Here is a 144179-nt window from a genome sequence, read left to right on the forward strand (position 1 = left end):
TGTGTGACTGGTTTTTGTTTTGACAGTGGATGTCAGCTGTCAACATGCCGGGCGTTCTTACACCCCGTACTAAATAGTACAGGGTAAGTCAAATGTAATAGGGAGTTTCAACACAGACGATGTATTAATGTATGGCGAGAGAAAAATTTTTTTAAAATGGATTTTCTTTATACACATATAGTTAAAAATAAAAGAGACAAATGTATACCATTATTAAATCTCCATTTTTATTCTAATATTGGAATAGGAATATGAGTGGAAATTAGCCATATAAAAGGGGAAATGAGAAATTAAGAGTCATAAAAGTGTGGAAAATCAAAGAGTGCGGACAATTAGATTAACGACAATTAGTCTGTTAAAATAGCAATATGCGGTGAAATTAAAATAATAACTAAATTTAAAAGTTACAGAAAGTAAAGTGAGTTCAATTATTGAACAAACATAAACTTTACGAACAAACAAAAGTGTGGTTTTAGATAACTAAAAAGAGAGTGGCAACAACAATTATAGTCATTTTTGCTCTGCAGGTAGCTGAAACAAACAGAGGGCTCGCGTTTTTAGCGATCGGCAGCGTAAAATAACAGTTCAAGGCCAGGTATGAGCAGCCGGAAGGCCAAACTAGCTCCATATGCGGTCATAACAGAAATGGCGCCCAATAAAAAAAAAATTGTGTCCCTAGGTGAAAATAGGTGGCATTAGTAGAATGTGACCGAGTACGGAAACATCTAAGTACTCGCAATAGCCCAAAATAGTAATTGAAATAGGATGAATAATGTTAATAGAAATTCCATAGGATTTGCAACCAGGTTTAGTTTTCTGAATACTGTATAAATGTGCAATATCGTTAATGGAGGTAATAGATTCCCAATAGCCAAACCATTATCTAATCCATGCTAATGTTACCTATGTAATATTGCAGCCAGGTTTAGTTTCCTAAACGCTGTTAGAATGTGCAATATTACTAGTAGGTGTATTAGCATAAAATTGGATCAAAAGGTAAAAGGGTCCGGTGCAATATCTAGTTGTGTATGTGTAACTATGATTGTTTGTAATCGACCTGTGTTCAGTTTTAAGTGTAGGAAATTTTTGTCTGTGTTTTGGAACACCTATAGGTAGGATTGCGGGAAAGTAGAACATGATATCCGTTATAGGCAAAAGTTCTAAATAAGTCAGAGTGTCATGATCTTTATTATCATGGGTTCTTGATTTCAAAAAAAAAAAAATTGTTGAAATTTATGCCATGGTACTACAGTCCTATTATAGAGATTCCACTGTAAAATTTATCTTTTCTAAGGCACTCATATGAAATAAAATACCACTTTTTAATTTATTGAAAATAATAATTATTTATTGATAAATAATAATTATTATCCAATGTTATTCATAATGAAATCTATGCATTTAAAGATTTTATGAGAAATTTAAGGATAATCCAGGATAATATCAGACAAAATTACTCCTAAAGCATTAGCCCCTTCTGAGAATACAACTGTTAGCCACCATTGTTAACAATATATTAGCAGAAAGAAATTAAATTTATCGACATACATAAGGCAAATAATCAGCGATAGAAATACGTCAGAATTTCATTTTTGATGCAAAGCATTATCTTATACCAATAAATGACAATAATAATAGTTCACAGTAAATAGTTTGGAATAAAAACTGAATCATTGAAAGAACTTTTAGACACCATAACTATTCTCACACTATAAAAAAAAACCCAAAATAAGTTCCCAAAGTAAAAACAGAGACGACGATCTGTACGCATATAGACTAGAGTAGGTGATGATAACAAGGTCTGCAAGCAAGAGATTGTGGCCGCCAACATTTGAGTCGGATTCCGAACGCTCCAAATTGGAATCTAAAAAGAAAAAAATGTCAGCAAGTAACAGGGTTCAAGTTTCGGGACAAATAGTAGACTTATCTGAAACAATTATGAACAGAGCAGTTGAGAAGGATTTAGGTGATTCCAATACAGGAATGCCTATGGGGACCGAGAATGGATCCGAGCGTTTTTCGACCCCAGGACCAGTGAAAAATCGGGCTGAAAAGGATGTGGAAGAAAAAATGAAAAGTTTTATTAGTACTGAGGTTAACGATATCAGGAAGACTTTGGATACCTTGGTGAAGACGGTGCAAAATTTGACCCTGGTTGGCACAGGCACAACATCCAATGGGACGGGTGGGGGACATCCGACTGGAAATCACAACCCTTCCCCTCCAATTCCGCCAGAGGCCTCCCCCTCCTCCAGAAATCCAACGCCAAGTAACAATTGGTATCAACAACCTTCCATCCATGATCCGGTTAGAATCCGTGTTGATAAGTTTGGGATAAATTTTGACGGTAATGTCCAAAAACTAACGGTAGAGGAATTCATATTCCGTTTAGAATGTCTGCAATCTCAATATGCGATCCCTTGGGCCGAGATATTAAGGGATTTCAGGTTACTCGTGTCGGGCCCAGTCCTTGAATGGTTTTGGCAATCACATAAGTTGCATGGCTTCACCACCTGGGCGAAATTAAAAGATGCCCTTCTCTGCCAATATAAAAACACCAAATCACCCTTTGAATCCATGAGGGACTTGGTGGATAGGAAACAAATGGCCAATGAATCCGTAGATGTTTATTTCCAAATAATGGGCCAATTGAGATCCCGACTTTGTCACCCAATTACTGACCAAGATATGATCAGCATCATTAAAGTTAACGTTAGGGAAAATATAAAGGCGATCGTGTACCCCATGACAATTTCCACCGTAGAGATGCTGCGCATTGAGTGTAAAGAGGCAGAACGGAACTTTCCTAGGCGAGATCCAAGGCCCATGCACAATCAAGCTCGTCCTGTAAGACAGATCAATGAAATAACAGTAGATGAGTATGAATATGAGGACATGGATAAGCCAATGGACTCACCATAGACCATCTCAGCAATGCAGGTGAACCGTCAGCCAAACAGACATATTGTTTGTTGGAATTGTCAATCTGTAGGCCATATGTTCATGGAATGTCCTTCATCCGAAAGGAAGTTGTTTTGCTATCGGTGTGGGAAGCCAAACACCGTAACGCCACATTGCCCGAACTGTCAGTCGGGAAACCGCAAAATGGGCGTGGTATCTGCGGGGGGACCACGTCCGGCGGAGAACCCCCAAAAGTAATCCACTTGTTGCATCCAACAGAATCTGAAATTAGAAAAAACTATCAGATTAATAATAAACCAAAAGAAATTCATTCTTATGCATGTCAAAGACACAGCATTCCATATGAACAGAGGAAAACTAATTATGACAGCGTTCGAGCAGAGATATTTGGTCAACATAAAATGGTTCCTAATCGCATCCTTAAAATCCGACAGAAAGTGATCAATAAACGAAAAAACAAACGTCTGATTCTTGACGCGATTACTCGAGCGGATACAAAAAATCATGATCCAAGGGTGTATGCAGATGTCGAGATTTTAGGAATGGATATTAAGGGTTTGTTGGATACAGGAGCATCCGTTAGTATCCTCGGTAAAGGATGCAGGGAACTGATTGAGGGTGCATCTGTAGAAATTGAACCAATTTTCAATACGCTGACCACAGCCAGTGGTCAGAAGTATAGAATTATCGGGAAAATCTGCACTTCAGTCAAATTCAAATATGTCGAGAAAGAGATGACCATATATCTATGTCCGGATTTAGATCAAAATTTATATCTGGGGATCGATTTCTGGAGAATGTTCCACCTTGCGCCAGAAGTGTTAGGGGTCGAAGAAATAGATTACGAAAAAGTTATGAAGGCGTGGAAAAGCACAGTGGGAGACCATAAATTAAAACCTCATGTCCTAACAGAGGAGCAGAGAGAGAAATTGGACCAGGCCATTAAAGACTTTGATACTTTTGAGGACAAGGGATTGGGCTGTACTAAGATAGAAAAGCACACGATAACTTTGGTCGAGGGAGCTGAACCGTTCAAAGACAGACACTATCCCATGTCGCCAGCCGTGCAGCAAATTACGTATGAGGAAATTGATAAGATGTTGGAGTTAAAGATCATCGAAGAAAGTGAGAGCCCGTGGTGTAATCGAACTACGATTGTTCGAAAACCCGGGAAAAATAGATTTTGCCTCGACGCGAGGAAGTTAAACAAACTCACTGAAAAAGACGCTTACCCGCTACAAAATATAGATGGGATTCTCAGCAGAATTGATGAGACCTACTATATTAGTAGCGTGGATTTAAAATTTGCTTTTTGGCAGATTGAACTTGATCCAGATAGTAAAAAGTATACGGCCTTCACAGTACCGGGACGACCCTTATATCAGTTCCGTGTGATGCCCTTTGGGCTTTGTAATGCGGCCCAACGCCTTTGCCGCTTAATGGATAAGGTCGTCCCGAGTAGACTGAAGGAGAATGTATTTATTTACCTTGATGACTTGCTGGTCATCTCCAGCGATTTTGACCAACACATCCAACTGCTGAAAGAAGTGGCGAAATGTCTCCGAGATGCCAACTTAACGATAGGACTAAAAAAATCACAATTCTGTTTTAGGGAGCTCAAGTACCTCGGCTTTATAATAGGTGATGGTATGTTAAAAACAGATCCAGATAAGGTAGAAGCGATAAAGAAGATTGCCATTCCGCGGAACCCTAGAGAAGTTCGCAGTTTCCTAGGAACCGCGGGATGGTATAGACGCTTTATAAAAGATTTTGCTACCATATCTGCCCCTCTTACGGACACTCTTAAGAAGGCGAACAAGTTCACGATGACAGCCGAAGCCATTGATGCTTTTAATAGCCTTAAAAAAGCCCTCACATCTGCACCTGTTTTGCGTCACGCAGATTTTAGTAGAAAATTCTACATACAGTGCGATGCATCCGATTATGGGATCGGAGCGGTTCTTTTTCAACTGAATGACCAGGGGGACGAGCACCCCATAGCTTTCTACTCGCAAAAATTAAACTCCAGCCAAAAAAATTACAGCGTGACAGAAAAAGAATGCCTGGCGGCTGTTATGGCAGTAAAGAAATTCCGTCCTTATGTGGAATTGATGGAATTTACTGTCATAACAGACCATGCCAGTTTGAAATGGCTGATGAGTTTGAAAGATTTGAGTGGTAGGCTTGCCCGCTGGTCATTACAGTTGCAGGCGTACCGCTTCGATATAGAGCACCGTAAAGGAAAGAATAATGTTGTTGCGGACACCTTATCAAGGCTCCCGACAGTGGATGAAATCGACGTCGACCAAGTCTTCGAATTCGAGACCAATGAGTTTAGTAGCGAAGAATATGAGGAGTTAAAAAAGACCATTGAGACCAATCAACAGAGACTACCAGACTTAAGGGTAAACGACGGCATGGTTTTTAAAAGAGTCCGGCAAGCAGGAAACGATGAGTTGTGCGAATACGAATGGAAATTGTGGGTTCCAGAGTCTCTGACCCATGTCCTTATTCAGAAAGCACATGATTCGCCGACTGCTGCTCATGGGGGAATGTCTAAGACATTGGCTCGTTTAAGAGAACGATTTTATTGGCCCAATATGACTTCGCAGGTACGTCAATACGTGGGCAATTGTACGACCTGTAAGGAAACCAAAGGAGTAAACTATAACACCCAACCAACCATAGGCAACCAGGTCAAAACAGAAAGACCATTCCAGAAAATATACATTGATTTTCTGGGTAAATACCCTCGGTCCAAAAGCGGTAACGCATATATTTTTGTCGTTATGGACCACTTTACTAAGTTTGTGTTCCTAAAGAGTATGAGGGAAGCGACGGCGAGCAACGTTGTTAAATTTCTCGTTGAGGAGGTATTCCTGAAGTTCGGGGTACCCGAAACTGTCCATAGCGACAATGGTGCACAATTCAACGCAAAACAATTCAAAGATATGATAGATGCGTACCAAATTCGTCATATGCAAACGGCCCCATATTCTCCCCAATCTAACGCCTCTGAACGCGTCAATCAATCCGTGTTGGCAGCGATCAGAGCATTTCTGGAGAAAGATCACCGAGATTGGGATCTCTATTTAACAGAGATAGAATGCGCACTAAGAACATCAGTACATGCGGCTACCGGGGTAACCCCATTTTTCGCACTCTTTGGGTACCATATGTACACCAAAGGTGCTGATTATAATCTGGCCAGAAAATTAAAGTCGCTTACAGAACATGAAATCGTAAATTTAGATAAAAATGATAAGTTAATGCTCATAAGAGAGCGTATTAAAGAAAATATGCACCATGCATATGAAGTAAGTGCCAAGAGGTATAACCAACGAGCCCGAGTAACGAAATTTATACCGGGGCAGGAAGTTTACCGGCGCAATTATACGCTCAGTGACTTCGGAAAAAACTTCAACGCTAAATTTGCCCGAAAATTTACCAAGTGCCGCATTGTCAAACAAATAGGAAATAATATGTTTGAGATTGAAGACCCACAAGGTCGACCAATGGGCGTGGCACATGCAAAAGATTTGAAAAGATGACATACTAATGTGATGAACGGATGGCAACAACAAGACGGTGGTACTAGCTAGGAGCCACAGAAGTTAAAGCTTTATGGTCAATGCCCTATATATTTCTGGAATGCTAGGGTGGTAAACTTTCGAACTTACCATCACTGAATCCCCTACATACCGGGTCCAAAACAGTCGCCGACCGTAGCTATCACAGGTCCCAAGATAGAATAACGATACCTGAAAAGATAAGACAAAACAACAAAGTAAACGATCTAAATAATAAATAATAATACTACAATACATCCCTAATAATGTCAACAGAGCCCGGCTAATTGGATCTCAGGGTGTGGGAGTTCCCCACGTTGGTCCTCAACACCTCATAAAACAACATTGGACAACAATTTACGCAAATATTACAAACACCTCCGCACACCGTCTATTCCCTCGCGAGCTCATCATAGCCGGAGTTTTGTTGCGGGAGGGCCATCACATGTACACAAATAATCCAGATTATAGGTCATGCCAAAACGGTTCCCCTTTCGAGCACTTGAGTTGTTGTTTTTTTGGGCTAGCAAGGAATGGTTTTTGCACACACATGACACTGGTTGTGGACTGTTCTTTCCCGTATGAGTCCAAGCCACGAATGATGGTTCACTTTGTCTGGCGGACGTAAAATGAAATAAAAACTTTATCAACAAACACACAAAATTAGATGTTTATTTTGTTTACCACATGTTATTGTGAATGGTCCACTTTGGAATATGGTTCGTGGTTGCTCTCATGAGCGCGTATGGAATAAATCGATGAGAGAGTAACTGGGGATGGAAAATAAATATTATGCAATCAATTCAGAGTAAACACTATTTTATTTAATTGCACTTTTGTAGCGTTTTGATGGCTAGATTTCTATTTTTCCCTCGTAAAAAGAATAAATGTTTGCACCCGAGACAATGTGTGTGTGACTGGTTTTTGTTTTGACAGTGGATGTCAGCTGTCAACATGCCGGGCGTTCTTACACCCCGTACTAAATAGTACAGGGTAAGTCAAATGTAATAGGGAGTTTCAACACAGACGATGTATTAATGTATGGCGAGAGAAAAATTTTTTTAAAATGGATTTTCTTTATACACATATAGTTAAAAATAAAAGAGACAAATGTATACCATTATTAAATCTCCATTTTTATTCTAATATTGGAATAGGAATATGAGTGGAAATTAGCCATATAAAAGGGGAAATGAGAAATTAAGAGTCATAAAAGTGTGGAAAATCAAAGAGTGCGGACAATTAGATTAACGACAATTAGTCTGTTAAAATAGCAATATGCGGTGAAATTAAAATAATAACTAAATTTAAAAGTTACAGAAAGTAAAGTGAGTTCAATTATGGAACAAACATAAACTTTACGAACAAACAAAAGTGTGGTTTTAGATAACTAAAAAGAGAGTGGCAACAACAATTATAGTCATTTTTGCTCTGCAGGTAGCTGAAACAAACAGAGGGCTCGCGTTTTTAGCGATCGGCAGCGTAAAATAACAGTTCAAGGCCAGGTATGAGCAGCCGGAAGGCCAAACTAGCTCCATATGCGGTCATAACATACTTTATTGTCCAACATATTGGAAAGTATAAAAATAAGGAACACGTTAGGCAGTTTGAGCAATTTTCTGCATAGTTGTTTTTAAGTTTTAAGGTGTTGTTTAAGCGTTTAATTGTAATTTTAGTCTGACTGTAAGTGTTACTGAGTTCAGAAGAAGACGTTTATTTGTATTTATTGAATGTTTGCAGCATATTACGTCCAATACTTTGGAAAAAAATCTTCCGATCTTTTGCTTTTGAAATTTTTGAAAAGAGCACAATGAAAGATTGTATCGTTGCTTAATCTTTGTGGTTTTAAATTTTTGTATAGAGTCTCTAATACGTTTTTGTAATGAACTATTTTGAACATCATAACAATTACAAATTCTTTATTACGAGTATGTTTGAAATTTGCAAAAAAACTATATCAACAATTTTTTATGATATAGTTTCTGTTCCAACGCAGTGTCGTCCGTTGAGATTATTTGATACTGGTCTCTTGCTACACATTAGTAAATGTCTATTGCATAAAAAAGGATTTTTCTGTCGTATTTTTATGTTTTGTTCGACCTTTCGAATGTGAATAAAATCAAGGTTATTGAGATTGAGGTCAATGTTTATATTTTATTTATTGCATATTATTTCCAATATTTCGAAATTACATTGAATTTCATCCTCATGGATTTTTCTGTCTATTACTCCTTGAATTGTATTTTGGGAAGAACTTTCAATGGATGCACATTTCTAGAAATGTTCCTTTTGCCTTCTTCGGGAAAGGACTTTGTAACGACAAACGAAATAAAAAAAATAATCGGAAACAGATTCGTCTTCGTCAAAATCACAACAAGTATCAGTCAACTTTGCGGACAGGAATATACCCTGAGACTGTGTGAACTGAAACTTTCATTTATGGACAGATCCAATAGCGGCTACACAACCAAAATCCTTTAACGCAAAGCTGTGTATTAGAATATTTTCAGAATTGTGTAGTCATTTTCGGACGTATGAACTTGTCAACAAAATATGGATTTTATCATTGACCACAAGTATTGCGAAGAAAGTACCTGAAGAAATGGACCGGACCGACATAGCTCATTTTGCAAGTAGATCTTATTTTAGGAATCATTCCTTTTAAAAGATATTGCGCCCACCAGTCATTTCAGTTCGTCACGTATAATTTTCAGTTTTTTTCAGGAAATATGGACTTGCCCACGAAAAACATAATACCGTTCTAAACCCAAGGAATACCTTCAGTAAAAATTTTTAAGGATCCTCCAACAGACGTAAAACTACATTAAAGAACTATTTTGACGGTTTGTGAGAGATGTACACAGTATGGTCCAATTTCGAGCTAAATCTAAGTCTGGACAAAATATTACTTAATCCAAAGTTTGGACTAAATGTGTTGCTCCGTTCAAAAAAATCGCACATACCACTTTCACTAAAATTCTTGAAATTTGGGCTAAAATCACAATCTTCGAAATTTATATGAGGCTCGCAGAAATATTGCGATAAACAAAGTTTGGGCCAACGCAGTATCCGGTTCGAACGTTGTCGTGCACACCAGCCACTACACATGATGGACATAGGAGTTCTTTACAGCTTTCGGGCCATTTTCTCTGGAAGTATAGACTTGCCTCTGAAAAACTTGTACGGTAGCAATAGGGGCCCCGAGAACACTTGTTGCAAAAAAGCAAAGCATTTCCAGAGAGATATTTTTATTTATTAATTTATTTCATATTTCTACTTATAACAAAATTATTAGCATAAAGGAAGTGAAGCCATGACTACTGAGGTCTTAAGATTACACAGATATATTTACTAATTATCCATAGAGGTCTTAAAATGCACTTCTCTGAAAATATTTGAAATACTCTGTGGAAGGTTACCGAAAGAGTGCATCGATAGTCGATCGAAATTGAAATTGAGAACTACGTGTTCTCCAGGCAGCCACCCAGACGAACGAACATAGCTAAGTCGACTCCAAGTTTTCTGAAATAGATTTCTTCCAAAAACACTTTGGCCCTAAAACCACTATTTCGATGAGGACTAAATGTTGAGAGTATAAAAAATGTAGATTGGGAAAAATTGTGTTTGTAGATTTTTGCTAAAAGAATGTATACATGTATAGAACTTGGATTGGACACCAGAATTTCATTTAAAAGAATTCAAGATTGGTTGTCAGAGTTTTCCTAGTTTCCTAGTAGAAACCAAAATTTCTATAACAGAAGTCCGACGATTGGACGCCGAAATTAGTCTATTGATAGATGCACGATTGGGCGACAGAATTTGTCATTTACATACACGCGATTGGGTTCTAGAATTTCATCATGGATAAACTCACTATTGCTCAGCATTATTTCTCTATCAAGAAAACCACTATCGGCCTTCAGAAATTCTTTGTGATAAGATCTACGATTGGACACCAAAATATCTTTAGGGAAATAACTAAAATTTCTTTATGACAATAACAACGATTGGACACCTGACACCAATTGAAAAATTGAACATATTCTGACACCGCAGCGTGATAAGAGACCCAAAAAGAAGACACGCGCCTCGTCGTGTTTTCCTTCTAAATTCTACCCGTAAATATGACAAATACTAGTGGATAACGCCATGATATCCAACGTACCCTCTGCATAAATCAATTCTCTACTAATCCCATTTTCCTTTCATAAATTACTCAATAAATTGGAGTGGAAAATTTTGAACTTTTGTGAAGTAGGAAGCAAAGGAAATGTCCTCAACATTCCATGTAAACAAAAAAATGAAATGTTAAGATATTTCTAAGGTTTTATGATAATATACTCTTTCTTCACTGAATTACATAACATTCACTGTAGTTGTGAGTTATTTGATAAATGATACATCCAAAAATGTATGCGATTATTAATCCATCCATTATTTTGAACATATTATTATTTTGTCAAAAAAGTTCTGAAAACAAGGGTAAATTGCTCAAGAAGTCTTACGTCATTTTAAATAAAAAATAGCAATGCAAATTTTTTCATCGGTAATATATGTCTAAAAAAAGTTTACATCATTGCTAAATAAGAAATTTTCGCTAACATGAACTTTCAAAATTTTTGTCATGTGGGCCCAAACAAACCAACCCTATAATATTCTACCGTTTTTATTCACATTTTCGTTATATGCGGTCACAAAATATATTTTATTGATGTTTTTTTTTTTTTTTTAAAAAAATTCTTTCAGTAGATTATATGTGCTCGATCCAAACTGTTTTTGAAATATCTATGGTGAATATATATAGGGAAAATATTGATAACCCAGATCGGACTTTGTAAAATTACGTATTTTAGTACTACAAACTAAAATAACGTCATCAGGACAAGTCATAGGTTCCTGATATTGTATGTGAAAATTCGGGGATAGTCTACGGCTATTATCCAGTGAATATACGAGTATATCTGACATACGAGTCCTAACATCCATTTTTTTGGCATGGTCCTAAATACTATAATGATGGCAGCTACTCCTGCTCTAAATAATTTCTATCTATAATATCTAACTTTGTAACGTAATTTTCTTAACAAAGTATTTTACTTAGATATCTAGTTTGTTCTGGGACTTACAATGAAATTTTGTGTAGAATATTTCTTCTTTTATCACCTTTCGTGTAGAACTAAATTTCATGTTACTTTCATGCATCAACTCCAAAAAAAGAACAAAACAAATTTATTCAAAAAAATATTTGGGTGTTTTGTTGGCAAACTTGATGTATACATTTTCATGATATGTATTGGAAATACATATTTCATTTATTCGGCAACTTATATTGAAATTTGATGGAGATGATTTTTGTCTTTGTCGTCTTTTGTGGGACAAAACATAATAAACTCAGATAAAGTACAACCATAGACAAATAAAAGAATAGACAGAGAAATTGTAGTGTGCTTGTTTTTTGTAGGGGTCGCCCTTACACTCAATATGCTCTTCACTCAATTGCATTTTGTTTTGGGGTACACAGAAAAAAATAATTACTGCATTTCAGGAATAGTGTCATAAAGTCTTGCCAAAGTTCAAATTTCTGCATTTCATGAACGCCAACCAACCAAAGACAAATTTTGCTACTTTTATCAATTCTGTTATTTTGTATTATTGTTACTAACTTTACCGTTTCTTCTAATGATTTTCACTGTAGTTGTTATCGTCTTGTGAATATAGCAGAACAATATGAACCATATGTACATGTTGAGTTTATCAGCACTAGGCTGAGATATTAGATGTTGCCTTTATATTAAAGAAATTAAAAATTTGCAGCTGCGAACTATACAGCCGCAAACACTTTGTTTTTTTCGACACCAAATGCACTGTAGTTGATTGGTTTGTCAGTTAACTAACAACAAAATGGTTGCTACGTAGTTTAGGTATGTTGCTGTGGTGGGTATGTGTGTGGTGTGGTTTGTTGATTAGTCTTAATGAGATGGTGAGCCGATGGTGGGGGTTGTGTTGTGGTTTGTTGATACCCGCTAGCAACGAAAATGCCAATCGTCGCAATTTAACTAGTCCAGAACTAATTCTAAGCCCTACTAGTACAAATATTGGCCCAAAGTAATGCGAAGAGAACCAATTTACACCTTTTTATCTGTACAGATTTCCCCTAAAAGGACGAGGAATCTGCAATTTTGGCTTTAATTACGGGTGTAAATTAAGGTCAAGTTAATCGTTGTTGGCGGGAAATGCAACAACTAAACAAAACAGCAAATACACAGAAAGGACACCACAAGTATTTCAAATATACTTACGTGGTGTAATTCAAATGCAATTTAAAATTGCCACACAAGAATAAAAAATAAAAACAAACGTTTCAAAATATGGACGCAGGCGGTCACTAATTAAAACTTTTATTTTTGGTTTTGTGTTGATGATCAAGACGATCTTGCTTATTCCCAATTTGGTTGACAAGTGATGGCAAATTATCGATAAGACAATCACGTCATTGTCGAGTTTGATAACATTAATATCGATATCATAGTTTGGTATTGGGATGGCTCAAACCTCGACATGCTCGCCCCCTTGCACGGGTGCAAAATTAGTGATTTGTTCCGGCAGGATATTTGGAACCTTCATCCAGGCTTTCCCGTCGTTGAGCCTTCTGTTGCTGCGATCTCTCTTTTTGACTTCTTTCCTCTCTGCGTGAGCGAATTTCCCTGATTGATTTCGTTTGTATCAATGGGAGATATAATTCAATGGATATCCGTATAGTTGACGATGCACCCAAATTGACCTTCACAATGACATTTATGCAGTGGTCGTTGGGTTTTGATACGTATTCTTTTCTGAAATTTGTCGTGTTCTTCGATATGGACTCAGTCATCATAATGTTGTGTTTGCAATAAACAGCATAGCGCACTTGAAATCCATTAATATTTCTGAAAAGATACTTAAGGAACAAAGAAACAGAAATCGACCATACGATATATGGCCCGTTAGTTATGTTTTGTTCGTCTTTGTACAATACATATGCAATAATTCGAACCAAATTAACGAATTTCGTGGATGTTATACCACAGACTTGTTCCTTGTAGGTATTGATTTTCGACCTAATATCTTGTAATATTCGATCGTTTAGAACATATTTGGTATATTTCGTCGCTATAAATTTAGAAGCCAACTGATCCGCTGGAACAGTTGATTTGCTTCATCCAATTCAGCATAGAAGGAATAGTGAGGATAAATATCCGATAGAACATTTGTCAAAATTTTCTTCAACGGAAATTCGTTCGACTTCCTCGTAAATGTCAAAAATATAAATTCCAGCCGATTTGCGGAATCGAATAGTATTTCTTTTGCAAGATCAGACAAAAGATGTTTCCTCAATTTATCATAAAATAAATATTGAGAATATATATTAAGAAAATGAACGATTTTTATTTTCTTTAACGGAAATCCGATCGATTTCCCCGTAAATGTCATATACTCTAGTGCCGTTGAAGCTGAATATCTTGTGTGACCGCCTGCTAACATGTCAACCACGAAGTATATTTGCTGCTAGCAGCCGGTCAACTTGCCATTCTGTGGCCACCTGCAATAACGTTTTTATTGCCAGAAATAACTCACAGTTAACACCAAATTTAAAATTTCCATAATCTACCGAGGGACCGTGTATGTCCTTTCGATACAAAATACTCTGACACATATCAGATTCATGTGTTAATTTTAGGTACATCTTCTCGATGTCACCGTTATATACGCACATGTAAATGTACTGTTTTAAATTTGCTGAAATCAATTCGTTGCTTATATTTACTTTAGCATTGAGTGAGTAACAACGTTTTGATTGGTATAAGTCATTAATAAACATACATATTTTATTTATTTATTAGTTTGTTTTCCCTGCACAACAAGACAATGTCTTATAATTTAAAGTACAGGTTTATAATTGCAAAATTGATCCGACTTATTCTAATATATGAAAAATACATATTAAGTAAGGTTTCAAAAAGCAAAAATAAAAATTACAAAACAAAACAGTTAATGAATTATTGTTCTATTGAGTGAGAAAAATAATCTTTTAATTTATTTTTAAAGGTAAATACATTACTGATGCCCCGTAAATTATATGGAAGAGTATTCCAAAGACGTATAGTTCCGATATAGAACTGCCACTCAGAGACCAGACTACGTCGCCTCAGAGGTATAATATTCCTTCCTCTATTTGACCTGCCGAATTTTAGCTTTTGATAAAGATACTTCGGTTTTTGAGTAAAGATGATTTTGTGTAGACATTGCAAAGACTTAATACTGAGAAGCGCTTTGAAACTTACTCCATAAAGGGAAGTGGTATATTGAGAGACACGCTGCGACCTTCTCAAGCCATACACATATCTAATAATGCTACTCTTAATTTACGAAGACTTGTCGCATCACAATTTGCAAAAAGTTCGCTACCATAAAGTAATCCAGGAATCAGATAGGTTTTAGCGAGAAGACAACGTATGTTGAGTGGTGTAAACGAGTGTGTTAGCCAAAGTGTTCGTAGCTTTGCAAAGGTCTGCCCAACGACCAAATTGACATGGTTTTCCCAGCTAAGAGATTTGTTGAACACTACACCTAAATTTTTAGCACTGGGAACTATATCTACCCGTTCGTTATTAACAAATATATTAATGTTTTGTATTGACAATTTCTTATTTTTATGTATTATCAGGCATTTTGATTTACTGGGATTTAACAGCAAACCATTTGCCCTGGCCTAAACATAGACACGATGTAGATCATAGTTTAATTTTTTACTGGTACTTTCCGGGCGAAAGACCGCGTAATGTAAAAAGTAGTACAGAAATCTCTTTGAATCAATATGCCTTATATTTGATCTACTTTGTTGGATATTTTTTATGACTATGTACTTTTCTGACAATTCATTGCCGGTACTAGCAAGGGATTCGTATTCTTTTATTTGTTTTGTCCTTTTCACGTTCGTACTGTGGAGTCTTGTTCTGAATCGCGACGATTCTAGAAACAAAAACGAACATTTTACATCAGGATTTTCGTCCGGTCGACGGTTCGTGTTTTCATCGTAAAATTTTTCCACACATTCTTCATTATCATTAGGTAAATTTCCGAATCGAGGCGACTCTGAAAACGATAATGGCATTTTAGCATCTGATTTTCCGTCCTGTCGACGGTTGTTTGTTTCATCGTAAAGTTGTTTACGGGATTTTGTTAGAATAGGAGCCCGTTTGACTTCCCCTTTTTCACAGAATTTGATTGATTTTATATTTGTATTGTCTTCTTCTATCTTTGAATATTCCACGTGTGGGGCCGACACGATACTGTCGTATGTTATTGGTCCGAAAATAAACCAACCGTAAACTGAATTTTGTGCTATCATTTTTCCGAGCACATTCTTTCTTATACCATTTAGTATTAAGGAGGGGAGTATGTCACTTCCAATTAACATATCCACCTGTGCTGAAATGGCAAACTCTGGATCAGAAAGATTTAAATCTACCACTTCACTTAAATTCAAGTTAGGGAGTGATCTTATTGGCATTAAACCAGTCAGATTTTGAACTACTATCACCTTGGTGTGGAGTTCGAAATTGTGTTTGTCGGCACATAATGCTAGTTTAAAAGATTTGTTAGCATCAGCCACCATTGTGCCACATAATCCACTAATGTGGAACTCTGCTTGTTTAGTTTCTGTTTTCAAGCGCTCTGTTAATTCATTCGTCAAATACGATCGTTTAGAAGCTAAATCAAAAAATAGCTCTTACAGTAGAAATTTTATCACGATTTTTAATTTGTACCAACGCAGTTGGCAACATAACATCATCATTACTCAAAGTCATGTACGTTTGAGTATTGGTTTCGGACACCGAACTGGAGGAGCAAGGCAATTCATTCTGCTGTTCGCCAGTCGTGAAGTGTGTTTCAGTTTGTCGACTCATTCGTGGTTGAGGAAAACTGTTTATTTCACGCGCTACGGCATTAGCAGTCGATTGTTCTTGTGATGCGTTTGTCAAATGAAGCTTCGTATGATGTTTCTTGCTGCAATGCATACATCTATGCATGCTGATACATTCTGGAGTAACATGTCCACTTGTTAGACAATTATTGCATAGTCGGTTTTCTCTTGCCACTTCAATCCTTTGGATTGTGGCCATGCTATTGAACTTTGAACAATTTTTCAACAAATGATTTTTTCCACATAGAACACATCTATTTGAATTTTGGTATATGGAAGTTTGTTAAGTTCCGTAATCAAATCGAGAAGGTTGAGGAACTGTCTGACTTTTGAGGCGATCAATTCTTTCCAACACCTGATGCCTATTAATAAGAAACTCTTCCATTTGAGACCACTTTGGTAACTCGGAATGAGATTCAAGAGAATGTTCCCACAATGTCAATGTCTAACACACGTTTATTTTCGTAACGTTTCTTTAATGCATCCCATGCTAGGGTAAAATTTAAATCTGTCAAAGGAAATCGATCAACGATTCTCCCAGCTTCACCTTTTGTTTTACTTTTTAGGTAATATAATTTTTGGGCTGATGTCAATCTGGCATGAGTACCATATATGGATGTAAACATATCCCTAAAAGTTGGCCATTCTTCGTAACTTCCGTAGAAGTCTTTCGTATCACAAGGTGGCACTTTAATGCACACCTCCGACAAATCAAAAGTTGTGGTTGGGGGAAACATGCTTGAACTATGAAACATTGAGGGATTTGTAGTGTCTTCCCCACTAAATTATTGGAAAGATTTTTTCTCTTTTTTAAAATTTCCATTAAATTGGCTTTGGTTGTTTGATATTGGTCACGAACGGACGCAAAATCTTCCTTTGCTTTCTTTTTATATTCACCGTTTACTGCCATGTCATCGGCAAGATAAACGCTCTCGAAAGCGCTACGGACGTTATGCCAATCCTCATCGATTGACTCTAACTTAGTTTCTATCAACGATTCAGATAGATCTTTTTCCGGGGTATTTAATATCTTGGCACATGATCCCACCAAATTATCCCGTTCGTATTCGAAACGTGTGCAAATTGTTGATCCCATTTCAATATTTGTTTATTATGTTATACAATTATTTTTTATTTTATTATTTGTTATTTTATATATGTAATTTATATTAATTTTTATATATTTTATATTATTATTGGGGTCCAAGGTGTAGTGATGCGCACATATCTCATATGATAATATAAAGCCTCTCCTACATTAATGTCAACCTCTCCGACCAGTGGCGGACCCTGTTGTTTTGCAGAAGAGGCTCTGACGTCCGATTATTGGCGGAATAACCATAACATCTGTTTCTAAGAGGAAATGTTTAGAAATCGCATCATAATTATGGCAGGTTCGGAGGCCTGAAATTATAAACAACAAATCCAATTACAAGATAGCAGCCCTATCACCGAACTAGGTATCGTTGGTCTAATCTACCATCAACTGCCGAATAAATCTGGATTCGAGTATTTACAAAGAAGAAAAATAACGAACGGATCTATTTGATGACGAACAAAGGCTATGTTAAAAGGATAAGATTTGCACAATGGAATGTCAGAACGCTCTATCAATCTGGGAAATTTGCTGAACTGTCAAAAGAATGTGATCGATTGAATATCAATGTATGTGGTCTCAGCGAAGTCAGATGGAATGGATGTGGCGAAGTACGCAATAGAAAAGGTGATATACTACTGTACTCCGTAATGCCGAACCAAGATGATAACCACATAAGAGGCGTAGGGATATTTTTGACAAGGTCATCTCAAAAAGCCCTCGTAGACTGGAAGGCAATATCGGAAAGGATTATTACTGCCAACTTAAGAACTAAGCGTAATATAATTACTGTAATACAGTGCTACGGTCCCACAGAAGAAAGCGATCTAACAGAAAAAGAGTCATTTTACAGTCAGTTGAGCAACCTACTTTCCCATATACCAAAGAAAAATGTTGTAATACTGCTCGGAGATTTTAATGCTCAAGTGGGATGTGACAATGATGGGTACGAGAGTGTCTTAGGAACACACGCACTTGGAAATCGCAACACTAATGGCGAACTACTAATAGAACTGTGCTGTAACTTTGATCTGAAGATAGGTGGTTCGCTTTTCCCTCACAAGCGAAACCATAAAACTACGTGGAGAGCTCCCTCTGGCAATTATGAGAACCAAATTGACCATATTTGTATATCAAGAAAGTGGAGCAGTATGCTATGTGATGTACGCAACAAAAGAAGTGCAGAAATCGGAAGTGACCATTATCTCGTTGTAGCAGAGGTAAAACTAAAACTATCCCAGCAGAAAAAGAAGAATGTCGACTCACAAAGAAAAACCTTTGATATCGAGAAACTAAAAAACAGCACAACCAAAAATATGTTCATAGACAAAGTACGTAATATCAACATAAACTCCCTTGATACACTAGAAGAGAAATGGAAACGATTTAAGGACAACGTAACGGAAATATGCACGACAATTTTAGGATTGAAGCGAAAACAACAAGATGCCGATTGGATAACGAGTGAAACATGGGAACTAATTGAAGAAAGGAAAATCGTCAAGGGCAAAATGCTTTCTGAAAATGCTGAAGACAAGTTGGAACTATTCAGAGAGAAGCACAAACAGTTATCCAAAGATATTAAAAAGCATGTAAAAAAGGACAAAAAGTCTTACTATGGTAAAATGGGGAATGAGGCTCAGACAGCTGCTAACAAGGGGAACTCAAAAGAACTCTATAAAATTATAAGAAAATTGAGTGGCAAGGATACACTCATAAGTAACACGCCTGTAGAAGATGAAACAGGGTCTCTCGTGACATCAAAGGACGAACAAACAAAAGTTTGGAAAAGACATTTTGAAAAAACGCTGAACATCAGCCAAAATCACCAAGCACAATTCCTCATCTCCAAAATACATCCCACAAATGCAGAGGTAAAAACAGAAAATCCTTCAATTGCTGAAATAGAAGAAGCGATTAATACCCTAAAACCCGGTAAAGCCCCAGGCAACGACGGTATTCCAGCAGAATGCTTCAAAGTCTGTAGCAATATAATGGCTGAAAAACTACACCCGATATGGGCGGAGGAAACTATCCCACAAGACTGGAAAGAATCAATTATAGTGAAACTTCCTAAAAAGGGTAACAGAACAAAATGTGGCAAATGGAGAGGCATATCCTTACTGCCATCAGCTCTACAAATTTTCAACAAAATAATTTTAAATAGAATAGCCGAACCATTAGAAAAATTGTTGCGAAAAAACCAAGCTGGTTTCCGAGCAAGGAATTCCTGTGTCGACCACATATGCACAACAAGAATCATCATTGAACAATCCGTAGAGTATAACGCAAGTTTATATCTAGCATTTGTGGACTATGAAAAAGCGTTCGATGCCCTAAACAGAAAATACATATGGAGCTCACTTCTATCAAAAGGAATACCCAAGAAACTAGTGACACTTATAGAAAATAGCTATATTGGTACGACTTCCAGAGTGTTGCACGAAGGAGTCCTCAGCGAAGAGTTTTTTACAACCAGCGGAGTGCGACAAGGCTGCACATTATCACCGCTATTATTCGTCACAGTTCTTGACGCAGTGTTTGAAAATCTAGACTCAACACCATCTGGTCTAAATTGGAATTTGTTCAACAAACTTGGGGATCTGGAGTATGCAGACGATGCCGTTTTACTTACAGCAACTTACTCAGATATGCAAAACAAATTACTCAACCTGTCAGAGGAATCACTAAAAGTTGGTCTGAAAATAAACTGCGGCAAAACAAGAACTATGAGGATAAATGCCAATAATAACAACCCGTTTACGATATATGGAGAAGCAATACAGAATGTGGACCGTTTTGAATATCTTGGTAGCATTTTATCAACAAAAGGAGGTACCACGGAGGACATTGATAACCGTATTAGAAAAGCCCAAGGAACGTTTGCGTCGCTGAAAAACATTTGGTCATCTGAGACATTAAATATAAAAACAAAAATCAATATCTTCAATTCTTGCGTGAAATCTACGCTACTGTATGGATCCGAGACATGGCTTACCAATACCACAATAACCAATAAACTTCAAGTATTTATAAACAGATGTCTTCGCAACATATTAAAAATATGGTGGCCACAAACTATATCTAACGAACGTCTCTGGAATATAACAAATCAACAGGAAATAAAATCTGCAATCACTCAAAGGAAATATGGCTGGCTAGGCCACACTCTTAGAAAAAGCGAAACTGATATTTCCCACTCAGCTCTCCATTGGAATCCCCAAGGACGACGCAATAGAGGCAGGCCGAAAACAACATTTTTATTTTGGCTTTAATAGGTTTTTATAAATATACTCCTCGAAAGTTTATTTTTTAAGCTTTGGGAGTAAAGTCCACTATTTATTTATATTTATTATTAATTATTTATATATTTATTTTATTGATATATTTTAATTTATTTTTTACCTTTTAATTTTATTTGTGATATTATTTAATAATGAAATGGAATACAATGAAATGCAATCACCGTATCGAATTACGTTATGTTACGTGTGTTCTGTTACGTTAGGTTACGTTTTCACTAACTGACCTCTTATTTTTATCTGATCACTGATATTCAGTAATCGTTACTTATAATGTGTATAACACTATGTAAACAAACCGACCGTCTGTCCGTGTTATTTATTCTCAAAATAAAATAGAAAAATACGAAATTTAATGTGAAGTGGTGATTTTGGTATAAATATGAAAATTTTTAAATATATGTTTTTCGTAATTTGTTTTATTTTTATTTGAAAATTATAAACGAGCAATGAATATTGCAAAACCAAATGTATGTTTTTTTGTTCTTCTTCTTGACTCAATGACAGTGTTGAGATTTGCCGTACTTTTTGCATAAATTAGAAGCAACTGGCGAAATGTTTCAACACTGATGGCAAACAAAATGATTTTAATTTTTTGGAAATTTTTGAATTAATTTTAAGTGTTTATAATTAATGGCAAGTCTAGGCCGCTAATTTGTTTAAAAGGCTCGAAGGACCATGTACAGATTTCCCCTAAAAGGACGAGGAATCTGCAATTTTGACTTAAATTTCGGGCGTAAGTTAAGGTCAAGTAAATCGTTGTTGGCGGGAAATGCAACAACTAAACAAAACAGCAAATAATACATAGAAAGGACACCACAAGTATTTCAAATATACTTACGTGGTGTAATTCAAATGCAATTTAAAATTGCCACACAAGAATAAAAAATAAAAACAAACGTTTCAAAATATGGACGCAGGCGGTCACTAATTAAAACTTTTATTTTTGGTTTTGTGTTGACGATCAAGACGATCTTGCTTATTCCCAATTTGGTTGACAAGTGATGGCAAATTATCGATAAGACAATCACGTCATTGTCGAGTTTGACAACATTAATATCGATATCATAGTTTGGTATTGGGATGGCTCAAACCTCGACATTATCCCCAAGTAAACGAAAGTGCGTCAGTTGCGACTAAATTAAATCCACCATTTTTTAACTTAAACGACAAGTTGTAGAAATAATTCATATTTGCATTTTCTTAATAACTTACATATAAATGCAGCATTTAATAACAGAAGCTAGTGCTGATGGACTGAACATATTCGTACCTATTATTCACATTGTTCTGGTATAAAAAAGGAATACGAAGGAAATATACAATTTGCCATCTTCTTCTCTCTACCCACTACCAATTAAAATTCCAATTGTCACAATTAGTCCAGAAATAATTCGGGCCGAACTTAGTACCAAATCGTCAGAAAGTAATGCGAAGGGAACCAATTGACACCTTTTTATCCCCAAGTAAACGACGAGGCGTCAGTTGCGACTATTTAAGTCAATTGGTTACCTCCTATGACATCCCCATGTTAAAGTTTACAGTTTATTGCACTGTGAAGGGTCTAAAGTGGAACTAGTTACTGTAGCCCTAAGAATCGACGGGTTGCCGAACTTGTAATAATGGGTTTTTACTGTTCATACATTTTAACAGTAAGATAGATCATCAAAAGTAGCTCTGTTAACAATCTGCAAATAACAGAGGTTTTGTTAGGCATATTCTTGTTGTTTCCTTATTACAGTTCCGATGGAAGTTGAGAGAAGGCCATACCCAATAAAAAGAGTAAATAAAAAAAAAAGATACATTTCTAAAAATAGCAACAGCAGTTACCGAACCTTGTTTCATATTTAAATTCACTACCCACTATCAGAGTAATGATAGGCCAGTGGGTTAACGTCAGACGCTCATGTGCGAGGTCCCCGGTTCAAATCTCACCCCAACCGTGTTTTATTTTATCTATTAAAATTTAACTAGTTTGAATTAGAACCAATATATAAAAGAAAATCTATGCAGATCACTGTCTGTTGTTGGGCTACATGATTTTTACTAGCTCGCACCTTGCAGGCTTTCTCTAGCTTACCAAATAACACAGAATATTCACGGACAAAAATGTGTTTAAGCTATAGACTGGCACTGAAAGCTTAATTTTCTTACCCCGGATTTACAAGTATCAGGGGATCAGAAATTTTATTAGTTGATGATGACTACTACAAAAGTATCAAATTGTAAATTCATATCCTCACATGTAGTAAGCGTGGGAGGGGGGCACATAGAAAAGTCACGTTATTTTGTCGCCACAATCGCTCTCTTGTGTGGCTAAGCTGCTGTGTGTTTGGCCCTTTCTTATAGATGTATTAATTAGTGGTGAATTGCTTCTGCATTTCTTCTTTTTGGCTTGTAATACGATCGAATTTGTTCGATCATTCTTTCTATTTTTCCATTCGAGCTGAGCAATACGTAAAACATCGATATATTAAAGTGCAGAAAGTACAAATTGTGGAGTTCAAGTCAATTTTATTTAACTTAATGATATTAAATAATTATTTACTGAAAAAATTTTTGCCATCAAAGTTAAAATATTGTTCAATAAATCACTTTTTCTAAAAGGTAAATAATGAGTGTGGAATTTGCTCAATTTAATAAAATTCTTAGTGCATTTTCGTGTTAGTTAACTGGCTATATTTTTTTTCCTTAGCCAAAGCCAGCCACGTTGGCGGTTTTTATGACGGTGATTCCACGTTGAAAAATTCGGCAATCCTTATCAAATTGTGGAATGTTCCTATGCATGGCTCCCAAGGTTGCCCAAACTCCAACTGGTCAATTCCAGAACATACCACAATAAAATTAGACGTCATTCTACTGATCCCCAATTTCCCTAACAGCCACATGTGATAACCTGTTGTCTAGGTGAAACTCTCATCAATTGAAATCAGCTTTACCCGACTGTGCATCAGTTACACGACACTGCCAAGCAATTATTCAATACGGGGAAATCTTGCCAATAATTTAAATCAACCGTTCAATACGGCGACTCAGCTAATTCATATTCACATTAATCCTAAATCCAGTGCTACCACAACGACTTTGGGACTTCCTCGGAAGCTGTCATACGTATAGCAAAGTGCGGGATTAATGCACTGAAACCTACTGTTCATCTCTCTACCAACGGCAGTCATACTTCTGTCACATATTATTTTTATTATCATACGGATTTTCAAAAATTTAATGCGATTCTGTAAAGCTTTGCCTTAAGTATTGGCTTAGACAAGATTACAACAAATCGAAATCAAGCTAGATTATAATTATATATTTCAGCAACCAAAATAATTTCAGAAACGTTCAACATAACATATAACCTCAATCTGCTTTGTGTGATCCTGATCTTCAAGGCCTTGACGACAGCAGCATCCTCATCGATCTTTCGGTAAGTGAAAGCTCATAAGAAAACGAACTGTTAAAATTCTGAGATACATAATTAATAACTCTGGCTTGAATATATATTTTGGTGTCACATCATAGAAATCTTGGCAATTTTCTTTAAATCAATACTTAATTATTACGTCGAATTTGTGAGGTCATTTAAATAAGAAATTGTTAAATCCCATAGTGGCCATCACTACCACAATATGACTAACTCGATCAAGAATTAAATTACATGAATTTACATAACATATTCTTAATTTGCCTTAGTGGACAGTAAATGTTGAATAAGCTATAACCTATCATTCCAATTAAAACCTTTAAATTTATTGTTGTCGTAACCCAAATAAAGGGATATTAATTTCTGGGTGTTACCCGTTTACATTGTAATAATAAAAAAATGAATTTTCACACATAATCCAAACTAAATTAAACTATAACGAAGTCATTTATAATTGTAACATTTCAACGCATTTTGTAAATTTTATAAATCAAAACGAAATTTCATTCCCAAAATCATATGTAATTGAAAATTGTCTAAATTATTTTACCAATGTTAGCCACTTACATTCAAGCCTAAGGGCTTAGAAAAAAACAAAAGAGTACAAAATGAATTGTCCATTCCATATAAAATATTGAAGAATACTTTACAAATTGTTAGTACTGTTAATCCATACCAAAAAATATTATCATTGAATTCCTATACATCATTACATTATGATATCTTCTCTTTGTTACATTATTACAAACGTATTTACAATCCGAAACGAACATGTTTGAAGTTCGAATCGAACCTATAGCTGTATAACCTAGCTACCGCATTAACAGAAACGTTTGAATAAACGCTGGTATTAACAGAAATCTTTAATAAACGCTTGTATCTACAGAAATTTATTAACATGAACGCTTAAGTGTTTTTTTCGTTCTTACAGGGGGAATGTAAGTAGTGGGAATGGTATTAATATAACTCTGTTAGGGATCTTTTTAAACAGTATTCGGCTAAAAGATCATGGTAGGGAAAGGGTACAGAGGCTGTAGGATCAATAACAGCAGATCCTCATAATTTTGGAACTGAGATTAGTGATTGGTTTTTTTTATTATATATATATATATATTTTTTTCTTGTTTTTGCATATCCATTCAAGCGGGTTTTGTTTTTCTATTTATGGATATCAAATGGCCTTATAAAGTAGTTTCCGAAATTTTTATTTTTTTCGTAAAATATCAATACCTCAAGGGAGTCTATAAAAATTTTGTTTATGTGGTGACTGTATTTATTTGTGTTTAGAGGGACAAAAACCCACCCCGTATCCGACTGTAAGCTAGCAGTAATGGCTCCCATTGTCACTCCTAAATACATAATTATCACTGAAATTAACCATCTTTCACTACAGTCATTGTTTCAAATGGTAGTTAGAATCATGTAGGACTCGAATTATAACCAAATTTATAAATTGACTCATTTGAACATTACATAAATTGGCGCCCACCGTGGGGCAAGAATTCTTTGGATTTTCCAATATTTTCTTGTTTCAGATTTTTTTTAACATCGATAAAGTACGTAGATTTCATTAAGTTAAAATTTTTGAAAAATCTGGAGAAAATATTCCAACTTATAGAGAATTTTTGTAAAACCTCTCTGGATTTTCATTATTCTGATTGTTTCGGGATACATGACCGAGAAATTGTTTTATAACTATAGCTTAAAAGTTGCGAAATTTTCTTTAGGGATTTATCATCAAGATAAATAGTAGTATTGTAGGTGTTAGGAATGAATTGTTTTTGTTTAGGTATCAGCTCTCTGATATTTGGCGGAAACACTTTATCAGTGTACAAAGTTGCCTTTTAAGGTCCCCAAAGATCAGTATGGTAAAGACAGTCGTAGGTTGGTTTACGAACTCAATTTATTTCCTCACCAGAAACAGTACTGCTATATCATAGCCCGGTTTTGTTTCCTATCAATCACAGATCTCACTCTAATCCACTGCATTCCCATATCCTTAATTCCCCATATGTAAGAACTTTCATTCATATTTTTTACATACTTGTCTATAAAACAGAATAGTATATTCTTTTGGAAAAATAACAAATCTTTGTTTTTTATATTGATTTCTTTGTGCGACATTATCCTATTTCTATTAAAATGACTCAGCGAACACCTCCTCCATCGCTAAACTCCGAGCTTGGAGCTCAGTCGCTCAATTTCAATGAAGACCAATGTTCAATTTGTGAACAAGTTTTACTCTTTGAATCACAGGATTGTTACTATATTTCCACCTGCGGCCACATTTTCCACCGGCAATGTGTGGAGCAATCCCTATCCGCGTCTGCGGAATGTCCACATTGCAAACTTCCGTGTCAACTTTCGGACTTACGAAAATACAGCCAAATTGAAAATACTTCATTATTGAACCATCAAGACGGACACAATAAAAATAGTCATAATCCTTCCAAACGAGGAAAGGGCAGAGGGGCATTAGCTTATCGACCAATCACAAGAAGTTTTAGTAAATCCTTGGAGGACACGCTCTCTTCGGATAAATCCAACTTAATGGACAATGTGATACCGAGTTCGCCATTCCCACCCAATAAATACCCTCCCCCACAAAGCAAACCCAATTTGGAACCACCATCCGTAAAAATCGTAAAAATCGAATTAACAAAATGATAGAGAAAAATCTATCTAAATTTTTTGAAAATTTGAATATACCGTCTATTACCCAAAACCATAATCAGGTACCAATTTCAAGTCCTAGACTACCGAACATTCAACTGTCCGAAGGTAATCAGGATCTGCCTCCCCCTTCAGGAAATCCGTCCAATATATCACATCATAGTAATATAGACCCCCTTATGCGTCCAGAAAAAGTAACTGCTATCGTGCAGAACTGGAATGTCAAATTTGATGGGTCTAGTTCAGGGCTCACAGTTGAGGAATTCTTATGTAGAATAAAATCGTTGACTGCAGAACAATTTGATAATAATTTTACTGTAATTTGCAAAAACCTTCCAGTGCTATTGACTGGGAAGGCACGAGAATGGTATTGGAGGTACCACAAGCAGGTGGACTCCATACAATGGGACTCGTTCTGTGCAGCTCTAAAATGTCAATACAAGGACATGAGGTCGAGTTTCGACATTAAAGAGGAAATTCGAAGTAGGAAGATGAAACCTGGAGAGACGTTTGAAAACTTCTATGATGCTGTAAGCACGTTAGTTGATAGACTCTCTCAGCCAATGCCCGAAGAGGAATTGGTGGAAATTTTGATGAGAAATTTGAGGCCAGAAATACGCCACGAACTCATTTATGTGCCGGTGTTTACCATTGCTCACTTACGCAATTTGGTTCAGAAACGGGAAAAGCTTTTCTCTGACGAACAATACCGTAAAAGCATGTCCTACAAACCAATCCCTTCAGGTAATACCGCCTTTCGCAAAAATATTGCCGAAATCGATAATTCCGAGGAGGTAACTTCTGAATCGAACCTTGATGGTAGTATTAATGCTATTAGCCACAACAACAATCCACTGAAATGCTGGAATTGTGACGGGGTAGGACATTTTTGGGACGACTGCTTGCGTGATCGTACTATATTCTGTTATGGGTGTGGAACCAAAAATGTCTACAAACCCCAATGTTCTCGTTGTGCAAGCAGGAAATTGTCGACTTCAAAAAACTTTATGAGTCAAAATCCTCCTCAGAATCGTCAATAGTTCCTTTATCTAGTAGCCTTATAAGTAAAGAAAACTTTAATATAACACCTCCTGTTAAAATTCTCCAACGTCAGTATGACTTTGATAACACTGTCTCCAAGAGATTATACCCAATAAAACCTTATCATGAGCGATATAAGGAATATATATCCAAACGCAACAAATTGTTTGCTGTTTGCGATATTTTACAGAATCGTCCGAAAAGATCAACCTTGAGGTTACGAAAATATTATAAAAAGCGAAAAGAAGCCAGAAAATTTATAATTTCATCCATAACACATAATTCCAAGGACAAAAGATATTATGCTTTTATACAATTTTTAAGTTTTTCGGAATATGGGTTATTGGATACAGGGGCCAATGTTTCCTGTATTGGCTCCAATCTTGCTTTGACTGACTTCTCGCATTTCACACAATTTATACCGACAAAATCATGCGTGAGAACCGCCGATGGTACCATACAGCAAACAGTTGGATTTTTGGAAGTAGAAGTTTCATTTCGAGATCAGAAAAAACGGTTAAAGTTCTTAATAGTACCAACAATTACTCAACGAGTAATTTTAGGACTTGATTTTTGGAAGACTTTTAACCTTGCACCCGACGTTTTTCACACTGCCTTCATCTCGGATGGGAATATCCTTCCAAATTCTGCTATTTCTTCAACTACTTTTGAAATCAACGCTGATCTCAAAAATATTTGTACCATCGACAGTAACGACAATATAAAATACCCATTGACGTCCACTCAAATCACCCAACTAAATGCCATAATAAAATTATTCCCGGATTTTTCTATTCAAGGCCTGGGAAGAACTAAATTGATAGAGCACGAGATAGACGTTGGAGATTCAAGACCTGTAAAGCAAAGGTTCTATCCAGTTTCTCCAGCAGTGGAGAAACTGATGTTTCAGGAAATTGACCGGATGTTGGCCTTAGGGGTCATTGAGCCGTCAACCTCCCCATGGTCATCTCCGATGCGTCTTGTGCTAAAACCAAATAAGGTCCGGCTTTGTTTGGACGCCAGACGTCTTAATCAAGCAACTAAAAAGGATGCTTACCCCCTCCCCAGTATTGAGGGTATCTTTGCGCGCCTTCCTAAAGCCAATATTATAACTAAATTGGACTTGAACGACGCGTATTGGCAAATAGGTTTGTCTGAACAATCAAAGGCCTTAACGGCGTTTACGATACCAGGTCGGCCGTTGCATCAGTTCGTGGTAATGCCTTTTGGTCTGTGCAACGCGCCACAAACCATGTGCCGTCTCATGGACCAAATCATACCGCCAGATCTCAAGCATTGTGTCTTCGGATACCTCGACGACCTGGTTATCATTTCTGAAGACTTTCCTACTCACATCTCCATTTTGGTTAGAATCGCCGAGGAGTTTAGAAAGGCAAATCTCACCCTCAATATTGACAAATGCCAATTTTGCGTTACCCAGGTAAAATACCTCGGGTATGTGATCGGTAATGGGGGTATACAAACTGACCCCGAGAAAGTTGCATCGATTTTAAATTGGCCGATACCCAAAACCATCAAGCAAGTTCGAGGTTTTCTAGGCTTGGCAGGGTGGTACAGGCGCTTTATTGAAAACTTCTCAACCTTGACTTTTCCAATTACAGAAACTTTGTCTTCGAAAAGGAAATTTAATTGGACAAACGAAGCCCAATTGGCTTTTGAAGAAGTCAAGAAGCGCCTGACCACCGCCCCAGTACTTGCAAACCCCGACTTCCACAAAAAATTTTACTTACACTGCGACGCTTCCGATTTTGGAATCGGAGCGGTGCTTGTGCAAATCGACAATGAGGGACAGGAAAGGCCCATCGCCTTCATGTCCAAAAAACTAAACACCTCTCAACGTAATTATAGTGTTACTGAGAGAGAGTGTTTAGCGGCGATTGAGGCAATAAAACGGTTCCGTTGCTACTTAGAGTTGCAAGACTTCGAGGTGGTAACGGACCACTCTTCTCTTCAGTGGCTTATGAAACAACCAGACCTAACGGGAAGATTGGCCCGCTGGGTATTTAAATTGCAACCCTATTCTTTCACAATAAGCCACCGAAAGGGAAGAGATCATATAGTGCCCGATGCCTTGTCGAGAATTCCCAATGAAGAGGTATCTAGTCTGGAGTCCGTGGAACCGGAAATAGATCTGAATTCTAGTTGTTTTGAGGACCCAGATTACAACAACCTAAAAGCCAGAATCAATGAAAATATACAAAAATATCCGGATTTAAAGATCCTTGATAAGTTTGTATATATCAGAACTGATCATTATTCTGGAGACCCCGCCCAAGAAGAAAACGCTTGGAAGCTATGGGTACCTCTCAATTTAAGACAATCGGTGATATTTAGAGCCCATACTTCACCAATCGCCGCACATGGCGGAATGGGTAAAACTGTCGATTTAATTCGACGTAATTTTTACTGGCCTGGACTATTAACTGACGTCCGAAAATTTGTGGAACAGTGCGAAGTACAATTTTCAGACAATTTTGAAAAAACAAAATTGCAAACGCTATCCCAATAAAAAACACGCCACAATGCTTCAAATTGAAGACACTGGCACGACGTGTGTTATTTTTGCTGTAAAGCAGACCAACCAAATTTTGGTGTGTGCATTTGTCGAAATTCGACGACACATACAAGTGGAAGAGGTTTGAATTGTTTTCGCAGACACTTTCGTCGGAGTTGTATGAGGTTGCCAAGGAAAAACTTCTCATTGAACTTTTTTCTTTGCTTACCTTTATACTTCGAGCTGACGATTGATGTTTGGGTATAAAAAGTTTCTTGTTGAAGAAGTTATTGAAAAATAACTTCGGTGGAGAATATCCACAAACAAGAAACAAGGGAACTGATGAGATCCAGTGGCGTGGATCGAAACTATAGTATTCCCTGCCTTACCCCTTGGCGAACAATGCCAAATCTTTTCCACTAATAAAATAGTTGTTTTAAAATATTAAAACAACAACAATGGGATTAAGCCAGACAATTTTGAAAAAACAAAATTGCAAACGCTATCCCAATAAAAAACACGCCACAATGCTTCAAATTGAAGACCAATTAACGTTAATAAGAAAAGAAATAAGAAAGAATATATTAGCTGCTCACGACGTTAATAAGAGACATTATGACCTCCGAACCAGACGGACAAATAGTTTACCGTCGCAACTTTGCTCAGAGCAATGCCATAAACCACTTTAATGCTAAGTTAGCACCTGTTTTTATAAAAGCCACAGTGCTATCTAAAATCGGAAACAACTACTACCAACTGAAAGATGTAGAAACTGGAGCCACTGGTACTTATCATGGCAAAGATATTCGGTCCTAACAAATTGTATCTCCTGTTAATATTGTTATAAATTTATAAATATTACCAGGTTTGTAATAATGGGTTTTTACTGTTCATACATTTTAACAGTAAGATAGATCATCAAAAGTAGCTCTGTTAACAATCTGCAAATAACAGAGGTTTTGTTAGGCATATTCTTGTTGTTTCCTTATTACAGTTCCGATGGAAGTTGAGAGAAGGCCATACCCAATAAAAAGAGTAAATAAAAAAAAAGATACATTTCTAAAAATAGCAACAGCAGTTACCGAACCTTGTTTCATATTTAAATTCACCACCCACTATCAGAGTAATGATAGGCCAGTGGGTTAACGTCAGACGCTCTTGTGCGAGGTCCCCGGTTCAAATCTCACCCCAACCGTGTTTTATTTTATCTATTAAAATTTAACTAGTTTGAATTAGAGCCAATATATAAAAGAAAATCTATGCAGATCACTGTCTGTTGTTGGGCTACATGATTTTTACTAGCTCGCACCTTGCAGGCTTTCTCTAGCTTACCAAATAACACAGAATATTCACGGACAAAAATGTGTTTAAGCTATAGACTGGCACTGAAAGCTTAATTTTCTTACCCCGGATTTACAAGTATCAGGGGATCAGAAATTTTATTAGTTGATGATGACTACTACAAAAGTATCAAATTGTAAATTCATATCCTCACATGTAGTAAGCGTGGGAGGGGGGCACATAGAAAAGTCACGTTATTTTGTCGCCACAATCGCTCTCTTGTGTGGCTAAGCTGCTGTGTGTTTGGCCCTTTCTTATAGATGTATTAATTAGTGGTGAATTGCTTCTGCATTTCTTCTTTTTGGCTTGTAATACGATCGAATTTGTTCGATCATTCTTTCTATTTTTCCATTCGAGCTGAGCAATACGTAAAACATCGATATATTAAAGTGCAGAAAGTACAAATTGTGGAGTTCAAGTCAATTTTATTTAACTTAATGATATTAAATAATTATTTACTGAAAAAATTGTTGCCATCAAAGTTAAAATATTGTTCAATAAATCACTTTTTCTAAAAGGTAAATAATGAGTGTGGAATTTGCTCAATTTAATAAAATTCTTAGTGCATTTTCGTGTTAGTTAACTGGCTATATTTTTTTTCCTTAGCCAAAGCCAGCCACATTGGCGGTTTTTATGACGGTGATTCCACGTTGAAAAATTCGGCAATCCTTATCAAATTGTGGAATGTTCCTATGCATGGCTCCCAAGGTTGCCCAAACTCCAACTGGTCAATTCCAGAACATACCACAATAAAATTAGACGTCATTCTACTGATCCCCAATTTCCCTAACAGCCACATGTGATAACCTGTTGTCTAGGTGAAACTCTCATCAATTGAAATCAGCTTTACCCGACTGTGCATCAGTTACACGACACTGCCAAGCAATTATTCAATACGGGGAAATCTTGCCAATAATTTAAATCAACCGTTCAATACGGCGACTCAGCTAATTCATATTCACATTAATCCTTAATTTCAGTGCTACCACAACGACTTTGGGACTTCCTCGGAAGCTGTCATACGTATAGCAAAGTGCGGGATTAATGCACTGAAACCTACTGTTCATCTCTCTACCAACGGCAGTCATACTTCTGTCACATATTATTTTTATTATCATACGGATTTTCAAAAATTTAATGCGATTCTGTAAAGCTTTGCCTTAAGTATTGGCTTAGACAAGATTACAACAAATCGAAATCAAGCTAGATTGTAATTATATATTTCAGCAACCAAAATAATTTCAGAAACGTTCAACATAACATATAACCTCAATCTGCTTTGTGTGATCCTGATCTTCAAGGCCTTGACGACAGCAGCATCCTCATCGATCTTTCGGTAAGTGAAAGCTCATAAGAAAACGAACTGTTAAAATTCTGAGATACATAATTAATAACTCTGGCTTGAATATATATTTTGGTGTCACATCATAGAAATCTTTGCAATTTTCTTTAAATCAATACTTAATTATTACGTCGAATTTGTGAGGTCATTTAAATAAGAAATTGTTAAATCCCATAGTGGCCATCACTACCACAATATGACTAACTCGATCAAGAATTAAATTACATGAATTTACATAACATATTCTTAATTTGCCTTAGTGGACAGTAAATGTTGAATAAGCTATAACCTATCATTCCAATTAAAACCTTTAAATTTATTGTTGTCGTAACCCAAATAAAGGGATATTAATTTCTGGGTGTTACCCGTTTACATTGTAATAATAAAAAATGAATTTTCACACATAATCCAAACTAAATTAAACTATAACGAAGTCATTTATAATTGTAACATTTCAACGCATTTTGTAAATTTTATAAATCAAAACGAAATTTCATTCCCAAAATCATATGTAATTGAAAATTGTCTAAATTATTTTACCAATGTTAGCCACTTACATTCAAGCCTAAGGGCTTAGAAAAAAACAAAAGAGTACAAAATGAATTGTCCATTCCATATAAAATATTGAAGAATACTTTACAAATTGTTAGTACTGTTAATCCATACCAAAAAATATTATCATTGAATTCCTATACATCATTACATTATGATATCTTCTCTTTGTTACATTATTACAAACGTATTTACAATCCGAAACGAACATGTTTGAAGTTCGAATCGAACCTATAGCTGTATAACCTAGCTACCGCATTAACAGAAACGTTTGAATGAACGCTGGTATTAACAGAAATCTTTAATAAACGCTTGTATCTACAGAAATTTATTAACATGAACGCTTAAGTGTTTTTTTCGTTCTTACAGGGGGAATGTAAGTAGTGGGAATGGTATTAATATAACTCTGTTAGGGATCTTTTTAAACAGTATTCGGCTAAAAGATCATGGTAGGGAAAGGGTACAGAGGCTGTAGGATCAATAACAGCAGATCCTCATAATTTTGGAACTGAGATTAGTGATTGTTTTTTTTTTTATTATATATATATATATATATTTTTCTTGTTTTTGCATATCCATTCAAGCGGGTTTTGTTTTTCTATTTATGGATATCAAATGGCCTTATAAAGTAGTTTCCGAAATTTTTATTTTTTTCGTAAAATATCAATACCTCAAGGGAGTCTATAAAAATTTTGTTTATGTGGTGACTGTATTTATTTGTGTTTAGAGGGACAAAAACCCACCCCGTATCCGACTGTAAGCTAGCAGTAATGGCTCCCATTGTCACTCCTAAATACATAATTATCACTGAAATTAACCATCTTTCACTACAGTCATTGTTTCAAATGGTAGTTAGAATCATGTAGGACTCGAATTATAACCAAATTTATAAATTGACTCATTTGAACATTACAAACTAGTTCATCTTGCAAGCGGGTACATTGTCAATACGATGGTGAGACGAAAATAAGAAAATGATTTTGTATCTCATGAAAATCTTGCATATTTTTGAAAAATAGTGGCTTTTGGATGGAAACAAGAAACTGCAGATGTATCTTATGTGAGGTACCTGTACAGTGTGAAAAACTACATCACGAACGAAAATATGTAAAAATTCTTGAAATATTTTTTTCTGTGTAAATTGCAAGATTTTGTTGATTTTTATACCCTGCACCACAATGTGGAAAGGTTTGTTTTGTTTTTCATGTAACACCGCGAAATATTCGTCGGAGACCCCCAATGTGGTATACTAATCTTCATATCTCGACGAGATAAAGCGATTTTTAGATGTGTGTCCGTCCGTCCGTCTGTCCATTATAAATTGTAAACACGCTCCAGGCCGCAATTATGGACCGATCTTCACGAAATTTTGAATGGAGGTCGGGTTCAGGCCAAAATTTTTAATGTACAACTTATATCTTTATTCCTGGAAGATACATTCCGGACAAGTAAACTACCCTTGGAAATGGAACGCTTGACCTTTCAATTGATGCCAGTTGTGTTGGTGTGCATGATCAAATAACAGAGTTACATCCCAATATTTTCAGTTATTCGTATATAGTGTAATCATAAACTCGTTAGAGGTCGCAATTTTACCCCAATAGTCACGAAATTTTTCACCGGGTAAGAGTTTAGGTCAAAGAAGATGCCTACAATTTTGAATGATAATCTGATATTATTTAGCGGGTGAAATGGACCATTACTTTTGTATGAAAAATATACAAATTTTATTTTTGGTCGATATTTTAATTCTTTAAGGACATATATCGGCAAAGTAGCCTACATATGGAAAAAACGACTGACCTTTCCCCTGATGCAATTTGCAATAAAGTGTTTGCTAGATAACGGTCCTACTGCTTAATATATAATGGGTTCTGTGCAGAGAGTCACATTTGCAATGTGGAAATTTGGAATTTCACAGTTCACAATTTTTATACCCTAAACCACTATGTGGAAAGGGTATTATAATTTTGTTTTGGGAAAAATTCGTGTAACACCGCGAAATATCGGTCGTAGACCCCCAATGTGGTATACCAATCTTCAAATCTCGACGAGATAAAGCTATTTTGAGATGTTTGTCCGTCCGTCTGTCCATTATAAATTGTAATAAAACTCCAGGCCGCAATTATGGACCGATCGTCACGAAATTTAGCATGGAGGTCGGGTATAGACACCTATTGTTATTGGTGATGATCGTGAAATATTTAGCGAGTGAAATGGACCAAATACATAATATTTATCCGATTTTGTAGCTGCTCTGTAGGTCGCAAAAATGGTCCGATCGCCTCGAATTTTAACTAAGGTAAGAGTATATGACAAAGAAGAAGCTTGCAATTTGAGATAGTGATCAGATAATATTTACCGGGTTAAATGGACCACAACTTTTGTGTGAAAATTGTGAAAATTTTTAATATACAGCTTATATATGTATGTATTCCTGGAAGATTCACTCCGCCCACGTAAATAAAATTTGGAATGCGATTTCTTGACCTTTCCATTGATGCCAATTATGTTGATTTACGTGATCAGATAACAGAGTTACAGCCTAATATATCCAGTTATTTAATAGTAGTGTAATCAGAAGCACGCTAGAGGTCGCAGTTATAGATCAATAGTCACGAGATTTTGCACGATGTAAGAGTTTAGGTGGAAGAACATACTTAAAATTTTGGATGATGATCTCATATTATCTAGTGGTTTAAATGAACCATTACTTTTGCATGAAAAGTATAAAAATTTAAAATTTGGTCCATATTTTACTTCCATGTACCAGCAATGTAGCTTACATATGGAAAATTAACTACTGATCTTTCCGCTGATGCAAATTGGAATAATGTGAATCCTGGGTAACTAACGGGCTTACTGCCTAATATATAATAGGTTTTGTGTATAATACAACATTTTCTTCCCATGCTACAATTTGTCTCTACCATGATAGATAAATTCCCAGCATTATTGAAAATTACGTGGAACCCTAGCCATAAATTTGTTTGCATGCAAATTGTTTGAATATCTACTCATTATTAGTTGTTTTTTACCGGTTAAAATATATTTTTGATATCACAATATATATCCACAATGAATTATTTTCGAAATACACAAAATCGCGTGCATTTCCAAACAATATGTATGGTACAAGTGCAATTTTTTGGACGATAGATCTTCAATAAACTCACAATGTTCCCTTTGAAAATTTGTATATAGCATTTACATTTGTGCAATAAAATTGGAGCAATGTCCGTCTGTCGAGCAATGTCCGTCTGGGTATATTTGCAGCGGCTTATATATTTATATTAGGTGTATTCCAAGAAGGAACCTGATATTCAAAGAAAATGTATAGATGTATCAGAAGAGGCTACCAATGTCAATTTTCCAATTTTGGAACTTTTATTAGAAATGTATAATGATATACATAATTGTTCCACAAACATCGTCTGTTCGATTCCTTTCAGACGACTTTCAACGGTGGCAAAATACACCTCAGTAATGTTGGCGACATTTTCTGAGTATTTCAGCCATATAAAACCTCTCTTGTGTTTTACCAACTGACTCAATTCTCACTCAATGATTTTTGATTTTGATCTGAAAAATATATTTTTCCAATTTTATATATATGTACTTAAGCCCACTATATGAATAATCAAAACTAATTTTTAACATTTTGTTTGGAAAAGTGGTTTTTGGACACTATGCCATATAGCATAGAATGTATTTTAAGGAACAAAATGAAAATAAAATATTCAAGCTTTTTAATTCAATTTTATCTTATAGAAGACCATGAGTCCTTATAGAAGAAAAAGAGGTCTTCTTATAGAAGAGAAGGAAATCTTCTCATAGAAGAACAGAAGGTTATCTTATAGAAGGGCAGGATGTCTTCTCCTTGAAGTAGAGCAGGACGTGTGCATATAGAAGGGCAGGAGGTCTTCTTATAGAAGAGCAGGAGGTATACTTATAGAAGACCTATAGAAGATCTAGGGGTTTTACTATAGAAGATCTGGGAGTCAAACAAAGTGAAACATTTCCATTGGGAAAAATCTATGCCCTATGGCATAGCATGAAATATAAAAATCTGGCAGCTCTATTAAAGTATATTTCGAGTCTTTTTTTCGTTTTAATTATTAAGGCAATGATTATCTACTAAATTAATTACAAAAAGTTTAAAAAATGTAATTTTTGTTAATAAAATATATAAAATTATGAGATGGTATTTTCATGCAAATTTTAAATCGAACGAGGAGCGCTCGGTCTTTGAGGCATAACAATGTATAGGGTCCACCAATCAAAATTTTTTGTCGATTTATTTTTAGATAACACTTCAGGAAAAAATACAAAATTATTAAAAAAGGGTAGCCAGAGGTATTTTGTCTTAAAATGGGCTTCAAAAACTTACTATGCCATATGGCATAGAATCACCGAATGGGTTAAGCAACGATTTAATCTTTTATTGTTGACTTGCTCTTATTTAAACTTTCAAAAACGAAAGACCACAACAATGTTTTTTCTAGATGTTGTTTATAAGCCAGTAAACGTCTTGTTCTGAACTCTGTAACACTTACAGTCAGCCTAAAATTACTATTAAACGCTTAAACAACACCTTAAAACTTTACGACAACTATGCAGAAAATTTCTCAAAAAGCCTAGCTGGCTACGTCGGTGGTGAAAATGACAAAAGGATGACATGCCAGATCAGTTACAGCCATGATTCAACTCATGATTTGTCATCGAACATTTTGCTGGGTCAAGTTCGGAATATATCGGTCCACGTTTTGGTATAGCCCCCACATAATGGTTTTGAGCGAATGAGCTATAATTTGATATTTAGGGTTTCCAGTGATCAAGAAACTTCCCAAAAAAAGATTATATACGTTTTGTTATAGCCCCATATAATTGTGCTAGTAGATTGCTCCGTTTGTATATTGCGACATAAAACCCATCAGAAAATTTACAAATTTTTTGGCAAGTTATATCATGAAAAATTATATTCCCACATATTTCAACGACAAATACTAAATTCGGCTGCATATGGTGGTGCTCTGCTTGGAAATTTCTCCAGCGGACGCAACTTACATAACATCGTAACTTAATACAGAATAATTCCTATTTAGCACACAGTGAAAATGTTTTCTTAAGCATGTTATTCGATGATCGTAAAGAAATTTGAAAACTGACACTCAAAAAAATATTGTATATACGCGACAATGTATACGATTTAACTGAGTTTAGCGAATATAACTAACCAAAGTTGTTGAAACGAGAGGATGCGTTTCTTTAAGCTCTTAAAAATAAACGTTTTTACTGTGTTAATAAACATACAATTAAATAATACACCCTGTGTCTAAAACCAATCACAGAACTTCGTGGCAAGGTGTTAAAGGTTTGATTGTACGGATTACGTTCACATGATCGATTTAGAGGATAGCAACACATCGAATGTGTAGATGTGAAAATCCACCATTTCCACACCCACTATGGAATCTTGAACGATTTGGAAACCAATATTTGAATGAATTAGAATTTTTGATGTGAAAACTTTTGAAACAATAATTGCTTTCTTTTTGATTCATACCAATACAATTACTTTGTATTTTAATTGATCAAAACAAAAAACGCCTAAAAATGGCAAAATTTTCAAATAAAAAAACATTATCGTCGGTGTCATACTTAAGTGTTCCATACAGGATTTGCCTGATTCGAGAAAAACTCAAGTTAATGTTTTAGTCCATACAGGCTAGATGTTGTGCAAAAATCCAATACTTTAAGAGCTCAGTAGTGCGATTCTCTAACTCATTTTTTGAGATACCGACAAATGTCGGTAAAAATACAGCTACAAATAAACAGCTCAACTCGAAAGAGAATTAATTAAAATGCTTATAATTTCGGTAGTTAACGATGTTTTTCGCTAAGTTAGCTACGAATAAAAAGCAGTCGTAAAGTTCTACCGATAGCAAGAGTGTTGTCAGCTTTTATTTGAACTTTTCATTCATAAGTTTGCGTTTTAATTTTAACGATTTTTGTCGATAACTCAAAAAATGAGTTAGAGAATCGCACTACAGTTCTACTTAACTAAACTGAAAGAATATATTAGGAGTTTATTTTAGACAGATATCTGTTATACAAACAGAAAAATATTACCTCTCTAACATATGTCCCAAACATAACATATGTTTGGGTCCTGCAAACAAATATATGTTTGGGTGCAAACAAATTATATGTTTATGTGCAAACAAATTATATTTTTGTGTGCAAGCAAATACAAACCCAAAAGCCACAAAAAACAAACACATGCACCAGTGAGCACTTTCTGAGAGCAAGGGAGCGTAAATGTCAATGTGATATACATTGACTTGTATGCTCACTTGCTCTCAGCAAGCGCTCACTGGCTATTTCTAACATGTAAACATATTTATAAATGGTGGTGTTTGTTATTGAAGGGCATAGAAAAAAAGCAAAGCAACAAATACACATAGGTACATACAAAATTTCAAGGAAATACATAACACACTTTAATAATAGAAAAACTGAATGAAATAAATGATAAAAAGTCGCACTTTTAAAAAGAAAAAAATTATATAGAAGATCGTTGAACGCTTCTTCTTAGTTGTGAAATAAAACATCCATATTTCAAATATATTGATGGATGTGTTGATGTAATTACCAATATTAAATGCGATTTCTTATGAAGCTGTTTGCAGGGCAATTCAAACTTATGCCGCACAAGTGTGGGGATATTCATATTTTGACGAGGTTAATAAACTGCAGCGTTATTTGTGAAGAAAATGTTCAAAGGACCAAGTTGTACCTCAAATGAACATGAGTGGACTTTATTTAGTAGATGCATTTTAGGTAGCGAACAAAAATCGATGTTACATAAAAACTTGAGGCTAAAACATCAAAGCCAAGATAGAATATATAAACAATTAGACTATAAAATAGGAGAAATGTACTATACTTTCATGGTCTGATCAATTTGAATGCAACCAGATATAACATTTCTTAGGAGAGTGTCCTACCCTGAGAGAATTTAGAATGAGAATCTGCAGTACAATCAGAAGAAGAAGTGATTAACATTCTGGATGGTCGTGAAACACATTACAGGAGACAGCTGGTCATGTACTTGAAAGTTTGTTTAAATTATAGAAAGTTTCTAATAAGCGAATATAACGCAGTATAAACTTATATTAACGCACAAACGCAAAGGACAGACGGTTTACCTTAAAACCATTGTCTATTTAATCAAACTTTTCTTTTTTTGCACAGTAATTTTATAATAAGTTATTAAATGTAATACACAAATTTTGTAAATAAAAAATTTAATTACATTACAAAAATGCGATTTCTTCCTTGTCCAATAAAATATTTCCATTCACCTTTTTAATTCTATTGTAAAATGTATTGGACATTAAATTTACTAAAAAGAACAATTTCTTTAAGAAAAGACAAAACACTGATTTATTCACTCACTTTACCGTCTTCACTTAACGATGTTCTCTAGAACACTGATGAAAAAAGGACCAACATTATTAATACCATTTTTTCTTTTCCTCTTCGCTTGCTACGTTGGTTAACAACAACAAAGCACGAAACACACGTGTTTTACGCATTACACCATGCAAACAGCTCTTTATTATAAACCAGCATTCCGCAGGTACGAGAGCCCTGTTGTTACTCTCACAAAATATGTTCTAACATAAACAAGTAAGAACGGCGTTAAGTTCGGCTGGGCCGAACTTGTTATACCCTCCACCACAAGTTGTATTGAAGTAAAATGGAATAATTAGTTTCCTTTTGTTTATGAAGAAGACTTAATACTAAATTTCAGCAATTTTGGTGGAATATACAACCTTCAAAATACGGAAAATTGGCAGGTGCCTTTCCATGGGGGCTATATTAAAGCGTGGACCTATACCGACAACTTTAAGGGGGAAGTTTGAGTACCCCCAACGAAGTATAAATACCAAATTTCAGCCATTTCGGTGGAATATTGAGGCAGCAACGTTCAAAATACCGAAAATCGGGAGGTACCGTTCTAAGGGGGCTATATGAAAGCGTGGACCATTACCTCCATATGGTGGAGGGTATAAAAATAAGTTGGTACCCAAACATATTAAATTAAGATATGTTAGAAAATGTTGCAAACATATATTTGTTTGGACACAAACAAATTATGTTTGGACACAAACAAATTATGTTTGGACACAACAAAATTATGTTTGGTTCCAAACATATATTTGTTTGCAATCAGTCCCAAACATATATTTGTTTGCAATCAGTCCCAAACAAATATTTGTTTGGATCCAAATATATTTCTAACATATATTTTTCTGCGTGTAGTCTAGAAGTTATGGCCAATTTTTATAAATGTAAAAGGTTGTTGATTTGTTCCATAGGATATTTTTTTCAATTTGTGTCACATGGAACACTCATTTTAACAAACAAACTTTCGATCAATTGTGTTCCACCTCCGTTATGTGAAGTGCTGAGGTAGAGCTGAAAATTCGGGGGCTTCAATAATGCTTTAGGGACCATTGTTATATGTTTCCTTTACATTTATTTAAGGAGTGGACTCCTCCACTTTCGAAAAATATAATTTTTATTAGCTTATTTTTATTGTCTTATTTCATCGTTTAATTCATTCGAAACAATTCATTAATCGTTCTTTGAACTGTTGGTAATGACAATAGAATTCTATTTTAATTCATTTTCTGACATTTTAATTATCTTACAAGTCTTTTTTTAAGCGGGAGGCGTTAAATTTAAGCAAAAATAATTTTTTGTTTCATATAACAATACAACATTTTAAAATATCTTGATTTAAAAACCTATCTTCTTCAGTATTTAAACTTATTCCTTTAAAACAATTTGTTCTAAACGCCACATTGTTCGTTAGTCCCGGTCCACACTAGAGTGATTTCATTGAAAAAATTGCATGAAATTATGCGTCTCTAGATCCACTTCCATAGTAGAGTAAAATCATAAAATTGCTGTAGTGGGGAATTCGATTTAAGAACGCCTAATTTCATGAAATTTTTTAATGAAATTCACGATAGTGTGGACCGGGACTAACTTAGCAATTGACAAGAAATTCAAATGAATTTCACTTTTGGAGTCACATTCATGCACTTAGATAAAAGTCCGATCCTTACTGCAGGGACGCGCTGCTTTGTATAGTGAGGGCGCCCACTGAGTTGTTTTTGCATTTGCTTGTCTCTCTTTCTCTCACGTACAGCCCTGCCAGCATTTGAAAGTGAGTTTCTCACTCCCTCGCCTAGGAAGTCACTCCGGAGACACGCCAAGGAAGATTATTGGTGTATTACATAAACAATTTCTATAGCCTTATTGTGATTACGCGTATGCCGACACTTCGGAGTGACTTCCACGGCGATTGTTTTGTTTATTTAATGATTCAACACATTTGAACTAATATGGGACATTTTCTATCTGATGATTATATGAGACTGTGGCGCAGTGGTAAGCATACTCGCTTTACATTCTGAAGGTCCAGATTCGCTTCCCAAGTCAGGTAAAAACATCACATTTTTAAATGAAAAAATTAATATAGGTCGGAAATTCCAAAGAATAATTTCTCTAAAAGGGCGTACTTCAAAAAAATAAAAATTAAAAAAATAAAAATAAAAAATTAAAATAAAAATAAATAGAAAAAAAGAAAAACAAAGATTTTTTAATTCCAAGAACTATTGCCGAAATGATCATCCAAAAGTGTCGCTGGAGTAACTTCCAAGACGACACGCCGGCGTGGTTCATTTCTTCACAACAGAGGTCACTTCAGGGTGACTTCCGCGACTATCGCAGCGACTGTTTTCACCGCCCTGGGCGACGGGGAGTGTAGGTGTACATAAACATTTGAAGTCTTTTGTGTAATCTGTAAATATTTTCAACAGGGTGTAACGTTTTGAAATTTATTTTATAGTACATATTCAACTTTGCCTTATCCTCCTTCTTCTTACTCTTAACCCGCTCTTGTTTTATTGCAGTAACCGTAATGATGAAGAATATCATTACGCAAAACACCCACAAAACGAAGATTCTCAAAATTATTCAGTTGGTGATTGCGAAGAAGCAGTGGAGGTTGAAAAGTAAGTAAACATGTCCTCTGTTCGTAGGCTTTTAAAAGAAACACTTTTATATACACCTTTTTTCAGACCAAATGATAAAAATCGTCGCAGCGCTCGTTATCCATGTGAGGAGTGTGAAAAGTTCATGATCGAATATCTCGTCTTCAACGGCTCAGTCGGGTTCATTCGCTGCATAAAAAATATGAATGCGATAAATGCAAGGCACACTTTTCTACGGCAAGTTATCTTAAACTCCATCAGGTCAAGCATTTAACAAAAGAACAAGAAAACGTGACACCTCCAGCAGGCGATTATAAATGTCCCTATTGTCCGAAACGTTTTGAAAAGTTAACTGCCTTATCGGGTCACCGTAGGCAACACTCCCTACGCAGGGTTATAAGTGACAACATAAATTTCTGAAAACATTAACGGAACATATACGTAACAAACATCCGGAAGAAAAATATACCTGTGTTTACTAAAGGAACATATGCGTATGAAAGTCCTTATTTGTTTCCACAATATCCATGTGGCAAAAGATGTAGACTATGTAGATAATATTTCCAATCCATGCAACCCATGCCCAGCTAGCATTTTTTTAGAGTCCTTTTGGTGATCAAAAACTGATTAAGTCGCTTGTATGATCAGAAAGGGACTCGAAAGTGACTCCCTGTAATGATTAAAAAGAGTTCAATTTAAAATACAAAAACAAATGCGTAGCAATCACAAATAAATCATTGAGGCGTTTGAAATGTGACTACTTTTTCGTTATTTATTGTCACATTTGGATCTTCATGAAGATTAAAAAATGCTTAATCAAAAAAGGGTCATGCAGGTGTTTGAAAAGTGATTATAATTAGGTATCTTCTGATCATATTTTGAACAGTTAGGTGATTAAAAACTTATTGTTTTGTTTTACTTTTGTTTGGTTGTAAATAATTCTCATATACACTTTCTACAAAACTTTGATATAAATGTAACGTATATTATAGACAAACAAAACACATGTTCAGGTTTTGCCAAGTGAAATGAAGAAGCAGTATACTAACCACCGCGCAACACAAAGGATAATTAAAAGAAATAACAAAGCAGAAAAGACAACAAAACAAAGGAAAGAAACAAAAAAGAATAAAAAGAAAATTCTTTTAATTTATTTCGCCTAATAACAAGACTCATAGATGACTCCCTAAAGACTCGTAAACGATTATAAACATGACTCTAAAAAGACTCATTTGTGATTTGTTTAAAAGAGTCGCCGGAGGTTACGATTTCCTCCCGACAAAGGAGTCATTTATGATCAGAAAATGAGCTCATATTCTAGTTTTTTAATCGTGCAGTCGGATCAAAAAAGACTCGAATTTGATTAAAATTTTCAAAAAATGCTGGCTGGGTGTGACCTCTCAATATCAATACATGCCTTGTATTTTATGTTTTTGTATGTATTTATTATTAATATGTATATATCACGAATATTGTCAATTATTTTATATTCTATTTCAGAAAAAAAGGATAATTTTTTCGCGCTACATCAACGATTTTTGATATGTAGGTTAAGAAAAAAATTCCCAGTACGAATCTGGTCGCGAGCCAATTTTTGGTTGTTGCGGACGAAAGTTATGGCGCTTTTATTTCGCTTTTTAAGAAAGAAAATATTATAAAAACGCTTATTATTTTAATGAGCACAATTGTTACAAAAAAGTTCTCTCGAAGTGACTTCAGCGAATAGATTGCATAATTCGCGGAATGTACATAAAATTGATAAATTATTGAATATAAGTCAACTTTTTTCAAAATTAAGGCCAATTAAGACCAATTAAAAATTAAATTACATAAAAATTTTTTATGGATCAAAACTTCACGGCGAATCAAATGAGACTACAATCATACGGATTGGTGTTATAGTTTCGATGTTACAGCTAAAATAAGCACATATTTTGGTCAAAAAATAATTTTTTGTTTGAAAAAATATTTTTTCACATGCATTATGTAGTAGAAAATATTGTAAAAATCTAAAGGAACACTTCCTTCATTTTACTTAAATCTCCCAATAAAATAGAAATCTAATACTATTAATCCTGTAGTTATTCCTTCAGTCGTGTCTGTTTCAAAAAACCAATAAGTTCGCTATCCATACTTTACCAAAATGTTAGAGGTCTAAATACTAAACTTAATAATATTTATTTAAACTCTTTTGGTTGTGATCTCAAAATCCTAGTTTTTACAGAAACTTGGCTGAAACCAGGTATTCGTGACACTGAGATTTTGTCAGATCAGTACCAAGTATACAGAAAAGATAGATTAAACAAAATTGGTGGAGGAGTATTCATTGCAGTTCATAATTCCATTGCCTCAGAGCGAATTATACTTACTGAATACCCTCATATTGAATTTGTGTGTGTTAAAATAAAATATTTAAACCAATCCTTTAATATAACGTGCTCCTACATTGCCCCAAACTCAAACATAGACATTTATCTTAAACATTCCGAATTAATAAAAGAAGTTTCTTTACGGCATTCAGCAAATTCTGAATTGATTTGTCTTGGTGATTTTAATTTACCAAACTTAACATGGGTCTCAGGCGAAAATATTGTGGATTATGTACCTGTTTCAGCAACAGAACTGTCTACAGACATGTTATCCTTCTGGGAAAATATTTTTGATCAATGTCTCTATCAAATAAATAATATCTATAATTCTAAAGGCAAAATTTTAGACTTAGTGTTTTCTTCAACCATAAACTCTTCTGTATGTGCAAGTCCTCCATTCTCAGAACCTGAAGATATTTATCATCCCACCCTTATGGTAACTTTTGAACTCAATAATATTTCAACTACTAAAACTTTACCGCAAACTAAGTCAAGTAAACAAAATTTTGGTAAAACTAATGTGGTCCTACTGCGTTCTATCTTATCAAATAATAGTTGGTTACCTCAGGGAAACATTGATTCCCGTATTTCAAATTTTTATAAAGTACTTAATGATGCATTGACAGTATCAGTCCCTCTCTTAAAGATGTGCTCAGAAATGGGTCCTGTTTGGTTTACTCCACATCTCAGGAGTTTGCGCAATATGAAAAGTAGAATGTATACAAAATTCAAAAGATGCAATTCCACTTTAAATTTTACCAACTATGCAAAAGCTAGAAATGGGTTCAATAGAGAAAATTCAAGGTGTTATTCAAATTACTTAATTAAGATGCGAAATAATTTTCATAGGAATCCTAAAAACTTTTATAAATTCGTAAACTCTAAAAGAAAAGTACGTGAATTTCCTAATAGCATGAGACTTGGTTGTAGAGAATCATGTGACCCTAACGACATTGCGAATATGTTTGCTGACTTTTTCAAAGTACCTACTCCAAATGTTCAACTAACTCCCTTAATTACCCTTATACTATTCATAAACTTAATCAGTTTCCTCGCATTATTCTCACTGAGGATGAAGTATTAAATGGTTTATTGTCATTAAAATATTCAAACTCACCAGGTCCAGATGGTGTACCGACTTCTATTTTAAAATCATGTGCATATGAACTTTATCGTCCCCTAACAAATATTTTCAACGACTCGTTAACATTGGGATATTTCCCCCTTGTCTGGAGATCTAGCTTTATTATTCCTTTGCATACATCTGATAGTAGATGTGTGATTGAAAACTATAGAGGTATTGCAAAACTAAGTGCAATTCCTAAACTTTTTGAGCTTCTGGTTTCGCGTCGAATAACTCATTTCGCTAGATCTATAATATCACCTTATCAACATGGTTTCGTTAAGGGTAGGTCTACCTTGACAAATTTATTGGAACTTACATGTCACGTTCACAATGGATTCGTAAATAAATGTCAAACTGACGTTATATACACAGATTTCAGTAAGGCCTTTGACACCGTTGTACACGAATTGTTAATATATAAGCTTGATACTATGGGTTTCCCATCAATACTCTTGTCATGGATACGTTCTTATTTACAGGACCGTACCCAAAGGGTTCTTTTAATGATATTCTATTTTGCTTTATTGACATTCATATTTAAGCTTTCCCATTAGGGAAGGTAATTGGGTTGATGACGATATATCTCAAAGCTTCTGAAATGGAAGTAGAGGTCAAATAACCCATTTTAATTTTTATGCATTTTAAAATACTTGTAAATCGGGTAATTATCAAAATCATTTTGTCCGCATGTGATTTCCATGTTCAGCAAGACCATATCTATTAAATTGTATATATTTTTCGAAATATAGTTTGGACTCTAAGATGTAGCATCGGCTGCATCTTAGCATTAAAAAACCTATAAAATATCGCTAATTTGCGCAAAGTGCATACAATTTTTGTCCGCATCCGATTTCAGTGTCCACCATGAAAATCTACATCGATATATATCTAATTCAAGGCGATCAATCAAGAACCGCTAAATCGAAGATGCTGCACTAGTTTTTTCATTGCAGTGGAAACGATCCGCACAAAACGCGATAAAATACGCGATATTTTCAAAAACAATTTTAGGTCATTTTTCTACTTTGGAATTTATCGTAACTCGCGTTTTAGTAGAAGGATTTTCACGAGGAATGATTTATTGGATCCGGAACGTAAAAAACTTAAATGTGCAATGGAGTACTAGGTATTCTAGAGACAATTTTAGACTCGAAAAATATGATTTTTAGAAAAATGTTAGCACAAAATTTCCGCATTTGGATGCAGATTTCTATGAAGCTGTGCAGACTACATTCACAATATATGTATCAAATAACTCAGAATCGCAAGTACTACAATCCTATATATGAAAAACCTGTTTGCAAAATGAAATTAGAGGAAAATTTCAAAAAAAAACACTGTAAATCTGGCTTCAAAATTTCAGCATCATTTAATGGTAGAAGCATTTAAAATTTTGAAAAGTAATACATTAGTGAGATGGTCCTTATTTAGTTTGCTTCTACTTTTACTTTGGCAGGAAAATCGAGAGAAGTGTGGTTTACTCACAAATCGAGAGAAAACAAAAAAGACATGTTGGCTTCAACCCATTTTTAAATGGTTTTATTTAGCTCACCCCGTTTGTTTTATTATTTATTCTTGGGTCAAATTTAGTAATTCAAATTTCACCCTCTTCCTGTCAACCGATTAATCTGAAATTTTGTATACACTTTGGATTTTGGTGACAATACAATTATGTTTATTCATTATCATTATAAATTCAAGATGGCCGCCGCTACAAAATTGCGGATAACGTAGGTTTTATCAATCCCATCAATATGGGTATCAAATGAAAGGGCTCAACAAGCAGAATACAATATACTATAAAAATTTGAAATCCAAGATGGCGGCCGCTACAAAATGGCGGATAACGTAGGTTTTATCAATCCCATCAATATGGGTATCAAATGAAAGGGCTCAACAAGCAGAATACAATGTACTATAAAAAATTGAAATCCAAGATGGCGGCCGCTACAAAATGGCGGATAACGTAGGTTTTATCAATCCCATCAATATGGGTATCAAATGAAAGGGCTCAACAAGCAGAATACAATATACTTTAAAAATTTAAATCCAAGATGGCGGCCGCTACAAAATGGCGGATAACGTAGGTTTTATCATTCCCATCAATATGGGTATCAAATGAAAGGGCTCAACAAGCAGAATACAATATACTATATAATATTGAAATCCAAAATGGCGGATAACGTAGGTTTTATCAATCCCATCAATTTGGGTATCAAATGAAAGTGCTCAACCAGTAGAATACAATGTACTATATAAAATTAAAATCCAAGATGGCGGCCTCTACAAAATGGCGGATAACTTAGGTTTTATCAATCCCATCAACATGGATATCAAATGAAAGGTCTCTACAAGAAGAATACAATTTACTATGAAAAATTGAAATCTAAGATGGCCGCCGCTACCAAATGGCTGATAACAATTTTTTATCAATCCCACCAATATGGGTATCAAATAAAAGGGCTTGACAAGAAGAATACAGTGCACTATACAACCTCAATATTTAAGATGGGCGCAGCCACTAAATGGCGTATAATTAAGATTTAAATTTAGAAATTGAATCTGTAATTTAGGTATCGGATTAATCCAGCCTGAATCCACCACCCAAGTCAAGATTTTTTATCGTGTTGAGGACTGTGTGGCGTTAGGGTGGCTAAAAATGATACGTCGTTAGCGGTACGTTTTTAGCGGTACAGTTGGACTGCAATAAATTAACGGGCAAGAAACCTTGCAATAATGAAGCACTAAATTAATTAAACAGAATGCGAAATAAAAACTAAAAACTAGAAAATAAAAATACGTAAAAAAACTTTTTAAGTTAAACGGTTTTATGTTAAACATACATTGCAATGTTTAAGATAAATGTACTAAAAACCAAAAAATAATAAAATAGATACAGTCGTGGGAATTATAAACATATGCATAGACTAGACTAAAATAAAACCGTGGGGCACGTCAATTGTCTACAATCGTTGATTAAAATGTTTGTTTTGTAATGTTACTCTATAATTAGGTAGTTGTTCAACCGACAACGATGGACGTGTGATAAGTAGGGCTAGAATGAGGAAACAAGTTAGCAAGCTCGATTATAAGAGAGTTTTAGGGTTTCATAGTGGTGAGCGAGTAGTACTTTGTCGATTAAAGACAAACTACGAGCAGTGAAACGATTCCTCGCCAGCCAGCAGTGTGAATGTCCAACGATAAACTAGTTGAAACATCTCTTTTATTTACATGGAGTGTATAACTATTGGAATTTCCATGAGCAAGAAAATAGTAAGTAATTTCCTCACCGTCTGCGGGCCAACTGCCTAACGACGAATTAAAAGATTCTTCTATCGCACATTAAGTCGATAATTTGTAGACAATTGACGTGCCCCACGGTTTTATTTTAGTCTAGTCTATGCATATGTTTATAATTTCCACGACTGTATCTATTTTATTATTTTTTGGTTTTTAGTACATTTATCTTAAACATTGCAATGTATGTTTAACATAAAACCGTTTAACTTAAAAAGTTTTTTTACGTATTTTTATTTTACATAAATATAGCCACAGCTTCCACGCAAATTATCTTTTAAGGCCAATATTTTTTGCCGCGTCCAAAAACATTTCATTTTATCCAAAAATATTTAGTTTGTATAATATATAATCACAAGTCGCGTGTTCTAAAAGGGTAAACCTTGTCTTCACCTAATTTAAATTTTCAAAAAAATTGGTGATGTGGGTATGTTTGTAGAAATTTAACTTATGTTGAAGCGCATATTTGGTGTATTGTAACACGCGAACTGTTGTACATCAACACAAACTCTGAACGTACGAGGGCAGTTCGGAAACTTCTTAGCCTAGCACAAAAAGCGCGGTATAAACAGAAAAAAGTTAAGTGTTTTGGAAACTTCGATCTGGCAACTCCTTCATATAGAAACAGGTGTTCAAAAAAGACGCATCCGCATTTTTTTTACTGTGGAAAAATTAGAAATGCGTGCTGTCATTAAATATTTGCATAAAAAAGGTTTATCGGGACAAGAAATTCATAATGATAGGGTGAATGTGTTAGGTGAAAGTGCTCCTTCATATGCAACAGTAAAAAATTGGGTTGCTGAATTTAAACGTGGTCGTTGGTTGGTGGTTGGTTTACGTGGTGGCTATAGCCTTCATAGCCTCAATTAGTATTTTAAATATACCGTTTTGAAAACCACACCACTCGTGTAGAGACTGTTATTATGTTTGTTGTGTTGATAATTTATATCAGAAGGTCTCCCAGATCTAGTTCGGTTATCTCGGTAAGATCGTGCAGGAACGGCCGTCCCAGGGTTTTCAGTCTTTTTTGCAGTTGTGCAGGGCAGGAGCAGAGGAGGTGTTCAACCGTTTCTTCCTCTTCTTCGTTTCCGCAGCTGCGACAGTAGTCATTGTATGGAATATGTAGACGCTTTGCGTGATTACCAATGGCCCAGTGACCTGTTAGTACCGCAATTAGCCTTGCCAGGTTCCGTCGATTTTGGCTGATCAGGAACTTTGTACGTTTGATGTTGTAGTGTGGCCATGTAGATTTTGATATTTTACAAGTTTCAGTCTTGTCCCATCTGATCTCAGCTTGTGAAAGATAGTATTTGAAGATATCCCCTTTAACTACTCCCAATGGTGTTGCGACTGACGCCCTTGAGAGTTCGTTAGAGGCAGATCCCGCTCTAGCTAGTTCGTCTGCTTTTTCGTTACCTTCAAGACCCCTATGACCTGGGATCCAAATGAGAACTACTCTGGTCAGACGTCCTAGCTCAGCGAGTTCTTCTTTACATTCCTTCACCAGCTTTGATGTGACGATATTTGAACTCAATGCTAGGAGCGCCGCTTGACTGTCGACAAAAATTCCTATTGAGTTTGGTGAGTGATGCTGTAGAAGTATTTTGCAAGCTTCCTTAATAGCCAGTATCTCTGCCTGAAAAACACTGCAATCTTCTGGTAGCTTTATTGATGTAGATATATTTGCTTCTTCCGAGTAGACACCAGAGCCGACTCCACAGTTCATCTTAGAGCCGTCCGTGTATACATTGATGTCGTACCCCTTCAGTGGTGTACTTTTACTTTACTGTCTCCAACTCGTAACAACGTAGTTTAGGGAAAGACATCTACTGTAGATGTGTACTAACCAAGGGTTAATTAAGCTCTCCGCCCTTTGAAGCATTTTTGGTATAATACCATCTGGCCCCGGAGATTTGTAGGGAGAGAAGCTATTGATAGCCCATGTAACTTTACTCGGACTTATAATCTTTCCGGCTTCAGTGTTGTCTGTATTTATAGCTGTATTGGCTTGCTCTTCGTTAGTACTATTCGTGCAACCGGGGAAGTGCGTTGCAAGAAGAATTTCAAGAGATTCGGCCGAGTTTTATGACCAGGTACCGTCATTTCTCTTTATGTAGGTGGGATTTGAGTGACCCTTTGCCATAACTTTGCTTAGTCTGGCAGTATCTTTGGTGCTGTCGAGAGATCCGCAGAATTCAATCCAGGATTGCTTTTTTGCTTTGGATATTGCTTTTTTATATTCCCTAAGCTTATCCTTGTATGGCTGCCAGGATCCGCTTTGGTAGCTGACGTTGAAAGCTTTTCGTGATTGTTTTCTTAACTTTGAGAGCTCGGACGTCCACCATGGTGGATAACGTTTCTTTGAGCGAGTCAATGGGCATGACACTTTAAAGGCTGTATCTATGGATTTCTCTAGAATGGATACAGCCTTTTCTATGCCTGCTGTAGTTTCATCTGTATGTGGAATATTTGGAAGTTTGTCCTTCAGAACCCTATTGAACTTTTCCCAGTTCGTTCTCTTAGGATTGCGAAAACAATTAGTGGGCGTTGCCTTTTCAGATATGTTGAATAGTATCCAATTGTGATCTGAAAAGGACCTCTTATCGGATACTATCCAGTTGTCTATTTCAATTTGCCGTCTATCTGATACTAGCGTGAGGTCGATGACCTCCTGCCATCCCCTAAAGTTCTCCGAGCTTGGAAATACAAAGGTTGGGTTAGTACCTTTGTTGCATATAGTGAGGTTGTTAGTATTTATGAAATCTAAAACTGACTCACCTCTGTCGTTTGTTTCAGAGCTGCCCCACAGGGAATGTCTTGCGTTAGCGTCGCAGCCAATGATTATGGTGTCATGTGGTAGAGTGGCCCCCATAAAGCTCGAGACCTCGCTTGGTGGAGCTTCTCTGGAATGGGCCATGTAGCAAGAGGCAATAAGGAACTGCTTACCGTTTTCCAGTTCCACTCTTGCAACGGTAAAGTCTGCTGTGCTAAACTGGGGACATAAGAAAGCGTTTATGGTGTTTTTGACAATTAGACATGATCTAGGCTTACCATTATCCTTCATGTATATCGTCTTGTAACCTCTGTTATCCAAGCCTTTTACTTCGTTTTCGTAAACGTAGGGCTCCTGTATGATGCCTACGTCAAGATCCTCCTCAACTAGAAGGTTCCGCAGGTTATCTGAAGCAATTCTCGAGTGCTTCAGATTGATCTGCACGACCTTAAACATCATTTTTATTGGGTGAAGATGTGGGTGGCCCCTCTAGCTGCATATTGTCGAGCAGCATACCGGCATCGTCGATGTCAGCTTCATCGTCTTCTCCATTCGGGCCATGTGGGCGTAGTATTTTGACTTTGGCTTCCCTTATGCCAAGCATTAAAGATGAATCACGTAGTGGACGTCCAAAAACAGCAACAACAACAGAAATTGTAGCAAAAGTGCATGATATGGTATTAAATGATCGACGAATAAAAGTGCGTGAAATTGCTAATATCATGGGCATCTCAAATGATCGAGCCCATTTAATTTTGCATGAAGGACTACAGATGAAAAAGCTTTCTGCAAGAAAAACGTATAAGAATGAACATTTCTCAAGCTTGTTTGGATCGTTTTAAGCGAAATAAAATGGATTTTAAGCGTCGTTTCATAGCTGTTGATGAGACATGGATCCACCACTATACTCCAGAGACAAAAGAACAATCCAAACAATGGACTGAAGCTGGAGGAAGTGCCCCAAAGAAGGCAAAAACAATTCAATCGGCTGGTAAGTTTATGGCAACGGTTTTTTGGGACTTCAAAGGTATTTTATTGATTGACTATCTGCAAAAGGGTAAAACAATAAATTCAGAGTACTATTGCAACCTTTTGGATCAATTAAATGTACAAATTCGAGAAAAACGTCCTGGCTTACAACACAAAAAAATAATTTTTCATCAAGACAACGCACCAGCGCACAATAGTGTTTTAACAATGGCTAAAATCAACGAATTAAAGTACGAGTTGTTTGACCACCCACCTTATTCTCCTGATTTAGCTCCCAGCGACTTTTACTTGTTCCCAAATCTAAAAAAATTCCTTGCTGACAAGCGTTTTACCTCAAATGAAGATGCAATTACAGTTGTAAACCACTATTTTGAAGACCTTGAGGAAAACTATTTTAATCAAGGGATAGAATTGCTAGAAAAGCGTTGAACTAAGTGTATTGAAGTTTCAGGAGATTATATTGAAAAATAAAAATATTTTTATTGTTTTAATACTTTTCACCGAGGGATTTTTTAAAATAATTATTTGTGCGGAAGCTGTGACCACATTAATGTAAAAAAATACGAAACATGTGTTGAAGCAAATACGTTTTTGTTGGTTATTGTCCAATTATTAGCTTTAAAACATCATGCACAGCTTAATGCTCAAAGAGAAAGTTAAAGAAAACACTTTAGACATTAAGCTTCCTACGTATCATTTTTTCGAATTTTCACTTTAACCGCGTCCAAAGGATGCTGACATTTTGAAGCAAAAAAACAGGTGGTTTTGGAATTTTTGCTCTAATCCGGACGCGCAACTAGATTTGTCTTAAAGCTTATTATGTGATTGTAGTACTCTCGAATTCACATTTTTTATGTATAAGTCGAGCTTGTAGTCTTCGTAGGACCGCAGCAATCTGCGCTCAAAGTCAACATGTTTGTGCGTAAATTTTTCTAAAAAAAATATTTTTTTTGTTAAAAATTTTACAACTGTCATACAATTTCCGTGGAAACCCGCGTAAAATTATTTTTTTTTCGTTCTGAATCTAATAAGCCGCAACGCGTCCCAATCGGTCCACTAGATCGGCGGATATGATACCCCTCATATGTAATAAATTTGATTTTTCGCGAATCCGTTGAAACATTTTAGGAGTATTTTGACATCATAGTAAAGGTTACAAATTCAGTTAACAGTAATAAGATGTAACAGCTTATTATATCAAGCCACGATTATTTTAGGATTTTTTCTAAATATTAAAATTAAAACGGTCGTATCTTTTGAGCGCAACGGTGAAGATTATTAACAAAGACATATTTGGAATGACGATTTTTTCTTTATCTATGTACCAAAAATCATTGATGTAGCATCAAAAAAATTTGTTTGATTTTTTTAAAAAGGAAAACTAAATTTTACAAATTTTTGCCCATATACAGTCTGTCGCAAAAGTTAGTATACACCGTTGAAACCAAAATGTATTAGGGATAAATATCACTATAACTTATTGAAAACAACAAACAATTAGTTTTATTTGATACACAAGAAGGTTGTCTTCCGTAATAACAATTAAAAGTGCGCAATATTTGCATACAATGCGCAATATACGCATACATTGCATACATTCGAATCCAAAAAATACCAAAATTTATATCGCAAAAGTTAGTATACAACGGAGAATCCTCGTGGAACTGTGTAAAAAATTCTTGATATTTTTGAACAAAATGAAACTAAATCTGTACTTAAGATCATAAAGAGTATACTAATTGGTTTTAATGACAGTTATAGTATTTATAGTGACAAGTCCAACGTACACTGGATCGTAAAATACACAAAAATTGGTCATCTACAAATACAACAACTGTAGCGACAAAATTCTGGATGTTATGTCCTGTTTATGAATTTTAAAGCCATGATATGCTCAGAAAAGCTCTGAAGTTTCAATATGGGGTGATCTTGATCGAGTTTCGACTTGTCCTTTTTGAAGAAACGGGAATTTCTTGAAGGAAATCCATACTTTTGAGGCCATTGTCCTTTTGAAACATGTAATAATCCTTAATCCTTATACATAAGGACTTTCCTTTTCAGTTAATTTTCTCACAAATTATGTCCCTTTTCACATCCCCACCAAAAATGAATAGTAGGAGAACCTCAAGTTCTGGTGTAAGCCCTACAGTGATATTCCACCACCACAAAGGGTATGACAGCTAATTTAAAATTTTAATACAGAGCTTTCTCTGCTGTTATAACGCATGGATTTTGCAAAAACGTTCTAAAAAGCTGTGTTCGCTTCACTTAGACCAAAATACAACTAAATGGATCAGTTAGAAGTAATTCATTAGACATTAGTAGTACGTTAGACACAAGGGACACGAGAAGCATGTCCGATTCTGCTAAAAGGCCGGTAGGACAGTATAACTGTTCGGCTTACAACGGACCTAGAGGTTCTCCTACTATTTACTTTTGGTGGGAATATGAAGAGGGGCAACACTTGTGAAAAAATTAACTCAAAAGGAAAGTCCTTATGTGTAAGGATTAAGGATTATTACATGTTTCAAAAGGACAATGGCCTCAGAAGTATGGGTTTCCTTCAAAAAATTCCCGTTTTTTCAAACAGGACAAGCCTAAACTCGAGCAAGATTACCCCATATTAAAACTTTAGAGCTTTTCTGAGCATATCATGGCTTTAAAATTCATAAACAGGACATAAAACCCGGAATTTTGTCGCTGCAGTTGTTGCATTTGTAGATGACCATTTTTTGTGGATTTTCACTATAAGTACTTGTCACTATAAGTACTATAACTGTCATTAAAACCAATTAATATACTCTTTATGATCTTAAGTACAGATTTAGTTTCATTTTGTTCAAAAATATCAAGAATTTTTTACACAGTTCCACGAGGATTCTCCGTTGTATACTAACTTTTGCGACATAAATTTTGGTCTTTTTGGGATTCGAACCGTACATTTGCTAATGTATGCAAATATTGCGCACTTTTAATTGTTATTACGGAAGACAACCTTCTTGTCTATCAAATAAATCTAATTGTTTGTTGTTTTTAATAAGTTATAGTGATATTTATCCCTAATACATTTTGGTTTCAACGGTGTATACTAACTTTTGCGACAGACTGTATAAATATATATAAGGGTTATAACTTTTTAGCAATTTTTGCAAATATCAAAAATACCACTGCATTGCCGTGAGAAATACAGCTGAAAACAGATATTGCGAAAACAGATATTTAAAAACTGTCGCGAATCCAGAGATATAATAGATTTTTCCTAAAAATTGAGTGCGATGCTACATCCACTCGGTTCTCGATGGATCGCATTGAAACGGCATAGAATGATGTATTTTTTAATGGTGATCATTGAAATCGGATGCGCATAAAACGTAAATTTACTTCGTGGAAATCATAGCCATTTTACTGTTTTTTACACCCTAATATGCAACAGATGCTACATCGTGGTCACCAAATAGAATTTCACAAAGTGTATATCAAATAAAAGGGATTGATTCCCTGTTTTCGAAAATCGGATGCGCATCATGTCATTTACACTACTACGTGGTTTCTATGCCCTTCAAAAGTTGTAATATTTACTTTAACTTTATTTTAATTGTATGCCACAATTCGAAGTCCTTGTGATTCAATATAATAACACTGTGCAACAAAATTCAATTTTTTTCAAAACGATGGGAAAAATCGGGTAGATTATGAAAGTAGAGCTCAAAATATGAGACACGTGTATCGGCGTTTTAAAAGTTTACGTCGGAAAGTAACCAAAATAGGCGGGGCAAGTTCCGCCCATTTTTAATTTTTTCGAAATATACGAGTTAAGATATCTTTGAATCCTTGCATTTCAGGTATATAGTGTCTTTGGCAACTTTACAGAAGAGTATGTGGGCAATATTTCTGTTAAAATTTTAACCAAAGGGGTCTTTTTTGTCCCTTTTTCAAAAATCTTTCAAAAACTCCTTAAAAATGTGATTGTATCAAATCCAAATATTCTACAAAATTGTTCGCCATAAAATTTTACTATAGGTCTCAGAATACACCAAATCTGTAACCTTTGTCTAATCGCCAGGAATCTCTAAAAATGAAAAACACGTTTTAGAGTAAAAGTCGGACTTCATCTGAGTTTATTCAAAATTGTCCCACAAAACATAATTTTAGAGAGATGCTGTCAGAGACAAAAATATTCTTCGTCAAATTTCACTATGGGTCACCAAAGAAATTAAATGTCTATTTACATTTTATAGCATGAAAATATCAGTATCGATTTTGCTGAAAAACATGAAAATATTTCCCAATTTTTTTGGTGAAAATTTGTTCCTTCTTTTTTCGAGTTGGTACATCGAAGTAATATGAAACTTGGTTATAGGTGAAAAGTGTCAAAGGATGAAAAATTCTACACAAAATTCCACTATGAGTTTCAAAATAAACCATATATCTATGTATACTATTTCCTTAAAAAATTAGATTACAAATTTTTATATATTAGGATGAAATTATATGTTTTAATTTTGGACTGTTAATTTTACATAATTCTATACTGGATCAAAATCTAGCAAAATCCTTTACTTTTTGGGAATATTGTTAAAGAAAGAAATGTTCCAAATGAAATTTCATTATGGGTCTCTGAATAAAAGAAATCTGTAACCATAGCATATAACATTCTTAGCAGCACTTGTTTTATTCCAAAATTAAAACATATTATTTATTTATTACATTAACTAGTAGTAAATACAAAGTTAATAAGAGAGTAGCTTTGTTAAAACATATAATTTCATCCTAATATATATAAATTTGTAATCTAATTTTTTAAGGAAATAGTATACATAGATATATGGTTTATTTTGAAACTCATAGTGAAATTTTGTGTAGAATTTTTCATCCTTTGACACTTTTCACCTATAACCAAGGTTCATATTACTTCCATGTACCAACTCGAAAAAAGAAGGAAAATTTTTTCACCAAAAAAATTGGGAAATATTTTCATATTTTTTCAGCAAAATCGATACTGATATTTTCATGCTATAAAATGTAAATAGACATTTCATTTCTTCGGTGACCCATAGTGACATCATCTCTCTAAAATTATGTTTTGTGGGACAATTTTGAATAAACTCAGATGAAGTCCGACTTTAACGCTAAAACGTGTTTTTCATTTTTAGAGATTCCTGGCGATTAGACAAGAGTTACAGATTTGGTGTATTCTGAGACCTATAGTAAAATTTTATGGCGAACAATTTTGTAGAATATTTGGATTTGATACAATCACATTTTTAAGGAGTTTTTGAAAGATTTTTGAAAAAAGAACAAAAAAGACCCCTTTGATGAACCGCATGAGGGTTAAAATTTTTAACAGAAATATTGCCCACATACTCTTCTGTAAAGCTGCCTAAGACACTATATACCTGAAATGCAAGGATTTAAAGATATCTTAACTCGAATATTTCGAAAAAATTAAAAATGGGCGGAACTTGCCCCGCCTATTTTGGTTACTTTCCGACGTAAACTTTTAAAACGCCGATACACGTGTCTCATATTTTTAGCTCTACTTTCATAATCTACTCGATTTTCCTCGTCATTTTTTTTTGTTGTCGCACAGTGTAATCTAAACACTTTCGCCAATAGATAAACTATAAAGAAAAAAATTGGTTGCAATGGAATATATTCATTATTGCACGAAATTTTGAAGAGAAAGAACTATAACATGAACAAATCATAAAACAACAAAATTAAAATAATATAATTTTTATTTTTCCTCATATTTTCTTCGCATTTTTGCAAATAACATGAATAATTTTTTAAATATTTTTTTGTAAGCATAAGCGCTTTTATTTCAAAAATATGTTTGCAAATAAGTAAAATTTTGTAATAAATTAGATTTTTCGCGAATCCGTTGAAACATTTTAGGAGTATTTTGACATCATAGTAAAGGCTACAAATTCAGTTAACAGTAAGTAATAAGATATAACAGCTTATTATATCAAGCCACGATTATTTTAGGATTTTTTCTAAATATTAAAATTAAAACGGTCATATCTTTTGCGCGCAACGGTCAAGGTTATTAACAAAAACATATTTGGAATGACGATTTTTTTCTTTATCTATGTACCAAAAATCATTGATGTAGCATCAAAAAAAAAATTGTTTGATCTTTTTAAAAAGGAAAACTAAATTTTACAAATTTTTGCCCAAATGTATATAAGTTAGCACATCCCTGCCGAACTAACAAACAACATTGTTGCTTGCTTGGCTGTGTTGTGTTCTTGCTAGGCTACATTGATGGAGTCGTGTTACGTCTGGTGGCGTGATCATGGTGTCAGCACTTTTTGTCTTTTATAACTTAAGTAGTTTAAGTAGAATAAGTTTTTGGATTTCAATAAAGAAACAGTTTATTTAAGCTCACCAAAAGACGAAGAAGTCTTTTATTGTTAACTGGCGCCCAACCGGGTTCAACCCTACAAATATAAAGATCTAAAAAAAGAGATCTATCAGTTTAAATCAGTCCTACGAATATAAAGATCTAAAAAAAAGAGATCTATCATCTTAAATTTAAATTTTGCTGAAAAAGGAAGCTTTACTTAAAACTTGCTGGATTAAGAGGCCTCGCTTAAAATTTGCTGAAAAATCTAAGGATCTACTCTTTTTAAATAACGTAATACTTACTGAAAGTAATATTTACTGGAAGGAAGCCTTACTTAAAACTTGCTGGATTAAGAGACCCCGCTTAAAACTTGCTGAAAAATATAAGGATTTACTCTTTTTAAACAACATAAAGTCATGTAAGTGTGTCACTCATTGAATTTCAAAATTGTGTCCAAAACTGGTGAATTAAGAACTTAATATTTAAGAAAAAACAAAGTGTAGTGCGTGTTTAAAAAATTTTTATCTTTGTGCAAAAAAAAAAAAAAAACAAACACAGTGATTTAGATCTTGTTATAGTCGTAACAATTTTTTGTTTGAAAAGACAATATGAACAGTGAAGAAATGACTGCATTAATAGAATCCGCTGTACGTACAGCGATTCTGGCATATAAAACAGAAGTCGACAAAAAAGTCGACGAGTTAACAAAAAAATTATCGTCCATTTCAGTAGGGCAAACAGATGTGAAACCATACGAAGACGTAAAAATTTATTCATCAATAACGTGTGATGAATCACTTGATATTATCAAATCTTTGCCCGAATTTGACGGGAAAATCGAAAACTATGTTTCGTGGAGACAAGCGGCACATAACGCGTATAAAGTCTTCGAAAAATACGATGGTAGTTCAAAACACTACCAAGCGGTCTGCATTATTAGGAACAAAATTAGGGGGTCAGCAGATGCTGTATTAGCGTCATTCAACACTGTGCTAAATTTTAAAGCGATCATAGCTAGATTAGATTTTACATATTCAGATAAAAAACCAATTCATCTAATCGAACAAGAACTAAGTACCCTCAGACAAGGCGAACAGTCAGTGATTCAATTTTATGACGAAGTAGAGAAGAAACTGTCGTTATTAACCAATAAAACAATTATGAGTTACGACAAAACTCTCGCTTTGGCCATGAATAACAAATATAGACAGGATGCACTCAGAGTATTTGTTTCCAGATTGAGGAAACCTCTCTGCGATGTGCTTTTCTCAGCCCGCGCTGCTGATCTTCCGTCAGCTCTAGCCTTAGCGCAGGAGGTAGAGGCGAATCACGAAAGATACGTCTTTGCCACATCGTTTGCGAATAGGAATGATGAAAAAAAGTTAAGGTCTGAAACCTCAAAAAAAATTCAGCCAAGAAAACCGTCTGATAGTGGTTGGAACTATAAACAACAAAACTATCATAAACAGAAAAATCCACATTACGAAAATGGTGGTGATGCTAATTTACAGGCTAGAGATCAAATAGAGGACATGGACTTGGACCCAACTTCGTCTAAATTCAGACAACCGACCAATTATGGTAACGGTAAAACTTCTCACAGACAACCATTTAAGCGTCAAGCTGGGTCTGGCCGAAGTACGGGCCCAAAATTTCAAAAAGTGAATAATATGATTCCAGAATCCCAATTAGGAGAAGAGCAGGCGGGACACTATTGTGACATAGCTCAATCCGAATGTGGAGACATAAACGATGAAATAAATGAAGACCGTGACTATGTAAATTTTTTAGAGGCAGGTCCCTACTACCGTTCATAAGGCGGACGATAGCAGGGAAACCAATACGCCTATTAATTGACACTGGTGCTTCAAAAAATTATATAAAACCTCTCAATGAACTGAAGCATATAATTCCCGTAAGTACTCCTTTTTCAGTTCACTCTGTCAACGGACAAACTCCTATTAAACAAAAATGTTTTGTAAATTTATTCGGCATGAACTCTACATTCTTCATTTTGCCAACTCTAACAACATTTGATGGAATTGTGGGCTTAGACCTATTAATGAAAATCAATGCAAACATTGATTTAAAAAAAGGATTTATCCTACATAATTCTGGCTCTGAACTAATTGAATTTTTTGAATGTAAAGATGTTAATTTTATAGACGTCGATAAAATTGATGTGCCTTTCGCAATTAAGGCGGATTTTCAGAAAATGTTAAAAAAACGAATAAAGGTTTTTGCTGATCCTAAAGAAGCACTACCTTATAATACAAATATCGTTGCTACCATTAACATGGAGAACGAAGAACCTATTTATTCTAAACTATATCCATACCCAATGGGTGTATCTGAATTCGTAAATTCAGAAATAAAAAAATTGTTGGCAGATGGTATAATTCGACCTTCAAGGTCACCATTTAATAGCCCAGTATGGGTAGTCGACAAAAAAGGTGTCGATAATCTAGGCAACCGAAACAAACGTCTCGTTATAGATTTTCGGAAGCTTAATGCCAAAACAATTAGTGATAAGTATCCCGTTCCGAACGTAACAATGATATTATCAAATTTAGGTAAAGCAAAGTACTTTACCACTTTAGATCTGAAATCCGGGTTTCATCAAATTGAACTCGCGGAAAGAGATAGGGAAAAAACGGCATTTTCTGTAAATAACGGAAAGTACGAGTTTTGCCGTCTCCCATTTGGACTAAAGAATGCTCCTAGTATGTTTCAAAGAGCGATAGATGACATACTAAGAGATGAAATAGGCAAAACATGTTACGTTTATGTTGATGACGTTATTGTTTTTTCAGAAACCAAAGAGGATCATGTAAAACATATCGACTGTGTTCTTAGGAAACTGCTCGATGCAAACATGAGAGTCTCTGTCGAAAAATCAAATTTTTTTAAATCTGAAGTTGAATACCTTGGCTTTGTCGTATCCAAAGAAGGTATAAAAACCGCACCATCAAAGATAAGTGCAATTTCCCAGAACCAACGACGTTGTTCGCACTAAGATCGTTTCTTGGGTTAGCAAATTATTACAGATGTTTTATCAAGGACTTTGCCAAAATTGCAAAACCTTTAACTGATATTTTAAAAGGAGAAAACGGTAAAATTCCTGCAACCAAATCCAAAAAGGTTGTAGTCAATCTTAACGCCTTCCAACTGGATGCATTTCACAAACTGAAAAATATTCTATCTTCGGAGGACGTCATGTTGATGTACCCTGACTATAAAAAACCGTTCGACCTTACCACTGATGCATCAGCACATGGTTTAGGTGCTGTCCTATCCCAAGAGGGAAGACCAATCACTATGATTTCTAGAGCATTGTCGGATAAAGAGTTGCATTTCGCAACAAACGAAAGGGAGCTTTTAGGAATAGTCTGGGCTCTTAAAACATTAAGACATTACCTCTATGGTGTGAAGACTCTTAACATCTTCACTGACCATCAACCTTTGACATATGCAGTTTCGGATCGTAATCCGAATGCAAAAATTAAGCGCTGGAAAGCTTTCATCGATGAACATAATGCAAAATTGTATTATAAGTCAGGAAAAGAAAATCAAGTTGCAGATGCGCTATCAAGGCAACTTGTCCATGCGTTGGAGAACGATAATTCGTCAGACATGGCAACAGTCCATAGTGAAGAGTCATTCACTTACACTATGGAAAGCTCAGACAAACCGGTCAATTGTTTTCGCAACCAAATCATTCTGGAAGAGTCGGAATTTCCCACCACTCGAAATTTTATACTTTTCGGAAACAAAACGAGACATATTGTACAATATAGAGATAAAAACGAAATATTGGCCAAAATTGTTGATGCAGTCAACACTGAAGTTGTCAATGCTATTCATTGCGGCCTACCTGTGTTGGCCCACATTCAACACGATTTGATTAGAATGTTCCCTTCAACGAAGTTCCGATTTTGTAGTAAATTTGTCTCTGACATTTTCAACCAATGCGACCAGAGAGAAATTGTCGTAAGTGAACACAATAGAGCTCATCGGGCAGCCCAAGAGAATGTTAAGCAAATCCTTTCAGACTACTATTTCCCCAAAATGGTGAAAATAGCGAATGAGGTTGTTGCCAACTGCAAGACATGTTCAAAAGCAAAATACAATCGGCATCCAGAAAAACACGTTATAGGAGAAACAAAGGTTCCTTCTTATTCCGGTGAAATTCTACATATTGATATTTATTCAACTGATAAAAACCATTTCTTAACTTGTGTGGATAAATTCTCAAAATTCGCTGTGGTACAGCCAATAGCGTCCAGAACGATTCTAGACGTAAAAGAACCAATTCTCCAATTAATGAATATTTTTCCAAATACCAAAGTTGTCTACTGTGATAATGAGAGGTCCTTTAACTCTGAGACTATCAGATCAATTCTGAAAAACAGGTTTAATGTAGATATTGTCAATTCACCTCCTCTACACAGCACCTCAAATGGGCAGGTAGAGAGATTTCATAGCACTCTTGCCGAAATCGCAAGATGCTTGAAAATAGAAAGGAAGATCGAGGATACCGTCGAACTCATCTTACAATCAACTATAGAATACAACCGAACAATTCATTCTGTCACGAATGAAAGACCTATTGATACGATACATTCTGCACCCTCTGATGTAAAACAAAAGATTAAAGAGCGAATCTCTAACGCGCAAAACAGGCAGTTACATTACTTTAATAAAAGTCGTCATGACAAAGTTTACAATGTGGGGGATAAAGTCTTTGTTAGGAATAATCGTAGACTTGGAAATAAAATGACACCACTTTATGAAGAAGCTACTGTCGAAGCAGATTTGGGGACAACTGTCCTAATAAAGGGGAGGGTGGTCCATAAGGACAACCTCAGATAAATTTTAGTTTATATTGATAAAATGTTTTTTTCTGCTTTTGTTTTTTACCTAGGCTGTTACTACAATTTCTTTTCATACTAACGTTGACTCGTGCAAAGATTATTGACTATTCACACTCCGATTATGTCCCAATTTTGGATGGGAAAGCCATCGTTTGGAATGACTATGGGTATCTAAGGCATACAACTAACTTAACAACGTACTTTGAGATACAACGTGAAACTAAAAATGCAATTAGCATATTTCCTCAGACTCATGTAAAAAAGATATTAGAATCCGATTTATTGCATATTGATACTCTTTTAACAACCCTCACCATACATCATCGGCATGCAAGAAGCATTAATTTGATAGGCAAAGCACTTAAGGTCATTGCGGGTACACCAGATGCAGATGATTGGGAAGAAGCAAAATTAATCGAAAAACAACTTGTAGACTCCAACAATAGACAGATAGAAATAAAAGCTTTGTTCCTTTACTTTTTTAATGGTAAGAGTGGTAAAAGAGAAAAGTGTCAAAATTGTTCAAAATTGCTCTCTCATGAACATTTTTACCAGAAAAGTAAAGGAACGGAAAAATGGTAGGTCTGGCAGCAATGTCAAAAAGAAACATAAAAAAGTCAATTTTCGTCTTTTATTTCACAGTTTTTAATTTAGTGTTGTCAGTGTTTTCTTCGGTTTTTCGTCCATTTTGTGAAATAATCGTCAAGCAAAAGTCGAAAAATCAGTTCTGCCATTTTCTACCTGCAGAAATTTTGCTGGTAGCCTGTGGTAGAAGAGAAAGCCATTTTCGCTCTCTCTCCCCTCTCACTCTCTTAAAAATTGCTTCCAGTTTTGCCACAAATGGTTAAAATGGTAACCTCAGGTAAGTAAAGGAACACAGCTAAATACAAAAATACAAATTGAAATCGAGAAATTAACAAACGCTGTAAACACGATTCTAAGGACTCGTAGAAAGGAACAAATTGATACCGTAAATCTATTTGAAATTTTAATGGCCAGAAATCGGATGATAGTTATGGAACTACAAAATATAATTTTATCCGTAACTTTAGCTAAAATAAATATTGTAAATCCAACAGTTTTGGACCAGGACGATTTAAAAATATTTATAAAAAATCAGAGCAATGAGCAACACACAGATTTCACCATATCAGAACTAATGTCTTTGTCTAAAGTAAAAGTAATATCAAATGAATATTGTTTGTATTTTATCATTAAATATCCTATTCCAATAAGAACATGTCAGAAAATTTCTTTATTCCCAGTACCTCACGATAATAAAATTATCCAATTCGCTGACACCAACACTGTAGTAGACTGCGAAGGCAAGACGTATTCAGCAACAAATTGCAAGCAAACAATATCTTCAACCTATTGTCAACTTATGCCAAGCGAAACCTGCGCTCAACAACTCATATCGGGTGAATCAGCACATTGTAATACGCAAAGCAATAATCTTGATAAAGTGGCAGAAATCGACGATGGAATTATCATTGTCAATGACGCTATTGCAGAAGTGAAAGAAGCAACCGAAAATGTAAGAAACATAAACGGCACATTCCTCATAACCTTTGAAAAAAATGTGACTGTCAATGGTACACTATTCGTAAATAGAAACAACATTGATATGCGGAAACCAGGAACACCATCATTCCCCTCAATTATTATAAACAACCACAGTGAAATTTTAAGTTTGTCATCTATCCATCAGATGAACTTGCAAAACTTACAATATATTGGCGACCTTGAAAAAGATGCAAGAATGCGACCAATTTTAGTTGGCGGTGTTGTTTTTATGAGTATCGGAATACTCCATTTCATATTGTGCCTCGTCAAACGTAGGACAAAGATAAGAGAACAACAAAGATTTAAATCTGCCGTAGCAATGGCTATAAAGAAGACCGAGGACGGCCTCCACTTAAGTGAGGGGGTAGTTAGCACATCCCTGCCGAACTAACAAACAACATTGTTGCTTGCTTGGCTGTGTTGTGTTCTTGCTAGGCTACATTGATGGAGTCGTGTTACGTCTGGTGGCGTGATCATGGTGTCAGCACTTTTTGTCTTTTATAACTTAAGTAGTTTAAGTAGAATAAGTTTTTGGATTTCAATAAAGAAACAGTTTATTTAAGCTCACCAAAAGACGAAGAAGTCTTTTATTGTTAACTTATATATATATATATATATATATATATATATATATATATATAGGATTTTATTAAAACACATGTAATAATTTTAGTGATTTATTTAAACATTGCTTTATTTATTATAAAATCCTAACAATTAGTTTTCGGAATTGATTTTCCTTGCTTCCTTGCCATTGTAGCTGCCAAAAATGTATTTTACAAGAATAGACGAGACTACAAGTGGCTTGACTGCTGATTGCAAAGTGATTAAATTGCAGATTCACTCTATTTAAGTACAACTCATGAGAATCCTCTAGAATCATATGTTTTAATTAGTACTTTACAGTTGCTTAATCTAGAAGTATTAACTATATTTTACAGTGTTGCAAATACAAATACAAAAGCTTCCAAATTGTTAATATTAAAATATAGAGGGCGGGCTTACATTTTATATTTTACATGTAGAGTTGTATTTTAATGTTATACCACTATGTGTAGTAAGTATATTATACCCATTTCCCACATTCGGCCATCCTGATAATTCATTCGACCCGAATGACGTACTCCACCACTTCAAGTACTCAGCCTCAGTATTACGCTTCCCTGGGCCCTGACAATCACCGATCATCTCTAGTTCGTATCTCTCACGGTTTAATTCACTGAACTTTTTAGGTTTTTATGCTTTTGTTTAAAATCTATCTCTAATTGGTACTTAAAACGCTTAATGGCGTCCAGTCTACCTGGCTTGTGCTCACTTGTCTTTATTTTGACAAAATCTTTTCCTTCACGTTTACCTAACCTTTCCGTCCCATGCCTTATGAAACCTGGTCGAAACTGTATATGCTTAATGGCGATAAACTCACCTGGTTTAGGCACTTTCGGCTTTTCTCTGTCAAAAAGTTGCCTTCTCTTCTTGGCTTTGGCTCGATCAATTCTCTTCCTAGTAGTGCTACCAAAATATTCTCTTTCTTTACTCTTATTTTGATTTCTATCCCTATTCTCAATAAAACCGTTCCTCTCCATGTCTCGTTTCTGATCAACTTTTGCAAATTTCATTTCCTTAACAGCCTCTATAATATTCGCATCCCTTGCATTTATTTTTTCGTTCTTACACATTTGTACCTCATTTACACTAGAATTGTCCGCCTTCACTAAAATACACATTGGTTTCTCATTTTCCTCAACTACACTCTCCCTTTGTCCGTGCTCTAAGTCCTTCTCCTGACACTTTTCCGATGTTTGTCTTAATTTGCGTTCCTCAAAATGGCTCCCTTTTCGTGTTACTGTTGACCCCTCTGACGTCATAACAATATCAACATTGCCCAAAATGTGATTGGACTTGCAAACATTAGCTATATGACCCAAATCACCACATTCAAAGGATTTACTTCTGCTATCACGAATTACATTCTCTTTTTCCAACTTAGGGGTAAACTTTAAGGTTGGTGCCTGATTAGATGAACCCCTAATTTGTTCATAAATATGCATCTTCTCCTTTAGGTCGCTAATATTTTTGGCCTGATACAATACACTCTTACCAAATTTAGAATCCAGAATACCCTCGATGAAATATTTTATGATGCTCTTTTCATCTATTGATATTTGATTTCCAATCTCCATGAGCGCATACAAATATTCCCGCAAACTCTCGTCGTTTTTCTTTTTTCGGTTTCTCAACACCTTATGGACCTCAATACTCGTTAACGTTGTACCAAATTCCTTAGACAGAGCCTCTTTAATTTTGACCCTTAAGTAATTGTTTACAATACACAAGCTTTTGTAAATCATTCCAACCTAAAGTCTCCGCGTTGTCCTCAAAGTCCTCTAACCAGTTGTTGATATTATTACCATCTGTTCCCGTAAATGGTGTAAACGAATCTTCTACATCCCTCAATGTAATAAGACTTCTATACTGTATTGGCTTTGGTACATTACTTTCGTAGTCGGATTCTGAATTATCATGCACAAGTCTATAATGTTTTAGTACTCTTCTTTGTAAATCTGATTTTTGGCCATTTGTTTTTAAACCCACTGACTCTAATTCCTTTCTCAAATCATCCACTGTCATTTCTAATACTTTTATTAAATCCATTTTGTTTTTATACCCTCCACCATAGGATGGGGGGTATATTAAGTTTGTCACTACGTTTGTAACTACTCGAAATAATAATTGTAGACCCCACAAACTATATATATTCTTGATCAGCGTGCAATTCTACATCGATATAGCCATGTCCGTCCGTCTGTCCGTCTGTCTGTCTGTCCGTCTGTGGAAATCACTCTAGCGTCCAAACGGATTGACGTAGGTGGATGAAATTTTGGGAAAATCTATTATTTGTACGTAGGACTTTTGGTATTGAAAGTGGGCTATGTAGGTCCACGCTTTCGTATAGCCCCCATACAAAATGACGCGTGACGCGTCGTCCTTTTAAGGAATTTTTAAGATATTTGTCCCATTTTACCACCGAATTGGTTGTAATTTGGTATTTTGTGTCTCCAGAGGCCAAAAAACATTCCTACCAAAGTTGGTTTATATAGGTCCACGTTTTGGTATAGCCCCCATATAACGCCCCATATAAAGTACGCGTCATTTTTAAATTTTTGAATGTATTAGTCCCATTTGACAACAGAATCGGTTGCAACTTTGTATTTTGTGTTTCCAGAGGCTAAGAAACATTTCTACCATAAAATGTTTATATAGGTCCACGTTTTGATATAGCCCCCATAGGACGATATCTCCCGATTTTCGGTATTTTGAAGGTTTTGGCCTCATTATCACACCAAGATGGCGGAAATTTGGTATTTAGTCTTCGTTGGGGATATAAAACTCCCCCCCCCCTAGAAATTTGTAGGTATAGGTCCGCGCCATCATATAGCCCCCATAGAACGGTAACTTCCGATTTTCGGTATTTTGATACACCGAAATGGCTGAAATTTGTGGTGGAGGGTATAAAAAGTTCGGCCTGACCGAACTTAACGCTTTTCCACTTGTTAGTTATTTAAATTTGCATAAATTTTAATATAAAATAGTAATTTACGTAAATAAACTTGAATTCTCAAACTGTATTTTTAAACAATGTTGTTTGTTGTCAAACTATACTCTTATGAAAATCTCAAACTGAATTATTAAAATTGGTTAATGTCTGCACTAAACTTTTAAAGTTTGTTTATCATTGACCGAAACTTCTGATTTTTCAAACTTTAGCGAGTTTTCAAATTTAAAAAGCTTGATCTTTTCCCAAACCTAAAAGCTTTTACATTTAATGAAACTTTTCTACTTAGCTTAAAGTTCTGCAACACATCTGCATTTACTCCGCAATTTGATCCCGTACACACAATTTCTCTCTGTCTCGTTTTGCCACACACAGGTTTTCTCTCGGCATAAAATAAGGGTTGTTTCCACACAATAGCTTGTTGTTGTTTGTCCACTTGGCAACTGGATGTAGTTATCGTTGTTTGGGCACTTGACAACGAATTCTTATTGTTATTGTTTGTATGTGCGTTACACTTTCTCTACCACGATCTGATGTTTGACTTAATGGTCATTACATATATCATGTGGTTTTATTATCACTCACAATAATAATTGTCTTTGTTTGTACGTTATTATGGTGTCTTTTATTTCTTCTTTTGAAAAGCTTTGATACACAGCTTCTTTATATAGCTTTTAACACAATTTATTTTGCACTTTTTTTATTTTCTGTTCAGTTTTTTGTTCTGGTCTTTCAGACTTTTCCACAAAATTTTTGTAACACAATTTTTTTGTCTCACACACAAATTAGCTTGCTTGACAGTTTTTCTCAGTTTTTTGTTTTGCAACACCGTTTTGTTTTCAACCACTCAGGTTATCTCTTATACAGTTTATTTTCTCTTAACCACTACAGCTTATTTTTATGAACATTCTCTAATGACATTTTTTCGTACCACTCAGGTATTTTTTAGTTAATGACCATTCTCCAATGATCTTTTTCCTCGTACCACTCAGGTATTTTTCAAGAATATTCCCTATTCACAGTTCACATTTTCTCACAAACACTTTTCTCCAGTGGCTTAGCTCCGGTACGAGCCCCCAAAATGTAGGATTTTATTAAAACATATGTAATAATTTTAGTGAATTATTTAAACATTGCTTTACTTATTATAAAATCCTAACAATTAGTTTTCGGAATTGATGTTCCTTGCTTTGCTTGTTCAACACTGGAAACTGGAAATTGTAGCTGCCAAAAATGTATTTTTCAAGAATGGACGAGACTACAAGTGGCTTGACTGCCGAATGCAAAGTGATTAAATTTGAGATTCACTCTATTTAGGTCAGGGATGGAAAATTAAAAAATCCAAAAAGAACTAAAATGGTACTATTTTCATTGAAAGGGTACTTTTTTAAATTAAAAATGTTTACTCAGCAAAAAAAAAACAACAAAAAAGATTATACATATCATGAAATCTGAAAAAATGTTGCAAAATCGTATATATTTTTATACCTTCCTGGAGGGTACATATAAGTAACTTTGTCTCTGTTTGTAACACATCAAAATATTCGTGGGAGACTCTACCGCTTCCTGAAAATTTTTCGATATTTTGAAGGTTTGACCCATATTATCATACCAAAATTGTTGAAATTTGGTATTTAGTCTTCGTTGGGGTTACAAAACTCCCAGAAATTTGACAGTGCCGGTCCCGTTCTGATGCAGCCACCACAAAACGGTACCATTCGATTTTCGTCGTTTTAAAGGTATAGCCTCATTATCCCATCGAAATAACTGAAATTAGTTATTTTGCATTCAATATGGGTATAAAACATTCCTATAGGCAGGCAATTGTGGGTACAGATGCATGTTTTAATATAGCCTAGTGCTGGCAAACTATCCGACTTTCGTTTTGGTTGCTGTCGTCAATCGTTTATATTGAACTCTAATCAAATTTATTTTTTTTTAAATAATTCGTAACAGATAGCCCAAAAACATGTCTTGTTGGCCGATGTTAACTTTGTTTTATGTCAGTAATCAAAGCGATAGTCGGACTGTCGATAGTTTGCCAGAACTAATGTAGCCTAATGTAATAGAAGAGGTATTGCAACTTCTCAGGTTGGAAGGTACTACGATACCTAGTCTACTTTAGTGAATGCAACTTTGTATTTCGGTTTCTCAATGGGTGGAAGAGCTCCACTAAGAAAATGATCAATAAAGGTTCATATTTTGGTATATTACTTATATAACAATTTGAATTTTGGAAGCAAAGTGTGAATTTTGAGCTTTTAGTTACACATAAAATTTTTCAACCTGTGGGACTAGAGTATGTGAAATGGTACTGAAATCGCCGCGGGGGTACTTCTGTACTTTTTATAGTGAAATGGTACTGAAAAAAGTACTATTGTACTGACTTTTCCATCCCTGATTTAGGTACAACTTATGAGAATCCTCTAGAATCATATGATTTAATTAGTACTTTACAGTTGCTTAATCTAGTAGTATTAACTATATTTTACAGTGTTGCATTTCTTCAGTTAAAGTTTAAATTTTAAGATCAATCACAATATTAAATGTTATACATTCACAATGACAAATAAAAATACAAAAGCTTCCAAATTGTTAATATTAAAATATAGAGGGCGGGCTTACATTTTATATCTTACATGTACAGTTGTATTTTAATGTTATACCACTATGTGTAGTAAGTATATTATACCCAGTTCCCACATATATATATATATGTAACTTTTTTGCAATATTTGCAAATATCAAAAATACCACCGCATTGCCGTGAGAAATACAGCTGAAAAATATGGACTCGGTGTCACGACTCTTCATAGACATGTTTCTCGACATATGAATACCCATAACGTTACACAACGAGCATCACCAGCATCAGAAATATCCTTCGATGATGAGAACGAAGGTTTTCTTGCTGACATTGATGATGCACCATCAACATCAGCAACTACCGCAGCATCAGCAGATGATGCACCATCAACATCAGATGCCGACGCAGCAACAGCAGAAATCAATCGAAATCAATTTCCTATTCAAATACAAAGGAAAACAACACAAAACTTTAGTGACGACCATCTAATAAAAGCCATACAAGAATTCTAAACGGTGGATTCATGATGAAAAGTACAGCTGAAAAATATGGACTCCGGTACCCAACCCTTCAGAGACACGTTTCTCGACATATGAATACATACAGAAAAAAGTCCTCTCTAACACATGTCCCAAACATATTTTGCAGCAAACATATATGTATATGTTTGCAAGCAGTCCCAACATAACATATGTTTTTGTCCTGCAAACACATATATGTTTGGGTGCAAACAAATTATATGTCTGGGTGCACACAAATACAAACCCAAAAGCCACAAAAAAACACTATGCTCTTCAGTAAAAAACAACCCCATTTATAAATGTGTTTACATTTTAGAAATAGCCAGTGAGCGCTTGCTGAGAACAAGTGAGCATACATTTCAATGTGTTTCCCTTGCTCTCGGAAAGCGCCCACTGGTTATTTCTAACATGTAAACACATTTATAAATGGGGGTGTTTTTTTTATTGAAGGGCATAGAAAAACATCAAAGCAACAAAGACACATAGATACATACAAAATTCCAAGGTAATACATAAAACATTTTAATAAAAGAAAAACTGAATGAAATAAATTATAAAAAGTAGCTGTTTTAAAAAAAAAAAGAATATAGAAACATCGTTGAACGCTTCTTCTTAGTTGTGAAATAAAACTCATTTTCTTCAAAGTTGAAATCATCAGCGGGAAATCGGCATCTGGAATCAAATGATTATATAATGTAATAAATAGGTATATCCATAATTCAAATATACATATGTATGTATGTATATGAAAAATGTATTTATGTAATTACCAATATTAAATGCGATTTCTTCCTTGTCCAATAAGATATTTCCATTCACCTTTTGTTCCAATTATAAAATGTATTGGACATTTAATTTACTAAAAAGCACGACTTCTTTAAGAAAAGACAAAACACTGATTTATTCACTCACTTCACCGTCTTTACTTAACGATGTTATCTAGAACACTGATGAAAAAGACCAACATAATTAATACCATTTATTTGCTTTTCCTCTTCGCTTGCTACGTTGGTTAACAAAAACGTAACACACACACAGCTCTTTATTATAAACCAGCATTCCGCAGCTGCGAGAGCCCTGTTGTTACTCTCTTTGACAAAAATCCCCTCCACCCATAAAAAATTTGTTCTAACATAAAAGATATGTTGGTACACTAACATATTGAATTGATATATGTTACAAAATGTTGCAAACATATATTTGTTTGGATACAAACAAATTATGTTTGGATCCAAACATATATTTGTCTGCAATCAGATCCAAACATATTTCTAACATATATTTTTCTGCGTGTACCCATAACGTTATAAAGATATTGAAATTTGCACCCAAACGTTATTGTAAAGCCACCTTAAACGCAGAAGTTTCACAATGCCTACAAGGAAACAAAACGAGTGAAGTAGCACGAACTTTTAAAATTCCAAACAGAACATTGCAACGCCATCTTAAAAAAGGTAAAAAAGAAAACAAAGAGAATTAAACCTTTTTGTTTCTAATAGTAAATCAAATTTTGAATGTATTTTTGTTTTGTAATATATATATTAGGGCTATAACCAAAAAATACCCCGCCAGTACGATGTGCGGAATATTGTCCTGATAACGAAAACGCGCGTTTTAGTTCCATTCGGTGAAAAAGTTTTCCGCACCGACTGCGATTACTAAAGCCCTTTTGATATTTTTTCATTTAAATATTTAACCCCCAGTTTATGTATTTCGAAGCGAAAATGCGTGCGCATGAAACACACCCAAACTTTAGTTTTGGAAATATTATTGCCTTTGCTTTTCCTTCAAAACAAAAAACAAATTTGAAAAACACACTCAAATTTGGTAGTTTTTCTTGCGCATTCATTTTCTTATCGACATACATGAACAGGCCCTTAATTTGCTTTGTATGAATACATTTTTATAGAAAACAAATACAATTATCACAGGCAAATTCATTAAAAACAGTCTGTAACTTTCGCGAATTCATTGCAAATAACCACATATTCTCTTGTCCGATAAGTACAAAAAATATAAACATAAAATTCGCGAGTTTATAAAGAAAAACAAAAAATTTCAATATTGCCAAAGGTGTATTAAATGCTCTGAAATATCGCGATTTGGTAACTAATTGGTCAAGAATGGTTCGACATTGATTTTAAATTAGTTTAAAACAATTAGAGGTAGTTTACACTATCTATCAATGTCATATGACACGAAATAAAAACATTCCATATGTACCCACGCAGGCGATGTTTTCGTTATCAGGACAATATTCCGCACATCGTACTGGCGTGGTATTTTTTTGGTTATAGTCCTAATATATGGTAACATGGGGCGCCTTCGCCACATTTTTATTCAAAATGTTCTCATAACGATACCGTTAAAGTTTTTTCAAATATTATTTTTGGTACAAATATTAGCATATCTTGACTATAAGTTTTGATATACAAATGGTTATAAATTTGTTTTTAAAATATTATTTTTGAGAATTTACAAAATGTGTAAAAAGTGGCGAAGCCTCCCCACCCATGGGGCAGCTTCGCCATCGATATTGAACATTCTCCAACGGACTCTAAAACTGTAATTTACCATACTTATTCCTTAAATATCAACATTATGCAAAAAAGGAACATGTTTTCTATTGAATAATCAAAAATTATTTTTAAATTCACAAAAAGTAACCAATCCTAGCGGTTAATTGAAGTAGGTGCCTTGCATTTAGGTACAAAAATCATAGTATAACTAAAACAAGATACGTTTAGGATAATATTTGATTTTAACTTCACATTATAGTGTGGTATATCTATGGTATAAAGAATTTAAGTTAAACATGATATATTTCGAACATTATCTCACCACGCCCCTATCATGGCGTAGACGCCCCACCCCTTACATATTTCATAATATTAATATATTGACATTTGCAATTGCTTTTTTCATGCGAATTATTGGGATTTATATTCTTCAGTAGTTGTCTTCTAACGGTATAAAATGTGTTTTTGATATCACAAAAGGTAAAGAAGATATCACAAAAAATACCTACCATAATTATTTTTCCCAATACCCTGAAAACACAAAACCGCGTGCGTCCGCTATCATACCTATGACACATCTGCCAACTTTTGGGAGATGATAGATCTTCATTAAACTCACAATTTTGCTTTTAACCGATTTTTTCTAGCACTTATATTTTGCGAGAAAATCGGCGCTGGCGTAGCCGCCCCAGTGGCGAAGGCGCCCCATGTTACCATATATATTACAAAACAAAAATACATTCAAACTTAGATTTATTATTAAAAACAAAAAGGTTTAATTCTCTTTGTTTTCTTTTTTACTTTTTTTCAGATGACGTTGCAATGTTCTGTTTGGAATTTTAAAAGTTCGTGCTACTTCACTCGTTTTGTTTCCTTGTAGGCATTGTGAAACTGCTGCCTTTAAGATGGCTTTACAATAACGTTTTGGTGCAAATTTCAATCTCTTTATAATGTTATGGGTACACGCAGAAAAATATATGTTAGAAATATGTTTGGATCCAAACAAATATTTGTTTGGGACTGATTGCAGACAAATATATGTTTGGATCCAAACATAATTTGTTTGTGTCGAAACAAATATATGTTTGCAACATTTTGTAACATATATCAATTTAATATGTTTGTGTACCAACATATTTTTTATGTTAGAACAAATTGTTTATGGAATGCTGGTTTATAATAAAGAGCTGTGTGCATGGTGTAATGCGTAAACACATGTGTTTCGTGCTTTGTTGTTGTTAACCAACGTGGCAAGCGAAGAGGAAAAGCAAATAAATGGTATTAATTATGTTGGTCAGTGTTCTAGAGAACATCGTTAAGTAAAGACGGTGAAGTGAGTGAATAAATCAGTGTTTTGTCTTTTCTTAAAGAAATCGTGCTTTTTAGTAAATTAAATGTCCAATACATTTGATAATTGAATCAAAAAGGTGAATGGAAATATTTTATTGGACAAGGAAGAAATCGCATTTAATATTGGTAATTACATAAATACATTTTTCATATACATACATACATATGTATATTTGAAATATGGATGTACCTATTTATTACATTATATAATCATTTGATTCCAGATGCCGATTTCCCGCTGATGATTTCAACTTTGAAAAAGTGTTTTATTTCACAACTAAGAAGAAGCGTTCAACGATGTTTTTTTTCTTTTTAAAACTGCGACTTTTTATAATTTATTCATTCAGTTTTTCTTTTATTAAAGTGTTTGATGCATTTCCTTGGAATTTTGTATGTACCTATGTGTCTTTGTTGCTTTGATTTTTTTCTATGCCCTTCAATAAAAAACACCCCCATTTATAAATGTGTTTACATGTTTGAAATAGCGCTTTCTGAGAGCAAGGGAAACACATTGAAATGTATGCCAACTTGTTCTCAGCAATAAATCCTCATAAAGAAGGTTAACCCGGCAAAAGCTATAGCGTAAACGCCGTTTTATAGGATGTTTACACTATACTTGTTATGCCGGGTTAACATTCTTTATGAGGATTTAATTGAAATATAAGCAATGCAATTGACATTTAAAACTCAGCGGGTGCGTTAAATCCAGTATATATAAACGTACTGTAAACTCTTGGTCTGTTCCAGTACTGCAAGAATCTACTAATTTATACTATTTTTTCCGATAACATAAAGAAAAATGTTATCGTAGTAAAAAATAGTAGCTTCCTGCAGGTTCTGGAACACAGCATCTTTATTTAAAAGCTTTCGTCATAAAGCAATAACCAGTAACCATGATTACATTATTACATAATTTGTGCAATAAAAGCAAACTGTGAGGTTCTGTCAAGTTGAACAATTCGTTTAATTCATACAATTATTTTTTAAAGTAATTAATTTTTTTGTTAAAGATGCAATCAAGGAAGTCGTGCTGCATATCTTCATGCAACAACAAGGAGCCCATGCCGGATATTAAATTCCATTTCATGGATTTCCTTGTTACGAGAAGAGTGTGGACCTGATGCTGATTTTCGACGCAAATATGTATGCTCCCTCCATTTTTTACCGTCATCAATATCCCCAAAGAAGTATTTATATGACTGGGCTTTCCCAATATTACCACCGAGAGTGGACCAAGGGCCATCTACATCTGCAGACGCAAGGGCAATACTTGACGCAGAGTACAACGAGGAAAATGATGATGTCAGTGCAAATACAATGGCACCAATGGCAGAGGACCACGTGGAATCAATGACTAAATATCCACTTTCCAACAAGGAGATGAAAATGGTTATAAGCAAGATATTATTGTCGAGAAGAACATACCAAACGGAACAAGATGTCTACGGCTTCCAATCGCCACCACTTGAATAAGTGGAATTATTTTTCCCTGACTGTTCCATCGGTTATAGAGAGAAGACAACAGAAACCCTGAGGGAAAATTTTGATAGTAAGCCACCAAATGAAAGGCTATGCGTACTATGTTGAGGGACGAATGCAAGGATTATGAAAACAGAAATACATCATTCAAAATGATTATGGCCTTCCGTTGGTTAGCGAGACGAATAAGTAGTTGACTGAGTGGTAATCATGAACCAGTAAGAATCTGTGGCCTACAGGGCAGTGTCATAATCCATGACTGGTAGGGGATTGTCAAACGTCGCTGGAATGAAGATGCAGCGACGTCAGGGACTGAATCGTTAGTATTGCAATGTTTAAATTGGTCTTGAAATGTGACCCGTAAAACAATTAAGTGTTAATATTACAGGGAACAGAGAACATGTGTAAGAATCAAATATTAAGACTTGTTATTTTCCCTATTAGAGCTGGGTTGATTGGGGGCGTTTGAATGATGGTAAGGATAAAAAACTAAGGTCCCAATTTCAAGCCTAGGTAAGACATAGCCATAACACCGTAAAGCCATATCAATCAGCTGATTGAACCAAACTTATGGAAATCAATGTATTGCATTAGTATTAACATAACGTAACACCAAAGCCATAAGAGCCAAATGGATTTTGATTTTGCTATGGTGGTGGCTATGGCATGACTCGTTCTACTTTAACTAGGCGCAATAAGTTAGCGGGCAAGCATAGGAAGACGTTCATTCATCACAGTTTCGAAGATACATGACAAGATCCGGCTGAAATCTGGAACAATTGAAGCAATTTCAATTGTCAAACGATCATCCCCGAGAGGATGAGGGAGGCTTCTCCCGGATGACATGACATGTTAATTGCCGCGTGTTGTGTCATGAGACAGCACTGGTGGAGAAGTTATTCATGGCTGGAACCCTTGGGAGGTGTCACCAGCGTTGCACTCGTGGGTATTTCACCACCGTTGAGACTGAATTGTTATCTGGTCGGAGAATTTAACCCCGTAACTTCAGTAAATGGCCAATAACAAAGTCCCGATTTGGTGGGGAGCATCAGCCTTTTCTTTACGGAGTAAGGTGTTTTGCTCATAACGCCCTTGGGAAAGTATAAACTTCCAAAGAGAGCATTTGGCCGTTTGCAAACAGTTTGGTAGGAGTAAGGAAAACGTAGAGATACTCGTGAAATGATCATTATCTGTAGGACTTTGGGATGATGTGGTTTCATTTTGTGGGATATAGCGTGGTCGACGAAAACTACTTGTAATCTGGAAGTAAGGCGGCAGGGAAGTTTTTATTTTTGTAATCCGGGACACGTACCTTTCGTATACATATTGTAGCAATCAACAAACATCCATATATGTGCCCATTTCGGTGAGCATGTCGGTACATGGGTAATCCGATGGTGTCCGGGACACATTTTTTCTGCAATTAGCCAACATTTCTTGACAATTATTAAGTGGTCCCAGTGCATTGATATGGTGTTTCACACATTTGGGAATGGGCGTGCGTTGTTTTTATATTTTTAGAGCTGTGATGTGTATAATAGGGCCGCATGTTTCATTTAATTTAATTTATTGCTTAATTTGTTGTCTTTTGTTTATAGTTTTAGTTTTTTTCTTAAAAAATTGTCTAAAATACATGTGACACCGTCATTGCCAAGAGACGGTGTGAAACATATGGTATGTGGAACTCGTTCGTTTGACAGTTGACAGGGTTTTGAAGTTGCGTACGTTCTGGTAAAGTTACACGTAAGAGCGTATGTAAGAGAGCTGTGCGCTCAATAATTTGAATCAGACTTCACCAATTTCAAGGACAGGCGTGCAATGAACTTTGACCGTTGTTCAAGCACGGGGAAATTGTTGGTAGAAGAGTAATATTTAAAAGGTACCTGAGAGCGATATGGGAAAAGCTATTGAGGCAAATGAGTTAACGTTTTATGAGAGAATTCTGATGGTAATTTTTGAGACAGAAGTCAGGTTAAAGTAATTTGTTCATGGACAGGAAAGCTAGTCTGAAAGTAAAACTCGTACAATAACTTTAACAGAAAATTATTTGAAGATAAAAGTTTGGAAAATTGTTAAAACATTATCAGATTTAATTTAGCTTGGTGTATACCTGCTAAAGCGAAGATAATAACATTTCCTGTGAAAAGTTAGTCAAAAGTATTAAGCATTTTATTGAAGAAATTAAAAATTTAAAAAAATTACTACTTATTGTTCTGATTGGTGTGTGCGGCATAGTTTGTGCGAATGTGAGTTGTGATAGTAAAGGTTATGTGTATTTATAGTAATATAATTTTTTTTATATATAGAAATTTTTGAAATTATTGGAAAAATTATCCTTTGGAATTTGCGAGTGAGTTGCTGGGAACATACGTCGCGCAAGGCGTCCAGCTCATTTAGTGGCTGCGGACTAACCAAATTATTGGATCGTGTGGGTCCACAAATTTAAAGTGGAACTCGAAGAGAGTCGACACCAGCTGCTATCCACTTCCCACTTGAAATCCACTGCGGAGAGCGCTCTGTGGGAATCATTCCAAAGGAAAGAAAGATAAGTCTTAGCATACATCTAGGCGCCGTTCATGCGAGGCGAATTTGTGTTTGTCTGTTTGTGTGTGTGTCAAAGTGAATTGTTTCTAGTTATAAGTTTTAAATTTACATATTTTTGTATCTATATTTTCTTTTATGATTTTATTTAATTTTCACATTTGAATTTGAGATTTTCTATAGAGATAATAGTATTTGTTTGTAAGGGATCTATCCTAGGATAGTTAGTATTAGTTCGTCCTGGTAGGATTTCCACTATAAGAGCTCTGTTAGTAAGGAATTCTGAAGTAGGACTTTGAACTCAGAAGTTAGGCTAGATCCTTGGTATTTAGAGCGTTAATGAGGATTTATTTTAACCAATTGTTATCGACCAGGGAAACACTTATTATAGTTCAAATTTTCCTTTAATTATTTTTATTAATACAATCTTAATCAATATAAGGCAGAAAGATACCTGGAAGAAAAGAGAAAATGATATATATGTATTATTAAAGGTTTTCATTAAAATTAAATTATGTAATAAATGCTAAGTGTCTAGTATTTGAAATGATGGCTTAATTCGTTAATTGGAAGGGGAGAAAGGATATTAGGGGAATGCGTAAGTTCACGAAGTGTCGGTGCCTAGTAAAATGGGGTCCCTGAAATAAAGGGGTCATCAGGCTGGGAGGGTTAAGAGAGGGGACCAGTGATCTGGACCCCTGCAAGCGTTGTCGGTTTGGTAATATGGTGTTGTGTTTGTAGTCCATGTTCGTCGCAGTATAACTTACTGGTTGTGCCCCCATTGTGTCCAAGGGTTAAGAGTCCACGGCCCAGATCAACCCAGCCGGGTCAGACACGGGTAAGAAGGGGATACGTAACTGTAATGGCGCCCAATGAAAAAATAACCGTATAGAGCCCCAGTTATGTAATAACTGAGAGGTGTAACAATAGCAAAGATTTAGTGAACATAATTCCGTCAATGATAATTGACGAAGAGCCCTTATAGAAATCTTATATATTTGATATGTATACGTTTTTATTTTGAGGCGAAATATGTTAAATTTTGTTCAATCCAAGGAAAGAAATTGAGATCTCAAAAGAGTAGTCCTTGATGGCTCAAGTTCTATCCCAAAAACAGTTCTCGAAACCCATTATAATTATTTGTTTTGGATGTTAGTGTAAAGTTGTCTCGTAGTGAGTAGTATGACCAAATAGCCAGCGTATAGGCACTGAGTATCCGACCGTTTTCCCCAAAATAATACATATCCTTTCAATCCTTCATTAATGTAAAATTGTTTGTGTATAATAGCCGAAACGTATTGGTTATATATTCCAATCCGAATCAATCAATAACCTTCCGGATTGCATTCCACATTGACTGTATTTACTATCCCCGTCCATTTCTGAATTTATTATACCAACAAAATGTCTCTCATACACTCTCCAAAGGCGACGTCTAGTGGTGCAAGTAACTTGGCACAGGATAATAGGGTGGTAAATCCAAATAATTCCCTGGTTCATAACCTGGAACAAAATCATCCCACTCATGGTATCTTAACAGATTTCTCTCAACCTCCACCAACAGTCCACCAGAATTCCCATAAACAGAAAAATAGTCCAGAAAAGTATGCGTCGATGATCACTGCCCTAATAACTGAAGCTAATAATTCCTATCAGTCGCAGTTAGAAGAGAGGTTAGAGCAACGAATTCAGGCCGGCTTCGAAAACATAGTAAGGGAACTTAATAAACTATCAACAGGAAATAAACAAAACGACTCCGACTTAGAGAATTGCAGTTTAGGATCTTCCAGACTGTATGGTTTGGTAGGTGGTCAAGATCCAGCAAACGGGGCCCCAATTAAAAATAGAAGTAGTAGTGAGAATATGGCTCAACGTCGACTAGATTTTAATGAGGAAGTCCAGGTACCAACTAAACGTGTAGACAACCATCAAACCCATCAGCCAATTGCCGCAGTGGGACAAAATAGACTTTCTATTGTAGTAAAAAAGTGGAAAGTGTCATTTGATGGAAAACGAGACGGACTAGATGTGGAAGACTTCGTTTTCCGGATCGAGCAACTCCAACGGATGTATGGTTGTCCGTGGAGTGAAGTAATTCGAGATTTTCAACTATTGTTAGATGGAGATGCAAAAGAATGGTTCTGGGTTCTGATGGGAAGTAGGGAGATAAACCATTGGGTCGAATTGAAAGAGGCCTTAATTCAGCAGTACCGTTCTAATAGGAGTGAGTATGAGTACCTCCGTGACTTAGAAGAAAGGAAGCAACGCACAGGGGAGTCTATAGATGAATATTTTCATGCCATAAAAAGGCTCCGTGCGAAACTACGATATCAGCTCCCCGAGCCCGATATGATACGTATAGTGAAAAGGAATCTACGTCCGGAATTATCCCATATTCTGTATGCCATGAAGATTTACACTATAGAACAGCTGCGGGAGGAATGTAAGGAGTTGGAGAAAAACTATGTTAAGAGGGAAAAATACCAGCAACATCCACAGAAGTATTCTCAGCCGATGCGTCGAAATTATCATGTGAACGAGGTTTATATCGAGGAACGTCCGAAAGAGCAGGAAGAAGATGACATTATGATTTTGGATGAAATAAGCCAGAATAATGGCGGGGAAAAGAGACAATCAAATCTCATCTGTTGGAACTGTCAAGCCTCTGGACACACCTGTTTCGTTTGTTATAGGTGTGGTTGCGCAGGAGTAACGTGTCCCAGCTGTCCAAAATGTCAGGGAAACGGCCAGAAGGGCGTGTCGAAGGCGGGAAAAGCGCGCTCTGGTCAAGCTCCCGAAAAGTGAGTCAGGAAACAGACTGTCCAAGTAGTGTAGTTGTTCGCCCGATCAAGTATCAATTCTGGAAAGAAGTAGAGAGAATAGAAAAATAATTAGTAAAGAGGATCCATCTAGAATTTGTAAGAGCTATGAGGAAAGGTTGCAGAATTATAAGAGGGTCAGAGATCGAATTTTTAATACTGAGGCCAGCAGTGAAACGGATTGTAGGTCGTGCAGTAGTAATATTCAAAAAAATTATCACGAAGAGAAAGAAGATAGTAATAAGGTTAGTAGGAAAATAAGTAAAATAAGAAAAACTAGAGATAAGTTTAAAAATAAAAAACATATATGCAAATTAGTTAAGGAATCAATACAGAATTGCTCGTCGGTCATAGATAAAGCCTCAGAAGATAATAGGGCATATGTTACCATCAAGATAGGGAATGTAAGTATAGAAGGCCTTCTAGATTCAGGAGCCTCAGTCAGCATTCTGGGTAAAGAGTCCGATAAGTTAATGGAACAAATTGGGGCAAAAGTTGAACCATTCTGTACATCGATTAGAACCGCAGGAGGAAATCATTTCTCGGTTGTGGGAAAAATACGAGTAACGGTCAACTATAACGAAGTTGAAAAGGAAATGATATTCTATTTGTGCCCCGATTTGCTTCAAACAGCATATTTAGGAGTGGATTTCTTTAAAGTATTCCATTTAGCTCCAAACATCTTTGGAGTTGAAAAAATAAGTCAGGATGTGTCTATAGGACTATCCGGCCATATTATGCAAAAATACAGAACATGAACTTACCGAGGAGATGGAGCAAGAGTTAGAAGAAGTAAAAAGGATGTTCAAATCATATGAAGAACATGGGTTAGGAAGAACAGGTTTAGAAAGACACACCATCGAACTAATAGAAGGGTCCCAACCTATAAAAGAGAGGCATTACCCAGTGTCCCCGGCGGTTCAAAGCCTGATTTACGCGGAGTTAGACGAAATGCTTAGGTTAGGAGTAATAGAAGAATGCCATAGCCCATGGAGTAATCGGTCAACATTGGTCCGAAAACCAGGAAAAACCCGATTATGTTTGGATGCGGGGAAACTTAATGAACGAACGATTAAAGACGCGTACCCCATCCAAAATATTGAGGGAATCCTTAGCAGACTTGAGGACACCTACTTTATAAGCAGCGTGGACCTCAAGTTTGCCTTTTGGCAAATCGAGTTAGACCCTATATCCAGGCCTTACACCGCATTCACAGTACCTGGACGGCCTTTGTACCAATACGTGGTTATGCCGTTCGGTCTGTGTAATGCGGCGCAAAGGCTGTGCAGGCTTATGGATAAGGTCATTCCCGAGGAGCTAAAGGCCAATGTGTTCGTATATTTGGATGACCTATTGGTAATTTCTGCAGATTTTAAAACACACATGGGCCTGCTGGAAAAAGTAGCCAAATGCCTGAAAGAAGCAAACTTAACAATAGGTTTAAAGAAGTCAAAATTTTGTTACAAGGAGCTTCATTGTCTGGGGTTCATAGTTGGGGGAGGGATCATGAAACCTGATCCGGCAAAAGTAGAAGCGATCCGAAAGATCGCTGTTCCGAGAAACGTTCGGGAGGTACGCAGTTTTATTGGAGTAGCCGGCTGGTACCGTCGATTTATTAGAAATTTCTCAGAATTAACTGTACCGCTAACTAACCTGATAAAGAAAGACCGAAAGTTTGTAATTACCAACGATGTTTTGGACAGTTTCAATAAAGTAAAATATGCACTAACCCATGCGCCGGTGTTGGTCCATCCGGACTTCAAAAAACGGTTCTATATCCAATGTGATGCATCCAATATCGGCGTAGGAGCTGTATTGTTTCAAAAGGATAGTGATGGAAATGAACGGCCCATCTCTTTTTTTCACAGAAGCTAAACAGTGCCCAAGTGAACTACAGCGTCACCGAAAAAGAGTGTTTGGCAGCAATTCTGGCTGTAAAACGATTTAGACCATATATTGAATTACTACCATTTACGATTATAACAGATCACGCGAGCTTAAAATGGTTAATGTCCCTGCGGGATCTAAACGGGAGACTGGCGAGATGGGCGCTTCAACTTCAGATGTTCGACTTCGACATTCAACATAAGAAAGTGTCAGAAAACATCGTGGCTGACACTTTGTCCAGGTCAGTGGAAGAGATTTTAATGCCCGAGGACGCAGTCGGCTTCGAGACGGTTGAATTCGAGTCCGAAGATTACCTGGACTTAATAAAAACAATTGAAGAAAATAGAGACAAGTTTCCAGACATCAAAGTGGACCACGGTATGGTGTTCAAGAGAACCACCGCTCGAGCGGAGATGGAACTGGAAGAATTTGAATGGAAGCTGTGGGTACCAGAAAACTTGACAACCACTTTGATTCAAATGGCCCATGAACCGGCGGAAAAGTCCCATGGAGGTATTCGGAAAACCTTAGGACACCTACGGCTTAAATATTATTGGCCCAATATGGCAGTTCAGGTCCGAAGCTTTATAAGAAACTGCACGATTTGTAAGGAATGTAAGAGCTCTAACCAACATCTAATGCCCCAAATTGGGGAGGAAGTCCAAACAGATCGTCCTTTCCAGAAATTATATGTTGATTTTTTGGGAAAATATCCGCGTTCTAGAAAGGGAAATGCGTATGTACTAGTTGTAGTGGACCATTTCACTAAGTTCCTATTTTTAAAACCTTTGAAAGAAGCCACGAGTAGTAATGTAATCCGATTTTTGATAGAAAATGTGTTTCAGCAGTTTGGAGTACCATTCATACGGACAATGGGAAACAGTTTGTGGCGAACGATTTTCAGAAAATGATAGCAGAATATAAGATAAACCATATGAAAACGGCGTTTTATTCACCCCAATCCAATGCGGCGGAAAGGGTGAACCAAAGCGTCCTAAACGCTATCCGATCGTACTTGGATAGTGACCAGACAAATTGGGATTTGAATTTGTCCAAGATTGAGCTGGCCCTAAGAACTGCTGTTCACTCAGCCACTGGGGTGACACCTTTCTTTGCCCTTTTTGGTCATAACATGTTCACCTGCGGTAAAGATTACAAACTGGCCCGAAAATTAAAAGCATTCAGCGACGGTGAGCTCCTACTGGTGAATAATAGTGATAGGATAAGCATAATAAGGGACATGATTAAAGAAAATCTACATGAAGCATATGAAAGGAGCGCACTTCGATACAACCGGAAAGCAAGGGTGATAAGATATAAACCTGGACAAGAGGTATATAAACGTAACTTTGTCCTAAGTCGATTTCAGGACAACCGGAATGCTAAATTTTGCCGTAAATTCACTAAGTGTCGGGTAGCAGAAGTTCTGGGCAATAACATGTATAGGTTGGTTACATTAAACGGCGATCCTTTGGGTGTCTACCACGCTAAGGATATAAAGCAGTAGCTTAGAACAAGGTGCAATAAGGCAAATGGCCAATACGATACTCTATAGTGCAATACTTTTCCTTTTTGTGCAATATTAGAGTAAGTTGTGTCACGGTCCTTATTTATTTATATTAATTATTTGCCTTATGGTTTGTCCAGTGTTTAATGTATCATCTGTGACATTTTATAGCCTGTGTAGGGAAACAAAGTTGGTAGTGTGAATCAAGGCATATTGATACAAGGTAGAAGTGACAATCAGATGTATTCTTACTTTTTTTGTAAATTTAGTTTTCAAAATGTAATGGGGTCTACTCATGAAATTTGAAACTTCGAAATTTGCTACCATAAAATTCTTCTTTTCACAGTAAACGTGTAATAAAAATTACGTACGACAGTTCTGTATGCTTTATATTTACATTTTGATTCAAATTTGTTCAATTTTACAGGATTTTTAAAATGTATTTATGTTATTCTTGAAAAAAAAATTGGAACGACCCTATTATTCAATATTTTCTTTGACAATTCGTTTTCAATAACAACAATGTTGTTTTTGTAAATTTGTTGGTCGTTGTAATTCATGCATATACCTTATATTAATATGCCTTGGTGTGAATATAAATGAATGACAGGACGATGACGAAGTTTATGTCCTAAGTCTTTTGTTTAGTGCCCGGCTAACTCTCTTATCACCAGAAGGCATTTATTTCCACTAAATATTTTTTTTAGGAAGGCCAGTAGTGTGGGTGTAGCCTACGTTGGGCGCGTAAAAGTTCATGGAATCGTTGGAGCGATACATGTATGCGCTCCCTACATTAGGAAAACATTGTGTATTTGAAACCTATTTACTTACGATAAGCTTTGAATACCAATGCTTTTCCAAGTTTTTTTCAACATAATTCTAGTAATAAATAACATCTTAAGGTTCCCAATAGAAAGTGTAAGGAATTGCCAATAATGGCGATCAATTCACGGATTTTAATTTTTCATTGATTTATTTGAAATTTTAATTATGACAAAAAAATACAGTTACATTAAAAAAATGGCTATCGGAGGCTATAGAAGTGAAGAAGTTCAGTAGCGGTAGAGTTGTATAGTTAAATATGATGGATACTTATGAACCATAAGACAATAAGTTTCTAATAAAATTTGGCGGATAATGCCTATGCCCATCGGGCGATCGTTTTAGAGTAATAAGATAACCTTTTAGAGATGTGCCCCAATAGGAGCATGCATGTAGTACAAAAAGAAAATATTAAAGAGATTATGTTGAAATATAAAATAGAGGAGTGTATGTAGTGCCCAAGTAACATTGTGGTACATTCAGTGTTACACACGTCCAACATCCCTCACACTGGTGTTTCATCAGTAAACATTGCAACCCCAGAGTTTTGTTGAGGGATGAATGCAAGGATTATGAAAACAGAAATACATCATTCAAAATGATTATGGCCTTCCGTTGGTTAGCGAGAAGAATAAGTAGTTGACTGAGTGGTAATGATGAACCAGTAAGAATCTGTGGCCTACAGGGCAGTGTCGTAATCCATGACTGGTAGGGGATTGTCAAACGTCGCTGGAATGAAGATGCAGCGACGTCAGGGACTGAATCGTTAGTATTGCAATGTTTAAATTGGTCTTGAAATGTGACCCGTAAAACAATTAAGTGTTAATATTACAGGGAGCAGAGAACATGTGTAAGAATCAAATATTAAGACTTGTTATTTTCCCTATTAGAGCTGGGTTGATTGGGGGCGTTTGAATGATGGTAAGGATAAAAAACTAAGGTCCCAATTTCAAGCCTAGGTAAGACATAGCCATAACACCGTAAAGCCATATCTATCAGCTGATTGAACCAAACTTATGGAAATCAATGTATTGCATTAGTATTAACATAACGTAACACCAAAGCCATAAGAGCCAAATGGATTTTGATTTTGCTATGGTGGTGGCTATGGCATGACTCGTTCTACTTTAATTAGGCGCAATAAGTTAGCGGGCAAGCGTAGGAAGACGTTCATTCATCACAGTTTCGAAGATACATGACAAGATGCGGCTGAAATCTGGAACAATTGAAGCAATTTCAATTGTCAAACGATCATCCCCGAGAGGATGAGGGAGGCTTCTACCGGATGACATGACATGTTAATTGCCGCGTGTTCTGTCATGAGACAGCACTGGTGGAGAAGTTATTCATGGCTGGAACCCTTGGAAGGTGTCTCCAGCGTTGCACTCGTGGGTATTTCACCACCGTTGAGACTGAATTGTTATCTGGTCGGAGAATTTAACCCCGTAACTTCAGTAAATGGCCAATAACAAAGTCCCGATTTGGTGGGGAGCATCAGCCTTTTCTTTACGGAGTAAGGTGTTTTGCTCATAACGCCCTTGGGAAAGTATAAACTTCCAAAGAGAGCATTTGGCCGTTTGCAAACAGTTTGGTAGGAGTAAGGAAAGCGTAGAGATACTTGTGAAATTATCATTATCTGTAGGACTTTGGGATGATGTGGTTTCATTTTGTGGGATATAGCGTGGTCGACGAAAACTACTTGTAATCTGGAAGTAAGGCGGCAGGGAAGTTTTTATTTTTGTAATCCGGGACACGTACCTTTCGTATACATATTGTAGCAATCAACAAACATCCATATATGTGCCCATTTCGGTGAGCATGTCGGTACATGGGTAATCCGATGGTGTCCGGGACACATTTTTTCTGCAATTAGCCAACGTTTCTTGACAATTATTAAGTGGTCCCAGTGCATTGATATGGTGTTTCACACATTTGGGAATGGGCGTGCGTTGTTTTTATATTTTTAGAGCTGTGATGTGTATAATAGGGCCGCATGTTTCATTTAAATTAATTTATTGCTTAATTTGTTGTCTTTTGTTTATAGTTTTAGTTTTTTTTCTTAAAAAATTTTCTAAAATACATGTGACACCGTCATTGCCAAGAGACGGTGTGAAACATATGGTATGTGGAACTCGTTCGTTTGACAGTTGGCAGGGTTTTGAAGTTGCGTACGTTCTGGTAAAGTTACACGTAAGAGCGTATGTAAGAGAGCTGTGCGCTCAATAATTTGAATCAGCTTCACCAATTTCAAGGACAGGCGTGCAATGAACTTGGACCGTTGTTCAAGCACGGGGAAATTTTTGGTAGAAGAGTAATATTTAAAAGGTACCTGAGAGCGATATGGGAAAAGCTATTGAGGCAAATGAGTTAACGTTTTATGAGAGAATTCTGATGGTAATTTTTGAGACAGAAGTCAGGTTAAAGTAATTTGTTCATGGACAGGAAAGCTAGTCTGAAAGTAAAACTCGTACAATAACTTTAACAGAAAATTATTTGAAGATAAAAGTTTGGAAAATTGTTACAACATTATCAGATTTAATTTAGCTTGGTGTATACCTGCTAAAGCGAAGATAATAACATTTCCTGTGAAAAGTTAGTCAAAAGTATTAAGCATTTTATTGAAGAAATTGAAAATTTAAAAAAATACTACTTATTGTTCTGATTGGTGTGTGCGGCATAGTTTGTGCGAATGTGAGTTGTGATAGTAAAGGTTATGTGTATTTATAGTAATATAATTTTTTTTTATATATAGAAATTTTTGAAATTATTGGAAAAATTATCCTTTGGAATTTGCGAGTGAGTTAGCGTGTCGCTGGGAACATACGTCGCGCAAGGCGTCCAGCTCATTTAGTGGCTGCGGACTAACCAAATTATTGGATCGTGTGGGTCCACAAATTTAAAGTGGAACTCGAAGATAGTCGACACCAGCTGCTATCCACTTCCCACTTGAAATCCACTGCGGAGAGCGCTCTGTGGGAATCATTCCAAAGGAAAGAAAGATAAGTCTTAGCATACATCTAGGCGCCGTTCATGCGAGGCGAATTTGTGTTTGTCTGTTTGTGTGTGTGTCAAAGTGAATTGTTTCTAGTTATAAGTTTTAAATTTACATATTTTTGTATCTATATTTTCTTTTATGATTTTATTTAATTTTCACATTTGAATTTGAGATTTTCTATAGAGATAATAGTATTTGTTTGTAAGGGATTTATCCTAGGATAGTTAGTATTAGTTCGTCCTGGTAGGATTTCCACTATAAGAGCTCTGTTAGTAAGGAATTCTGAAGGAGGACTTTGAGCTCAGAAGTTAGGCTAGATCCTTGGTATTTAGAGCGTTAATGAGGATTTATTTTAACCAATTGTTATCGACCAGGGAAACACTTATTATAGTTTTTTGAGGTATTAGTTCAAATTTTCCTTTATTTATTTTAATTAATATAATCTTAATCAATATAAGGCAGAAAGATACCTGGAAGAAAAGAGAAAATTATATATATGTTTTATTAAAGGTTTTCATTAAAATTAAATTATGTAATAAATGTTAAGTGTCTAGTATTTGAAATGATGGCTTAATTCGTTAATTGGAAGGGGAAAAAGGATATTAGGGGAATGCGGAGTCCGTGACGTAAGTTCACGAAGTGTCGGTGCCTAGAAAAATGGGGTCCCTGAAATAAAGGGGTCATCAGGCTGGGAGGGTTAAGAGAGGGGACCAGTGATCTGGACGCCTGCAAGCGTTGTCGGTTTGGTCATATGGTGTTGTGTTTGTAGTCCATGTTCGTCGCAGTATAACTTACTGGTTGTGCCCCCATTGTGTCCAAGGGTTAAGAGTCCACGGCCCAGATCAACCCAGCCGGGTCAGACACGGGTAAGAAGGGGATACGTAACAACTATCATTCGATGGCATTAAGGTCAGAAATGATCGTATAGTTTATACATATGGTGTTTTAGTGTTTTATTAAGCGAATGGGATCTGCTGATTGGCGTTGCGGCACAGGAAACAACAAACGTGTTTGACCTGAAGCGCATGCTATCAACTGTGTATGAAGCAGCATGCAACATTAGTGTTAAAAAAGCATTAAATGTATGCGATGCTGCACATCTCATATGCCTATGTTGCGGGCAGTAAAGGATGAAATTATTTACATCGAAGTGGTCCCAGGACGCAACATGCGTTGGACCACAGATACTATTCATTTACTGGTAAACCTGGTCCACTTTTTTAAAGATACAGGCGTTAAATATAGCCGAAAAGAACCAAATTTCCAATACGTTAGCAAATACAAGAAACGCCTAATTTTGGATTCCTATGACTAAGAGCATTTCAAACTGGAGAACTATTCGGATATATTCAATTACACTGTTGTGGTAGAAATTGGCTCCCTAAGTTCTAAGCATTATTTAGAACCAACAATAGAATTTGTGTCTGGTATTACTTTATTCATTGAATTACTAATCAACGAAGAAAATGTGAGTCTGGAGCAGGGTTTCGGAGTCGAGGTATTTTTGGGTCGACTCCGACTCCAGACCAATTTTTTTCACGACTCCGACTCCGGGTCGACTCCGAGTGTAAATTCCTATACCGCTAACATTAATAAAATATGCAAAAAAATTAACTTTTTCGAATATTTGGGCCCATATAGCCTAATATATTGGTTTTTCCTAACATATTCTTTATAAAAGACATCCGTTCGAATATAATACTTAACTACAGCACATAAATATGAAGTAAAATTCATATCTATCTTGCACATAAGCGAAAGGGATTAAAAAAATATTCATTCGATTTTCGATTTTAACTAAAAAATGGATAGTTTTTACGCCATATTTTTTTAAGTCTCTCGCTTAACTACAAACTTTTTATATGTATAATAATCCCACAAAAACATATGAAGATCGGATCATCCGTTTTCGAGCTACATTGGGCACTGCATTCCAAAATGTCATTTTGAGAAAACCGCGTTTCAAACTTCGATGTTACATACAAATCAGAATGAACTTTCTCTTTCTAACGTTCATATCTCAGCTAATTTTTGTCCGATCGACTTTTTGCAACATAGCCTAATCTACATGTTCTTTTAAATAAACAAATAAAAAAATTGTAAAATTTGTAAGTGGACATAACCCCTTAAAATCGGTCGATTTTGATGCCCTTACCAACATTTTCGGAGGAACATTTCTGTAAATTTTTTTCATGTAGAAAATCTGATCTTGTGTTTATATTTCAATTCAAGGACTTGGAGTAACTGAGCTAAAAGAACAAAATAATCTACTAAAGGGTTCTTCATTCCATTTTTTGAAAACATTTCATCTCAAAATTATGAAACAATATCGCCAAACAAATATATAAAGCTACTTACTCAAGCATTATTGGGGGTCAGTAAAGCAATCTTTACGTCATAACTCAGAAACTTCTTCTGTGGGTCCTTTGGAATTCTTAATATATTCAATAGGGGCTTTCATTCCCAACATGAATTTTCTACCCCCAGACATTGACTTCCATTTTATGTCGTAGTGTAATCAGTAAGATTTCCCATGGCGACCACAATGTCCTTCATAGGAGTCCAATAGCTCCTTTAATAAAAGACAAGGATGGCATCTAACAAAAGACAAGATCAGAAGATCAGTAGACTTTTGTGAGAAGATCTTTTGACAGATCTTTTGACAGAAGACTTATATAAAAGACGTTAAATGTCCAATTATAATTCGATTGTCATAGAACATAACTTTTTCTTGCAACAATAAAAGATAATCTGGACCAAAAATATTCTGGACATGCAATTTTTAATCAAAATATATATGAAAAAACTAGACTTCAAATGACAGTAAATATCCTGCGAATCGTTCTCTGAATTTGTATGGTATTCCGTGTGATTATATGTTTTTTAGCTTTCCTTTAAAATAAATAATGATTTTTGAAAAAAAAAATTGGTGTCCCGAATTTAATATTATATTTTTATATTGTAGAAAAAATTGCCCGGAGTCGGAGTCGAGTTATTTTTTTCGACTCAGACTCCGACTCCAGCAAAATTGCTCGACTCCGACTCGTAGACTCCGACCCCGAAACCCTGGTCTGGAGGACAAATGAGCAAAACTGTACACTTTTCAGAATTTTCTTGAAAAAATAGAGTTTTTTCATAAGCCAACTTTTATTTCAGCCATTAACGCATGGAAGGTTTTATTGGACAAACATGGAAATATACTTTTAATGAAATGTACAAGTCATGTCGATACAACACTAAACCTAAATTTGATAATATTTTCTATGCCAAATCAAGGTCTGATGCGGCTATAGAGAGTAGTAATAAAATAGATAATTTTTTATTTTGGGTGGAGGAAAAATTTCCTCATTAGATAAAATGTATACATATAAAAATAAATAATAGTATATTTCAAAGCATTCAATTTTTATAGTACAGTATATGGCAAAAACCAAAAATGTTTTACAATCGATGAATCCGAGTTTCACCCATTCAGAATTCGCGAACTGTTAACATATTGTAAAGTATAACTAAAATTCTTTAAAATAAAGTGTTTTAGGAGGGATCCCATAATGTCGACCATTAAAATTAATTTTCGTGGAAGCTGTGTTGGCATCAAAGTTGAAAAATGGGTTGAAGTCAACAAGTGTTTCTATGTTCCCTTCCGATTTATGACTTAACCTTAAATTTTATGGACCTATGCGGAAAGAAAGAATCGCAGAATACACCATGGACAACATGATACTAGGGTATCATTTTCCGATATATCCACTGCATCCACCTAAAATTGATGCTGACATTTTGAAGCCGGAATATCGGAGTTATATGATTTTTTAATAATCTGGACGCGCAACACGATAATATTTCAAACTCATAATAGGTCAAAATGACTAATAACAAATGCAACAAGTTTTGTTGATTTGTCAATGTTTCCTTTTGTTTCCATTGAAATATTACTTTTTTTCATATATTAAACGATCATCGAAATAATGTTTTTAGACCTTCAGTATATAGTATATGTGGACGAAATCCGAATCAGACAATTTGGAGTCGAGTTAACGATGTCCGAATGTCTGTCAGAAGCGCACGATAAATATCGAACGGATCAACTGATTCGGTCCAAAATTTACCCAAACGTAGATCATTTTTTTAGGAGCAAGTACATACGTCCTAAGAAAATGGTACGAAAGCTGTAAAAAACACCTACGACCATCATAGCAACATACGACCAAATAGAAACACAATTCTAAACCCCTCCTAAATACATAATTTTTTGAGAAAAGCATAGTGATTGTTTAGCCGGTATTGAATCTGCCCAAGGAAGGAAGTTTCAATTCACACAGACTGAGGTGTCTCTGTTGTCAAATCCGACTGATATTTTTTTACTTGCCCATCAAATGGTTTTACATTATAAGTTTTTGTCACTATGTAGTCTTCGCTTTGTTTATTAAAGACAATAATCAAATTTGGTTCATCTTGTGCAGTGAAAACAAATTGTTTCAGGATGGAGATAGATATCACTATGCAACACTGAAAATGCAAACAACTTCTAGTGTGCATTTTTTGAAATTACATATTTAGACTACAAAAACTCCAGTAGGGTTTTGTCCTGTCAGATCCAGTTCGTATTTTATGGCCGCATCTAAACCGGGCTAAAATTACACTTTTTTGCATTTATCGGGCCTTTATCTCAGAAACGATTAGGAATTTGGCCTTGCTGCCTTAGGCAATATTGTAGCCCTGAACTAGTAGAACTTATCCTTTGAACAGACCGTGTAGGGAAAACTCCCTCTAGGGCATCAAAATCTATAAAATATAGAAAATTTTACATAATTGCTGAAATTCTGGTCAGTATCGCCTAAACTATTGGGAGTTGAACCAAGTAACCTTTTACAAAAATCTTCCAAATAAATTTCTCAACAATTCTTTAGAACACTCTGAAACTCTAAAATGCTTACTTCATGTTGTTTCAGCGGTATTTTGTATCATATCTTTTACAACACGTATTTCAAACACAGTTCACACCAACAGTTTATTCTCGCATTTCGGATTTCACTATATTATTGACATTTTTATTAAATGGTCGTTGCAAAATGTACTGAAAATAGAGGCATAGAGGCATTTTACAACAATGACATGTTCTGAAGAGGTGTGTATTACATTACAGGGAATATTTTTGCAAAAGCAAATATTCAGAAAAAATTAACGGTTTTGGAGATACGGTGTGAAATGTATAAAAATTGTGGAATTTTTGCATATATTTTGAAATTTGAGGCAATAAATGTAGTTTTTCGAGTTCATTATTTCTCCAAATATTTTATTCTTGTTCTTATCTACAAATTTGCTTCAGAGGTCAGAAGAAGATTCGCATTGGTTTCAGAGGTATAGCCCTGAATTTCTTTCAAAACTCAATATTTAACCATGTTTAGATGGGGCCATAAAATCCGAGCTGGATCTGACACAACAAAACCCAACTAGGGTTTCTTGTCGTTTGGGTCTGTACTTTCAAAAAATCCTCAGTTCGAATTGTTTGCACAAGATCACCTTAAAAATGTTGCACAGTGTATGTATATCCCGTTTATTTTTTTTATTTTGGTAATTATATTTTTTACACGTACTGCCTTTTTGATAATGGATCCATTTTTTTTGGGAGATCTTTAACGTCCGCATCCTACGTTTAGTCTCTTCAAATTTGTCTCATCTATTGCACATATTAACTGCTCAATTCGTTTCTCTTCAAATCCAGCATCATGATTAAAAGGTACCACACCAAAATTGCCGGGATAATCTTCATCAACTACACCGGCATCAACGTCAATAATGTTTTTAAGGGCCAACGTGGAGAAATACGACCGTAAGATTAATTTGAAACTTCTACTCGAAGGTCGGTTTTTACCAAAGCTATGCCACAACCAGGAGGAAAAACTAATTCGTCTGCACTCGTAAATCTAAGCCAGCATTCCAACGTAAAAGACATTTAATATCTACCTAGATTCATTATTTTTTATTCATGTGCTTCCACCATTTTTTATTAATTTCCGGTTAAAAATAAAACAGAAAACAACTTCGCCTGACAAATCAACCAGGCATCATTGGAGTGTCGTAAGGCTTCTGGTATACTTCCTGGAAGTGTCCATTTCAGGCACAATAAAAAATAACTTACCACTTTTCCCACTTAAAGAATTCAAGTTCTTTCGTACTTTTGTATTTGTATTAAATTGTATTTATTAAAATAATTTGAATTAAAAACTAAAACGAAAACACATCGTTTACTCAAACAGCCTGTTTCTGTATATCGAACGAAAGCTTTCATTCTTTTACAAAGCGAAAAAATTACCGTTTTTGTTTCTCTAAACACTTTGTTGACAGGAAAATTGGGCGCATGAAAACGTAAGGTAAACGTATCTTCCATACCAAATTCTGTTCGCGTATTTCGAAAGTATTGTCAACACTGCGAACGTAACTGTCAAAATCAGTCACTTGGTATTGAGTTATCGTTTGAAAAAAAAAAACAAAATTGTTTAACAACGAAAAATTAAAATAAAAAGTGAAAATGGAAGGAAAATGGTGAGTAAAACTTAAATTCTATAAGACTTCAGTTGTATATGTTGTATTTACTTTCAGTCCAAAGAAGTCAACCATGGAGCAATTAAATTATCTAGTAAGATCCTTGGAAGAAAACCCTAACCTGGCCAGAGGCATCCCCATTTTTGGTTCTAATAGGCTCTCTGTAGATGAGGAATGGGCAAAGATTTGCCAAACTTTGAATTCGCTTGGACCCCCAACGCGCTCTGTTGGTGAATGGAAAAAGGTATGGCTTATCAACATATAGAGTGAAAACAAATTCAATTCTGGAGATCAATGAGTATTATATGAAAGTCTCAATATTAACGGCCAAATTACAACAGTTATTTTTATGTCCCTTTCCGTCCCTCTGGTGTTCACGGCAGGAGTGCCAAGTTGGTGGTTTTCCCGCTGCATGTGGTGACATTTGACGTACAAAAACCACTGTTTAAGCAGGAATGTCGACTGTATCAAGGTAAAAATCGCTACAAAACTATGGTGCGTATGTGGCTGTAGCGATTTTTGCCTCAAAACAATTGACATCCCTGGTTCACGGTAACTCCCGATGGTCCCGATTTGGTCTAAACTGTGAATGTTCAATCCTTTAGCAACCTCCTCCACAAAAAGCGCCATATTTTATTGAAGGTCATTTCACGAACTACATTAAAGGCCCGTTCTCAGTTCCGTCTGCTTTCCCACAAAAGTTCATGAAATGAACGGAAGTTTGCAAATGGTCAGTGACATCATATTTTGAGGATGCCCACATTTCCCTGATTAAAAGCCCGAAAGTGTTAAAAAACATAATGTTTCTCATAACATTTTTGCCTCAGGCAATTTCTGCGACCGAGATAACTAGGTGCATATGTATATTAAAGTGTGGAAATCATAGCGAAAATTGCATCGTCCTATTATTTTCAAATTGTAGTTTATGTTTTATGCACACAACTCCCGTTACACTTAAGATGAAAAGACATCCAACGTTTGAGAAAAGTTGGGAGTCATTTGTGATAAAAAGAATGAAGAAAAAGTCGATATATGTTGACCTTGGTCTTTTATCAGATATTACTTCCTACTTTGCTGAAACGTTTGATGTGTTTTCAGATTTATGGAATGAGTATATACTACAGAATAGAATCACATATGTATTTGTCTTCTTTGGGAGGGCTTTTTGAGCCCTGTAAGAAAATAGCGCTTTCTAATAAAAATTTTTGTACATTTTGCAGACTTGGGCAGATCTTAAATCTAGGACAAAAAAGAAAATAGCAGAAAATAAAAAAAGTATGAATGCGACTGGTGGTGGTCTTTACCGCTTTAACCATCGTATCGAATTGGAGGAGATAATAGATATCACTCAACTTCCAAAAACGAAACGCTTTCTTCCAAAATATACCAAAAGTGTGAGCTACAACGCACAAGACGCACAAGAACAAATTACCAAGAATTCATTCAGACAAAAATCCCGTTAATGGTTACCTATTTTTTGGTTTAACCGATTAATCGAATTAATTACAAACTTAATATACCCTCCATAGTAAGCCAATTCATTTCATTTGAATAATACGTCAAATAAATCCTCACTAAGGACTGAGTGGATTTCAGCTGTAAATTCCTTTGCGTATACATACGTCAAATGAAAACTCATCCGAAATCAATTGGATTTTATTTGACGTTTGAGCAATGGAATTCAACAATTGAATTCGAGTGCATTTCGTAAATGTCTTAAATGTAATGTAAATAAATCATAGTTTTAATTAAACGCACTCGATTTGATTTGACATACACGCTATCGAATTGAGATCTGAAATCGACTAGATTTTTTAAGTGTAAACGTGCTATAAGGATGTTAACCCTGCAAAAAGCTCCAATAAATAATGATGTAATAGTACGTTTATATATAACCGGATTTAACAAACCCACTGGATTTCAAATGTCAATTCCTTTGCGTATACGTCAAACAAATCCTCATTAAGAAGGTTAACCCTACAAAACGCTATAATATAAACATGCCTTAGTTTATATATAACCGGATTTAACAAACCCACTGGGTTTCTAATGTCAACCTCATTGGGTCCATTGGGTATACGTCATATAAATCCTCATAAAGAAGGTTAACCCGGCAAAAGCTATACCTGTTTTGCCGGGTTAACATTCTTTATGAGGATTTAATTGAAATATAAGCAATGCAATTGACATTTGAAACTCAGTGGGTGCGTTAAATCCAGTATATATAAACGTACTGTAAACTCTTGGTCTGTTCCAGTACTGCAAGAATCTACTAATGTATACTATTTTTTCCGATAACATAAAGACAAATGTTATCGTAGTAAAAAATAGTAGCTTCTTGCAGGTTCTGGAACACAGCAGCTATATTTAAAAGCTTTCTTCATAAAGCAATAACCAGTACCCATGATTACATTATTACATGATTTGAGCAATAAAAGCAAACTGTGAGGTTCTGTCAAGTTGAACAATTCGTTTAATTCATACAATTATTTTTTAAAGTAATTAATGTTTGTGTTAAAGATGCAATCAAGGAAGTCGTGCTGCATATCTTCATGCAACAACAAGGAGCCCATGCCGGATATTAAATTCCATTTCATGGATTTCCTTGTTACGAGAAGAGTGTGGACCTGATGCTGATTTTCGACGCAAATATGTATGCTCCCTCCATTTTTTACCGTCATCAATATCCCCAAAGAAGTATTTATATGACTGGGCTTTCCCAATATTACCACCGAGAGTGGACCAAGGGCCATCTACATCTGCAGACGCAAGGGCAATACTTGACGCAGAGTACAACGAGGAAAATGATGATGTCAGTGCAAATACAATGGCAGAGGACCACGTGGAATCAATGACTAAATATCCACTTTCCAACAAGGAGATGAAAATGGTTATAAGCAAGATATTATTGTCGAGAAGAACATACCACCACTTGAATAAGTGGAATTATTTTTCCCTGACTGTTCCATCGGTTATAGAGAGAAGACAACAGAAACCCTGAGGGAAAATTTTGATAGTAAGCCACCAAATGAAAGGCTATGCGTACTATCATTCGATGGCATTAAGGTCAGAAATGATCGTATAGTTCATACATATGGCTTTCTTTTAAGTGTTTTATTAAGCGAATGGGATCTGCTGATTGGCGTTGCGGCACAGGAAACAACAAACGTGTTTGACCTGAAGCGCATGCTATCAACTGTGTATGAAGCAGCACGCAACATTAGTGTTAAAATAGCATTAAATGTATGCGATGCTGCACATCTCATATGCCTATGTTGCGGGCAGTAAAGGATGAAATTATTTACATCGAAGTGGTCCCAGGACGCAACATGCGTTGGACCATAGATACTATTCATTTACTGGTAAACCTGGTCCACTTTTTTAAAGATACAGGCGTTAAATATAGCCGAAAAGAACCAAATTTGCAATACGTTAGCAAATACAAGAAACGCCTAATATTGGATTCCTATGACTAAGAGCATTTCAAACTGGAGAACTATTCGGATATATTCAATTACACTGTTGTGGTAGAAATTGGCTCCCTAAGTTCTAAGCATTATTTAGAACCAACAATAGAATTTGTGTCTGGCATTACTTTATTCATTGAATTACTAATCAACGAAGAAAATGTGAGTCTGGAGCAGGGTTTCGGAGTCGAGGTATTTTTGGGTCGACTCCGACTCCAGACCAATTTTTTTCACGACTCCGACTCCGGGTCGACTCCGAGTGTAAATTCCTATACCGCTAACATTAATAAAATATGCCAAAAAAATTAACTTTTTCGAATATTTGGGCCCATATAGCCTAATATATTGGTTTTTCCTAACATATTCTTTAGAAAAGACATCCGTTCGAATATAATACTTAACTACAGCACATAAATATAAAGTAAAATTCATATCTATCTTGCACATAAGCGAAAGGGATTAAAAAAATATTCATTCGATTTTCGATTTTAACTAAAAAATGGATAGTTTTTACGCCATATTTTTTTAAGTCTCTCGCTTAACTACAAACTTTTTATATGTATAATAATCCCACAAAAACATATAAAGATCGGATCATCCGTTTTCGAGCTACATTGGGCACTGCATTCCAAAATGTCATTTTGAGAAAACCGCGTTTCAAACTTCGATGTTACATACAAATCAGAATGAACTTTCTCTTTCTAACGTTCATATCTCAGCTAATTTTTGTCCGATCGACTTTTTGCAACATAGCCTAATCTACATGTTCTTTAAAATAAACAAATAAACTTTTTCAAAACTTGAGCTACAGAGGGCAAACAAAAATCATAGAATTTTATCTATTGTTTACGATCAACCACCAATTCAATGGTCAGTGATCACTTCGACAATTGTTGTTCGCTCTCTTCTTCAACATACTTCAACCAATAAACACGTAAGACCAAACAATCATCAGTGTTATATTATTACTCCGTCACGGTAAATACGAGTTGATTTAAGAAAACGAAGATTACAGCCAATCGACAAGTAAAAATAATCAGCGTTCGTTTTAAAAAGCCGATAAAAGTTTATACCTTTGTTCCTCCTCGGAAGAAACCACTATCACCCTGAAAGCTTCCGAAATTCAAATTACCAAATCTTTACATGATCCATCGAGCCGGATCGTGGTAATCTCGGGAAGGAACGTTGTACTATAAGGAGTGTTAGAAAAATATCCGAAGGTATTTACACCTAAAATTCAAAATCGATTCATTACTTCGTAGAACAAAATTAAAAAATGTTCCATACATTTATCAATGCTTAATGAACATAATCGACAAAATCGATGAACATTACATGTGTATGCCAAGTACAGTTTGCAAAAATATTTCCAAAAATCATAAACTAATTTCACAAGAGCAAAAAAATATATCCCAAATTAAATACATTCTGGAAATTGTTGATTAAAATTCCCAAAATTCATCCAATAATTCTCCTCCAATATTTCCCCAACATTTATTTCTCCATGTAACAGAATCCACTTTAAGGAGACATATTTTTGATGAACAAAACCAATATAAATATTAATGCAGTCTTCTCCTTTTATATTTCTACACTTTTTATTAAAAGCAAATCACATTTCTATGCACATACATAGAGTGTATGACGTTACAGTTCATTTATTTTGAACAACAACAATAAAATCATTGCAGTTATTCAATTCCTCATTACCTCTTCTTTATTCGTTGCAAACATTAACACAAATCCTCTCATCCAGTGTACCCCTCACAACACGAGTACACGTGAGAATAGTGGAGACTTATAACAATATTATTTTTATATATCTCCAAATTGAAGTGATCAAAAGAGATCAACATTCCCCTACTGTTTAAAGAGAAATGTTATCCCGATTTATAGTACCTCTCCAATAGCGACATTACTCTACACAACCAACATATGATTCTTTTCATAATATTCTCCTCCATGTTACTCCGAATCTACACTTGAAGGGGAAAAATCAACACTCCACACAGTCATTCGTTGATAACATACAGTGTAAAGGTCGCAGATTTGCAAATTTTAATAAAGTGATTTTTCTGACCAGGTATAAAAAAGTGTAATTAAAAATCAACATAAATATACAAGTTATACTCCATTTCACATTTGTTTAAACAACTAAAAGAGTCATTGTGCCTAAGTGAAACTATATTTGCTGTCATCGAAATACTGAAAATTAAAAATAAAGAGGAAATAATAATTAAAGCGACCCATTGTGTGGTAAAGCAATTCTGTCTACTGAAATGTTTAAACACGTATAATAACATTTTTTGAAAGACAGAAAATTAATTATTTTCAAAGTTATACAGAGTTTGTATTGCATAGTTCCTAATGGCTCTCTCCAATTTCATTCGAATGGCAGATGCCATAATTGAGTTCAATGCTGAACTTGATAATGAGCCTTTGAATCGATCTACAATATATTCTCTAGAAGTCCACATGGTAGAACAAATACAAGGTAAAGTTAATACTACAACAAATACAACTCGAACAACAACCACAAAGGAATTTGTCTTTGTTTGTAACGTTACTGCCAGTTGTATTTGTAAACAAAACAAGGAAATGTCTATAAATTATTGGAATTTAAAAAACTAATAATTTTTCACATTTGGTTGAATATTTTGGAAAACATGAATGAAAATTCGTTACATTTTCAATTTTTATGGTTCCACATCATTCCACTAAATGCATAAATTCTCGCAGAAAGTAGAATTCTTGCAGAAAAGTTTGGGGTCGCTGGAAATTCATAGAAAAGGGAGAAGCTATTTCAATGTTTTGTTTTAGAAATCAAAGAAGCACATGTTTATTAGGGCTTTATTTTTTTAAATTTTAACAAAATACCTCACATATTAACAAACCTTGTATCGCCTCTACAAGCGGTGATTTACTGCGCGGCTTATCGTTCGAACTTGGAGGAGGTTACATATCATTGATATGAAGAAGTCTTTCTGGGAAATGGTTTTTTTCCGAATGATATATTTTTTCTTAAAAAAATATATATCCCTAATGTACTTCGAAATAGAAATGAATGTATAAAATGTCATATGAAATTTGACACTAACACTACAACCCAGTTCAGTCAGCTGGGTATTGCTGCTACCTTTTCTTGTTCTACCATGAGAAGTCCATAAGGAGGAATTGAAAAAAATCTGGCGCCGTGTTAAGCCCACATATGAAGCTAGTTTGTCGGAATTGAGTGATGATGAAAATAAATTGGATTTAGAAACCTTAAAGTCACGTTATCAAACTACCTATCGAACGTACGTAAATAGTGTAGCTCGAATCAGCGAAGCAATAGAATTGAAACGTCAATCAGATTCCACCCATCATCATCCGAATATAAAGCTACCTCCTTGCGAAACAGAACCATTTCAGGGAGATTATCTCTCGTGGCCGACATTTCGGGATATTTTCAAGGCCCTTTATATAGATAACTCCACCTTATCACCTGTTGAAAGGCTTTACCACTTGAACTCAAAAACTCGTGGAGAAGCAGCTGAAATTGTTCGAAAGGCACCTCTAACGAATGAAGGGTTTGTTATTGCTTGGAATTCCTTGGAAGCCCGATTCAATAATAAACGCCTACTTCTTAATACTCAATTAAAATCCCTTTTTAATCTGAAAAAGATTACTGTCGAGTCGAGCGATTCGCTGAAACACCTTCAAAATGATATCAACAATATCATATCGTCTTTAAATTTGTACGATATAGATATCAAAAGTTGGGATCCAATTTTTGTCTATATCTGTTCAACACATTTGCCAGAAAATACGCTTTCGTTATGGGAGCAATCGTTAAAGAGCAAAACTAGCTTTCCTTCGTGGTCCGAACTTGATAAGTTTCTAACTGGTAGATTTCAGACCTTGGAAACTGTACAAGAATTAAGAAATCCAATTGTTCCATATACACCATCATCTTCCAAATCCAATCAAAAGTTCCAAAATCCTAAAAGACTTGCTTCCTACCAAAGTGGTGTAACCATTCCAGCTTGTAAATTATGTCCTAATGAAAATCACACTATCCGTTTGTGTTCAAAATTCATAAACATGAGTCAGTCAGAAAGATTAGCCACAATCAAAGACTTAAAGCTGTGCCTTAACTGTTTCGGACAGAGTCACATAGTCAAAGATTGCAAAAGCTCTTTCAATTGTCGAAAATGCCAGAGTAGACATAATACTATGTTACACCCAAATGACTCCAAATCGATGTCTTCGCCTATTAATTCCTCTGAAATACAGTCCACTTTAAAACCTACTACAAGTTCTGCAATTGTACTACAATCTACATGTACTTCCAATTCAAAAACTGTACTCTTGGGTACAGCAAGGATCAATATAGTACATAAACTATATTCGGTTGGATTTTAACGGGCCCCGTTAACACCGAATATATTTCAAGTTTTCGAACCATAGTTTCTTATCCCAATGAAGTGGACTTAAAGGACCAAATTTCCAAATTTTGGGAGCTGGAGGACCTTCCGAAGGAACGCCATGTATCGGAATCAGATTCTTTCTGTGAAGAAAATTATAAAAATACTACCAAAAGAGATTCTTCCGGAAGATATATTGTCACTCTTCCTTTTAAAGAAAATAATTCCACTAATTTTTCACTGGGGGAATCAAAAAGAATTGCGCTAGCCCAATATTTTCGCAATGAAAATCGACTACTTAAAAATCCCTCTTTGAAAGGCCAATATGATGACGTATTAAACGAATATCTTCAACTGGGCCATATGAAAGAAGTTTCTAAATTTTCAGCAAATGTTCAAGGCCATTATCTTCCACATCATGCGGTCATCCGACCGTGTAGCTCGACTACTAAAGTTAGGGTTGTATTTAATGCTTCCAGCCCTACTTCCAACGGGTTAAGCTTAAATGACATTCTCCATCCGGGTCCTCCATTACAGCGTGACCTTTGCATTATGCTCCTCCAATGGCGATTCCATAAAATTGTCTTCAATAGCGATATAGAAAAAATGTATCGCCAAGTTCTGGTTGACGCACAACATACTTCGTTCCAAAGAATCTTTCATCGAAATTCTGCAGAGGAAGAAATCAAAGAATTTGAATTACAGACTGTCACTTTTGGAGTTAATTGTGCTCCATTTTTGGCGCTTCGCACAATACAGCAATTAGCTTCAGATGTCACCAATACGTTTCCTCTTGCCAGCAACATCCTAAAATCCAATATGTATGTAGATGATGTTCTTTCAGGAAGCCACAACGTAGAATCCGCTGTTGAAGCCAAAATCCAACTTATTTCCGCCTTAAATAGCGCCGGTTTCAATCTAAGGAAATGGACTTCAAATTCGAAGGAATTTCTTCAATCTATTCCAAAAGAACACTTGCTGAACTCCGATTTCTTGGAATTTGACGACGCTAGTATGGCAAAAACTTTAGGCGTTCGGAGGAACGCAAAGGCTGATATGTTTAATTTTACAGCCAAAAACTTCGATTCCGAGTCTGTTCCAACGAAGCGACAAGTTCTTTCTTTCTTTAAATTAATTAAATCTCACAAATAATGGCCTTCGCCCCTAAAAAGGCAAAAACCTAAAAATAAAACATTCAGCTGAGCCCGGCTGGGATTCGAACCTGGGTCGTCGCCAACTAACAGACAATGTTGCTGACGTCTTAGCGTTCTAAACCACAATCCACTTAAAAAATCTTTCGATGTGAAAGACATATTTACAGTCTACGATGGAAAAAAGCCATCGACTGTAATATGAATGCAACATTGAAAAAATTGATTTCTGGAATAGAAGGGGGACAAATGAGTCGTCTTTGGAAATAAAAAGCTTCAATTTGAACTTCACAAATGCAAAATTGCAATCTTGGATGCATAAATAGGAGCTCCAAATGGCGAAAATTGTCTAGCAACAACAACAACATCTAATATGCCTGATGATGTTAGCCTAACCAGCTAACGAAACGATCGTCGCATAGTGGTTGATGTGTGTGTAGAACTTCGCTAGATATCAATTTTTCAATGTAATCTCCTTAGGTCATAAAAAGCTCGATTAATTAAATTAATTAAATCTCACAAATAATGGCCTTCGCCCCTAAAAAGGCAAAAACCTAAAAATAAAACATTCAGCTGAGCCCGGCTGGGATTCGAACCTGGGTCGTCGCCAACTAACAGACAATGTTGCTGACGTCTTAGCGTTCTAAACCACAATCCACTTAAAAAATCTTTCGATGTGAAAGACATATTTACAGTCTACGATGGAAAAAAGCCATCGACTGTAATATGAATGCAACATTGAAAAAATTGATTTCTGGAATAGAAGGGGGACAAATGAGTCGTCTTTGGAAATAAAAAGCTTCAATTTGAACTTCACAAATGCAAAATTGCAATCTTGGATGCATAAATAGGAGCTCCAAATGGCGAAAATTGTCTAGCAACAACAACAACATCTAATATGCCTGATGATGTTAGCCTAACCAGCTAACGAAACGATCGTCGCATAGTGGTTGATGTGTGTGTAGGACTTCGCTAGATATCAATTTTTCAATGTAATCTCCTTAGGTCATAAAAAGCTCGATTAATTAAATTAACAAATTAATTTTATTTGTTATTACATGGCTTTTGCCATCGCCAAGACAAAAAAAATTGCTTTTTATTTCAATTGTTCTTCTTTCAACTCAAAGATGTCAATATTATAAGATAGGAAAAGTCAATTGTGAAAAATTAACTGTAGGTGGAGTTAACCTCTGTTGCTACGACATCATAGCAACATTCTGTTAAACGAAAACTGTTATTCATTGGAATATTGACAAGAAAAACATTAAAACTCAAGTTTGACGGCATTCGCTTTTGATTTTTTCATTGAATGAACAATAAAAAAAGAAAAGAAATAAATTTCAGCCAAAAAACACGACGTTAATGTTTTCTGCCGCGAGAAATGGGAATCAAAAACGATTGGCATTGCTGTTATTAATTCCAGTGAGTTGTGTAGCCATCTGTAACCAAAATGTGGAACTATTAGCATATGTTTTTGGAAAATGCATTTGTTCGGGTCTTTATTGCTATACGTCTTTGTTTCAACTGGTAATTAGGGATCACCAGTCCGTTTTTTGTTTGCGGGAATTTAATGAAATTGAAATTCGATGCGGATCCCATCACATCTAAAAACAATTCACTCGTTTTGGGCAAATCGTTTTCATTGCAAATCGATTCGAAATTCATCACATACCTGATTGTCTAAAGAAAAACATGGGAAATGATTGATGCAATCGTTCCGCAAATAATAATGGAGGAAACAAAAATCGAAGTTTACGATTTAAAGGAGGATGAACAAGAGGTGGAGGTGATGAACGAGGTGGATGTTAAAGGTGGTGCCACTGAAGAAATTCAGGAAGAATGTGCAGATAGTATTTCGGGGTAAGTCCCAATTTACATTAGGCGAGTTTACTTGCGGCAATTGTCAGTTTGTGGGTGAGAGAGGGTGTTGAGAGGCAAAGGGTTACCATATACCTCACCTCTCTCTCCTTCAAACTGGCAATTGCCGCAAGTAAACTCGTCTAATGTATATTGGGACTAAGTAACAAAAGACAAACCGAAGAAAGTTTTTTTAGACAAGCCGAAGGGAGTCTTTATAGACAACCCGAAGGGACTAACATTATGGATTTTAATGTGCGTTTTCTTAGTAGACTACATGAAAATTCGAGGAATGTCAAGATGAGTTGGAAGGAAATGAAAATTCCCTAGAAGAAGACGATATGGACGAAAATTAAAAATACATGGACAGTGACACAACATTGCCGCTGAAAATCATTAAAGTCGAGTAAGCTTGAAGGCCAGAATATATTACTTTCTAATAATTTTTTCCAAAATATATTTCAGACGCAAAAAACGTTATTCAAAATGTAGTGGGAATTTGCGCCAGCATATGGAACAACATTCTATTGAAAAACGGTTTGCTTGTACCAATTGTCCGCTACGTTTTAAATGTATATTTTTATATTTTTTGTGCAAATATATTTTTTGTTCCAAACGCCATCATTTTTTGTGAGGAATAATTAGTTTTTGCCTTTTTTTGTTCCATACGCCAAACAACATGGATATGGAACAAAAAATTTCAAAGTTCTCTTGTTCCATACGCCAGACTTTATGGATATGGAACATATTGACATTTCTATATCTCGAAAACTATAAGAGATAGAGGAAACCCGACTATAAATTCAGAAATAGCAGGGTTGAAAACTTTGAAAGGTACTTGTAACTCAAAATGTCAAAAATGGCGAAAGGAAACTCATGCATGATATATTTTGACGTTTTTAGCTATGTTTTTAGACATAATAATAAGACATAATTTGGCACATAGAGTTCTGATCAAGAAAATTCTCCACAAAAAATGATTGTCATAGGTCCACGTTTTGTTCTTAAAACGTCAAAACACCTGAAATCGGGAGGAAACGTTATATGGGGGCTATACCAAAACGTGGACCGATATAGTCCATCTTCGAACTTGACATGCCCAAAACAAAAGACCCATCTTTCCAAAAGTTCCACGTCCTATCTCAATTTTTCTGTGATGCTAGAGCGGACTTGCATAAAAAACAAAAAGTTGAAAAACAATTAATTAATTAAAAAATTTCATAACTCATCTATTTTTTAACCGATTTCATTAATATTTCGGAGGCTAAATTAATTTCCTTTTTGGTGAAAACAAATAATTGTACTGTTTGGTATCTTCTAAGCAGCCTAAAGCAAGAGGAAAAAGCATTTTCCCGGTTTTTGTGAGTTTTTTACACTTCTAGCACTATATCTTAGCCATTTATTAACCGGTTTAAAAAAATAATAGCTTATTCAAAACATATTATTCACCCTTTTAAAAGGATAAATGATCAATAGAAATCCGTAGTGAAAAAATAAGTTATGCCCGTTTAAATTAAAGTTTTTTTTACCGTTATAAAACAATAAAACGAAGTGACCCAAACGAACCAATATATTTTCGTTGTCAATGGAGCCCAAACACGATATAATTTTTGCATCAGAACGCTTGAATATTTGTCTGGTCAACTTTTGTAGCACATTGTCATTTATCGATATTTTACGAAAAATGGGCACTGTCTCAAGGCCAAAACTGCCTGAAGGAGCTGTCCTATGCTTTTGATTCCTGTAGTGGGATTCTCCAACGCATTTTTTGGTTACCGACCAAAATCAGTAAACTTAAAACGCAAAATTATGAATGAAAAGTATAAATAAAAGTTGTCAATACTGTTGCTATCGGTAGGTCTTAGCTACAATTTTATTTTAGTTGCTAACTTATTTTTGTTAATTACCGAAATTATAAGCATTTCAATTTTACCGATTTTTTTCGGTAACCAAAAAATGCGTTAGAGAATCCCACTACAGGAATCACCCACTAAGGTTTTTTTCTATCCTCAGTCAAAAGTATCCTCATGAGTTTCTTTCATTAAAACTGCGATTCCTAACAGTTAATTAATGGAAGTGATTTTATTCTTTTTTATATTTTTGCATTGGTGTTTTAACTTAAAATTAGGTAAATAAAACTAGCAATATTTATTTTGTTAACAGATCTAAGGTTAAGGCTTCAGTTCATTTTCATTTCATCATACTCTGTTCTCTATACTTGTATAAATATCGATTACAAATACATTGTCCCGCCCGGTCACACGGGGTTTTATTGAATATAGCATTTCCAAATTAAATGAAACCTTTTCCAAATTAAATGAAATTTTTTCCAAATTGAATGAAACCTGTTCCAAATTGAATGAAACCTTTTCCAAATTAAATGAAACCTTTTCCAAATTAAATGAAACCTTTTCCAAATCAAATGAAACCTTTTCCAAATCAAATGAAACCTTTTCCAAATCGGATGAAACCTTTATTTTTATTGAAAGAAAAAAAGCCAGACTATTTTGAAAAGAGAAAGAAATACCAAATTATTTGTGTTTCAACAATTTTTTTACTTAAATTCTAATCTTAAATAATGACCTAAAAGTGTAAGCCCCTACATGTTTTGGTTCTTTGAACTTAAAAATTTCATAATTTTTGGGCATCAATTAAGGTTATAGCGAAATAATCCTAAAGAGAGAATTAAGGTTTAAAATTGCTAATAATAATATGTGGGGCTAATTGTATTACCAAATGAAGTGGTTTAGCGTGCAAGGCGGGTGTGAATATCATTGCACCACGGTGGCATCCAAAAAGTTATCCTCTTTACTTTGAGTATCCTCAATAGACCTATTTACCGTGTTGTTAGAAGCGAACACTATCAGGTATGTGATGAATTTCGAATCGATTTGCAATGAAAACGATTTGCCCAAAACGTTGTTTCAATTTCATTAAATTCCCACAAACGGACTGGTGGTCCCTAATCTGCGGTTGAGAGAAGGAAAATAGAAATAAAAACACGTTCTTGGCGATGCAAAAGCCGAAAAATGGAAAAACAAATAAAATAAATTTGTGTTAATGTTTAAATTGGCCTATATGGAAGTTTAGTGTGGAAATTCTTGTCCAAATTACATGAGGAGAACTTTACAAACAGTGCAAACAACATATTTTTTATTTATTTATTGAAAAAAAAACCTATACAAGAAGATCAATAGTCTTATAGTTACAGTGCAGGCTCTAATATGTTATGATATATCCTTCTTAAGTTAAATTAATAATTTTTTTATATAATAATACAAATTTAGAAATTGTTAAACACAACATATTATGATTTATCTAAAATAAAACAAAAGGAATAAAATTGAGAAAAAATAACAATGAAAACACAAATAAATTAAAAAATAAATAAATAAATTAAAGCAATAAAAAAACAATATCAAATTTGTTTTTGCAATTCTAAAATGACTAACTATTCTTTTTTTGAAAGTTGATGCATTGCTGATGTTCTGAAGGTCGTGTGGAAGTGTATTCCAAAGGCGGATAGTGTGAACAAAGAAATGGCGTTCAGAAACAAGACTCTGCAATCTAAAGGGGACCAATCCTCTACCTCTACTAGATCGATTAAACCTCAATTTGTCGTAAAGGAATTTAGGTTTTTGCTTCACAATAACTTTATGCATAAATAATAAACATCTAATATTAAGAAGTCCGTTGAAGTTGTAGCCATACAGGGAGTATGTAAATTGAGACACATGATCTGTTCTTTTTAATCCATGTACATACCGTATAACGTTATTAAAGGCTACGTTCAGTCTACGTTGACATCGTGAATCGCAATTGGCAAACAACTCACATCCGTAAAGTGAAGGGACAAGGTAAGTTTTTGCAATAAGTGCACGTATTTTTTGTGGTGTGAACGAATGAGTGGCCCACAAGGACCGGAGTTTTGCATATGTTTGGCTGACTGCAACATTTACATAATTCGACAAAGTCAAAGAGCTGTTAAACACAACACCCAAATTTTTTGCATTTGATACAATTTCAATTTTTTTGGTTATTAAGTCGATGGTCAGACTAGCAAGGTTTCTTGAAACCAATTTCGTTAAAGTTTCTTTTCAAGTTTCGTTAGTGTCCACACACGTTAACGTGAAATATAAAATGTTTGCATGTCTTCTTTATTTTACCATTCGCGTTTGTTGTGTTTCTCATACCAATAAAAACAAAACAAACATAAATAAACTTAAAAGCAACACAAAATAATTAAAATTAATAATTTAAATAATATTAATAGTTAAATTTTCACTATTTCATTAAATAAATGTTTTTATTAAATATTTGTATGCTTGTTTTGTTGTCAAAGTTTGCTTGAGAAAATAAAAATTAAAGAAAATGAAAAAAAAATTGCAACGAATAAGAAGAAGGGGCAACACAACAAACACAGAAAACCATGTACATGGGTTTCACTACTTCATACCCCTCGCCTATAAACCTAACGTCGCCATGTTGAAATCGTGCTAGTCTGACCATCGACTAATAGAGATATCAGGGATATGGTCAGAGAAATGCTTATTTTTATTTATGACTAAACATTTCGGCTTTTGAGGGTTCAATATCAAACCATTCGCCGTAGCCCATCTGTAGACACTAGAAAGGTCTTGGTTAATTTTTGTAGTACATTCACCTATATTATTAATAGAACAGCAAATATATAACTGAACATCATCGGCGTACATAAGGATGTCTTCACTAATCTAGATGAAAGAAACATGTTCACAGTAGATTTTTTGATCCGTGGATTTTTTTTTTATCGAAATATCAAATATTTCCTTAACAAAATATTCTAAATATAAGGCAAATAAATGTAAATTTATCTATTCTATATCCGTGTCTAAGTTTGGAGTTTTTTTTTCCTAAAAAAAATATCAAAATTCATTGCATCGTTTATAAATCGACCACAAAAATATGACCGTTTTCAAAACGAGAAAAAAAGCGATAACTGGCGTAAGAAATAAAAACGTCCGTTTAAACGGCCGCTATGCACTAATGGGTTAATGTGTTCAGTTGAGTTTTCACGTAAACTACATGATGATGCAAAAAACTATACAAAATATCAACTCATTTGTTAAAGGCTATCTTATTTGTTTTGAAGTCGAGTAACTTGACCACGCAAACACAAAAGCTGAACCAGCAGAACGCGCTAAAACTTTTTGTGTGACATCTGGGGTACACACGATCAGTTTTGACTGTCAGTTTTGCTCAAATAATCGGTTGCTTGCCAGTGCGGCCGTTCACTTTTGTCAGTCATCAGGCAACCACAAAATATTTTGTGGTTGCTGGACTGTTTGACAGTTATCGATAATTCCGAAAAATCTACAGTCAAAACTGATCGTGTGTACCCCGCTTAAGGATGGGAAAATGAAAGCTTTCGTTGTCTATAACGCATTTTATACTTGCACTTAAAATAGGTGTTTTGGGAGTTTACTTCATTTATTTGACAGATATTGTATGGAATTGACAACTTAAATGTTGCATGTTTTAAAAACATGTTAAGTGTAAATTGGGTTTATTTCTTTATTTGTCTATGGTTACAACAGACGTCACATTTGTAATTTTATAGAAAAGCTCTCACAACGATACATTGATGTGCAATACGATACATCTTCTTCTTCTTCTTTATTTGCATATCCGTTGTTCGGATGTTAAGCGATCATACATTTTGTTACATTCTTATTGGAAATATTTATTTTATGTGGAAAGCGATAGTTGTCTGTTTTTAGCTGCTGTAAGAAGACTGAGTTCATCACGGTATCCGGTCCAGTCTTGAATATTTTTTATCCAGGACAGTTCTCTTCGACCTCTACAACGTCTTCCTTCAACTTGGGATTTGAGAATTATCTGCAGTATCTTATATTTATTGTTCCTCATCAAATGTCCCAAATAAGAAATTTTTCGGGTTTTGATGGTTTTCATTAACTGTCGTTGTTCATTAATTCTTCTTAAGACTTCGGTATTTGACACTCGATCGGTCCATGGAATTTTGAGCACACGTCGGTATGTCCACATTTCAAAAGCTTCCAGTTTCTTCTCGTCTGCTGATTTTACAGTCCATGTTTCAGCACCGTATAATAGGACTTACCATACATAGCATTTGATAAACCGTTTTTTAAGTTCAATATTGATGTCGTGGCTGTTTAGTACTTTTCTGTACTTGAGAAACGCTTCTCTCGCCATTTCTATCCGACATCTTATTTCTTTAGAAGACTCCCATTGCTCATTTAATTGCACTCCCAAGTATTTATACGATACATATCTAATTCCAAAGAATATTTTATTTCATTTCGTTTTTACACAACAGGTGTCGCACAAAGGATTATCTTCTGTTAATGTTAATATATGTATGTCGCAAAAAATAGCAAACTGTCGGCTAATAAAGAAAAACATGAATTGTATCATAGACTAATAAAATTATAGACAAAGAAATCCTCTCACTGAGTGTGAATTGAGTCAGATTACTCACATATCCATAATGCCTCAACATGTTAAGTGCACAGTATTTGCGATTTTAACTTGATGAATTATTCCTCATAGCCAATGAGAAATAATTAGAGAAAAGAGAAGAGAAAATAAAAACGAATTAGAATTTTGTTAAACACTATACAACGTTAAACAAGAGATTATTTAGGGAAAATAGGAGTGAGGCGAGATGCTTACCAGTGCGAGTCGATCAAGAAAGTGAATTCATTACAATGATATTCGCACTTGGTAAAAGCTGTTTTACACGGTATGTTTTTTACATATTTGTGCATACCAACTGTCACTTTTTACAAATCTGAATTTTGTACACATGGTGTGAACCATACAGAAATTTCAATGCATGAAAGTGTTATGTGCATACATATGTATATTTTTCGAATAGAACACGCTCTATTCTCGTCTGTACAACCAAAGATAAACAGCTGTTTTGTTTGTACGCGGAATAAACAAAGAAAACTACAGAAAAGGAATGAAAAATAAAATTTTGCCGTGCAGAAGGAATCACATATGGGCGAAAAAAAGTGACAGTTGCTATGCATGAATATGTAAAAAACATACCGTGTAGAAACCCCATAAGCTATGATTTTAGACAAGTTTCGCTAAAGAGAGAAGTTGGGAAAAATAGGGATTACGACTACTTAACGAGAGTAATTGTTAGATAAGTACAATTCATTAACGTATTCTAATAAAATTTTTAAGATAATTCACAATAGCAATAATTAACAATAATATGATGAACAATCTCCTAAGATTTACTGTGGTCAACGCTGAACAGTGCAAGGCGACCGTGTACGTTTGACCGAAAGTTTCCTTGGGATTCGGGGTGGAGCATGGTATGGTGTTGGTACCCGCATTTTCGGCAGACATCTTTGGAATGACAATCTTTCACCGTTATTATTCATTTGAAAGGAAATTGAAAAGTAACAAAATGGAAAATATGTTATAACAGTAAATGAAAATTATGAATAACAGTAAATTCATATATGTCGACAGGAGGATTGTACAAAGTATTAGTGTAATAATAATGGTAAGCACAAAGACTATAAATTTATCAATTATAATAAAAATATGTGTTGAGATATTATAAACAGATATAGGGTAAATGAAGTGAAGTGGGAAGAAGGAATGATATTTTGTTATTAAAATAATTAAATGAAATTATTAATTAAATAAATATAATTATTATATTCGTAATGATGACACGAATGACACATTGGTAAACTTCACGACTGCTGTTTGACCTGAAATGGGACATATGGTTACCACATGTTAATTGTTTAGATAGAGCTGAAATAAAATTGTGGAAAGTGATGAAACGAGAATTGATGTGTTAGTTGGATGTGTCATTGTCCGACAATGGCAGGTAGCACAGTTTGACAGTTGGACGAGTTATGGTACCAGAAGCCGTCTTTACTTCGACTACTCTGACTTGATCATCTGATCCGCTATGTGTGTTGGCGATTCTACCTAATCTCCATAAGCTTGGAGGTAACAAATAGTCCATAACGACGACTAAGTCACCGACTTTAAGATTAGGAGATGTACGCTTTGCAATGACTTCAGATAATATTCTTTCCATCTGCGAGAAAATTGATGATGAATTGCCTTCAGTTTCAACCACCTATTAATGAGAAACAAGTTTTGGTTTGTAGGTTCTGTTAATGCCATAATAGGAGATCCCCGAAGAAAATGTCCAGGAGTTAATGCAGTGAAGTCGGAAGGGCTCGTTATAAAACTCTGTTTAAAATTTCGAGGCGTTAACTTGATTAGAACTATTTTTGGCACTCTTTTCTATACAAGTGGGACCACTGTATAGAAAAGCACAAAGCAGTAACCAGCGCATTAGGTTGATATTTACACTGGAAATATTTTGGCCACTTTCTCCATACAAGTGGATCCACTGTGCAACGTTTGGCATGGGGTGGAATAAACTTCCATTCGAAGCCATGAACAGTGTATTTATCAGAAATATCTTTAGCTGAGGAATATAAAAAACTGCAGAGCTCTTTTGCGAGATGCCGACTAGCACCTAGAAAGTTTTTTCCATTATCTGATACTATCCTAGAGGGTAGTCCTCGGCTCCAAACGAAACGAGCAAGTACGGCCAGATGCGTGTCCAAATGCTATAAATATAAACGACAAAATCGGGATTTATTCAGAACAATTATTGGGAATCGTTCGCTGTATGGTAATGATGAATTAGCTAATCTGCCGTTAACTCACATTATCCCTTTTTGATTTAGAAACGGGTTAAGTGACTTTTGGGAGCTTTTTGGCGAAATTTCAGTGTTGCTTTCCAATCACTTATATTCATCTTCATACACCTTTTTTTGATAGTAAATGGTTAGCCCATATTTAACAAAGAAATTCTGAATAATAAATGTCTTCAGTAAATTTTGTTGAGAGGAGATTTAAGAATATTACCAACGTAGATAATATATCACCAACGTATGTTTCTCGTTGAATGATTTTAGAGCATTGGTGCTCAAAATATTTGTGCATTAGTCTCTCTGAGAAAATCTTTCCTTTGCTAAACCACGGCAGATAAGAATAAAGAGAACTTATGTTGTTGTTGCAGTCACGTTAACGTATATGGGTGATCTTAGCTGTTTTAGAGACATGTAAATATTAATTTTTAGAGTCTTCTGCTAGTTGTAACAGTGTGCGTATTGCGAGACATGGTGCGTAATTTACACCAAATGTGACCGTTTTTAAGTTATAGTCTTTAATACGCCCTTCTGGACAAGATCGAAAGAGAATTCTTTGATAAGCTCAGTCGTGACGATGCATGAGAAGTTGCCTATACTTTTTTAAATGTCACCGCTGAATACATAGGGTTGTTTTCGCCAATTAAGAATTACATAAATTAAGTCTGCTTAAAGAGTAGGACCTGCATGAAGAACATCGTAGGACCTGTATGAAGAACATCGTTTGTGATTTTATGCTCTGGCCGTACAACTGCATTGTGTGGGAGATAGAATGACAAGTATTTGCCTTCAATAAATAACTCATGAGAAGAGGTCTCTTCCATATGATCTAACAACAAGTATTCATTTAATACTGTGTTGTACTTTGTCGCTAACTCGGTATTGTTCGCAATGGGTTTTTCCAAACTAGTATATTGGGCTAAGTCTATAGGTCTGTACGATAACCCAAAAGTTTGTACAAATTTGTAAAAACTTTTACAAAATGCTGTTCGATAACAAAAGTGTAAAGTAAAAGAGAGCGAATTTGGAGAGAATTTTGGAGACTTTTGTTACTGAGAACTTACAAGTTTTTGCAAGCAAAATTTTCCTTGTAAGAATTTGCAAGTTTCATCAGCTGATTTAAATTCGAATGTTTTGTGGCGGACTTTGCAATTCTTGACAAAAACATAAACAAACATTTGGTTATCAAACTAATTACAAGATAATAAAGAGAAGAGATAACTAAACAAATAATGGAAAACTACTTATTTTGTAAAATAACTTATTTTGTAGTTTGTGATGATTGTTTTATTTCTAAGGTATCAAATCCCAGAAAAAAGCGGCGCATCCATGGAGTAGGAGGAACACTATGTGGACGGCCAGCCGTTAATTTATGATATGGAAAGAGAATTATTTTTGTAGCAATGGAAAATCAAACAATTTTCGTATGCAATCATTGATTGTTAAATTAAATCTTATCCGCCAAACTTCTTCTTTGTCAAATCAGCTGACTTCTTGCAAGTTTTTGCAAATTGTTGTTCGATAACATTCTGCAAATTTTTAGCTTCGAGAGAGAAAAACATGTAAAAAAGTGTCTCACGGCTTTGCCGACAGAGGTATACCCTCAGCCAATGTGAAATGAAACTTTCATCTACGGACAGATAGAATGTATTTAGCGTCTCTTCAGAATTTTGTGGCCGTTTTTCAACATTTGAACTTGCCGACAAGATTAGAGAAGAGGTATTAGATATAACAATATGTTCCGAAAATCTTATAAACGAGGTGCACAATTGGACGTTTCGGAAGAGCATTCCTTCTCGGATCATCGGTACATAAGATTTGAACTAACACGGCCACCGCCGAAACCTCTAAGTTTCCGAAATAAATACAAAACCAATTGGATAAAATTTGGAAAACTAATAAAAGATAGGCTAGGGCACGATAGATATGAATGCCTAAGCACGGAAGATATAGACAGAAATGCCAACATTATAACGGAGGTCTTAGTAAAGTCATTCGAAGAAAGTTGTCCCTTTCGAGAGAGGAAATCTGCCTAAGAAAAACTCTGGATGACAGGAGAAATTCGTAACAAAGGCAAAGAGGTCCGAAGGCTTTACAACAGAGCTCGACGAAAGAATTTAGCTGTATTCTGGGACAACTATCACACAACACTTAAAGAATACAACAAAATGACTAGAACAGCAAAGCGCAGTTCCTGGAAACTTTTCTGTGAACAGGTAGACAGCGTAAATGATGTATCCAAAATAAAAAAGTTTCTATCGAAAACCCATACACAAACCGAGATCATGGCGGATGATATGGGAATTAAAAGATGGAAACAATCGAGGACACGCTGGGGCTTTTGATGAATACACATTTCCCGCCGAACACTGCGACGCACGCAGGGGTGCCGGTAGTTAGGGAATGTGTTACAGAGGAAGCACCAACAATTGATGAAGCGATGGTAAAGGATGCCATCAAGAGCTTCAAACCCTTCAAAGCAGCGGGGCCGGATGAGATATTTCCGGCCTTACTCCAGAAAGAGATGGACTACATTGCGCCCAAACTATCTGGAATTTTTAACGCATGCTTAAAACTTGCGTATACCCCTAGAGCCTGGCAGGAGGCGAGGGTAGTATTTATCCCCAAACCTGGGAAGGCAAGTTACGCAATTCCTAAGTCTTATCGTCCGATAAGCCTAACCACCATCTCTCGATGTGGTGTACAACCTCATGTAATGCGGTTTCCACTGATCTACCTTTAACGTATGCATGTTGTTTGTATTTAAGCATCTCTCGATGTGGTGTACAACCTCATGTAATGCGGTTTCCACTGATCTACCTTTAACGTATGCATGTTGTTTGTATTTAAGCATATCGTTTGGAATCTTCTCTTAATCATGGTGTCGACTATTCGTTCCATGGTTTTAAGCAGGAAGAATGTTAGGCTTATCGGACGATAAGACTTAGGAATTGCGTAACATCTTCGACAGGAAGATGTATACACTAGCGGTATGCATTGATATCGAGTGTGCTTTCAACAACGTCAGCACCGAAACTCTTATCCAATCCTTAGATAAGTTTCAGGTGAATCGGGCCCTTAGGGACTGGATAAGCCACATGCTAAGGAATAGATGGATAAGCTGCGGGCTACTTGACGTAAAAATAAAGGACAAAGTTGGTCAGGGTACGCCACAGGGGGTGGGGGGGATTTTATCCCCACTCCTATGGGTCACTACTATAAATAGCCTATTAAGGACTTTAACCGATGAGGGATTTGACCCAGTCTGTTATGCAGACGACGTTATAATACTTCTGAGGGGTAAGAATCCAAACTTGCTATGCAGAAGAGCTGAATCAGCCATAAAACTAGCGTACAACTGGGCTAGACCAAGAGGTCTTAATGTAAACCAGGAAAAAAACGGAAATATGTCTGTTTACTAGGAAAACAAAACTGGGACACTTTGAAGAACCAGTTTTCCTAAACAAGACGATCAATATTTCCAACAAAGTCAAATATCTGGGAGTAATTCTGGATAGGAAACTTAAATGGAAAGACCATATTCAAGAAAGAGCCAATAAAGCTCATAGATGTTGGTCAACCTGTAGAAGGACTATAAGCGCAAGGTGGGGTCTTAATCCTAAGATGACACACTGGCTATTCTAACATACGCTTCAGTAGTCTGGTGGACAGCTATGGATAAAAAGTGTAATATTAAAATACTACAGAAAGTCCAACGAATGTGCTGTCTAAGTGTAAGCGGCGCAATGAGGACAACATCAACGGGGGCATTAGAAACTATTCTATATATACACCCAATAGAAATCCAGATAAGGTATGAAGCGGCTGTCGCAGCTATTCGACTTAAAGCGATGGACAAGTGGATCAGAAAGGACCAGGTAACATACCATCAAAACATTCTACAGGTAACAACGGGACAGTCAATGGATAACATTGTATCGGAACGTATACCTGAAACATTTGTAGCTGCCTCATGCGAGGCATTAATTCCAGACAGAGACACGTGGATCGGCGGAAATCTAGCAGAAATGCCGACTGGAAACTGTTGTTATACAGACGGCTCATTGCTAGGTGGGAGAACGGGACTCGGTCTCTTTATTGAAGAACCAGAGACCGAAATATCTCTTCGTTTGCCGGATCACAATACGGTCTATCAAGCGGAGATCCGAGCGATCACAGAGTGTCTGGACTGGCTTAATGCCAACACGAGGCCAACTACTGTAAACGTCCTTACGGTCAGTAAAACTGCAATCAAAGCAATAACATCCAAGACAGTAAAATCACAAACAGTCTTGGATTGTATAAATTCGATCAACAGCTATACCCAGCATGGCACGGTGCGTATAATATGGGTACCAGGACATGCGGGGAAATAGAGGTAATGAGATAGCAAATTCTCTGGCAAAAAGGGAAGGGAATTAGCAACCGTAAACTTAGCGAACTCAAAGCCACTAAACGCGTTTCGGCTAGAGTTAAAAATTTGGGCAAAAAATGCTCACTTATCCCTATGGAATAGAGAGGAATTAGGGAAAACCAAATGAGGAAAAAACTAAAAACCTATTACTGCTAGGTAAAGCAGAGTTGAGTAGACTTACAGGTGTTCTTACAGGTCACCTGGGTTTACATGCTCATCTGCAAAAAATAAATTGTGCATACAACAGCGTATGCAGGGCATGCGGAGAGGATGATTGGAGCATTTTCTCTGCCAATGATCCCAGTTTTTAGGGAACGACATAATACCAGATCTTAATCAGGTAATTGTAGACGACCTAAAACAATTACGGGATTTTGTTAAGGGAACAGAGTTCCTTAATTAAATTATAGTAGAGTCCCCTTCTCCAAAAAACTTAGACTAGAGCGCACAACAGGCCTACTAGGCCTACTTCATGGCTTATGTGTATGTCCACCAGGACATGTGGCGATTACTCGCCCCTCTTTTCAACCTAACCAAACTTGCCGACAAAAATGTGGATTAGGAATTAACACAAATGTTGAACTTTTGTGGGAAGGTACCCTTAGGGAGGACCGATATGGGCCATTTTAGATGTTAAACTAAATTTTGACAAAATATTAGGAGATCCAAAGTTTGGACCAAATTGTTTGCACCAGTCAACTGATATCGTCATAACATTTTAGTGAAATTTTTTAAATATAGGGGAGAAGTACCAGAAGTTGGGGACCGGTATTGCCCCATTAGCGAATGCAAATCGTTTCAACAAAAATCAAAGTGATTCGAGAGCAGGTCTTAAAGTGAACTTATCCGAAATTTTGTGTGGGAGGTACCCAAAGGAGTGCACAAATATAGTCCATATTCGAACCTGATCTATATCTGGTAGATATATTAGGATGTGCAGAGTATGGATTACATCAGTCACTCCCTTCAAGAGTTATCGTGCGCATATTTTTTCTGAAGATTTTTGAATTTTTGTGAGGGAGGTACCTGAAGGAGTGGACCGATATGGTTTATCTTCGAACTTAAACTATGTTTGGACAAAATATTACGAAGACCAAATTTTGGACCGAATTGGCAGATCCGTTCGATATTTATATTGCGCTCCAACCACTCCACACGGTGTCATAGGGGTTTTTTGCACCTTTCAGGCTATTTTCTCAGGAAGTATGGACTTGCACCTTATGAAACTTGTACCGTCGTATAGGGGACAGCGAATACAAGTTGCTACAACAAAAATCACAGCGATTCGAAAGCAGGTCTTAAATTGAACTTTGCCGAAATTTTGTGTGGGAGGTACCCGAAGGAGTGGACCGATTGAGTCCATATTAAAACTTCATCTAAGTCTGGTAGAACTTTCGCGATGTACAAAGTGTGGGCCAAATCGGTTACTCGCTTCAAGAGTTATCGTGCGCACAAATTTTCCGAACATTTTCGAACTTTTGTGGCGGAGGTACCGGAAGGAGTGGACCGATATAACCCATCTTCGAACTTAAACTAAGTTTGGGCAAAATATTACGAAAGCCAAATTTTGAACCGAATCAGTTGCTCCGTTCGAGAGTTATCGTGCGCACCAGCCAGCCAGACAGACGGACAAACAGACGGATGAAACTCATTTCGTCCAAACATACTTGGGGTCTTAAACTATTATTTCGATGAGGCACATTTTGCCCGTATGTAAGTGGAGAGAAGTTACTGAGAACTTGCTGAGTTCTTGCAAGTATTTTTTACTTGCGAAGTTATCGTACAGACCTTATATACCTTGAATGTGTCAGAAAATTCGTTTTGTAAAACTCACAGAATTCATCTGAGAATGAGACGGGTAAAGTGCGAGGAACTTCTTCCAGTTCCCAAAATTTCCTTAGCAAATTGCATATTGTAATGTTTTCAGATTCTAAAATTCGAGAGGTGACTCCGCAGAGTGATAGAAGACCAAAAATAAGAAGACACGTGTCTCGGCGTTTTTCTCTATCACTTCAACTTTCGCGGTTATGGGCTCCCAAAGACCTGAGGCCTTAGTGTCAAAACATATCATTTTGTCAGACCGCTAAGAATTTGGATTCACTCGCGGAAGAAAGGTTGTAGCTCTCGTCTTAAAGAATAATAATTGCGAACACATAATATGCATTCAACCCCATCTTTAAGGTGAAAATCGTCATAGTCAAATTTCCGTTATAAATTTTTCTCGGATTTTGGTCTACAGATATCAAACCGATCAAACTTGAAGAAAACAACCAACTACAAAAATGTACCTTATATCGCAATAAACATCTTTTTAGAACATACGAACATTGTGGAAGTGGCTCTTAATGGCCAAAATAACAAAACAATTGCGATTGTTATTCTCTTTTCTCAGCTTCTACTCCATAGATACTACACCGTCCAAAATTCATGACAACAATCAACCACAATAATGTAGCAAAGACATCAGTAAAAAACTTACGAACTATCTGTAAACGGTTCTTAAAGGCGATTTTTTATAATTTTTCTCCGAGTCCACAGATATCGAACCGCCCAAAAATTAAGGATACAGTCAACAACAAGAATATACCTAAGATCTCAATAAACAACTTTCTAGAATATATGAATATTCTAGGAACGATTCTTCAAGCTCAAAATTCGATAATTTTAGATCATTTTTTTCCTGTTATTTCCAGACTTGAGTAGGGGGGAACGTTAAGAAAGATTTAGAGCATCATTCGGAGGATGTTAATTTATTCTAGTAAGTTGCTAATTAAGATCATAGGTACAGTTTTGTAGTTGACTGTATCCTTAATTTTTGGGAGGTTCGGTACCTGTGAACAAAAATCGGAGAAAAAATATGAAAATCGGATATTTTTAAATGTTTTTTGCTATTTTCGTCTTTAATACTGGTCAGTTTGATATATATAGACCAAAATGCGAGAAAAATTATAAGGGAAAATTGACCTTGAAGATGAGGTTGAATGGATTTTATGTGTTCGCAAGTATTATTCTTTAAAAGGAGAGCTACAACTTTACTTTCACGAGTGAAATGATATCTTTTGACATCATGGCCTAAGGTCTTTGGGTGCCCATAACCGCGAATGTTGAAGTGATAGAGAAAAACGCCGGTGCATGTGTCTTCTTATTTTTGGTCTTATACCACGTTGCGGTGTCAGAACATGATTAATAAACCATGACTCAAAAAATACACACAGTGTAATTAATTGAACAGTAAAAAGCGTGAAAGCGAACGGGCGTGTTATTATAAGCTCGTATTAAAAAGCATTAAGCAGTCCAAGGCTTCAAAAGGCTGTGAAATGTTCATCAAAACGATTACGTTGTGATCAGGGACATAGCCAGGATTTCATTTCGGGGGTGGCCCACCTGACCAAAATTTTTAAAGTTCATGTTAGCGAAATTTTCTTATTTAGAAATGATGTAAACCTTATTTTTTATTAATATTTTTTAATTAAAATGACGTAAGACTTCTTGGCCAATTTCTCCTTGATTTCAGAACTTTTTTGACAATATATAAGAGTTCCTATATGTTCAAAACAATGGATATATTAATAATCGCATATATTTTGGGTGTATCATTTATCATCTAACTCATAACTACAGTGAATGTTATGTAATTCAGTGATATCACTTGGGTAAGAACAAAATAAGGAGTATACAATCGGAAACCCTTAGAAATATCTTAATCTTTTTTGTTTACATGGAATTTTGAAGACCTTTAGGCGTTATCCACTAGTATTTTTTTATATTTACAGGTAGAATTTATGTACCTGTGCACGTGTATTCTTTGTAGCAACGCATATATGTTTGTTCGTGTATTATTTAAGTTATCAAGTTCCTCTGTATCCAGACTCTAGAATTCTGCAACCTGGACTGGTTGCGTCCATAAAGAATGAGGAGACAGGTGAGTGGGGTAAGCTGGGCAGTTGAATAAATGCAGAGTATCGTGTGGTCCCAATCCACATGCTGCGCATATGTTGGGTATCGTGGCGTCAATTCTGGCCCAAGACGAATTGACTTAACTGAGTGTTTGCCTTGGCAACTGGCGTTCTTCTGCTGCGATGGATGGGGGATGGTCTCCAAGTACGGCATTCACACTGTATCTTCGTACTGCTTGCGCAACCATGTTGGTGTGAATGCGATTCAAGCCTGCCTGATAGGCTCGTTGACTTAGAGGTTTTCTTTTATTCCTTTAGACCTCTCTCTCTAGATCATGGAGGTCTCTCCAGACGTGCCTGGGTGGGGGAGCCTTTATATTAAATCGTGACAGGGATGCTCACTGCGGTAACACCCAAGCAGGTACTGCATCGACAACATCTTATTGTGCTGACGCACCGGTAAAACCTTCGCCTCCTCATGAAGATGGTCCACTGGTGTCATGAGGAGGCACCCTGTTGCAGTCCTCAGGGCGGCATTCTGGCAGGTTTGTATCTTCTCCCACTGTGATGAGCTAACCTTTGCAGACCACGCTGGCGCCGCATAGCTAACCACAGACCGGCCAATAGCATTGCAGGTGGTCAACGAGGTTTCTTTATCAGCACCCCTGCTGCCGTCCAGCGACTTGAGAACCTTGTTCCTACTTCTGATCTTATTGCAAATAGCTGTGGCATGCGCGGACGACTTGAACATGCTATCGAACGTTACACCCAGTATTTTAGGGTAGTTAGTGGTCGGAATCTGCACCATCGACCAATATGTTCAGTGGGAGCCTCATCTCAGCCGTCCATGTCTGGTATTCCTCCGATGGAAGAACTGCACTAGGTCAGCTATGTAGACGTAGCACACTTCTCTTCGCCCTATCACTCTTGGGGTGCTCTATGAACTGCCGGTTAAAGTAACACGCGCACCTCTTTAGGTCAGTTACTGTCATGCCGTTGAAAGTAACAGCCCTTCTGTCATCCTTCTTTTCCGGGCTCGAGAGTGATTTAACCGTTGCCCACAATTTACTTATTCCTACACCAATGTTGCATTGCTTCAGATGGTCTAACCACTTTTTCCGCTTATTTTCGCCTACTAGCCTGTTGACTTCAAGAATAAGTTCTCTAACTCTTGGGTCTTCGGGGTTCGTACGACGAAGCCCATCACGTTCATTTGCTAGTCCCGTCGCCTCTTCTGGGAAATTTGGTCTTATTTCGGGTATTCGACCAGCAGGTATGTAGCGAGCGGCTACTTTAGTGATGATGTCTCGAAAAGTTCTCCCAGCTTTTCTTCTTTTTTTGTATTTTTTCACGCTGCTGTGTCAGAATATGGCCAATTTTTCAATTTCGGAAATTCAGGTGTCCAATCGTTATTATTGACTTAAAGAAACCAGTTGTAGTTATTTCTCTAAAGGTATTTTGGTGTCCAATCGTAGATCTCATCACAAAGAATTTATGAAGGCCGATAGTGGTTTTCTTGATAGATAACTAATGCTGAGCAATAGTGAGTCTATCCATGATGAAATTCTAGCACCCAATCGCGGGTATGTAAATGACAAAATCTGTTGCCCAATCGTGCATCTGTCTATAGATTAATTTTGGCGTCTAATCGTCGGACTTCTTTTATAGAAGTTCTGGTTTCCTATCGTGGATCATCTCATAAATTGATCAGGAACTAGGAAAACACTGGCAACCAACCAATCTACATTTTGTATACCCTCAGCCTTTAGTCAATAATATCGAAATAATGGTTTTGGTGCCAAAGTGTGTTTGGAAGAAATCTGTTTCAGAAAACTTGGGTTGGACTTAGATATGGTTAGCTGCCGGGAGAACACAATAATTCTCGAAAGATCAACCGATTCGGTCCAAAATTTGGCCTTCGTGATATTTTGTCCAAATTTTTATCAAATTCGAAGATGTACATTATCGATCCACTCTGTTGCGAGGCCCCCAACAAACCTAAGTCCGCCCATGGACTCAAAAAAAAATTTTGACGTGGGGGTACCTTAGGGAGAGACCTTTTTGCCCATGTGGGAGTCTCAAATCCACATTAAAAATTCATGGCTCCCAAAGGTTATGGCTGGTGGAGCATTATGGGAACAACATTTTATCACTGGAGCACTCTCTATGGGTAACTACACAATGCGGGGTGTAGTTAGCCATGTTCCAGGTGATTGTGGCAAATTGTTGTTGTGGGTGGCAAACTTTGTGTGGCGATTATTTTTATTCAGGCCTCATTGGTGAGGAGGCTAATAAATATATTTATTCAAACCTCATTGGTGGGGAGGCGAATAGTCTTTTTTTTTTGTTGTTCTGCCAAAGATGTTGATTTGTTGTGTGCAATGTGCTAAGCCAGATCATTGCAAACATTTCCTCGTGTGATGGGAATGCACAAGTTCCTTCCTCTACGGTGGACTGGCATATTTTTCCAAGGAATCATATACTGATCCACCGAGAGTTTGGGTGGGCTCGTGCAGATCATCACACGAGAAAATCCTGAAAAGAAAAAAAATAGATTAGAAAAATGTAAAAACAAAATTCAGGAACGATACAAACCAACAAGTACCATTTTTTTGTGAATCAACTTTCTTTAAAACAGGAAAATCCCAATTTTTGCATTAAAAATGGTTTTATTTAAGAGTCTTAAATTCTTAATTCTTCTTAAAAGAAAGAATGAAAACAGATTTCTTAGATTTGTTGAATATCAAAGTGACTTAAATATATTTGTGATTACTTTTGTACTTACTTTTGTTCGTCTTGTTTACAATTATTGATAAATCACACAAAACATCATGTTTTGTAATAACAAAAACATCAAAAACATGACCCCAATGTTTGTATGTGTGTGCATTTTTGTGAATATGTGAGAGAGAAAATATTTGGGATTTTCTCTCGTTCAATGAAACAGAAGATGAAAGACACTCTTGTTGTCTCATCGGAAAGAGTTGATCCCAATGTTTGTATGTGTGTGTATTTTTCTGTCTTTATTAATAAATATCAGCTGATGATGAGGTGTCAAATAGTTGCATTCACTTGGGACTAATGACAAACGAATAGGTGCTGCCAAGTTTAGATAATGTAGGGTACGGCAATACCGACAATGGGCAGTACCAATTCTCTTAAATAACACCGTGAGAAAAATGGGTCTCTTAATATTTTTGAGTGCAATTAATTGCGAAAAATAGTTTAAGAAAGGGACAATTACTATATAAAAACAAATAAATAAGGACAGAATTAGTTTCTCAGTTAAAATGTCTACCAAGGGACAGTTACATATGCGCCATAACAAGGTTATAAATAAGAGCAAATAGTAAGATAAAAGGTTAGTTTGTCAACTGGTGCTGAACTCCAAACCTTTACTGTAAAGTTAATTAAAAGTTAATTGCGGAAAAAGTTTAAAAGTGCAAAAGTTTAAATATTTGGAGCACACAACTGAAAGTAGTGAGATCTAACACAAAAGGTAGTTTATTGAAATCCAGAAAATAGTGTGAAAAATGTGATGATTTAAAATTATTCCTAAAATAGGTGAATATTCGGGAAGAATTCAAGTGCATATTACCAGCAGAGCATTCGGAAAAATTAAAGCGGCGGCGAAAAGCCCATAATGTAAATAATTTGAGGTTTCATAGAATCAAAATAGTAGAAGAAAATTAATTATTTATCCTTTGTGGATAGCGCTGGCGTGTCGACCAAAAACGTGGAGAGTGATATCTGTTGGAGTTTAGCGACAATATTTATGCTAGACAAAATCCGTGTTATCAAAAAGGTAGGGCACCACTTTTTCAAATATCAAGATATACCTGTCCCACTGCCATCTGTTGGACACCACCAACAGTGTAACACTCGCCATCCCAGGTTCAGCACCACCACATACCCAAACGAACTGAATTCGCCTGTTTTGTTATAATCACAGTGGCTTGGATTTTAACAAAAAGATATAATAACTGGCATATTTTAGAGTCAGTCCAAAGTGCTTATTATGCCCATACGAGAACCAAAGGGAACAAAAAAAAAAAACGATTCTGATGTGATGCATTTATTGCCCTAGTGGTGAGGATTTGGTCCGAAAGAAATTTATTACTAAACGTCAAACTAAACTAACTTGAACTTTAAACTGGAAAATCCTTTGAACATGATATATTTATAATAATTTTCTTTTTGCATGCCCCTAAATTTTTATCAGATTCATATATTTTCTTTTAATAACCTTTTTTATTGACATATTTATTCATTTAGATTTTAAGTTATCTTTATTTATTTATTTAGTTATTGTTGATGTATTTATGTATTTATTTTTTGCAATTTTCAGCATTCTCAAAGTTAAGTTTTTAACAGATTTATTAGTTTATTCCCTTCCCCGTTTATATTGTTAAGAAAAGAGCTCCTAGTTGTTTAGACTAGTCTAAAATGATATAAGATGCCAGTCAGCTGATCTTTGTTTACGTATACATACGCGAATTTGCAAAAAGAATTGCTTCAAAATTAAAAATGGAATGGAATACCGCAAAAAATTAATCTGACAAATTGCTATTAAATATGTTGTTTACAATTTAAATTAAATGAAAGCTACATCCATCTTATTTTTATTTGATATTTTTTCTATTTTTCCGCTTCTGTTTGTTTTTGTGTGTTTGTGTTTACAGTTATTTGAAAAATGTAAATAATATGGTTATGACTTTTTTACAACCTCACATCCCTGTGTCATAATTTAATGAGCTTTTGCATAAGATTAGATAAAATCTTAATTACAAGGTGATTCGATAGAAAAAAGCTCACGCACAAAAAGCTTTTAAAGTTTTTACAGATGAGCTTTTTGGAAAAAATTTTGGAGTCACTTTAAGCACATAAGTAACTCAAAACAATCGTTAAAGCCACACGACATATCCAGAATGACATAAGCTTTTGTTTCTCACCAATTTTATCGTCATATTATTACATATATGTATATCATTTTATATCATATATAGCTTTATTCCATGTATCACATAAATTGAAAGTGCTTTTTGCGGGACCTTTTTCAATATTTAAATGGAATAAAAATGATTTTAGTCATTAATATGCAAAATGTCACTTATTCGTGCAACGGGAAAAAAATGTTGGAGCATATTTTTATTAGGCAAAAGGTCATTCACTCTCGCTACAGGAAATAATTTTTGAGAAAAAAAGGTCAAAAAGTCATAACCCTAGTAAATAAACGACAAATGAACATAGTTGCAAATATTGGTACAGACTGCATTAGTTGCATTTTTAGGAGCAAAAATCAGTGTTGTATATCAAAATATTTCGATTTAACATTTGATTTAAAACAAATCCAAGTTTTGAGTTGATTTAAATTTGTGTGGTAAATCAGGGTGGATTTGGCTGGATTAAGCACTTAAATCGAGATAATGCCCTTAATCATCGTATAAGGGTATAGTCTAAACGGGCTATTAGGTTGGGATTCAGAACATTTGGGAATTAAAGTCATATAAAAATTCCTTTTTTTAAGGTTTCAAAAATAATAATAATAATGGCAAATAAGCCGTTACAGTTTCAAATTTCCTAACAAGGAGAAAAGTTAAATTAAGACTCTCAATAATTTGATTTATAATTTTTAATAACATTTATTTTATTGATTACATCCTTGAAAAAAGTTAAGAAATTAAAATTTAGTAATAGTATCGAAATTTTTGTTAGTATTAGGATTTTTATTAAATAAATATGACTTGATGTATAGTCTGATAAGGAAAATGACAATGTGTTAAGCAATTAACAGGAGGACATATATGACGAGGTAAGTGTTGTGATGTGGCGGTGTGTGGGGTCACTGGGGTGAAAAAAAGGAATAAGTGACCATGGTTGGGAGGGCAGGATATTGGCCAGCAGGATGTGGTTTGTATTGGCGACGATGCGTTTTTGTATAATGTTAGTTTATGTTTGCTTGAGGAATTCCTTCTAATTTAGTGTTGGGTTGGGACCACACCCAAGAGAGGCGACCTGACTAGCCGGTGTCCTGAATGATACGCCCCGTAAGCGCACGTAACAACTCTTTCGGTAACTTTCCGCAGAGATTTCAAAAATTTTTAGAGAAGTGCAGTTTAAGACCTCTCTTGATAATTTGTAAATATATGTACCTGTGTAAGCTTAAGATCTCAGTAGTCATGGTTTCACTTACCTTTTTTGTAATAATTTAGTTATAAGTAAAAATATGAAATAAATTAATAAATAAAAATACCTCTCTGGAAACGCTTTGCTTTTTTGCAACAAGTGTTCTCGGTTCCCCTATTACTACAGTACAAGGTTTTTCAGGGGCAAGTCCATACTTCCAGAGAGAATGGCCCGAAAGCTGTAAAAAACACCTACGGCCATAATGTGTAGTGGTTGGTGCGCACGACAACTTTCGAACGGTATACTTCGTTGCTCCAAACTTTGTTAATCGCAATATTTCTGCGAGCTTTATGTAAAGTTCGAAGAAGATGATTTTCCGTCTACTCCTTCTGGTATTTCCCCCCAAATTTCAAGAGTTTTAGCTAAAGTGATATGTACGATTTTTCTTGAACGGAGCAACAGATTTGGTCCAAACTTTGGATTTAGTAATATTTTGTCCAAACTTAATTTTAGCTCGAAAACGGACCATACTAGGTATATCCCTCACAAACCTTCAAAATAATTGTTTAATTCAGTTTAAGGTCTGTTCGAGGATCCTTAGACATTTTTACTGAAGGCATTCGTTGTGTTTAGAGCGGTATTATGTTTTTCGTGGGCAAGTCCATATTTCCTAAAAAAACTAAAAATTATGCTGTGACGAACTGAAATGACTGGTGGGCGCAATATCTTTTAAAATTAATGACTTTAGATACCTCCATAAAAAATCCATATTTTGTTGGCAAGTTCATACGTCCGAAAATGCATACACAATTCTTAAAATCTCCTAATAGATAGCTTTGGGTTAAAGGATTTTGGTTGTGTAGCCGTTATTCGATCTATCCATAGATGAAAGTTTCAGTTCAAACAGGCTCAGGGTATATTCCTGTCCGCGAAGTCCACTGATACTTGTTGAGATTTTGACGAAGAATATGTTTCCGATCAGTTTTTTTTATTTCGTTTGTCGTCACAAAGTCCTTTGCCGAAGAAGGAAAAGGAACAATAACATTGACCTCAATCTCAATAATCTTGATTTTATTAACATTGGAATGGTGTAACAAAACATAAAAATGTGACAGGAAAATCCTTTTTTGTACAATAGACATTTACTAATTTGTAGCAAGGGACAGAACAGAAATTATATCACAAAAAAGGGTTGATATAGTTTTTTTTTTCCAAATTTCAAACATAATAAAGAATTTGTAATTGTTATGATGTTCGAAATAGTTCATTACAAAAACGTGTTAGAGACTGTATACAAAAATTTATTTCATTATTTTTATACTAACAAATATGTTGGACAAGAGGTATACCAATGTAGTTAAATAATTCTCTGTAATACTTCATCTAAATACTTTACATATTTCTTGAAAAAATTTAAAACAGTTTAAAATTTTACTCAAAAATTAAAAAAAAATGTGTAACATAAGCTAATAGCCTATGGGAACGAAAATCATTTCGGGGCCCGGGCCCCCTATGGCTACGTCGGTGGTTGTGATTGATCTAATTGGATTCTTGTTTCATGAACAAATATACTCTTGTTTTATTACGAAATATACTCCACAAATTCAAAAAAGAATTGGTGCATAACAAATAAAAACAAATCAATCTGTTGTGAGAGAAGGAATATGTTCTTTTCATTTACATTTCACACACTTTACGTTTACTGTAAACAAATGAAAATTTCACAAATAATGAATATATCTTTAATATAATATGTGTCAACATAAGAAGCATTTCGTCTTTTTTTTTTAATTTAATAAATTCAAATCAATAGCAGCAAGTTTTCCAGTTTTGCATTCTTTCTGTCATAGAACCTTGGTTTCGAAAGGATATTACACAATTATATGATATTCCAGGCTATAACTATATACATTGTTGCCGTAGTGACGGCTATAGAGGTACATCAATTTACATACGAGATAACCTTACATACACATTGGAGCCTTGTGAAAGTACAAACTTTTTTGATGCTATAAGGATTTCTTTGGATAGATTTCTGTTAAATGGGATACCACTAAGATTTACGACGTTTTATCGACATCCTGCCCTTCTATATGCAAACGTCCTGCTCTTATATGAAAAGACGTCCTGCTCTTCTATCAGAAGACGTCCTGCCCTTCTATATGCAAACGTCCTGCTCTTCTATGAAAAGACGTCCTGCTCTTCAAGGAGAGGACCTCCTGCTCTTCTATAAGAAGACCTCTTGCTCTACTATTAGAAGACCTCCTGCCCTTCTATATGCAAACGTCCTGCTCTTCTATGTGAAAACATCCTGTCCTTCTATGAGACGACCTTTTGCTCTTCCAGGAGAAGACATCCTGCCCTTCTATGAGAGGACCTTCTGCTCTTTTATGAGAAGACGCTCTTCTATAAGAAGACCTCTTCCTCTTCTATAAGGCCTTCTGGTCTTCTATAAGATGACATTTAATTAAAAACTTGAATATTTTAGTTTTGTTTTTTTTTCTTTAAATACATTCTATGCCATATGGCATAGTGTCCAAAAACCATTTTTCCAAACAAAATGTTAAAAAATTAGTTTTGATTATTCATATAGTGGGCTTAAGTATACGTAAAATTGGAAAAATATATTTTTCAGATCAAAAACAAAAAAGAAGCACCGAAAGGGATAACAAATAAAAACAAATCAAATGTTGTGAGAGAAGGACTATGTTCTCTGTTTACTGACGTTTTTATTTAAACGTCAAAAGTGCTAAACGTTTTTCTATTAAAAAATGTTTAAGAAGTGTTAAAAAGCTTTTCATTTACATATCATACACGTTACGTTTACTGTAAACAGAAACAGAGTTGAAAATATATATAAGCCTAAAAGTATGCTCTAATTTTTGTCAACTTATAAACTTTCAATAAAAATAAGCTCCCAGTCGCTACTCAACACCTGTTGATGCTAGACTGCCTTTTTTCTTAACTCGCTTTGATCTTTTGTTTTGATAAACAACAATTACAGACTTTTTCCTTTGTGCTTTTTAACAATTTTGTTTTAAAAAGTGCAAAATTAACCGGCATTAAAATGGATGATGATGAGGGGGGTCCACCCCCGCCTCCTAAACCACCGAAACCCATTTGGGACCCAAATAAACGACGAGCCCATACTATTTTTAATCAAAATAAAACCTTTATAAATAATAATGGCCAACCAATTAATAACAAAAGCCAATCACTTACATCTGAAAATGATTCGAATGAATCTGAAAACAATGATCTCAACTACAATGCATTTAAATCAAACATATTATATCCTGAATATCTCCCAGGTCCATTTCATGTACTTGTGACTTCAGATACCAGTTAGCACAAGGAGGAAATATTGTGAACTACATATTTATGCCCGCCTACGAGAAATTAATATGCCAAACAATTATTCGTGCAAAAGCATAGCTTATAACACCTTTCGTCTCACTTTCAATAATTTTTCTACCGCCAATGAATTCGCTCAGGCAAAAAATTTAGATAAAGTAGGCTTAAAAGCCGAAATACCAGATCGTTTTGTCCAACGATTTTTCATAATTAAAAACGTACCCAAATCAATAGATGGTGCCACAATCAAAGAATCCATTGAAGAAAATAATCCTATGGATACACTTCAGTGTATCGTTTTACGAGGACAAACGAACAAAACAAAATAGAGCAGACAGAAACAATCAAAATTGGAATCATATTTGATGGTATTCCCAAATTCATATTTATGTGTGGAACCAGAGTAGTTCCTGATTTATATCTACCGCCAGTCCGCCAATGTAAGAATTGTGGTCGTCTGGGCCATATAGCGATCCGCTGTAAGTCAACCAAAAGATGCCTTAAGTGTGGAAAATTAATAATCTGCCCCAATCAATGCAAAGAACAAAAATGTACCAACTGTCTCGCAGCAACAGAATGTAAGGATCAATGCAGCTCCCCGATATGCATTCTATGTAATAATGAAGATCATCTCTCTACGGATGCGAACAAGTGTTTAAGATGGAAATCCGAAAGGAACATTAAGTCGATAATGACAAATATCCAATATGAGCAGAAAGGAAGTAATGGAAACTTACCCGGAAACTCAGAATTTCTATAGCATTTTAGCTGATGAGGGTTACAATAATGAATTCCCAGTAATAAATAAAAATAAAAATGTTGTATTAAAGCAAAATGTTAATGACGAAATTAACAGAAGAATAACAAAAACTAAATACATTAAAATCGCAGCACCATTTAAAAAAAATATCCATGCAGTAGCAAGTCCGGTCGAAATCAGACCATCCAAACCAGTATACGAGTTCCCATCGTCATCAAAAGTTTCTGAACTGGAAAAAAAAACTATGCCAGCATTTACCAAACAAATGTCAGTTCTTCTTACCTCCATAAATTGCACGGAAGGCCTAAGTATCCTGGATAATTTCCAAAAATCCATACTAGTGAACCCTGAAAATATAAATAAAGTAATAAGGGATCCCGATCATCAGAACCCATCAGAACTTTAGCACTGAGTTATCTCAACTTTCTCTAAGTAAATATACAATTAATTAATTTTTTCTTTTTTAAATCAACATGAACATTCTTCAACATAACATACAAAGTCTTAGTAAAAATAAAGCATACCTTGAATTCTACTTAAAGAAATGAAACATAGACATCTGCATTCTCAGTGAAATTTTTAACATTGACGAATCGCAAAACTCAACAACAATTCCAAACTACAATATTGTGTCTAAGAAGAGGGCGGACAACTATGGCGGAGTTGCCATTATCTTCAAAAAACACATTAACTTCAAGAAAATACCCTTTCAATCTCCTTTGGATATCCTAATATGCCAAACTACCAACTTAACCCAAAATTTAACAATAACATCTATATACTTTCCACATTCGATCAAATCAATTGAAATAAAATCAGAACTAGATAAATTGGCTCACTTTCTGGACGAAAATCAAACGTTTTCATATGCGGCGACTTCAATGCGAGACACACAGCCTATGGTGACTCCTTAAATTCACATCGAGGTAATATTATTAAAAACTTTTTTGACTTGTCCAATTTCTATTGTTTAAACAGCGGCAAATACACATTTAAGAAAAACTTGACTGACAGTTTCGGTTCAGTTTTGGATCTCTCATTCACCAACACCACCTTAGAAACATCATGGAAAGTTCATCCGTCCACAATAGGGGGTAGTCACCATCTTCCCATAATTATTACCATTGGTACAGTCAAAGCAAAAAGGCAGATGTTTCTGGCAAAGAAAAAACTCCTAAAAGGTCTCAACTCAATCAATATTTCTAAATCCTTTGATGACATTAATACCAAATTTAAGGATGAAAGCAATAGATCTACTTTCGTAATCAAAAACAATAATACCCGAAGTTTGGTGGGACCCTTTCGTTGGAAAAATGTACAGATTACAGGTAGCTGCCCAAAAGTCTTATGATCTGGACAACAACAACGTTAACGCCACAAAATTGATCGATGCCAAAAAAGCTTTTCATAATGCGGTTAAATTTGCCAAGCAAAAATCTTTTAAAACTGGAATACAAAATCTGAACAAAGACCCTAATCCAAAACCTCTTTTTAAATTCGTTCGGGGTTGTAAAAATGCAATAACACCTCGACATCAAACAAAATGGTCCTCGGACAATGATAAGCAATTTCTACTTCATCTTAGAGAACAAGTACCCGATAATAATCCAATACAACAGTCGCACAGAAAAACAAACATATCTTCTGAATTTAGTAAAAAATAATTTAATAACATTCTCCAAAAAAAGAAAAAACCATCTGCAGCTGGTGTTGATGGCATAACTTACGAGATGGTAAGTCAACTATCAGAAACGGCCAAAGACAACATTCTTAAGGCAATGAACAACGCGTGGAATCGATGTGAAATAAGAAATGAGTGGAGGAAAATCAAAGTAGTTCCAATCCCTAAGAGAGGTAAAGATTTGGACATTTTCACCAACTACAGACCAATAGCACTGATTCCTGTCATTGTCAAGATAATAAACTTAATGATCAAAGAGAGACTAACTAACTTCCTTGATCAAAATAATATTCTGCCACAGAACACCTTTGCCTACAGGAAAAACCTATCAGCATCGATGTGTATTAACGACCTGTTATACACCATAAACCACCACAAGCAAAAAGGGGAGAAGGTAATTATCCTCTCTCTAGATATTAGCAAAGCATATGATTGTGTCAAAATTGAACTGCTTCTCAAAATAATGCAAGAACTCTCCATACCTGATGATATTACAATGTGGATCATAAACTTTTTAAATCACAGAATATTAGTCATGGGAAATGAAAGTCTCGATATATACAACGGACTTCCACAAGGGAGTTGATTAAGCCCTACCCTCTTCAACGTCTACACACTCGGACTGCATGAATTCTGTCGTATGCTGAAGTCACATAATCTCACTCACAACGCTGAAAAAACAGTTGTCATGTACGTTGCTAAAGGAGCAAGAAAAATACCAACAATCAAAATACTAGGAAATGTGATCAAATCTGTTAACACAATCAAATTCTTAGGAAGACATATCAAAAACAGGCTCACGATTAAATACCACTATGATGAAGTCATTAGTTCCTGCAATAACATTTCAAATGCTCTAAAAATGATTAACTCAGTAAAAGAAGGTATTAATCCCAAAAATTCCATCAACCTTGCCAAATCACTAATGTTTTCAAAACTGAAATACTCCATTTCCTCAATGGCCCACATGCCAAAGTACATTAATAAACAAATCACAACGTTCCAAAATCAAATACTACGAAAAACCTTGGTCTGACCCCGTCAACTCCGGTTCATATAATTTATGCATTGGCAACCATACTTCCTCCTGAACAACGCTCAATATACCTTGCTGCCAAGGAACTATTGAAATTCAAAATGTTTCATCATCTCTCCTACAACAAATTCACGTCACACCCAACCAACAAAACAAGTTTTGGGGTAGTCTACAACAAATTCCAAGACATTTTTGATAACACCAAAGTGTCAAAAGTTTGTCCACCAGGAGAACAAACCACTTTCCTAATGAACATTTTCAACTGTGAAAAACACACTCAACCTAGCGAAAGGTTTAATGCTGTCTTTCTGGAAAAAGTAAATGAATTCAAATCTATTGGTGTGTCCATTTGGTCTACGGATGCCTCGGTGGTAGGTAACACCACAGGGTGCGCAGTCTGCAACATATCTTCTAATGAAAACTTTCTTTTCAAAATCGAGTCTAATGGGTACTTTACACGATATGTTTTTTACATATGAGTTGTCACTTTGCATATACATTTTGTATGACAGAAGTGACAACTCATATGTAAAAAACATACCGTGTAAAGTACCCCTAAGTGTTCGTCGTTAATGGGTGAACTCAGCGCCATCAGTAAAGCCATCGACCTCATAATTGAAGATGGTATTCAAAAGGCTGTCATACTAACGGACAGCAAGAACGCATGTCTTCTGATAAAAAGAAACACATCCTTCAACTATTTAGCTGACGACATAAATAGAAAGATCAATAATTCCTCCATAAGCCTTCTTACGTTTATATGGGTACCCTCCATATTGGTATTGATTACAATGAACGAGCTGACTACTTTGCAAAACACGCAACTACAGCCGGTTGTACTATTCCCACGTTCCTGTCGGTTAAGGATGCAGATGCCTGCATATATGAAAACCTATGGAATGAATGGACAACAAATTATGAAACATTATCGAGATCCAAAGGCACTTACTTTTCACAATTTTTCCTGTCACCACCTAAACAACAATATATGCCAAACTATCACCAGGCGAAATAAAACTCATAAAACGTCTACTGTATAAGTTAGATACTTTGTCCCACAACTTCCCCTGCTCGATCAAGCACGGATGCTGATTGGCGCACTGGCATCTCCTCTACAATTCCCTCTGCGGATACCGTAGTGTGCGGATCGCCGCTGGGCATCGGTTGTTGTCGGTTTGCTCGCCTTGTTACACTTTGCTCTCACTGGAATAATTGTACTTGTAGTAGTATATGACATGGGATCCTCTGCGATCACTCAGAACCTCTGCGTTCACTTGTCATTAGTCTTTTGTCGAAGAATAACGTCTACGCGTTATTTCTAATAGGCCTCTGTCGCCACTACCCCCGATTACAAAAGGTAATCTTTGTTGTACGAAAAGAATCATAAATAAACTTCCAGCATACCTATTATTATATTTAAATTGATACTGCTTGTGTTTTTATTTCTTTGGTTCTTTTCTCCATCCACTGCTCAACATACGGTAATCCTGAGTTATCGAAGAAACCTATGGATTTCCCCTCCCTCATCTAAACATTTGGTCGCATCGAGCCGGATAGAAACCCGCCTTTTTGTTGTCGCTGCTCCAGTTGCCTATTCCCTCTCTCTTGTATTGTGATACGAGATTTGAAGCATTTGTTGTTGTCTTAGCACGGACAAATATTGAAGAAAATTGCATCTCCTCTAAACAACAACAAATTACCATACTAACACCAGGTACGTAAACTCAGATTTCTATCAAAAGTGAGCTACCGCGAGTGTTAATATTTTTCGTTTGAGCAGTAAATAAATAAATCATTGGTCGAATTTCAATCTCCCTACGCGAGTGAATTAAATTCGTTTCACAATTATTACTTATACAGTCCACACACAAATTTGGTTTAAATCGTTGTTGTACTGGTCATCCGACGTCGCGTTGATCATACAAATCATAATTTGCTCTAACTTATTAGTTCTCACCAAAACAACTAACACTCATAACTTCCAATCGTCGTTTCTAGCCTTGCAATTTGCACTTTGGTCGACTATTGTCATCACTACGTGTGTTAATTGCTTCATCCCTCCACATAAAGCGTCTTAGTTCTTGCTAAACTTGCTAGTTTTATTTCGTTGTACTGATCACCCTACGTCGCGTTGATCATACAAAGCATTCGGTGTTGTTACTTCGTAATATTCGAATTGTGGCTCTTCTCATTCTAACTGAGAACTTGCAAATATATGTATTTGTAATATTTGCAATAACAACATCCTAAAATTTCAATCACTTTTGCTCTGGCGTTGTTAAATTATTACACGCACTGATTTAACTCTCATTACACTTAGCTGTCTGAGTGCTGATCATTTGAAATTTATTTATTGTTGTTGTTATTCCACTAGGTCTTTTCTAACGAAGTCCTTTTTGTTGAGAATTTGCATTGGCAAATTTACACTAACAACATAACCTACATTGGTACTCTCCACATATTGTCGTTTGTTCCTCCAACCACAAAATATTTGGCGTTGTTATTTCCTCGTTTACCCTTTGAAAATTTGCCTGCAAATTTACAATAACAACGCATCATCCAAATTCTCGCTGCCCTGATCGTCCATTGCCAACCAAACACATTCGTTCGTTCTATTCTCATACTAATTTGAGAAAATACATTGAATTCTAACAACAACGTTCCCGCCTTTTTGCCGCGTCTATTAGTAACGTTGCACAACTTACCAACAAAACTCTGCTGATCCTCAGCACTCACTTGCTTGGTCGTTTGCAACGTCTGTTGTTCAGTGGGAATTTCGCTGTTCACACACAGTCATTTCTCTGCTAGCGTCGCTTGTGTGGTTAGCACAGTGGGGTAAGAAAGTACAAATAGTACAGTGGGGCAAAAGCACAAAAAGTTTTTTTTTAATAATTAATTTTGAAAATTATTTTTCGATAATTTTTAAAAATATAATTAATTGGCAGTAGGGTTTTTGGAATTTTTGGACAAATTCACCCTACACTCGGCATTTATTGCACATATTACTAGCAGAGAACATACGTGAAAAATAATTGTTTTTCGACATTTTTATATTGTTTTTGGCAATATTCGTTAAACATTTTGGAAAATTGTTCGACTCTTCGTAGGGGTTTCGGTATTTTTGAACAAATACACCCTACTTTTGGCATACTTGCATCAACGTGTCAACCAAATAAGATATATTTCTGACAAATTATTTTATCTGCGCTGATTTATTGGGCAAACATTACTTTTTCAGACAAATAGCTTATTTGTCGTCGAATTTTGGACAAATACACCTTACCAGTGGTATAACTCACCTTGCTGTACACCATACACTTGGTAGCACCATATACATTCTTGCATATTTAAAAATTTTTGGCATTTTTTGGCCAAATTAAAGTAGTTTTTGTTCGCCCTGAGGAAGTTTCTTCAAATTTTCTCTTTTTTCGCCCTACTTTAATTTCAAATATAATTACACCCTGTTAAGATTCTGTTGTATTCTTAGAATTTTGGAGGTTTTGTGTGGGAATTTCTAATTTCCTGTGAGCTATAGCCATTTGTTCTTCAACTTGAATTTCATTTCTTCACCTCTCTTTGTTGTTTGTTGCAAATTCAATTGCAGATTTAACTTACAAAATGTCTGTCACCCCGCTTACTCGGTTTTTTAGAGCTTCAGACATCGTTTTGAAACGTGTGGCTTCCTTTGAACAGAAAAGTGAAACCAAATATAACATACATTCTCTAGAAATCCACAATTCTGAGCTTCAAAAATTGTGGAACAAAGTTCATTGCACTTACGAGGAGTGCAAAAACTGCCTCACGACATCCGAGACTGCACAGACTGATGGTATTGATGTCGTTGAGGAAAAGTACGCCACATCCTACATTGCTTACCTTCGGTGCATTAGCACAATTAGTCGGCATCTTGAGCGCCTTAAAACTCTTGGTAGTGAAACTCCTTCACCTGCTGTAGCACCTGCAATCTCACCACCTCCACCAAATGAATTGTTGTTCGTTTCAAAGGAAACACCATCTCCCAGTTTGCTTTCTAGCGAGTCTTTGGCCCCTGTTTCTGTGCAGTCTACTCCTCTTGGTGTAATTGTCCCAACAGAAACTTCCTCCACCACAACGTGTAGTACCCAGACTGACGACATCACCTTTTATTCTGAACAGTCTTCATCGGGTTTGCTATTGAGGGAGTCTATCCCTTTGCAGGTTGATGCTTCACATGTCTGTCCTTCACCTCCTCAAATCACCACCACCACAAATTGTTCTGCTGCCCCTATTGCAAACCACTCCAAGTCAACTGTCGATACCCATTATCTGCCTTTGCCTCCTATCGACATTGATGTTTTTGCAGGTGGATTTATGTCATGGCCCACGTTTAAGGATTTATTCACCACCCTTTTCGTTGAAAATTCGCGTCTGTCAGACGTTGAGCGCCTTTGCTATTTGTTGCAGAAAACCACCGGTGAGGCTCGCGAAATCGTCTCGTCATTTCCACTCACCAATTCTAGTTTCCCCTTAGCGTGGAAAGCATTGTCGGATACGTATGACAATAAACGTATCGTGGTGAATAGTCACATCCAGCAATTGCTCAATCTCCCTTCCTTGGATAAAGAAACTTGTTCTGATTTGAAAACCATCCAGCGTGGGATTAGTGGTTGTCTAGCTGCTATGACCGTCTATGACGTCATCACGGATCATTGGGATCCACTAGTTGTTTATATTTGCTTGCAGCGTTTGCCAAAATTGACTGTGACTCTGTGGGAGCAAAGCATCAAAAACAAGTCGTCGTTGCCTTCTTGGAGAGACTTAGATGCTTTCCTCACAGAGAGGATACAAACATTGACTTGTATTCAAAACTTGTACGGATATCAGGTCACAAAAAAAGTTGTCTCATCTCGCTCCTCCAATAAAGTGTTGTCGGTACATAAATCTAACGATGTATCACCTTCTCGATCCACAAATTTGGTGACAAGTACTTGCCCAATTTGTCCTAGCCAGAGCCACGTTCTTCGTCTCTGCCCCCAGTTTATTAG

General features: G+C 35.6%; 1 protein-coding gene and 2 long non-coding RNA genes across 11 annotated transcripts; 1 reads left to right on the forward strand and 2 right to left on the reverse strand.

The window, feature by feature from the left end:
- Positions 1-643: 643 nt before the first annotated feature.
- Positions 644-80816, reverse strand: LOC141386662 (uncharacterized). 7 transcript variants are annotated; one of them, XM_073955601.1, is made up of 7 exons: positions 80480-80816; positions 53655-54162; positions 53382-53595; positions 6603-6683; positions 2918-3183; positions 2124-2845; positions 644-2047 (listed from the first exon to the last, which is right to left on the reverse strand). In XM_073955601.1, the coding sequence occupies exons 2-3, from the start codon at positions 53833-53835 to the stop codon at positions 53591-53593; spliced, it is 186 nt and encodes a 61-aa protein (XP_073811702.1). In that variant the 5' UTR covers positions 53836-54162; positions 80480-80816; the 3' UTR covers positions 644-2047; positions 2124-2845; positions 2918-3183; positions 6603-6683; positions 53382-53590. The 7 variants fall into 7 exon arrangements, 5 of the variants coding, with proteins under 5 accessions (XP_073811702.1, XP_073811691.1, XP_073811680.1 ...); XM_073955590.1 differs by adding an exon at positions 60761-60828 and having other exon boundaries at positions 53382-54162; XR_012408424.1 differs by lacking the exons at positions 53382-53595; positions 53655-54162; positions 80480-80816 and adding exons at positions 7176-7261; positions 7326-7393 and having other exon boundaries at positions 6603-7106.
- Positions 7525-45850, forward strand: LOC141386693 (uncharacterized). The gene is made up of 3 exons (XR_012408425.1): positions 7525-7819; positions 43731-43832; positions 43899-45850. It is a non-coding gene; the product is annotated as an uncharacterized lncRNA (long non-coding RNA).
- A 1283-nt stretch (positions 80817-82099) lies between the features above and the next one.
- On the reverse strand, positions 82100-90854 carry LOC141390835 (uncharacterized). Of its 3 annotated transcripts, none has more exons than XR_012409488.1 (3): positions 90502-90854; positions 84384-84568; positions 82100-82162 (listed from the first exon to the last, which is right to left on the reverse strand). It is a non-coding gene; the product is annotated as an uncharacterized lncRNA (long non-coding RNA). The 3 variants fall into 3 exon arrangements; XR_012409487.1 differs by having other exon boundaries at positions 84193-84568; XR_012409486.1 differs by lacking the exon at positions 82100-82162 and having other exon boundaries at positions 82706-84568.
- Positions 90855-144179: the final 53325 nt, after the last annotated feature.

Source organism: Musca autumnalis, unplaced genomic scaffold (assembly GCF_047663935.1).
Source record: "Musca autumnalis isolate F117 unplaced genomic scaffold, ASM4766393v1 scaffold_1, whole genome shotgun sequence".
NCBI classification, from domain to species: Eukaryota; Metazoa; Arthropoda; class Insecta; order Diptera; family Muscidae; genus Musca; species Musca autumnalis.

Coding starts and splice junctions, on each gene's coding strand:
- LOC141386662 (XM_073955579.1), bottom strand. CDS start 53,835: ATGATGTTTAAGGTCGTGCAGATCAATCTGAAGCACTCGAGAATTGCT. Junction 6,684..53,381: donor CTCTGAAACAAACGACAGAG/GTGAGTCAGTTT, acceptor TTATCTTTTCAG/GTATCGTTATTCTATCTTGG.